Consider the following 144,179-nt stretch of genomic DNA (forward strand, 5'->3'; position numbering starts at 1 on the left):
CCACCTCGGACTGGGGTTCAGGGAAGTGACAGCACTTCTCCATCAGTTTCTCCGCCCGCAGCAGGGGATTGGAGCTGTCCTTCTACCACCTACCACCTTCAAACCTTTCAACTGCTGCGGCCCCACAGTGAAATACTGCTGTGGGAGTTGCTACTATATCTCTTCCATGTTGTCCATGATGTTCAAAAATGATATGACCATAGCAGACGCAGGTCATGAATCAGAGGTCTTAAACCACCCGGCGAGCTGATTTGTTCCACAGGTGCTACTGTCCGACCTCCTCAGGAAACACATCATGGAGGCTCCACATAGAAATGCACACAGCCTCGCTCACGCTGCTCAACTGTCGCAGGCCCTGCTGTCTTTGTGTCCTTTCTACCTGGAGCAGGTCTACATCTGAGCTGCGCATGGACCACGCCGACTGCTCCTGCCTCGAGTGAACTGAGCTCATGAACGCAATGACCCCATCCAGTTAACAAAGCTTTAGAGGCAGGAGAGAGAAACTACGGGTGAACATTCTGCGCAGCATATCAAAGCATAACTCTTGTACCCTTTCGGTCGGCCCAAGTCAAATTAGAAAAGCATAAAAGTGCTTGAAAAATAAGGATCACACATGTTTCGAATATGCTGAATTTTAATTGATAATAAATTGTGCTTTTGTAGACCCCAGACTACACATTGAAGTGGTAAAAGGTGCTTTTTTAATGGACATCTGCTGGGAAACCAGAGGAGAAGAAAAATAATTGATGGCCTTTGTGGTTGTTTTGACGAGTTTTAGTTTGATAGTTGAACTAGTTCCCTCAGCTGAACTGTTGGTTGCATTCACAGGTGCGGTTCTATAAAGTTCACCAGTTGGACGCAATTCAAGCTACATTAGAGGGACAATAGTGGGTGCATATGGATCTGAGATATCATTTAGCTCTAATCCAGAGGCTCCCAATTGTTTTGGTTGGTAGGTTGATGAACAAACAGTTCAGGGTCAGGGTTAGGGTTCAGATGAACTAACCCGATGTCACAATTTAATAAAGACATTAAAAACCCTAAAGACCGTCAGTCATTTGCATCAATTAGTGTGGTTTCTAGATGCCTGAATGTTAAGTTGGACTTCACTTCGAAGTAATGGAACATGTTATAATTATTATGTTGAAAACTGTATTACATTATCTTTTAAATGAAAATACAAATACCACCTCTAAACTGTCCATCTCCACTACTCATCAATTTGAAGTTAAACATGAAGATCTACAGCACTGGCAATTAATCCCAAATTAATATTCGGTTCATCGTACCATTATTATAATGGCAAGTTACTGAATGTATTTCAGATTTGAGTGGTTTGATTGGTCCAACATTGATACTTGACAGTGTAACATCATGTAGTGCAGGATGGACTACAGCGATATCTCAGCTCTTCATAAACAAGTGGCACTAATATGAAGAGTGTTCATGCATGAGGCTCAATATGTCCAATTACTGACTCATACTGAAGTATTTTTTATCAAGCATCATTTGAGATTAATGTGCCTTCTGCTTTTCCTGGTGGACATGAGCTTTCATGGTATCAAAACAAAACTCATAGTGCACTCAGACAATCCCTATATTTCCCTGTGTTCCCTCTAAGCGTATCCATATGTATATGTTTGACCGGAGGCCTCGGAGTAAGGAAGGAACTAATCATTTTGTGACCCGTTGGAGGTGTCCTGATCTTGAGGTTTAGTAATACCCCAATCTCTATATAACCCTAAATCATGTGTTTCTTCTCTAATGTAAGCAGTGGATCATCACAATTAAACCCTTCAACGTACCTACAGCGGTTTGATCTGCTCTTCCTGAGAATTGAAACGTGATCAAACAGCTGGCAAACAAAAAAAAAAGTTTTGTTTTTTTTAAGTTTGTGTTGCTGATGATGAACTTATAATGTTGAGATCTCTCTCTGATGTGATCCAAGGCGCTGCACATGTCTTACTTCTCAACAGCTGCTGAAGTGCAGGTCTAAGCTCCCCGGTGGGTTTTGCCAGAAAAGGAGCGCAGCACACGGGCTGATCTCCCACCTCCCTCGCTGCTCTGGATGGGAGAAACAGAATCTCATCTGGGAAGTGGAACACCCTCCTTGAAGCCCACCAAGGCCTGTTCCTAGTAACCCAGAGATGCCGGCTGGCACGGCATGAAACACATAACTCTTGTATGGGAGTGGATCTGAAGTTTACAGCTTGGGCTCCTTACCCAATTAGACTGGATGATGGAGGCAAAGCAAAATAGGGTGAAGTTTTTACAATGCCACAGGGGTCTTTAGACTGGATAGGTTCTGTTTGGTGGTTTTTACACAGGAGGTGGGAAACTGGGTGGGCTGGGGATATGCTATTCCCCAATCTCTTTTATCACAGCCTGTCAGAACAACCACACAGGTACATGGAGCAGCTGCTCTAGGTAGAGACATCAAAACCAAGATAAAAAATGAACTTCATTTAGCCATAAATAGATGCCGTGTAAATTAAGCCTCCTAATTACAACCTAACTGACTATTACATATTTCAAAATGATCAAATGAGACTGAAGAAAAACTCAAAAGGTTTATTTTCTTCACACATAACTCAGAATTTCAGAGAGACAGTGAAGTACAAATATGACAATAAAGGCTTACGTGATAATAAATATATACAGTGGTGTGAAAAAGTGTTGGCCCCCTTCCTGATTCTTGTTTGTCACACTTTAATGTTTCAGATCATCAAACAAATTTAAATATTAGTCAAAGATAACACAAGTAAACACAACATGCAGTTTTTAAATACAAAACTACTTGGCCCTGTGTGAAAAAGTGTTTGCCATCATCATTCTCCTGCTGCAGAACCCAAGTTCGCTTCAGCTTGAGGACACCAACAGATGGCCAGACATTCTCCTTCAGGATTTTCCATTTGTCACCGAAAGTCTTCCAGGCCTTAAAGCAAAACAGCCCCAGCCGATCACACTGCCACCACCATATTTTTATTTATTGTTTGTATAATGTTCTTTTTCTGAAATGTAGTGTTACTTTTCAGTCACTCACATAAAAAGATTCAACTTTTGTCTCGTCAGTCCACAGACTTATTTCCCAAAAGTCTTGGGGATTACAAGATGTTTGATCTTTTTGCTCAGCATGGGTTTTCACCTTGGAATTCTGCCGTGCAGACCATTTTTGCTCATGAACACTGACCTTAACTGAGGGAAGTGAGGCCTGCTGTTCTTTGGATGTTGTTGTTGTTTTGATGATCTGAAACATTAAAGTGTGACAAACATGCAAAAATTTAAGAAATCAGGAAGGGGGCCAACACTTTTTCACACCACTGTATAAAATGAAAAAATAAACAATTGGTGGTTAATAAAATATGTTACAACTCATTCATTTGGATAAATCAGCTCTATTTTGTCGTACTGTAATATGTACTGCAGTATTCGCACAGGGGCTGTGGAAACATTAAAGCTAAAGAACATTCAGGCAGCGAAAGCTTCAGTTAAGAGAAATAAACGAATCAAAAGAACGGTGACAGATTATGTACATGAAAAATCAGATTATGTCTGTTTTGTTCTTCAGTGCAAGTCTGCAACCTCCATTTCTGCTGGAGGCTGGAGAGGGCGTGAGGGAAGACAGAGTCTGGGGGATTAAGGTAATGAGAGGATAGTGATGAATGTCTCCTGTGTACATGGTATTTCAATCAACAACAGAAAGCCTCAGCTCTAAGTAGAGCACATAAAGACACACTTCAGTACAAACAGAATGCCAAATGACAGGGACCCAGATCAGGAGCAACATGAAAACAAAAAAGAAATCCATTAAATGTAGCATGATCATGCTCTAACAGTCAAAACAACACAATTAATGTTCAGCCTGTTGCAGTCGAGTCAGGTTATGTGCACGGGACACCTCTACTCAGGGCTGTTAGTGATCAGTTTGAGGATGTCACAAGTGTTCTTGGAGATGAGCTCTTTCAACTTCCGTACACGCCGCGGGCTGGAAATGCCCACGTAGCTCTCCGGATGGAGAACAGCCATGCCGTCGTTTACGTCGCCCATGATGATGACCTGTCCCTCTGCGGCAGCGCCCGTGATGTTCGGGCACGGGCAGTTCCAGTCCATTTTGAGGAAGGTGACTTCCAGAGGCTCCTTGCCAAAGAAGCGGAGACCCATCTTCTGGTCTTTCAGGATTTCTTCCACAGTCACAAGGGCGTGGCCCGAGTCCTTCTCCTGTGTGACCTCCGTCATGCGGCCCAGGATGACGAAGTCACTCCGACAGAAGCTCGTCACTATCTTGCCCCTCGGCTTGCAGGCCTTGCAGTGGTGGTTTTTCGGGTAGGGGCACATCTCCTCGCAGGCTTCTTTAGATTCAAAGTTGTTGTCGTTTCCCTCACATCCTCCATAGATGAAGGACTGACACTGCTGCAGGGTGCTGCTGTACGCCCAGCGTGGCTCGTAGGCTTTACAGGGGCCCTGCAGGCTGGGGAGTCCGCAGGGGCCTGACAGCTCTGGACCGCAGCACTGCATGCACTCCTCGTATGTCTCAAAGACCTTACTGGGCTGCTGCCTGTTGCTGTGGCAGTGAGTGAAGGAGAAGCAGGTGTTGGTCTTTGGCTCGTAGTACCAGCTGACTCTCTCCAGTTCACTGCCACAGTCCTCTGGATTATCGGGGGGTTTCACACACTCCTCAGACAGGCAGCGCGTCATGTTCTTGGCCTCGGCTCTTCTGGGTAGCTCTGAGGGCAGCACAGTGAGCGGATGGTTGACCTGCACTGAGCCAGAGGGATTCTGGGCCGTGCAGGTGTAGACACCTGAGTCGTGAGGCTGCGCGTTGTAGATGACCAGCTGACCAATGTTAGTGACCACCAAATTCCCTTGCACGTGATTGGGCCTCATGACCACCCTCTCTGCACCCACTGGCAGTTGCTTCTCCCAGGTGATCTCGGGTTGGGGGAGACCTGTGACATCACACAGGAAACTGGCTGTGTCGCCCACATTTACAGTCTGGTGAGTGGGGCTGCTGACCACGGCAGGTGGCTGAGGCTCAGTGGGAGGCGGGACAGTCGCCTGAAGGGGAGCAGTGGTAGGGCGAAGAGTAGTCGCCTGGGGCAACGAAGGGCTGGTGTTGGGCCAGGTGAGGTGGAAGCGGCAGGTGACAACAGAGAGGACGATGCCCTTGGAGCACGCTTCCGCATCCATGTAACACTTGTTGTAGTAGGTCATGCCATCGGAGGCACAGGTGAAGTGGGGCTCCCTCTCGCAGCGGTCGCGGCACTTACACACCGGCTGGCCGTCCCAGATGTCACACTCGGACCCCTGCTGGGTGCACATAAAACTGGCACAGGTGGCTTCTTTGGGCATTCCCACGGGGCCTTTCGTCCCATCCACATATCGAGCTGCCACACAACTCCGACTACCACACACATTTTGGCAACACTTCTCGAAGGATTCACACTCCTGCAATAGAAAGAAGGAATTAGAGCTGCAGGATGACGATGTGGAGAGCATTTTATACAGTACGTTCAGCTTTAATGAAGAAGAATATCACCAGAAATAGAACAAAATAAACACTGTGTACAGCTGCAATGTGAGATTTAAGTAGTTAAAACATGATGAGACATGATAAACCTTAAGTGTAATTAGTGACTTAACGTTACCTGATCAGATTCACATTCTCGTGTGCAGGTGCTCATGGCGTCCACCCACAGGTTGGGGTTCATGTCATTAGGGCAGATGCCCGCGTGAGAATAGGTGACGTGAGGCAGAGCTCCGACCCGGAGCTCCATCCACACTGACGCGCACGCCAGGAACCAGATCCACCGCGGAAACAGCATCCACCACATGTCCAGAGAATAACACAGCTCAACAAGTGGAGGAGATCGAAAATAAAACAGCTGGGAGATGTGCGCTCTGTGATCCAGCAAGGAGACGAATTCCACGTCTTTCAAGTTAAAAGTAGGTGAACGAAGAAACAAATCATGCGTGTGTCAGTCCGCGATTCAGGGCGGCGTGTGTTAGCTGATAAATCCAGTTTGTTATCCCACTGCTGCACCGATGATGCTCTATTTATACCACCCATCTGCAGCCATCACCGTTAACATGACTCGCCAAGTTTACTCATGACAGTTCGGAGTTCTTTTTTTTTTTTTTTTTTTCAAAAGTCAGTGGTAAGCTTTGGGCTGGGACTGGCGGGGCACCTGCCTGTTAAAAGGATTGCTGGTAACCCCGTTTAACCCTTAAAGCGCTCCACCGGCGCCAGGGCGCGCTGTGCGTAAAGACGCACGGAGAGACGCGAAAAAAGAAAGAAAACCAAAGATGTAGAAATTGTTTTTTTGTGTAACGTGTGAAGGCTGCTCTGTATTTTTTTTTTTATTGCAGTTAAAAATAATTCATTGATAATATACTTTTATGTCCTTTTAATGTATTTAATTTAATGTGTGTAAAAATGGTCTTTGAGTTGAGTTAGTGGCTTCAGATGAGATCAGTAAAATAGCAAGAGAGACGTTATTATTACACTAAATGAAAATGATCACGATTATTTTGACACATTTGTTGCAGCAAATTATGAGATAAACCTTTGTGGATTTTAATTTGAATTCATTTAAATAGGATTTTTAGCATATTTCTATATAAATGTATCTCAATCACGCTGAATAATCTCTTTAAAAAGCCCAAATATATTTGATTTATAATACACACTATATGCAGATATTCCTGAGAGAATTAATATTAGAAACGGCTGCTCATTCACAGTACATTTTTACAAATAGTTAGAGAGCAAATGCTGAAGTACTTTAAACAGGGAAGAAAGAACTAAATGAGTGTTCAGTATAAAAATAGCAGAAAATAAAAGGTAAATTCATGAAAACTAAATGAAATGCAATGCTTCTCTGAGCTTTGACATCTGATAACAGTTTGGCAACACAAGTAAATTGAGCTTAACCCTCGAGGCACCTTGTGTGTGAAAATATATTTTGTGTGTGTGTTTGTGAGAGAGAGTGAGAGTGCGAGTATGTGAAATTTGAGTCCCAATGGGCTTTGTCTCTTCTTTATTAAGAGAGAACCTCGTCTCTCCTATTGAATGTGTGGTAAACATAACCATGTACCTGCATAAACATGTAAGGAGAATAGTTTGCAGCCTTGTCTGGCGGGTCATTTGTCCAGAAGACAGCCATCAGGGGATGTTTGAAACTAGAGGAGGCCCCTGCTGCAGTCTTGCAGTCCTCTGAGGAGAGTGAGAATGTGTTACCAGCAGTGAAAAGTCAGTCCTAGAGTCAGGAGGGATGGAGAGGTGGAACTCCTGCAAGGCACAGAGGGGACCTGCAACTCGGAGGAGGAGGAAGAGAAAGTGGTAATATCTCAATAGAGATCAAAAAATGGCAAAATCCTCCCACACATGAAGAGCCCGCCCTCCCATCTTTACCCCAGGACCGACGTACACTTTGCCAGGATCAGCAGCCCTGAGATTACATTTGACAGTATATCCCCTCCAAACCTGGAAAGTATGGGTTGACGATATGCGCTCTCTGTGACATGCAGACATCGTATGCGTGTAGGTTCCAAGTATATACATGGATATAACATAATGGACATATGTTACAATGCCTATGTCCTGCTCACTTCTGTGGACGCCTGCTGGAACAAGGATAAGTGCTACAGGTGGCGTCTCTTCTTGGAGCAGGTTGACAGAGCTCTCACTGCCCCAGCCATGGCAAAGAGGAGCCATTTGCCCAGAGGACTAGACAGGACAAGACACACAAACACACAAAACATGACATGTTTTGACAAAAATAAAACATTGTTAAATATTATGCTGTGATTTCTTTTCTGTTCTTATGATAAAAAGGGCATAAAAAACATAAAACATATGAAAAGGTCCCGTTTTGGGACCTAAGGGTAAAAAGTGCTGTCAATAATAATAAAAATCAACAATGTCATCAATTATTGATCTAATCAAGGCTCTAATAACCTCAGATCAAATATTTCCCTTTGCATGTCATGTTAGGTAAATACTGCAGATTTTGTGTTCTTGCCCTTTCAGGGCTTCATATGACAAAAAGGGCATAAAACATAAAAAGATTTAAAGAATAATAATAATAAAAAACTTTCTATATACATATGGTTAGGTCTGAAGTCGTTGAAAAGATTTGATGTGTGTAACATTTTTATTTCACTTTTATTAAATGGACACGGGCTCCACATTGTACAGAGCACCTCTTTGTATACAGGATTAGTTTTATTTATGCAGGCACTTGAGTGGATTTACGGAAATGTACAGAGTCACCACACACACACACACACACACACACACACAGACTAAACAACCGTAGGCACAATATACGGATAAGAAAACCTTGATTGCAGAAGGTTATCACCTAGACTTCTTCAGGAGTCTGGCTTCATTCCTCTTAACTTAAAATAGCAAACACAGCTCCAGCTCTGAACACAGCCCTTCTCAAATCTGTCTCGTAGGCCAGCCGAGGTGAAACGAGGACAATACTATTTCCAAAAAAAATTCCTTTGAGGATCAGGTGATGTGGTCCACAGTCTGTGTGTGTGTGTGTGTGTGTGTTGGCAGAGCATTTAATGAATGAAGGTGTTGTTATAGTTTGCACTGCTCATTCCTCTCCTGAGTAAGCTGGTTTCCTCCACAGTTCAGCTGAGGACACGCGAGCTATTAGACTGCCTTCCAGCGCTAAACAGTGGACTCATGCTGTGCCTAAGCGTTTGTGCGGGAGATTGTTTGTTCTTGATGCAGACACGATGATTTCTGGCATGACATAGTGTGTGTTTGTGTGCACGGCAAGCAAATAAATAAATCTTGTTTATCTCGTGCTTGCCAAGCCTCCAGAGCTGCAGGTCTCAATCCTGTAAGAAGGATTAGTATATTTGCTCCATTTCAGTGCCAGTGACAAACAACTGCACATTAGTCTGCATGTGTGATTAACATTATCAGCTTATTTATTTACAGCTATTTGTTGCGTGAGGGTCTTTTTACCGGCAAGACCGCATCGTCGTGTTACTCATGTCAGGCCACCTTCTGTACAATCGACCTGCACAAACGCCTTGTTTTCATTAGATATAATGTTCTACGAGCTGAAGTAAGTGATATTGTGTATGTGTGTGTAAGACAAAGTAAAATATCCTGTCATTTCCTCAGGACAGGAAGAAGTCAGCTCGCCACCCACAACTCTCACACAGTCTGAACCTGTCATTTACAAATGAAACGTTTCATACCAAGGTGGAATTAATAAACTCCTGTCAAACCCAGTGAGGAAGGATACATCTCGGGGCTACAGATACAGAGGAAATGATAGGCTTATTCCATGAAAACAAATAACAGGAACCCTAAAAAGCAGAGAATAAGCCAGGCGGGCCCTCCGGCGAGAGGTTATTTGAGGTTTGGAGCTTCAGTGGAAGTTACAGTTAGTGGTAACTTTCTTTACCTGCAGAATGAGATCAGTGCATGTTCAGGTTTAAGCATTAATGTCAGCTTCCTGGCGTCAGTCTGTGAAGTGAGATTTCATTCAGTAACCTTCTCAAAGCAGAACAAAAACCCTGCAAAAGTGAGAAAATCAAATCGACTCCATATGGGCATGTTGGGGAGCGAGATAGCAAAGAAGAGAATAACTCCGGATTTACCAGGTCATGCACAGCACTCAGTGATGTGAAATGTCTTGTTGAACTCAAGCAAGAGCTTTGTTTCTCAAAACGATATACTTCACTGAAGCAAAATGAATAAATCCTCCTTCACCTTTTCTGTGCAGCCAGCTTGGAGCAAAGGTAAAAACCTCTAAGACTTGCTAAATATTATCCCAGCCAAGAAAAAGTACCTCCCATAAAACTATTATTTAACTTGTTTTTATGAATAAAACAATCAAAATGTGTCATAATATGCATTAAATCTTTTGATTTTGCTTCCTTTGCACAGAGCCAAGCTTTCCAGAAATGCTAAGCTAAGCTAACTGGCTGTAGCTGGATATTTAGTATGTGATAATGACCTCCTGGTTGAACTCTCAAAAAGAAAGCTAATAGGTGCATTCTTTCCTTCAAGTATTAAGTGTTCCTTTATTTGATTTTATTCTTTTTCAACTGTGGGTGGCCCAAAACCAGCAAAAGAACATCCAGAGGACTTCAGGTTGGTATTCGTAGACATAACATTGAGCAACACTGAAATCCTGAAGAGAAAAACAAGGAGCTTTGAGCCTTGTCACCTCTTTGCTGAGGTGGTTTTCAGTCTTCCTCCCCTGGTTTCTGATGAGGCAAGTCAGCAGACGGCTAGAGCCAATCCTCTCTGCCACTTCATGCAGCTTCGCCCACAGGCAGGGACATCACCAAACAAGCTGGCAGCCGAGCGCCCGTTCATCCGGGGCCATCGGCATCTGTCAGTTATAGCACGTCAGAGATAATCAGCATGAGAAATTCGAGAGAATTCGTTACCACAGCTTCTCTGTGAAACAAGAGGTATCTTGCTGTGAGGAATTTGAGTCCTGTCATTGTGCTGCACTGTTTCTATAAGATCATATTACATTTCATAAATCCTGAACTAATAACACCAAGATAACTGTGATCAAATGAAACACATTCTCTGAAAAATATCCATGCGATCGTTACACACACACAGTGAAAATGCACGTATACTTTACGTGCACTGTAACTTCCACAGTGGTCATAACTGTAGCCTTGTTATATTGTGACCTGCTGAGTCCAAATAAGAAATTAGGGTGAAAAAAACCTCCTGCCAACATAATCAACACTGCAGTACACAGGTTTATATTAATACTTTCAGAGGTTATTACAGTAGGCAAGTGTCTGTGGAAGAGACTGGAGACAGCAGCAAATTTTATTTCATTAGTTTTAATTTCCAGTGGATTGCTGGTTGACCGTGAGCGCGCTCTAGTGGATGACTGGAGTAACTGCACTCAATTTGTTGACTATTGAATATAGTGACTTTAAGACATCACACAACCAGTGTTCTAATTCTTCTTTTTTAATAAAGGCATTGTCATACTTCATATTTGGTGGTACACAATTCAAGTTTTTTTTTTTTAATAGATTTGGTTCACAAAAGAATCACATTTAACTGAGCAAACTTCCCTAGATGTGACAGATGTTTAAAAAGTAGCTTAAATAATGATACAGTACAAAAATAAGTGGGTTTTTATCACAAAAGTGTATGTTTTCTTATGAGGAAAGTACAGTGGCACAGGATTAGACGTCGTAGAAAAAATAAAACTAAAACATATCCTCCTTTTCGTGCTATTTTTGCACCATATAGCCGATTAATAAATGATACATTCACTGGCTTTTTTCATCTTATTGGCAGAAGGCACTACAGAACAGATTTGGATCAACTAGTACTTGCACATATGGCTTGTTTTTCTTTTTTTTTGTCTTTGCAGAACAGTACAGTCAGTGCCAGAAACATAAGACAATCACAGAAGAGTGTGTAAATGTCCTGTAGTGGATCAGACCAACGCTGCTTGTAATTGGTAACTGATCCAAGTCTGTAAAGGTATTCAGGCTTAATACAAAACCAGCAGCAAGTGCGCTGTAAAACTACCAAGTGCATGTTAAAGTTCCACTGCCAGGTGTCAAACTCCTGATCCTCAATCATGGCTTTTGTAACATTGGGGAAAAGAGGAGGTTTTACTGCACCAGTCCAGCATCTTTCGCCATGCCATAGAAGATCCCTCTCTGTGAGATGAGGTTCGTAGGAGTGTCAAACTCTGCAATCTGTCCCTTGTCCAACACCAGCACTCTGCAACAGAAGAGAAGACAATGATTTAATGTCTGTGCACATTTCAGACCTATGAAATACTATTTCATACTGAAATATTCTCTATGAACTCTAATTAAACTTTGATTAAGAACCATCCTGCTTTTCAGACTGTCAAACATAGAAGACAAACAATCCTGACAAACATAGAAGCACAAGGTGTGGAATAGGGACTCATTTATAAATTTTTGCTGGAGTGTTTAGCTTGATGTTTAATATTTTATCTGAGGTTAATTATTCCTGTGAGTGAAGGATTTTTTTTGTTTCATTATTTTGCCTTGTGTTTTGAAAGAAAATCTAGTCTGACATGAGAAAAAACGGGATCTAAAACATTTCTTGGTTCTTCAACCCAACAGACCTTCTAATAAACTAAAAAGGAGAGTCCAACCACATTTTGTTAGAGTGTGTGAGACTGCAGAGGCATGAGCATGTAGGTGACACAACACACAGGCCTAGCAAATGATCCAAATAATTTCACTGAGCTTCAAGTGACAGTAACACACCAAGAAAATGTAACAATGCACTAACAAGGGGAGAGACGAACAACAGTGAAACCAGGTGAGCACAAATACACAGAAACACACAGAAAATCTAAGTTCTAATTAAGACTCCTTGTAAGAGATTCCCCTTTCCTTTCAATTTTCAAGTCTGAACATATCCAACCTTGTGTAGTCCATGATTGTGTTGAGTCTGTGTGCGATGGTAAAGACAGTACAGTTTTCAAACTGAGTCCTGATGGTGGACTGGATGAGATCGTCTGTCTCCAGGTCTATAGCAGCTGTGGCTTCGTCCAGGATAAGGATCTTGGTCTTCCTCAGGAGAGCTCGAGCCAAACACACCAGCTGCCGCTGTCCCACGCTGAATAAACACAACAACAAACATACAGTTTTGAAGGGAAGATTTAGCGAGCACTCTGGTAAGCTGCTCATCCAACACTGGTTTACTGTTCTACTCCTCTGTGATCATACCTGAGGTTCTCTCCTCCCTCTGAACACTCCAGCTCCAGCTTTGCTGGGTGGTTGCTGACAAACTTGTGGAGGTCAGAATGTTCCAGAGCTTTCCACACCTCTTCATCACTGTACTTCTCAAAAGGGTCAAGGTTCATTCTGAGGGTCCCAGAGAACAGAACAGGCTCCTGTGGCAGAGGAAAGGCTGCATGTTTAGACAGGAAGACTCATACCTGTACACTGGATATGACGCTGTAAATACTGGCTCTGACTGAAGCAGACGTTCACCTACAAACACTTCTAAAGCTAATTAGCTAAAACTATTTATGGCTTTATGGAAGTTACATGCTGGAATTGTTTCTTGGCTGGGCAATGGACCTCCTGCAGTCTCTGCTGGTTGCCAAGACCCCATGAAAGTAAGAAATAGTTCCAGCACATAACTCAACATAAAACCACACATTCTGTTTTGTACATTTTGGTCTGGTCTTTATATAATTTAAACAAAATACTGTACCATGTATTTATCAGTGTGTATTAGAGTTGCTGGAAGATGATCCTATTTGCTTTGGACAGAGCCAGTTTGGCTTTTTTTTTTTGTTTTTATGTTAAGCTAAGCTAACATCTGTTGTCCATTGCTACATATTTAATGTACAGACAGTGGTGTGGATCTTCTTGTCGCACTCTCAGAACAACAGGAAACAAGTGTTTTCCCATAATGTCAGTGGCTGGATAGCACAGTGGTAAGATCACTGCCCTCCATGGAGAGACTAGGGTTCAAATCCTGACTGGCTACCTCTAGTAGAGGTCCTTAGGCAAGACCTCCTCGCGCTTACCCTGCCACTCACTTGTAAGTCGCTTGGGATAAAATCCTCTGCTAAATGTAAACGTGTCAAAGTTGTGTTTAAGTTAATATTAAAACTTCAGCACTAATATTTTCATTCAGTTTTCATTTGCTGGAGCCAAAAACCACTTACACACATTTCAGAAAAGTAGCCAAAAAAAATATTGTTGGAAAATCTGGGATGATGATTCTTAACACTCTAGCCCTCTGCTGTGATGAACTTTACAGTTTGATGTCTTGTGAAGAGTGTGTGTGAGTGGTGTGTACCTGTGGAATGATGGTGAGTTTGGACCTCAGGTCGTGCAGACCTATCTCAGCTATCTTCACCTTGTCGATGGTGATCTCTCCTGCCGCAGCTTCCAGCAATCGGAAGAGGCAGAGAGTCATGGAGGACTTGCCTGCCCCTGTACGTCCCACGATGCCAATCTGTAGAGAAACACAACAAGAGTCATGATTAGTGAAGCCATTATTTTTACCCATGATACCTTAATGATTACTCCACCACACCTCCCCACCTTTTCTCCTCCTTTGATGTCCAACGTTAGGTTCTTCAGGACGAGGTCCAGTCCCTCTCGGTACCGAACACTGTAGTTGTAGAACTGCACATTCCCCTCCATGGGCCATTCTGGAAGCGGCTTCTTGTCCTCCACATCCCAGGGGGCCTGTGAGCACAAACAAAGAATTTGGGACAAGGAAATTTTTTTCAACAGCTCGTTGGCCTGCTGGGCTTTTAGCAGAACTAATTTGTGTGTCAGTCAAGATATGTCAAGGATGTCTGTGTGTTAAAAGTCACTCAGAGTGGCTAAAGATTTACTACACTATGAGGACACTCTACACTAACAACTACAGCGGCTATGGAAGGGCCACTTATTGAGCTGGTTGGTGAAAAGTACACTGAGTACAGTACAAACGCTCTGTCTGTCTTATGTAACAGAGGGGCGCAGGCTGGCACCAGGTAATCTAACATTTCTGGATCTAGTTAGAGTTTATAGGTCTTGTGTTGTTTGAAAACAGGACTTGGCAGTAGGACAGTTTTCTGGAATGTGGGTAAATACATACTTTACTTTTTACTTAAAAGCAGCACAAAGCCAACACTGTTTTACTTCTGGAGATAAACACATGGACTGTCCAACTCTGTAGCTTGTGTGATATTACAAAGAAACAGAAGTGGACACATCGTGTCCGTACACGCTCAACACGCTGCATTTATAATTTACCTCTGTCTTGGTCTCGGAGTACTCCTTTACTCTCTCCACTGCTACTATGTTACTCTCCAGATCTGAAGTCATTCGCACCATCCAGTTCAGCGACATTGTCACCTGCAAAAACAATAAAGGCCGGTTTGTTGTATATAAAAGACAGGAGAATATTGCATCTAAAAAAAAAGACAATTTATAATTTGATTTTAAATGTTTTTTCACACATTTAATGAGTAAAAAGCAATTATATGGGTCTGTACATGAGTAACGGGGGAATTGGCTGAAACAGCAACCTGAATTTAAGGAGGAGTTAGCTAAAGGTATGATGAAATAAACTTTTATTTTTATTGGTGTTAAACATGAAAACATGCACAGTCATACAAACATGATCATCTTTTTACAATGTAAAAGAAGGAATAGAGCATCTAAGAAAAGTAAGTACAGATTGATGCTGCAATCATTGATTTTCTGGCCACTTGGGGGCAGCAGAACAAGCTGTCACTTACAAGGCTCTGACATACTGTAGCTTCTTCTTTAGCAGCTTAATAATCCAGTATGCTTACTGGCTAGTGGTTATTTGGTGCTAGCTAAGTACTGTACTGATTGATTGATTGATTGATTGATTGCTTGATCACTTTTGCAATTTGTGATTCTACTGATCACAGTGTGAGTGTATGTGGGATGAAAACATAATAATAAACTAGAAGAAGCTAAATTAACTCAACTGACAAGAGAAAGCCCTATGACAGTTTGTAAACAATGATACACGTTGTAAAAAGTATTCATCAATATTTTAAATACAAACATTTAAAGTGTAATCAGACATTACTCATTTTAAAATACGAGTCATTAATGGTAACGTACAGTGTACAGTGCTTAAAAGTCTGTAAATTTAGAACTATATAAAGGGAACCTAATTAAACTAATAAGACAAAACTTATAATAATAATATGATCATTGATACCTTGAAAATTTGTGCAGCAAACCCTTATGACCCTTATTTTCAGTAAGTGGTGTGACCCCCTTTTGCAGGGATAGTTTATCAGTGCTGCACTGCACATCAGCTTAATAGGATTTTAGCCCATTCCTCCTCAACAGCTTCAACTCAGAGATGTTTGGTTTCCTTGCTGAACTACCTGCTTCAGGTCTTTCCATAGCATTACTATAGGATTATGGTTTAACTATTGCTTTAACCATACACCTTTGGTTGCGTACTTGTCTTGCTGGATGATCCACTTTCTATTAAGCTTTAGTTTGTGGATAGATACATCGACTGTTTCCTGTAGAATTTGCTTGTACAACTCAAAATAGCTCAATCAGTAAGCTGTCCTGGTCGAGAGCGGCTCGATAGTGAGCTGGTAAGATCGCTGCCCCCCATTCAGGAGACTGGGGTTCAAATCTGTAAATGTAAATGTAGGGAGCACCCAAAATCGTGACCCTGCCACAGCTGTGCTTCATAGATGGGATTAGTTTTTTATGCTGGAATGCTATCTTTAGTCATATACATAGCCCTTCTCATTTAAGATAAGAAGTTCTACTTTTGTCTCATCCATCCACAGAGCAGTCTTTTAATCTTCTGGATGACCACAAACTGTAGCAACTGACAAGCAGCCATGTTCTTTTGGAGACCAGTGGCTTCCTCCTTGCAACTCTGCAATGTACACCATTATTGTTTAGTATTCTCCTTATGGTGGACTCATAAAGACTGATACTGACCACTGGAGAGGCCTTTAGTTTTCTAGATGCTTTCCAGGGGTTCCTTGTGAATGCCCAGCCTATTACATGCCTCTTCACACCACTTGAATTTCATCCCAACCATGGATACATCTGACTCTAAATAGCTTATCAAAGGAAATGATAATCCTGGCGGATCACATACTTGTGCTACACATAATACTGGATCATTTTCCTTAATAAATAATGTTCTATATATGTTTTAAGTTTTAGGTCATATTCATGCAGAAATAGAGAGAACTCTAAAGCGTTCACAATGTTTCAAGCACCACTGAATATCTTAACCTTCACCCAGGGTATTTATGTTAGAAATAATAATTTATGAGTTCTTCACCACATGCAGACCAGATCATATTACAGAAGTTAGTAGTGTACCTGTAAAGCGTAGGACACTGACAGACCGACAAGGCCAGGGTTCAGACTTTCCTTCCCAGTCACAGCAAACAGGGCAGCAAACAACACAATGCAGTTCCCGATGAACTCGATACGTACTCCGAGCCACCTGTATAGCAGAGTAAGAGGTTATCAGGAGTCTGACCTGTAGGTGAACTCAGCTTCTGGTATAGATATGTCTGTGCAGTAAGTGAGCACTGTAGCAAGTGAACTCATATCGCATTATGTGAATTTCTAATATTTGATGTGTAGTTAAGTAAACTCTGGCCTCTGCAGTGAGTCTCTATGATCCTGGTGTATGTTTATATAGTGAAATTTGTTAGCAGCTGTGTTCCAATGTTGAAATGGTTTAACCTTCGCCTCTTTCACCTTCTGCACACAGTTACTGGTCTGTAATAACTGCCATAGTGTTTTAGTGGAGAGCTTCCAAAAAAAAAAAAAAAAAAGATTAGACTTATGTATGTTATGAACTTGTTGATATGAAACACTAAACACTAACACCTCCATCATGATGGATGTAACTCTCCTAACTCGCTGTCATTTGATTCGAGTTCTCACAGATTATAAGGCTGATAAACATGCTACTAGAATTAAATGTCTACTTACAGCTCTCTTCATCCTGCAACTGTTTTCACTGGATGAGGAATTATATTAAAACTGAACGAGAATAATATAATACATATAAATAATAAGCACCAACCAACAGTTAGTTACCACTGTAAACATGCTGTATCATCCTGTCATTGGTGCGAAGAGCTTAATCACCACACCAGTGGCTGTGTGCAAAAGGATCAACGAGAGAGAAAGAGATAAACCCTTTTCAACAACATTGGAACACAGCAGCTGTCCTGCTGAGCTGAAACAGAAGACGTACCTGTTGGACACTATACTAGGGTAGTAACTCTTTTGGTTCTCATCCACTTTCATATCACTCATCAGAACAAAGGCAGAGTGTCGGCCATAGGCTCGGATTACACTAGAGCCAGTGATGGTCTCAGAGAAATGGGAGTATATGGGAGAGCGGCTGACTGACTCCAAACGCTTTAGCTGCCGAGAGGTGGCAACATAAAATCTCTACAGGCGGTGAGGGGGAGAGAAACAGACAAAACATTACAACTGAACAAGTCACATGTGTTTCATTCAAAAATGATGCACATGTAAACACTCACATACACACACGCACACATACCTAGATAAAGAAATGCAGTGTGAACAAAACACCTGCAATGCTCATTTGATATTCCAATTTACACATTGTTGCCTGCTAATGTCGCATCAGCTCCACACAGGTGGTGACTTCTACGACTAAGCAAATGCAATTTGAATTGCAGATGTTTTGCTTTTTTAAAATCACACATACCTTTAGCAACAAAATCAGAGCAATCCAATTATTTTTAAATGTCAAAAGCTTGAAGCAACATTTTGTTTTTCCCTTAGTGCCCGCATGCTTCAAACAGAAGCCCCTCTGACAGTCAGATGACAGACAAATGCAGCAGAGATAAAGGTCATGCAGGATGGGAACCACAACAAAACCAACAGAATGAGTTTGTGTTAGCTTGGTTGATTTTAGTCATTTTGGCTAGTACAGAATAAACAAAGTATGCACACAGACCCAAAACACCCCACAAATCTCTGCTCTAAAATCACTTTATGGACTTGCCCATATATTTATTGTACATTGTACAAGATGCTGTTGACTGACTCTTTGGAGACTAAATCTTTTTTTTTTTTTTATCCTGTAAGTCTTCTCTAAAAACTACAAAACCTACAAGTCAGTGAGTTGAAACTATGCATCATACAGATTTATATGAAATGTGCTACTGTATGATTGATGAACTGTTGGACCGATGTCAAAAGGTCGAACTGAGAGCTAATGTGGTTTGGCAGATAACTAACATAGCATCATATATAGCCAATGAGGTCAAAGACGTATCTCCAGAGGTTTTGTATGTTACTTCAATAAGGTTTGGGGACTCCCTCCAGGATGGTTTTCACAGGCATAGTTGTACTAATTGTTATGAGCAAAATGAAGATCATGTGCTCTTTAAAATTAATGTACCAAAAGAAATCTAGCAAACTGGGTCAGCTGAAAGCCAAGTACAGCTGTGTGTTTTGATTCACCTGATCTATATTGGAATCAAAATGGCCATAGCTGATGAAAACCATCTACTCGCAAGCTATTAACCTCAAATAATGCAACACAAAGAGAAGCCATAACATAATTGACTATAAATCAATCTGAAGCAGTCAATCCAGCTCTGATATTTTTTTCCTGACAGACCTGTAGCCTGAGCCTTAACATATCATCACTTCTACAACCCTCCAGGTTATTGACCGAATATGAATTAGATCAGTCTACAGACATATGGTATAATCCTGTCTCCAGATCAGCCCTGTCACTGAGAATTTATGAATTATTCATTATTATTTCTATTTGCCAATATCAACTAATTCCAATTTAACCGTTATGTTTTGTATCTAATTAAATGCTTCAAAGATTGTTGGTGTAACCACCTGAACTTAGAGATGCTGCTGACTAAAGCTCCCACTATGTCAAACTACAGACTGAGCAACGAAGGCCACAGTCAACTATGACTACTGGACTAGCGGAGAACAAACCACACTACAACTACTGCAACAGAGCAGCAATGATCTACTGGTCTATCAATTAAACCACATGCATCAGTCTAGCAACACACACACTCAACAGCACTCTCAGACATGCATGTTGTATTAATGAGTTAGCAGACTCAATTCCTATTTACCTGAACCCACCAATAGAACACCATTAACGGGGCTATGACTATGAGGAACATTGGGGTGAGGGCAGAGCATATGAGCAGCACATTCAGTGTGTACCAGAAAGTGCGCATCCATATGTCAATATTTTCTGGGATATGGGAGTCTATAGCATCCACGTCTTTGCTGAAGCGGTTTAGTAACCGCCCAGTGGGGGTGCTCTCGAAAAAGGCCTGCGGAGCTCGCAGGACCCCATGGAGCAAGTTGCGGTGTGTGAGCTTGGCTGCCCGCAGCATACTGTAGCCCCGGCATAGCAGGCAGTTAACCAACAACAGCACACCTGTGAGAAGGGGGGAGAGGAGGGGGAGGAGGTCAAGTGTGATAACACAGCAATACCTGCATTAAATGGATTAGGACCTGTTCCTAATGTCTAATGACAAAGTAGCTTTCTTTGTAAGTAATGAAGTTACTACAATCATTTGTAAGTAAAATAACATGAGGCCAGGGATCTAAGACTATTCCTGTAGACAGTTTCTTAAACCCACCTATTATTCAATTGGTATATAGTTTTAAGTTATTTAATTTCCAATTATCTACAAAGATGCAAAGTCATTGCCTAATTTAAATTTAACCAGATAAGAAGAATCACTGAAGGTCACCTTCTCCCTTCATAGTAAGGATTTAATCAAACCCTGACTAACTTTTAACTTGAGTTTAAAAGACTCTTTAAATATTCTCTAAGTCACACCAACACTTTGAAAGCATTGAACAATTTAAGTAACTTACAGATGTTTTGAACCTGAGATACATACACACAAACTATTATATAGCCAGACAGCCACTTTCAGCATTCCAGTCAGATCCATTTTCCCAGAAAACACTCATGTACAGAGGTTCCACAATAAACACGAGCATAGGCACACACATTACTTGTAACATAATCCCTAAAACAAATTCACCCTGAAGTTGGTCACCATGGAGATACAATGAGTAAATGTCCAGTAATTGTATTAACACTGGTTCACCACTAGAGGGATGTTATGGCTCGCTTATGACTAATACTCAAGACTAGTATCTTGTGCATATTGGGGACAGATCATATTCAACAATATGGCAGTGAGCATATCTGTGTGTGTGTGTGTGTGTGTGTGTGTGTGTGTGTGTGTGTGTGTGTGTGTGGAAGGGTGTGGAAGCAGGCTGTGGGCAGGACAGGTAGCATTTCAGCTGCGGAGAGAGCAACATGAAAATATAATTGGAAATAGTGATAATCGCAGCAGCAGATGCTCATCACTGACAACATCACAGGCTGCAGAGAAACAAAAGCTGCTGTGCCACGGTGCATGCATCATGCCATTCCAGGAAGAGGAAGACTCACAAATTTGCAAAGAGAAATAGGAATAGAGGGTTGTTTGGCACATGAGCAACATTTTCAGCAATTTTCCCCGAGTACCTGGACAAAGATGTAAATGAAAGCCAGGGGTGCTATGACAACGGCAAAGATGGGTGTACTGGAAATAATAACTATCATGGTGGAGAGAGAAACGAAGAAGGTGCCCAGGAACATGAGCACAGTGGCTGGCAGGGCCTCATCTATCACGTAGATGTCCTTGGAGAAGCGGTTGATGATACGTCCTATAGGCGTGGTATCAAAGAAAGACTGGGGCGTGTGAAGTTTGTTGGTGAGCAGGTTATGATGCAGCTTCCTGGCTGCGCTCATATTCCCCATTGCTAGTGTGAAGGAAGAGATCAGGACCAGAATACCTGGGATAGAGTTGAACAGGATGAGCAGGAGTGGAGGAAAAAAAAAAGAAATCGGAGAAGGAAGAATTTTATTTTACAATGTGAGAACAATGGAAGTACTAGTAGACAAAGGCAGCGTCTGTCCTGAATGCAAAGATGTCAAGGTTCACTGAAAAAGGAATAGAAGGAAAACATTATGCATCACATACGTACACAGCACCCATGTGGAAAACAAACACAATCCACCAAACATTAGCAATGCATGCTAATGATCAGATGTTCTACTGGTGCTTCAGGTTTGTGTATTAAAGCTAGGTTTGGTCAATATCCTGCGGCCCACAGCCTCTCTCCAATGAGACTACTGTATAAAGAAAAAAAAGCCCTGCAAAGCAAATAGTTCCGTTTATTTCAATGAACTGTGCAGCAAGGAGCTTTGGGTGGAAACAGTGTTTGGCATCATGGAGTTACACTAGGTGTTCGGGTTCAAATAGATTTGTTTGTTGTGACCACACAATAAAACTGTAAAGACAGTATGTACCTATGTATAAAAGGCAGTTTCTACAAAATTGTGTACATATAACAATAAATGTATAAAATAACAGGGTCAGTGATTTAGTCTGTTTATAGATAAACTACTGTGTCCACACTGTTCAGAATTAAGAAAGCTGTCACTCAGTCTAGCGGCATATCTTACTGATTGTTTTCAAACAACACTGGAGCACATATGAGCTAAATTAGGGTCTATACTCACAGACCTTACAATGAATGTACTCAATTCACTGACACAAGTGTTGGTTTTAGTGCATTCATAAAAATCACCGGCCTTGTTTCAATTGCTTTTAAAATTATCAATTCTCTCATTCAGTGTTTGTTGTGACACTTACCTTGTGCAATGCCCAGTGCTGCATACACCCCAACCCTCATATTAACATTTTCCTTAGTTTGATTTCTTGTGGCATCATTGGTCCACTGGCTGAGCCAGATGTTTGCGCCGATAGCTGCACCACTCTGGCAGCCATACAGCAAACAGATGACCACTGATAGCAGTGGTCCCACTGCCTTGGCATACTCCAGATAAACTTTAGTTTTCACCTGGTGAGGACAACCAGGACAGAGTCAGTTTGGTCGAAGTCAGTTTAAAGCCCATTACAAAAGCTTAAAAATATGTTTCAATGTGGATAAGATTCTGTGATGTTACACTTCTATGAAATAATAATAGTACTTGTCTGTTTTTGCATTATTATGGAGCTGGTTTGAGCATGTTGATTTTAGGATTTGGACCCAGTAAATAAACCCTTAGAAAAGTGGAGGCCAAAGAGTAAAAAAAAGGCAAATTGTATTTCTGAAAATAAAATAAGTTAAAACTTTGTATATGAGCTCTGATAGACGAACCCTGCCAGTTTCTGCGGTCTCTGCCTGGATGAGTTTCTCCATCTCATGTGGTTTCTTCTTCTCTTGTGGCTCGCCGTGTTTCCTCTGACTGCAGCCGTGCCTCCTCACTGAGCGAGACCTTGTGCCCTCTCCATCTGCTGAAATGATGCTGATCTGTCTATAAAAGGGAGAGAGCGAATAACTTCATGTCAAAACAGTACGGCACTCGTTTGATTTAGATTTTATGCTGTAAGTTATGCAAGAAAGTACTGAATCGTTTATGCTTATATGCAGGACTTCAAGCAGATTAGTACTTAAGTATTTAGCTGTTACTGACCAAATATCCAGTCTGTCACTGGTCTGGTGTACCAATGTACTTCACAGGCTACAGACATTATGATCACTTTTTATATTATAATCATTATTAGTTATCATTATTAAAAGTATATTTACAATGTAGTTAAACTATAAACAGTAACAGTGTTTAAATATTTCCAATACCTTATGAAATTTCTCTTAGCTTCATTGATCACTGGTTCACTGTCTACCATGTCTATGTGGTTGCTAAGGGCATCATCAGGGAACATTTGCTCATCTTCAATTAAATCCTCTGTAAAAGCAATGAGAAACACAATGAAACAATGTCAACGAACAGGCTCAGTCACTGTTATGCTTTGCACTCATACTGTATGAGGTGTCATATAGAAGGAGGAGACACTCTACCAGTGGCCTCGTCCTCCTCTATGATGTCCTCCAGAGTGTAGTTCCTGAGAAACTCTGCAAAGGCTCCGTTCTGTTTCAGCAGCTCCTGGTAGGAGCCCATCTCTGACACCCGGCCCTCCACCATCACCATTATGTTATCAACCTGAGGCAGGAAGCTGATGCCGTGTGTCACCAGTATACGTGTCTGGAGTCAAAAAACAAAAGATACCCCTATTGTTACCTTATACACTACACAAAGAACTAAAACAAAGCAGACACCCAGACAAACATAAACACACCTTTTATTATAGGCTCAATGACACAGTCAGTGGTATCATATGTGCTCTTTCTCAGCAGAATGCTGTGACGCAGAAACACCCCTAGTTCTTATCAGAAATTGGTATCATAAATATAAAAACACAAGTAATAAACTGATAAAAGCACAAACTTCCTCTACTGAAACAAGACTAGCAGTCTACGGTTATGCTAAGAGCTGTATGAGGCTGTATTAGGGCATAGGTACACATATGCTAAATGCTGAAGCTAACATGCTGATGTTTTGTAGCAACATATGCAGCATTTCATTTACCTCTACAGGGGCTTGAACTGTGAACCTATCTTTAGTTAGACTCTCCTCACCTTGCCTTTCAGCACCCCCTCTGGACCAATGAGGTTGTCAAAGATGTGCTTGGACACGTGGGCATCCACAGCAGACAATGGGTCATCCAGCAAGTAGACATCAGCATCGCTGTAAAGAGCTCGAGCTAGACTCACCCTCTGTCTCTGCCCACCAGAGAGGTTGATACCCTGCAACATTGAGACAGATTTCCTTTGACCACCAATGTAAATCTTTTCAGTTACACTGTTTCTTAAGGCAAAACCTAATGATACATTTTTAGGAAACTGATAAAATGTCTAAAGCCGGAGATGATTACATACATCAAGAATTACTGAAAAGAAAGCAGAACCAATGCAAACTGCTGAAAGCGGTCACCTAGTAAAAGAAAGGAAAACGAAAGTGCTTGTCTTTTGTACCTTCTCCCCTATCTCAGTCATGTCTCCTCCAGGCAACACCTCTAGGTCAGGGGTTAAGGCACAGGCTTCCAGAACGCAGCGGTACTTCTGCTCATTGTAGGGTTTCCCAAACAGGATGTTGTCCCGCAGCGTGGCATTCTGTATCCAGGCCTGCTGAGGTACGTATGCCACTGATCCCTTAGGAGAGAGGCCGACAAATGTTTCTTAACACCATGAAAGATCCCATTGTTGTCAGGTCATTAAGTTCATTTCTATATAGTGCTTACAATCTATTCTATGAAAAAATATTTTTATAGTCCAGCTTATTTTATTGTCCTAGCTGTTTCTTTCCCATGTCACTGATATTTTCAGAACTGATGTTACTTATCTTATCTTCCAAAATGTATTTGTGCTGCTCTGTAAAGACAATGGAAGCCTATTATGTATTAACTGAACTGTTCATCCATGTACAGTGCAGTGGATTTAGGGCTTTTTCCCTGAAAATGCGATGAGAGAGGATATACTGAACCAAAAGAAGTTATGATCTTTTTTTAAGATTATTATGATTATTATTTTTATGTCATTACGGTAACTTGACAGTGTTGAGGCAGACAGGAAATATGAGGAGAGGAAGGGGATGTGATATGCAACAGTAGTCACCATGCTCACTAAAACTGGGGATGTTGCGGTTATGTGTCATGAACAATAATCATTTTGGCTGCCAGTGCGCTCCAGCCTTCAGATTTTGGAGATAATTCATCAGAAGTATACTGTAGTCCTACCCGAATTGAAATGTCTCCCTCCAGTTTCTCCATTTCACCCAGCAGTGCAGAGATGAGGGAGGACTTCCCACAGCCAACGTGGCCCACCACTGCAAGCAGGGAGCCTTGAGGCACCATCATGTTAATGCTATATAAGACATAGTCAGAGTTCACACGTTTTAAAAACAGCCTCACTTAGCACAACACAAACAGATTAAAATGCATATATACAGTACATAAATCTAGATGGCATACTTATGCAGAACAGGAGGATCCTCTTTAGCCCAGGTGAACTTGCCATTGACAACTGTCACTGAATACTCTGTTGATCAATAAAACATTATGTGAATTTATTTACGTCATGCTTTGATGTGGTGTCAGAGAAACTGGGAAAAGGACTGGAAGGTATTTCCCAACTACTGTATTAGTCATTCAAAAGCTCTTCAGGGTGTGAGTCACTTGGTGAAAGGTGAAAGAAGCAGTGACTTTGCAACAAAGGTTTGTGTTTTAAGAGTTTACACAAAGGAAGGTAATTTAAAAGTTCTCCTGAATGCAAAGTCGTTATTAAGCAAGTACACTGAAATCAGAAATGTAATAAAATAATAAATGGACACCTGTGGCTGTGTTCTTCCTGTCTACTGAATTTGGATCCAGCTCATCATGGCTCAGGAAACCCTGGACTCGCTTTAGTGAGACACTGGCCTGAGGCATAGAATAAACACACCTAATGAAACCTCCTAAACAAGCAGGAAACAAACAAACAAACAAAAAAGAAACGGAAAAGAAAAACACCAACCCACCTGTACGATGCTGCTGATGACCTGGGGAAGCATGTTAAGGGGAAACCTGAGGATGTTGAAGAGCGAGAGCGACACAAAGGCCTTCTCTGCATCCAGGACGTGGGTCTCATCCACATACACATACACGGCAAATGTTGTCAAGGCAACCTGGAAACACAGTGACAAACAGGCCGCTCAGACATCCAAATCCATCCTTTTGGCAAAGATGCGAACACACGCAATGACCCCATTAGCAACAGCTGCTGATATTCACCACATTACTGGAGTTTATATTCAATGACATTCGCCAGATGTTTGCTGGCAAAGAGTGTATTTATCTGGCAAATGAATTAAATGCTGTCACGTGACCTATAAACCTTGACATGACTGCAATAGGCACCTTTCAAAACAAAAAAGGAGCAGAGCTTTCCTTAGCTGTCATGCCATATGCACAATCAAATGCTTTTCTTTATACACAACTAACACTCCTGATTCAAGTCATGCGTTTCTTTAAGTTTATGAACTGGGTCAGTAGATGGGCAGCTGGCTGAAGTGGTGAGTATTGCTGCTATGACATTTGTACTTGAGCTTTGCAGTAAATTATTTTATTATTTTAACTAGGTCAATAGAGGGGCCAGTAAATTTGACAAATTTAATGTCAAATTCCTATTTAAACAAACATAACCTATATTCTCTTAATAAAAGTTTAACATCTTGTTAGCATTCAGTTTCTGAACAATCAGTTCCACACAACAAAGCCAGCTTCCAGACATGTGGACTAAGCCTACCAGGAAAGGAGCACTGGTCCAGGCCATAGTGGACAGAGCTCCCAGGTAGGCTGTCTTGCGCAGCACGTTGAGCTCCTTCTGTCGAATGGCCAGGACCTTTTCTTTGAAGGAGTCCTCCCAGGCGTACAGCTTTAGGACTTTGATCCCGTTCAGGATCTCATTCATGAGTTTGATACGGGAGTCCTTGTACTGCATCTGCTCCACCTGGGAAAGGGGTAGAGGGGGACGATGGTGAGGACAAAAGACAACTGCTCTTTGTCTGCAAATTAATTTCAAAAACTCAAAAACCAAATGCAAAAATAAATCAAAGTGGCAAAGTGGATTACTGTGGATTTAAGTTAAAATATGTCAAACCATGCAAAATTAACCACACTAATTAGTATCGTGAGATTAATTCAAATTTTCAAAATGTACCAATAGTCACATATACAACACTCAGAAATGAAAACTTGATTTTTAAATTAATTTTATCTTGTCAAACGGTTACACTAAACTGCCTCATGTCAATTGAATGTATACATTGAATGTATAATTCAATGTCGTGGAACCTGTTGACAAGATAAAATTAATTAAACTCAAGGTTTCATTTCTTGATTTAAAATTTTTTTTAAAAAGAAAAAGACTGCTGAGTCCTAGTTTGACTGGTTATACCTGGTAGGCTCGGGTCTTCATGGCAATGACAGCATTGAAAGGGATCAACATGATCATGACAGCCACTCCAGCCAGCACAGAGGCGCCGAGATTCTGTTTGAAAATGTGGAAATGGAAATAAATGTGTCTCACTGTAACTACCTACAGTTTATTACTGACCAACTAATTCCTGTATAATTTGAGGACACACCTGCCAGAGGAAAAATAGTGCCAGCATAATCTGAAAAGGGGCAGACCACAACATGTTGAGAAAGGTGGTGAGGTCCATGAACCTCTGTGCATCCACAGACATCAGGTTGACTACCTCTCCCACAGTAGTTGAACGCTTAGCAGCGTTAGTTATTGCCAGTGCCTGCAGAAAACAAAACAAAAACTATCTGGTAAGTCTTTTCTTGAAGCACACTGCATGTCGTCTAGAATGAAATTGACAATGAAATGTTTTTGGGTGTGGGTGTAAAAACTAAACTAGATAACAAAAATATGAACATTGTTGCACGCTGTACCTTCCTGTAGATGGCTCCAATGACAGCTGTGCGTACATTCATGCCAGTGACAAAACAGTACTGAAAGTGATGGTGGAGGATGAGAGTCTGCAGGAAAGCTGTGAAGAACATGAGGAAGGCCAGAGTGTAACCCCACCAATCAGGAACACCCTTCTGTTTAGTGAAAGAGATCAGCATCCTAGAAAAGTGACAAAAGGAAAAAGTTAACAGTCTATAGATAAAAATAGAGTAGTGCCAGGAGAATAATTTCAATTTCTCACATTGACAGAAAAGTTAACATTGCCCTGCATCTCTATGTCCACCTAAGGATACAATCTCATCTGTGGCATGTCTGTTGGTTGTTATTATAATCAAATCTGCCTCATATATCCATTTGCTAGTTTGCAGCAACATCTAATTGACACCTACAGTATTAACAGATATCAACAGAGAAACTACTGCTGATTCTTCTGATAAAACCTCATCTTTGCTGCTCAGTTTCCTCAAAGCACTGGGGAAATTATCTTTGTGGTTTTTATGTGTATATGTATGTGTGTTTTGTCACATGTCCTTGAAACATAAAGAGGTTTATGCTTTGCTCATTGCTAAGTTGACATGGGTGACTTACTGTATTCAGTGGTTCAGGAAGCCTGCAGGTTATTTTAAATGCTCAAATTCTTAACATAGCATACCATAGTTTGGCTTGGTTTATTTGGGGGCTCTGGCAACATGCAGCACCAACCTTAGCATGCTAATTTAGTATGCTGTTGACTAATTAATTAGTTAATTGTCATTTGGAATGCTGGTTTCATATAACATCAGCATAATAGGATCACACATTATTCAAGTTGGTTACCCTAGTGCTGACCTTACCTTAATTACCTTCTTTTGTTGCATTATGTTTTTGGAACAGTTCATTACCAAGACACAAGAAACAGTGTACAGCTCATCACTTACCAAATTAATAAATGAACATTTTTTGTTTGGTGTTAATATTTTATTTAGACTATTATTTTGATGATGTTAGAGGTTCTAAATATTCAACAATTCTGTCAACAGCTGTTGACACATCTGTAATTCTTTTAACCAAAAGAGAGATACTGTTGGCATCAGACACTCATGTAGTATTTAGAAGGGTGTGTTTTCTTGCATACTAAGGTAAGGAAGATGATTACAGTAACACACTAGTTAGCTGGTGGATGTTGTAAGCTGGTGGTTGGTGGCTAGCATGATCTGAGAGGGTGATGTAGATAAAAGTAAATATAATTTTGTTTTATTTTCTGAAACCATGTTTTATTTTCTTTGTTTAGAATGGTGAAGGGATATAAAGTAATTAGTAGTTGTCCACACCAAAATAATTTAGAATAAAAAACTATTAATGATCAGCCATTTATAAACTTAGTTAGTAAGTTTAAAAAAACATTTACTGGAAATGTCACGGGAAATTTTATTAATCTATTTGGTCAGATAATTCAGAAATTTGCTATAAGTGACAAACTGTGGATTTATATGCTGATATAGAGATAAAATCTTAACAGTCTCAACAGCAATCTTACACCTGTGAGTGGATGCTGTAACAGAAATGGCTTCCTTTCACCTTGAACGAGAAGTTAATTATTATATTTAAATCTGGATATATAAATTATATTCTTACAAATAATAGGTCAGCACTAAGGTAAACAAGGCATAGGATGAAGAAACTTCCCAATTTGTGAACATTTGGTGATAAGAAAATAATTAAAATCAATGAATTAATTATTTGTTGCAGACACAAACCAGTATATGCATTAATATAACAAAGTACAAAATACTTCAAATCAAAATGATTCTAATATGGTCTCTTATTAATAATGTTGTTGAACCACATGACAGTAAGTAACAGAATATATACAGGAAAACTATGTGGTGAGCCATCTCTGAAAACTGATATCACTGATACACTGATACTTCTTTAAAGATAAGGCTTTCACAGAAGAGCTGCTATCAGTAAATTTCTACCCTGGGCCATTAAAAGGTTGAAGCGGAAACAAATTATTTTGCATCCTGAACAAGTATAGTGAGCATAGTAAACAAAGACAGCTATTACACTTTGGATAAACCAAACCAACATGCAAACACACAAACACAACATGCAAACACACAAACACAACATGCAAACACACAAACACAACATGCAAAAACATGCAACCCGAAAATAGGATTTGATAACACTGGAACAATGGGATGTTTGTTGGTGTTGGTGCAAATATATTGTAGCCAGGGAAGCACCTACAAGTAACATGTGACCTTTCTTTTTACCTGAGTAGCTGAGGGTTGACAAAGGTAATGAGGTCCTGCAGGAGCTTGAAGCCCGAGCCAATCAGAAAGTAGGGTCCGAAAGCTTTTATGAGTGCGCGTAGGAAAGATGGCTGCCGGGAAGCAGCTTTCTGATTGGACAGCAGCACCTCTACTTCCTCCGGGCTGCTTTCACCTCCACCCACTCCTCCTGTGACGTGGTTGGTGGTTGAAGGCTGTGGCTTAGAGTACACAGCTTGGCTCGCCTGATTCTGCTCACTGTGGAAGGAGATTTTGGGAAGTAGCCCAGGGTAGGAAAGAGAGAGAGAAAGGAACAGTTGTGAGAAGATGAGGAACTGAGTGGGATAGGGAAGTGATAGTGTTACTAATTCACATTCGAATGTATTTAATCACAAAAGTGATCAAAAATATCCTTTATTTTACTTGCAGTTGGGGAAGTGAAGCCAGGATTTGTGAGATTTAGCTGAGTTCTGTTTTACTGATTTTCTTGATTGAGTTTTATGACTGGATTTCTCATTACAGCCAACATGTAATTTCTTAATAGATGATTTACTTGAGCTGGTGAATAAGTTACAGATGTGTTGTTCGAATGAGAAAAATGCATCAATAACATAACAGTACACAAATCTACACAAATATAACCTCAAATGAATGCTAGATGTGCCAATATGTGACTGTCTGCTAACATGTTAGCCATAGATTGTGATACATGTTTCAGCTGCTTTCAAATGCTTTTTAATAAGACAGGTTTGAATTCAGCGCATCTTTGGTCATCTGTTTAACAGCTGAGTAGCAGTTCGGAAGGACAGCTAACCTAACTGTTTTGATTTAAAGGAGAAAAACATCTGTTCAATAACAATAAAAGATGCAGTAATTAACTGGAAGGAAGTTGTAATAAACTGGCTTAAGTTGTGGCTGAATTGCAGTAGGACTGCACCTGTTTGTCACTGCTAAATAATTTATTAACTTTTTAGCTCTAAATTGTATCGCATCTAACAAACACCATTATAATAAATACCTTTAGCAAGACTGGACCGAGCAGTAATATAAGCACCTTGACAACATTCAGTGTTGTGCTGTATTTCTCATTGTGCTCTCAAGGCAGTGGGACAAAATGCATGAAATACTTCAGGCTTTATGTGAAAGACATGTTTAGCAAACCTCACAAAATGCAGGAGTCAGATTCCAGCAGTGAAGTAATTGGTGACTAAATTTCAACAGGAAAACTGCGAAGGAGTTCAGCTCGAAGCCAAACAGGTTTCCAGTCCTCAAGTGAAAAGACCTAATCAGGCTTTCCCATCTCATTTTACAACTTGTTCTCAGTTTGAAAGCACAATGAGGCTCTGACAGGAAAACTGCAGCGCAGAGAGAGGAAGCTGCCTGATGGAGGTCAGTTTAGCAAACTCGCTGAGTCTGTCTACATGACACTGGCTTTTTGCTGTAGTAGTACAATGTACAGAAGCGCTGTTCTCAGTTAAGATAACAAATCTCATTTCTGTTCTATCATGTAGCAGAACTGTTATACTGGAAAGAAATATTATAAGGAAAGCTTTGTGCCGAGTAGTGGGCGATGGAGTTGAACTTTAAAAGACAAAAATACTCCTCACTAAAACAAAGCAATATGTTTCACATATTCTCTCTAATATCTGGATGAGATATTGTTTATATTGCAGTTAATGTGTTTGAATCTGTGTTTTGTTTATATTATTTTTACACAGTAAGACAAACAAAGTATGTTGCAGGAATTGTACTAGTTTCACATGCTGGATTGGAGGTATCCTGCTGCTAGGGTAAGAAAAACATACTCATGGTTTCACTTGTGCAAAAAGGGGATAAACATTCAGCTGCACGCACGCACACACAAAGAGCCCTGCCCTCTGAGAAAACATCTTCTCTCTTCTCTGTTCTGACAAGGAAGCAAAAGGAGGGGGGAAGCTGACTATGGCAAGATCTAATCCTCGACTTTTTTCAAATACAAAAGCAAAAAGGAGCATATTATCATTATGTATGTGGAACTGTAGTTGCAATTGTACATCCGTCTAATCTCCTCCTCTTTCGTAAACATACCTCTTTGCCTTTGCCTGCTCCTTTTCCCATTCCTTGAGGAGTGTGGGCACCATCGCCTTGGAGCTGTCACGTTGGTTCAGAGACCACAAGTCTTTAGCCTCCAGGGGCATTTTGTAGCCTTTAATTGCCATGCTGAGAGAGGGAAACTGCAGTTTAATTCAACTTGGTACATTAAGCAATTCAACACAGTTCAACAGCGCTATTTACTGTAACAAATGGGGTCTTGCTCACAGAGTTTTCTGCCTCCTCTTGCTTAAATCTTTTTTCAGTATGTATTCTTCTGTCCCTGTGTAAGTTCCATTTGCTGGTCAAAATTAGATTCTAAAACTAAATCCCTTCATCTTAGAGCCAACTTAGTAAGAATTGCTTTTCACAGGCACTTAATTGAGTTTCCAGGATTTCTAATCATCATTATGCACTAGTGGATCTGATTTCACCGGAAATTGGCTTGATGCATTTTCCGGCACAAGGGGAGATTGGCTTACACAACAAAATGGGAAGAAGATGCTGTACTTCCATCAGAAAAGAGGGATACACACCAGAACAACAAAAAGACAACTGTTGTTGTGAGGCAGAGGCAATGTTATTTTGCTGTGTTATGTATTTGTAGTAACTCATTGCCATTATATAGTTTTTAGCTCCTACAGTACAAAACAACTTCATTTTTATTTAATGTTGAACAGGTTGAAGCTCTATATGCAAAACAAACGACTTTACTCTGTTGGTACGTCTACTGTGTATATAGACATGTGGTGCAGTGGTAGAGACCAGTGGGAACCCACCTCGTGAACCACCAAAAGGTCATGCGGGATAGAAAACCAGCTGTGGTTTCAGGGCAGGGATTCTGAGGAGAAAAAAAAAATGTGCAAAAAAACAAGGCCACAGAGGTTAAAAAGGGATAAGGATGACACCAGTTAAGTAACAACTGTGTCATCTGTGTGTATTCATTAGTGTGTGACCTGCTTTAACCAACTGAGAGTACATTTATTATGCAATGTAAGCAGGAATACTAGATATTCTCACACACATATTTCACATATGAACACATCTCTGAGATGTGTAACTCACAGGGTCAGTGACAACATTGGAGAAGAGAGGCGGCTTCTCGTTGAAGCAGCAGAGGATCAGCTCACAGACCACCAGGGTGAAGTAGAAGTAGAACGTTGTGAATCGCAGCTTATCTGTCACTTCGCTCTGAAATGTAAAACACGGACAAACATACACACATGCACACACACAAAGAGGCAAGTTCAGACAAATTTATGGGCTTTACCTGCCAAGCTGTGCGTTTACATGCAGGCAAATTAGACATAGGTGTCATGAACAGTACAGAAGTGAACGTTTTTCATATGAAATAATGAATGGTCATAAAAGATCATACAAGAAGAAGTCAATACAGATAAAAATGATAAAATACAGATAAAATGCACAGCCTGATTGCTGGTAGTAGCTAACAAACCCAGAACAGCAGTGCTTTAAGTCAAATGCTAACATTTCTTCTTTATTAGTGTTTTTTTATTAATCAACACTTTACATACACATGAACTGAAGGTCAACTTCCCTCCATTCATTTTAAATTCACAGAACAACACCCCTCCAGAGACAAACACAGAGGGAAGTCATTCATTTGTCTTCCTTCCTCGTTCGGGCACAAACGTCTAAACCAAGTTGAACATAACAATGATTAGATACATCACCCCTGACAGCACTAAATAATTTTCTTCTTCTGAATCATATTTGTGCCTGGTCTCATTTTCTGGATCAACATGATTATAACAGCAAAGGGACTGCATTGGCTGGAGCTGGCCTCAGCACGTGACTGCTTGGTAAACTGCCTGTATTACTCACACTCTCACTAATTGTTTGAAGCCCTGCCTACATGTCTCTCTCACTGATGCATTGACTATTATTCTTTTGACAGTCAGACACACCTTTGCACTCTGACATACTCCTGCAGGCTGAATAGCTGTAATCTGCTGTGAATTGACATAGTAGTTGTTTAGCCAATACGCAGAAAGCATTTGACTGGATGAATAGAAGTCTTAACTAATCAGATGTATGTAGCCTATGTGTGGTATCTGAATGACTTGCATTTTTCCATATATGAAATGGGTGGTGACTACTTTAATCACTGGGAATGCATTTTTTTCACATGATTTAGTAGACTAACCACCATAAAAACAACAAAGACATACCATGTTAGCACCATGACAGAAAGATCAGAATGAGGTGAGGTTATCCCTGACTGCACAGAGAAAAGAATATGAACCAATGTGTGGAATCTACAGCTCTGTTTCCAAGAAGGTTGGGAGACAAACAATGAGCTTGGACAGAAGGCAGCAATGTTTCCTATCAGGGATGCTCTTCTGATACCAATCACAACACTGACCTGTTGACAATCAACCTTTCTTAAGGACTACACATCCTTTCCAGTGTAAACCTGGACAATTTGGTTTGGACTATAAATTCATTTATTCCTGAATTTTCCACATAAGCACTTTTAGATCACGTTAGTTTCTTCAAAACATCACTTGCAGCCTTCGTAGTAGGCTGGATCAGTTTTATAGGTCACTAATCACTTTGCACCCAAAAGAAAGAAGGATTTATTTCGGAGTCTTGTAATTCCAGTAGATTAAAGCTCTGCAATTTTAAAAGCCAGGATTCTGAACACCTAGCCAAGTAATGACCAAGATCAGTGGTATTTATCAACTCTAGCGTGTCAATCCCCACGCACATTTAGCTGCTTCTCGTAAACGGTAAAATACTGAACATTTTTATCCATGTTTTCCATAATGTCATCCTTATTCTTGTGTAACTTTCTCCAGCCTGACGCTTGTCTTTCTGCCTGCAGGGTATGTTTCGTGTTCTGCTGTAGCTCTGCTGGTGAGCTATGCAGAGCTACAGGTGAGATAAGTATGCTAGAAACAACAGGCCTACTATTCCCTCACCACACTCTGCTTAACAGTGGCCTGGGCTGACCCCTCCAAAACATTTACTCACTGTAAGCTGCAAACCAAATGCTGAGACAGCAAGACGAACAAAATGAAGAGGCAGAGTTGACTGATCCAGTACTCTTAAACATTAAGAACACTAAGGTGTATAACAAAAGTCAAGAAAATGGTGGTTGTGAAAATATAATACGAGATATATACTCGGGGTAAAGAATAACAGGCCGAAGTTGATGACATGTAAAAGGCATCTGAGGCCTATAGTGAGTTCTCACCTGGCTGGAGGCCTGTAGGATCTTGGAACGGAAAGGCACGATGGCACACAACACAGACAGGAACCAGAAGATGAAGAGAACTCCTGAGGACTGGACCCCACGTAACCTCTCAAACTGGATCAGAAACGTGGCCAAGAGCTGAGAGAGGATGGTAGGGCACATTACACACAGGAAGAGAGGGGGGCAGCGGGAAAGACTGAGTTAGATTAGCCACGACAGAATCACTGAGGTCACGTAAGGTAAACCACAGTCTGACTGGGTCTTTCATGCTGTCTTTTCCTCCACAAAAAACATAAGTCAGAAAAGTCCTGGCTTTTCTAACTTCTCTTTAACCCAATGTAGCCTTCAGGAGGGCTTCAGACAAACATAATGCTCTATCTGAACACTTGCAGGTTGGCTGGTACTATTAGATTAGATTAATACTACATACTACTGTAATTCTAAGAGGGTTTGGTGTCGTTTGCAATGTTTTCACACCGGTGAAGTGGGTTGAATCTTTTTATAGTTCAGTATTGGTAAAGTTTTCTTTTATTGTGTTTTCAGATACAATCTTCACCTCACTGGGTGCTTTGCATCAGCTTGTATTTGTGTATGTAAAAAACTGTATAATTTATTCAGGCAAATATGCATAGTATACCTGTAGTGTGCCAATGTTGTTTTTAAGTTACAAATTATGCAAAATGATGTTTACAGGGGATTGACTATTACATGTCAACCATAAACAAAGAGTGTTACATCAAAAAGCAGGACCACACATGATCTTGAAAAGTGGCTTCTGTTTTAGGCGTGCATGTATATTCCCATGCAACTGTGTTTAGATGGGGACTGTATTCTCACCATGGTCATGCCGAGAACCAGCGGGGTGACGAAGTAGATAGGCGGCTGGCTGTGTCCATGCCGCAACTCGTGGAATGTGTAGAAGAGATCTATCCAACACACAATCCATAACAACAGGCCAAACACCTGAGAGCAAACAGACGATGGCAATGGGAGGAAAAATGAAACAACAAACATGAAATATAAAATAACAGAGGGAAGCTAAGGCCATCTAAGCATTAGTGTGCATGTGCATTAAAAATGTATCTTATAAATTTAGAGAAACACTATCACTCTCCATCAGAATTAGTGAAGTACTGATTAAACTGACTCATAAGAGAAGCTGAGGGTGCTAGGTAACTAACAGTAACCAGATATATCTAACCATACATACTGTGATGGATCCTATTACTCTTCAAGAGAGAGGGTTAGAGTTTGCAAACATTATATGGACAGTTTGCCTGTAGTAAATTTACACCTACAGAGGAAAAATGTGGAGTCTCGCAAGGGTAGTACTAGTAGCACCCAACATACTGCAGTCTGTTTGCACTTTTGTTCTGTGACTATTTAAAGACATGTTTGGATGTTACAGAAGTTAAACCCAAAAAAGTGCAAGTTATATCACATTTTTTTGTTCAATTGAGATTATTTTTTATTGTCATTGGTGATGTTTGAAAGTAAAAAATATGTATTCAGACAGAGAGTGCGCATTTGATTAAAGACTGTATCTTGCATTTTGTGTATGAGGTGTCTGGACTGAATGAATAAATGAATGAGTGAATAAATGAATCAATGGAAGTCCCCTCTCACCGTTTTGAACCTGTTCTTAATGGACATCATGATATAGCCTCTGTTGTTCCTCTTAAGATAGAAGAGATAGATTGGGCATACAGCCCATAGGTAGATGCACGGCAGCCATGACAGGACAGAGAGCTGAAAACACTCCGGGAGGTCGGGTCGATCTGTGTGGAGTGTCTCATTGGCTACCTGCAGAACCAAACAAAGTGGGGATAAACACTTTAGTTTACGGAACATTATGTTTTATTAAACAACCCCAACCCCTTTAATAGTAACCACAAAGAAGCAAGTTGGGTCGGAGTCACATAGGTCAGTCAATATTCTTCTCACACAGAAGTTTTATTTACTGAGAATGTTAGTCAGGCTTCGCAAACCAAAATCTGGAACAAAAAACACAGTTCAGTTCAGACTAAATTTCATACATGAACAAACATAACTCCATAATATTTACCTATTACTTTAGTACGAGGAAACAAGAATGAGCTTATGTGACACACAAATGTAAATCCAGAGTTTCAAAACATTTTACACCATTTTACATCAGCAACACAGATAGCAAGGCTGCGATATTGTTCATTCATATGAACAGATCTTTCAACAAATAAAGGCATGAAGAAATCTAAAAGGTTAAAACATGTGGCGGACAACCTCCATGTGTTAATATTAAACATTTCTGTGACACTGAAGGAAAACAGTAGTCATTTATTTTGCTGCTGAACAATAACTGACCAATGCCGACAACCGGAGGAGAAAGGTAGACATAAATCATAGTAAAACGCAGCCCTGACACAGTTGTTATAAGTGTTCCCCTGGACAAACACAGTTGAAGGCCCACCCAGAGATAGAACCAAGATAAACACAGCTGCTGGCCTTCAGCCAGTCTCTATGCATTACCACACCCATCTGCTGAAGCGTGTGTGAAGAGCTAAGTGTACGTAAAAGTGTTGTTGTGGTAGAGAGGTGACAAGTAAAATTAGTCGTGCTGATGTGTAGGCAAGCTGTAAAATGTCTCTACTGCATATCCTTCAAGTTCTTGGAACTGGACAGCAGAGATTTAGAGAGAGAAAGCATCTTTTTTTTTTTTTTTTTTTTTTTTTTTTGTTGTTAACAATATTTTGGCATCCACTTATTTTTTTTATCTTGATATTTGATTATAATATGGATGCATCCAGGCCCAAAAATGACTACACAGTAAATAGAATAAACACTTTTTATCAAAACATATGAGCCGCTTAGCTTTTTTTTTTCCATTTTACAGTAGCAAGCCTGGAATTTGATTGCTTCCAAATGAATACTTGCCCTTTAAAATACAGAAACATGGAAAGACTCACATAGTGATGATATTGCATAATTGCTTACAACTGATACTGCTCACCAAATAGATAAAGAGCTGAATACTCAGGATAGTAATAGTAAAGTCTTATTAAATGTGTTATTAATAATAAATACGTAATTATTAAATATTTAAAGAAATGCTCATGGGTACAGAGGCAATCTCATCAAGGGAAAAGGTATGAAAACTGTATTTACTCCCAAATGAACCCCTTTAGTTTACCTGAGGTGCTACACTAGAGCCAAACCAGACATATTAAAATTTGCCTGCACTATAGAGTTTTTCGATGTAGTAGCTTCTCTGGTTTTTGCATTGCAAATGTGTGCACAACACAACTTCTTTGCCATTTTAGCTTCATCCTGGTCAACACGAGTTGCACGGGGGCAGCCAAAAGCACATGATTCACCTCCATACTGAATGTAATCCAGTCTCAGTCAGAATGAAACACAATGCTGAAAGGTAAATGTCAAATTTAAAAGCATTCAGTTATCTTCCCTACTCACTGGGGAAATGACAGTGAGTAAATACCATGTTTAATGACTGACCATACTGCACAATGGCTTTCTCTTTGCTCACAAGCACTGAATGTACATAAGACGGGTTTAATTAGTTTCAGCTATGGTGCCTCACCTTTCACATGCACGTCAGTTTTCAAGACAATTGGGAACATTTTGTTACATTTGTCTATGGATATTAAAACTTGGTCTGTTCAATCGCAAGTGAAAACCTACTGAACAGAAAATAGTTTTGTCTGATGAATCTATGGTTTGTAAGCTCTTTGACTGCTATGAAAGAATGTGTGTTTTTTTTATAAACACATTTCTGGACCAGAGGCAGTTTTCTTCTGGTGCTTACCAAAGCTATCCAACGTGAAACTGAACATTTTGCACATTGAGCCCTTAAAAAGCTTGTGCTAAATGCTCAATGTTGAGCCTAATATACTTCACACACCTGTAGGGGGTTATCACTATGCTTGAGAACTGAGATGAAAAGCGTGAGCCGCTTTACGATAACAGCCATCCAACATAAATGTTTCTCTTAAGTGGGGAAAATTTTACAACACATGATAAGGGAGTCCGAAACAAACCGACTATGAGACAGAACAGACAGTGGTTACCTAAAGGTCTGACACTTTCCTCCGCTGCGAATCTCAGCCTTTATCACTCGTGGGGCTGTTGCATAGCACCTAGTTATCCCAGGTTGGTTTCAGAGGCACAGGGAAATAAAGGTAACACGTGACTTTATAAAAGCTGTACGCGGCTTGTACGCGTTCCTTTTCAGTGACTTGACGTTATCTGTAGTCATGGCTGCAAAAGACATGAATCATTCAACACATCCTTGGCTTTGAGAATTTTGCATTGTACACTTCTGTCCTGCATCATTCAAGTTAAAAAAAAAATGAGCTCCACTACATAAACCTGTCTAATTTCCAGTGTCTGTGAGCAGTCTGCATGTCTGATGTCCCATCAGAATAACAGAGCACAAAGAAAAACTTTTGAGTATGTACATTAAGGCTAAAACACCATATTTGGCAATATCTGCACTCTTGGATATATCCTGGATGAAATCCAAAACATACTGTATGCAGTGAATAGGTCTATGGATGTTATGCCACAGAACGCTATAAGCCTTTAGTAAGTGGACATTATAGAGAATGATTGACTGAGAGCATTAGTGGTAAAGCTGTTAGCATCAAGCTGCCGCCAAGTCAAAAACATTTCAGTAAATCTTACAGACAAAACTTAATTTCCACATGTGCATACATCAGTGCTTCACACATAAGTTATTTGTACATTATAGGCCAACAACAGCACTACTGAGCAAACCACCAGTGTCAATAACATAGGTACAAGTGTATATTCTTTATAGAGTCATCTGTAATGTCAATTACATAATCCTACTGTTTGCTATCTAGATCTTTTCTACTATTTATTAATACAAGAGAGAATAAAATATTGCTGTAGTGATAAAATGTGAAAACTCCTTTGTCATTATATGACGTGTGTTGGCTCTTTGGTATGCTTTAAACCTCTTCCTACAGGACTTCCTGGCTCGCATAGCAAGTGTTTTTATCAGAACCTGTAACAACATGCCCACATCAAGACAGCTCCTTGTATTTTGTAATACAGAGGTAACTTCAGTCGAAACCTAGCCACAAACTTGTCAAGTTGCCAGAAGCATAAGTCCAGCGTCAATGCTGCATAACCTCTGCTGGGTGTGGAAGGAGGCAAACCTGCTAAAGCAACAGTTAAAGGCAATAATATGTGGACTGTGTCTGTCAGTTCATTTGTTTTTCTGTCAAGATGCCAAGAGCAGATTAACATAGCTTTTAGAGTATAAATAAGTCCTGTTTTTTCAATCTGACCTCAGTGAGAAAACACAATTTCCCTGTGTCTGCTTCACAGTAAATGTATTCCCAAAGATCACAGGTGGAAATTTCTTAATGTGAAGCAGCAGTAGGTGAACTTGCTCATTTTAATGACCAGTGCCACGTCACAGCTACAAATTCAGTCAGGGTATAGGGAAGTAGATCAGAAAGCAGTGGAGCTGAAATCAGCTGGAAGAGGAACAAACCTCCAAAACTACACTCGTGTGTTGCACAAGATAAAAATAGCTATACCGTATGAAACTGCTGCTTTCTTTGCCTGAAGGATTAATCAAGGCTAACGCAAAGATATAGCTTTACAGTGAGGCCACATTAAAGTAGTGTCCGTCAAATAGTCACTTTCCAATTCACCCGCATTATACATATATAAATGCTTAACATGTGGTGGGAGTGATGACTTCACTAATGTTTTCTAGTGCATTTAGAGGTTGGAGAAAATAAAGTGCAGCAGGCTCTCCATCTGTTGTCCGTTAAGAATGAAAAGCTGTCGAGTGGTATGAATGGAAGGCGGACAACAGTAAAGACAGGAGGACAGGAACTGCTGCTGGACATGAAAACAGCAGCAGTGTTATTTACAGGGCTGTGTTCATCATAGTTTAACACTATTGGATTCCCTAAATACAGATATTAGGACTGGCATTCCTGCTCATTGTGGAGAAAGGTTGGGGGGAATTTGCTGTCGTACTTGATCTTGACAGCCAATAAAACTGTTACAGAACATACAGGAAGTGACTCAGACTGTGCAGACTGTAGGTTAATAAATCACAGATTTGCCTGCTGTAAAACTAACTGTAAATAAGGAACTACACACATTTGAAAATTTTCAACATATTTTTAGTTTTTCTAACATTTCTGCACATCATGTTGGAATACTGACACTTTTTTAGCAACATTATTTAGGTTCTCACATTCTGGGGTGAAAATTGGGCCATTTCACAATTCTCAATTCCTGGTTTTTTACTTGCTAAGCAGTCTTTCAGTTCAGGAAATGGCTACTACAGATGGGGATTTTCTGTGAAAATATTAAATGTTACAAACAATGTTTGGATAGGAAGTGGTTGAATTGAGTTAGGAGTTAGCATACCTAATTCATTATTAAATGATACCATGTTGTCAGTATTTAACTTTAACTTCAGACTTATTAAGAAAATCAGCCTTTAACTTTACTGGGATCTAAAATTACTTTATATTTCATTCTAGTAATTACATTCAAAAGTAAAGGTACTATATATTTAGTGATGACTGAGCTGTAGATTTGTTATTTTATTTATTTATTCAGTAATCACCAGTGCAAAGGTTTGTCTACAGTGAGATTTTTCATTCAAGGCTTTAATCTACTAGCTACAGTGATAGATACTGTAACTACTGTATCTCTGCGTCAATATCTCTGCATTACACTATCTTAATTGGAGATAAAGATAACACACCTTACTAACTACACATTAACTACTGGGAAACATTAAACTCTTTCACCAACCACCCTTTGTCACCCTGACTGTAACTCAATTACAACAATTTCCTCTTTTTCACTTTCAATTCAATTTCAGCACTTAGCCTGAACTAATGAAGGCCAACTACTCTTTACACTTCACTACAGTCTGTAAAAATGGTGCACGAGGTGAACTCTGCTCCTCCTGTCTGGCTTTACTTTCAATGCACAACTGTAATCAAAGCTGCTCCTGACAGATTTAATTGTTGCTATACAATGCTGCTGATAAACAGGCTTTGGATCAGCCTGTTAGTGAGTGTACTGTACGTCACAATCTGCTTCTGCTACAGCTTTTTATACTCCTTTTGTGTTTTTACACATGGTCAATACATGTGTTTACTTCTTGATGTGAGCATGTGTTACAGGCAACGTTTACATTAGGGGGATGACAGTGTAATCAATATTACATAGCAGCGGGTTAGAAGCTCCGGTGCTTGAGCAATGGATACACTTCAAAAACACCAGCAGTCACTGTACATCAAAGATCAAAGGCATAATGTTTAGGTTTTCTCCATTTTGGAATAAATTATTGGCATCTCTGTGAACATGCACATTTTTTAATGTGTAGCCTTTGGGCTTCGAAAAACTGTGCCATTAAAACTAATTCCATTAAAACTTGTTCTAGGGTCAAAACAACATTTAGTTAGAACTAGGGTCTGGTTGAATAATGACTGAGATTAACAAGAAAGCAATATAACATAGTTTTTCTGTAAAGCATTTGCCATTCATTAACACCATTCTGACGACAAGAACTACAACTGAGTCAAACAAAGTCAACATGTCCAAATGTCTGTGTGTAATCTTACCAAACCTCATGCAACAAGGAGTCATGAAAGGTTCATGGTGCCAATGCAGGAACTGACATCAATAAAGCAAAGACATGATGCAACCCAGTCAATTTTTTTAATTTTAACAAGTTAACTCTTTTAGTTGTTGATGTGTAAATCCATTGATAAGACTATCTCCTCTCATTCTCATCCTCTCAAAGGTTGCTTTAAGCTAATCCTCCAAAGCGTGAACAGTAAATATGGGTCCAGCATTACACGCTTGTGGAAGCACGTACAAAAGCACTGTTACTGGAAAACATCAGTTCACAAACACTGATTTATCTTAGTATTATGTGATTGAGTTACTAGATTGCCAGAAAATACATACATTTTTCTAATTTCTCTGAATTGTTGATTGACAAAAGGTGTTTCCCACTGAACTGGATTATACTTGTTGGCAGAAGAAGCCCTCTCTCAGAGTTCAGAGGTGTTTTAGAGTGATATCTCTTACCGCGTACAGACAACCAGACAAACGCTTAGCTACACTGTATTGAAGCCTGTCTCTCCACCAATTTGGGGAAAGCACACAGACCAATGAGTTTGACCCTCTGGTTAATGGATCACGGATGGTGTTGTTCTTTTGGACAGATAAAAAAATGGCCAACCCAAGTAATTGTGTGGGACTACACTGCCATGCTCAAGGCAGATCGTATTAACCTGTTTGCTTGTGTCATTTGAGGAGCTTTTAGCCCACACTGCCATGACGAAACCACCGTATGGACCAATCTCAAGAGCTTTGAGGAACTGAGTTGTTTAAAAAATGATTAAGACCATGCCACCAGACTTTTCCTCTGGCTTGATATTACTCCAAGGACTGGCTTTTTTTCTAGGTCATCTAAGGTGACTACAAATGACCGCTGGTGTTTACATACACTTCAAACTAACTAGAGGCCGTTGTAATCTCCTACCACTCTTTACACTCAATTGTGCGTGCTCAGTGTGGGTCAAGTTAAATGCAAAGACCTGGTCAAGGACTTATTGATAATCCCATTGTTCATAAATGGTGCTGTATGTAACATGCACATTTATCTTTAGCTGGAAACAAGATATGTATGTGCAATATTAGCACATTTAACTCCTCTTTGTTTTTTTTGTTTGTTTGTATGTTTTTGGTGGAATTTAATACTAGTCATCAAATATCATAACCTTGACAAGATCAACATTGATTTTATCCTCAAGTATAGTCATTTGTTTGTTGAAACTGACATTTGTGTTAAATCAGTGTTCCTCAAACTATAAGGCCATGTAACGTAATGAATACATCAAATGTGTAAATCCTGAAAATGGTGTTTTCACTGTTCTTTATTGTTTGTGACTGAATCAAAAGCTGAGCTTAAGTTTTCACACATTAGGTCTGCAAATAATTCAATTTTTTATTGTATTAAAAAATATATAGATTTATTATAATTTTAAAAAAAAGTATTTTACAGCTGCTCAAGTATATCTGGCCAGCTGTTTTGTTTGAATGTGTTCAAGAGGACAATGCCAGCCATGACCCATTAACTAGAGGACTCTTTCCCCTGCTGTACCTGCAGGAATCTATATCCAAGAATTCTCAAAACTGAGTCAGACGTCCTCTCCAGTAAAATCTTCAGCTGATCTTGCATCAGTTTTAGAATCTTCCGTTCAAATGTCCATTTATAAACAAATCAGGACTCATTTTTAGTTCAGAATTGGGACCTTCAGTCTCATCATCTGCACCATGGCAACCGAATGCCAAAGAGGTAAAACACAGTGCAAGTTGTGCCTCTGCTTGGCCGGAAAGAGGGAAAGAGGTCAGTCACACTAATACAATTATATGTAATGTTAAAAAATAGGGATGCGCCAGTCTGACTTCTTCAGTTCAGATATTGATACCTGAATTCTGTGTATCGCTTAATTCCTGATACGGATTCAATCAGAATGTTGCCTCGTGGACGACAATGTAGGCATCAGCCTTGACATAAACACCACATAAACACGACTTTCCTGACTTTTTAAGACTAAATGTAACACATAAGTAAATGTACTGATATTTCTTATTTAAAAAATATTATATATAATAATTTATTATGTATTATTGGTCATACTGTCTCCTTTTGTTTTGTTCAGCAACAGGCACTTGGCGTGTTCTTTAGCATGATGCCTTTGGAGGTGCATGTTTAAGTCTCAAAGCATTTCCTTTGCAGATATCACAAGTAACTATCAAACTTGTCAGCGTGGCAAGCATGAAATGCGTCCATACAACTGAATCTTTAGCTCTCTCCATACTGTTCTTATGGGTCAGGTCTACTGGTGTGCTGCAAGTGCTACCGATGTATATTATAAGGGCACATCACAAACACAGAACTGAAGAGAATGCTCCATGGATCAGCTCATATGGACTGGCTCCATTATCCCATCTACACGGGCCATACGGATCTGATAATGGGGTCAATGTATCCATTAACCGATCTAGCCCTTTAAGCAATATTGTGGGCTGATTATCAGATATTAATGTTGGATCGGTAAATCCCTATTCAAACATCACTGTTGGAGCCCCTATGTGCACTCGACTTGTCTTTTCCAGCTTGATAAGTTGTTTTTAGCTCTTCTGATGACACAATACTTAAGAAAAAACTACTTAGTGACTAACAGCAGAAGGTCAGATGTTTATGTTGCCATGTGTGCAGGATGTTTAAACACACACGCAATAACAACTTTATAAGTTTATAATGTGTCACTGTTGTGTTTACAGTTTGTTTCACATCCCACAAGTTGCCAAAAAACTGTTAGTTTAGGATTTTTGGAGCTTTACATTTGCTGTCCAATGCTTCACCAACAACGGTGTCTGGGGGAGAACAAGAAGTCTTCCGACCTCCAAGAAGCTGTCACAAGAAATATTTGATTCTTATACTGTGAAGCACCTGCAGACATATGACATACAGAGAAGTGAAAAGGAAAGCTTCATTTATGAATCTTTGTTGAATCTATGCAGAGTCTACACTGTAGGCTTTTACTTAACATTTTTTTAGTACATTATTGTTCCAAGAAATACATAATACATAACAGGTTACATACTGAACATACTGAAGGATGTAATCCATGTTTAATGTTAGATGCAAACATTTGGCTTGTAAATATTTGCTTTTATGAGACGTAAGACAATGTTAATCGCATATTTTATTATGTTTATGTGTTTTATTTGCTGTGCATACATGAAGTATTTTTGTCCTGTGGTTACCACAGACACAGTTCTATAAACAGAACTCCTCATTGCCACACTGACATAAATACGACCCTCTGTGATTTATCAATGACCTCTCAAGGCAGCATTTGAAATATTAAAACCGGCATGTTCAAGGTAAGATCAAAAGAATAAATCTATGTATGGGACAGTACGGTGGACTGTAGGAGCTGCTGTCACCGCATCTCTTATGGGCGTACGAATAGAGGGCTGCAACAACCCAGCACCATGACAGCTTGCATTGGTTTTATTATTGTGCAAGATCAAATCCAAATGACTATTTCCGGGAGTGAAAATGACACTAGGCGTGACCCCTGCTACAACTAACAGTGTGCCATCAGCCAGGCAAAGTCAATGCTACTGTGGATCTCTGTAGTGAAGCTCCTACAGTATCTCAGTTAAAAGGCAATGGCATATATTACATCTAGGACCAGACCCTACTGAGCAGTAATGACCTTGTCCTACTGCAGACTATGGTATTTCCCCATCTCCTATAATGTTCATGAAAACAATACTCTGTGGGCATTAACGTGATCATTCGTGTCTCGTCTGATATCTGTGTGAGGTGACTTATCTCAGGCCTACAGCATGTGATTTTATCACCATGCACTAATAATCCTAATGGGACTATCGTGTGTCTAACAGGCTCTCCATTAGCTACTTCCTTCTCCATGCATGATATTGCCATCACTTTAATATCCCTACAGGGACCCAGCTGCTGCTGACTCCGACACGGGCCTCATCTGGACCTGAATGCTGCAAACACTACACTAAGTTTGAGCTCAACTTGCTCGTTTGTGCACTTCCTCGAAGTAAAGGTGTCAAAAACGAGAGCTCGCACGTCAACGGGACATCGACTGGGAGTTGGAGCAGTAGTTCGCTGTTAGCTAGGTGGCGTTTTATCAGAGGACACGGACGAACAGCCGCTGTCCGACCTCGGCAGGTAGCAGGAGGAGTGGACACAGGGCTAATGGGTTTCTAACACGGTTCAAGCGGGAGTTGACACCGACCGGCGACGGAAAATGTACTCACCCAGAAGGGGAGCTCTGGTCCGCAGAGCCGCTCCATCTCCGTCGCGGCGGGAGACCGGGAAGAGCCGGAGAGCCCCGCGTCCCCTCGACAGGTCGAGCCCTTGTTCTCGCCGCGCTGCTTCCCCCTGATGTGTCGTGCGAGGAGACGCTCGCTGTCCGTCACATACCTCACACACACACACACACACACACACACACACACACACACACACTCTCTCAGGTGCGTGACGCCACCGCGGAGCCGCTTCCTTCAGCGTGCGTGGACCGACCCGCGTCGGAGGACCAGTCGCGGTGCGAGAAGCGGAGTGTCAAGTCGCCCGAGCGGAGACGGCTTTCTGCGGGGGAGGAGGGCGGCGTGAAGACGGGGCAGGGCTGCTCGCTGCGCCCCGCCCACCGCTCCCCGGCTGCCCGCCTCCCTCCCTCCGGCCCCGGACACGCGCAGCTGCTTCTCACGGAGCCCACCAGCGGTCAGAGATGCTGACATGTCCCAGTGGACAGATTGAAGTTGTCCTCACTGTGGTCAAAGTGTCAGTTCAGACGGAGAGGGTGTTAGGTTGGTTAAAGATAAACACGCTCCTAAGGACTGAGCTCAGGCGAACAAAGTCTAGATGTGATATTAAACACACTCTTCACCCTGCCTAATCCAGTCCGTGGCCTTCTGACCTGGTTTGCTTGGAGGCTTTGGACTCAGGAATCACCATTTAACCTAAACATTTAATAAGTAACTTCAGCGCAGTGATCCATCCTTACAGGCACCAGTTGATCTGCAGAAACAAGAGGTTGGAATGAATCCTCTTAAACCACGTAAGCCACTCCTCATCACAAGGAAACTGAACTGTATGTGCAAAAGTGCAATACAGTAAATGTAAAGTAAAGTCTAAATAGTGTTTCATCCGCATGGATGTCTCCCACAACAGCAATCTAACTCTACACACTATACACACACAGAGCTCTATACACTGCACTAACTACAACTCTATTAGTATCTGAATAACTCTTTGTAGTATCATTCTAGAAAATTAGAGCCCAAACTGAAGAGTGAAACAGTCCAGTGCTAAAGAAGCTGGGCGCTCCATGCTAAAGGTCTCTGTATGCTCCACGTTTTTTTTAATAACTCTCTCTATTACCTAAAATGTATTCTAAAGGATGTTTTGGTTGAGGCTGCACTCGTTTGCCCTTGTAGAAGTGTTATATTATATATGTGCCGGAGATAAGGAACTTGGAGATACTGCGCTTCCAACTTCTCAGTAATCTTTGAGATGTGTGGTGGCAGCTTCTGACCACAAAACATCAGATAAAACTTAAAGCACCATCATCTCACACTGAAGGCGCTTCAACACAAAGCAGTAGAGAGAGAGAGAGAGAGAGAGGCAACTTCTCCAAATCTGCCTTCATGACAGCACTAACTTCAACTATTTTGCGCTGGAATCCCTGCTTTATGAGCTGCACTCAGCAACTATGCTAAGTCTCCCGGCCTCGAGGTATCACTGCTCCAGCAGGTGATCTGATTACCAGATAAGCCCTTCTGTTCGCTGCCTACATTCCAAGAAGAGCTGACCTTGCCCCACAGGCAGATGCTTCTGTGTCCACAATTAGTTGGATAATCTTTCTGATGTAGCGCAGGTAAATAAAGCCACTCAGCAGAGGAGCTGCCGAGTACGAACGCACCATGACATGTGGGGGAAGCCCTGTATTTTACGCCGCGGGAGCTGTCACAAGTGATCAGGCGTCAACAGCATCACCTTATGAAAGTAGGGCCTGTAAGCCCTGGTTCACTGGGTGGTGAGGTTAAGCACACTATAGATCCCCATGTGGGAAATTCAGATTTTACAGCAGAATCAATATATATATATATATATATATATATATATATAAAGAAAAAACTACACATAAGACATACATTATAGTCACATACACAGTGTCAAAGTAATAAAACTAGTACTACGACTATCTGTAGTCTTGTGAGGTCTTGAGAAAGGACTATGTTGGTGCCACTGTATTAATGCATAAGCATAATAAAATGCAGTGAACAACTGTAAAACAATGTGATAATCATAAAAATTATTATTATCCCATTGTTTTTCTTGTTTTTGGTGACATGTGAGAGCTTCTCCATTCAAAGTGTTATTAGAGCAAAGCACGCCCTCTAGCGGTCAATCCAGTACACAAATAGATCAGCATTATGTGTAACTTGATGGGCAGTAGACATTGTTATAAGACAAGTTATCTCAACAGTATTAACATTAGATGTAGTCCTAACATTACCTTATGTCGTACTTAAACCATTTACCTATAGTAAAGCAGTACTCCACTGAAATCAAAACTCCCTTACACCATGCAGACATTGACTTGAAGGGACAATCCAGTATTACTCAACCTGTGGAAGCAGCTGTGTCTTGTGTGTCTGTGGAGGAAACTTGTCAAAACAAATTCCCCGTGATAACTTCATCACAACCTGGAGCATGATGGTAGAGCACAAACCAGCAGGGAGTCTAGTGAAGCTCATAGTTTGAATTCTTATTTATTTATTTATTATTTTTATCATTATAATATTTTTTACTTTGATCTGCTTCCTATGAGGTACCACTTTTGTGAGACTAAACTGGTGCAGGACCTCTTAAGCGTTTACTATTTAGCAGCAGGCTGCTCCCTCTGAGTACCATTTGCCTTCAGATTACTGATAAGAAAAGTCCTGTTGATAGATTCATCTGCCAGCCCATTATTTCCACGTGATAAACTTCAGGTTTTACATTTGACTGTAGATTTCTTGAAATGTCACTTGGGATTTTTGCGCAGCCAGAAGGTGGAGTCATCACCGCAGTAATGTCTCTGGCTTCAGTCTGTGGGGTTCATGGTGCACATGCGGACTGGGCATGTGACGTGGGCTGATGACTAGTTCTACAAACTTTGCAGATTCGGTCCAATAAAATGTTTCAACTCGCTGAGGGAACGTTAGGTAATGGACTTAAAGAAAGAAAGTGAAACGCGCTCTTTGGAGACGATTTTATTTTGAAAATTCAAGTGTCTGTGGGCGGGTGTGTGTGTATATATGTGTGTGTGTGTGTGTGTGTGTGTGTGTGTGTGTGTGTGTGTGTGTATGTGTGCGCACTTGGCATATTCCAGCAGCTGCGCCGTCGACGCACATCTGGAGAGCGGCTCCGTGATGAATTTGAAACAAACTGCCTCATGCGCTAGCGCGCGTCATGGTACACACACGTCATAGCGCAGACGAGGACCAGGTCTCGCTGGACGTCTTCTCAGTCCACTACATTCATCTCATTTGATCTGTCAGCGAGCCAGAGGCGGCGTGAAGTGAGGCTGTAACCTGAGCCCGCCGGACTGCACAGCCTGTCCACGGCAGCTCCAACAGCTGGAGGAGGGCTGGACACATCTGCAGCGCCTGTTCCGGAGTGCGTAAAATGAAGCGGCTGCTGAATGGTTTTGTGCAGCTCGTCCTGGATGAAACATCTCAGGAATGAAGCAAAGCAGTGCGTGTGAATGACGGGCTGATGGGACGCGATAGGAGCTCTCTGTCTCTCTCTCTCCTGACTGCTCTTAGGGATCTGCAACAGTTGAAGTTGAGCACGAAAAGCAAAACAGCTCCGGGCAGGAATGTATCAGATGAAACTGTCCTCAGAGGAGCTGCGCTCTCTCCCACCAAGACCACCGAGCGTACACGAATCTTCCACAAGGAGACGGTTTGCCAAGCTGGGGAGGAAGACAAGTGATGGCTCTCAGCAGTGAGTGTAACTTCACACCTCAGTTATGATTAGTTAGAACCAGAATGAGAATAATCAGTCCTCTAGTTGTCTTTTACTTTGAAGGTCCCACAGTCTGGATGGGTGAAATCCTTCTACAGATATAAAATCATGCATGTTTTCTGATCACATCTTCTTCAACAAGCTTGTGCCAACTGGCAAACACCACAGAGTTCTCAGAAGGCTCTAAACGCAGCAGTGCGATGTGACAACCTGCTCATGTGCCATCACTCCACTGCATTGCCACAGAGTTTCACCATCACTAATGCTATTAATTAGAAGTTACATCCAAGCGGTGGCATAGCTGGGGAGAACCTTTGAACCGTAAGGAGCTTACAGGCTTGGACACTTGAAACAACACTTCATTATTTTCAGCTGAGGGAGGCATGGTGAAGGAGACTGGACAGGGGGGGTGGCAGACGTATGTATGCACTGCACTGTAGCATGGTAATAGAACTTGATTTGAACTGAGGCGCTTCATTTTGATGTGCTGTAGTTAGTCTTATTCAATTCTTTCTCATTTGCTGTTGCATCACTTGTATTTCTCAGTTCTGCTCTTCAACATTTTCTCTTCTTCTTTTAACTGTTTATCTCTCCTCTTCCTATATCTGCCTCCTAACTTGATGGTGAGATACTCGCTTTATCCCCATTACTCTACTTCTCTCTTCCCTGCCATTTTCCTTCCTGATGAATGTTCTCCGTCAATCATTAGATCAGCTTCGTCTGCAGGCAGCTCATCCACCAGCAAGTCGGCTGAGGGTGTGGTCATCAGGCAGCCGAGCAAGAGTCGCGTCCGTCGCCATACCAACCGCCTCTCGGGTGTCTTCCGTGGCCCCACATCCACCTCTGCCTCAGGATCCATGGCGCTGACTGCAAGCATCAGGTCATCGCTGTCCATTCAATCCAGGAAGGCCAGCAGTATGTGACACCTATTGACGTTTGTGGTTTGTCTGTCTGTGGGTGTTGTTGTCACAGGAAGGTGCAGCTATGAGGTCTCTGGTGCTACGTGTACACACTCAACATGAAAACACATTGCTGTTTTCATTCTGAGATATGTTAAAGGTTGATTTATTAGTCACAGGAAGTTAGTTAGGGAAAACAGTTGCCTTTTGTTGCTCTAGAGGAGATGTCTAAAGTCTGAGCGTTAAACCTGATGATGTCATCAGGGTTTATTCTCTAAGCTTGGATTTAGAGACTACAAATATATCACAGAAAACCTGCATTACAAACTGAAATATTGAAGGCATTTACCAAGCAGTGTGGATCAAACAAAAAGATGTTACGTGTTGCTTGCCCCACTACTAGAGTGTGTGAGTCCCCCGGCCTCATGGTAGCCTCATACGACAGAGCTGTACATTGGGGACTTTGATTTCCAACACTCAGTAGTAGCACAATATCACTAAGACAGGCTTAAATTGCAAGATTTCCAAATGGGGTTTTGAATGGCACTACTCTGAGATGGAAACAGAGGAACCACTTTAAGTCATATCAGAGTGTATATATTCATAATTTCACATAAACAGTACACAGTGAAGACTGTGAACACCATAGTGAATGTATTGTGTTAACCTATCTGATATTTGCTGAATGTTTTTCCAATGGGCTTCTATTGTTAAATGTTTATTTGTCGCCTGTGCTCACGAGCTGCAGTTAAAACGTCGCCCCTGTCTCCTCATGCAGTGATCTCTGCGGATGCTTTCATAGCCGATGACCCATCTGAGCTGTCCAATCAGATCACTGCTCCAGGAATCCTCAAGATCTTTGGAAATGAAATCTGCGAAGGCGCTCACTACAAGAGTGTCCTGGCCACCACACACTCTAGTGCAAGAGAGCTAGTCAAAGAGGCCCTTGAACGGTAAGACCATGTGTTATCTGAGCATGTGTGTGTGTGTGTGTCTGCCTGCCATATGTGTCCTTGTGTGTCTACTCAGGATGAGTTATGTATTCATGCTTCCTCTGCTGCACTATAACTTTATGCTACATCACCGACAAAGCAGCCAGAACTGCCTTTGATGCACTAAACTGCGGTTTGTGAGCAGCTGATTGAAGGTTAATGTGTCCATGTTGTCGTGATTACTATATTTCGGACGAACAAGTCAGAGTTGTCCCATTGTTCTGTTTGTTATAACTGCGGTACAGTGTGTGTATGTGTGTGTGTGTGTGTCAGATAGTTTAATAGTAGTTCTGTAAAGTCTGTCAAACCACAGACAACCAGTGTCTGCCCAGGCTCTGAGGCAGCCGCTCTGGAAAGCAAAAGTCTGACAGGCTTTGCTTATCTTTAAGCTAAAAATCTAATGGGATGATTGATTTAGTGGTATTCAGCATGTAGAGGAAAGAGTAAATCAGTTCTTTTCCCCCCCTCAGCAATAACGCACACTGTAGCAGCGACATTTAGCTGTATTATTATACAGTTAGTCATGGATTGGCAAATACATTAAACACATGGAAACATTAGGACGCTTGCTGATTCGAGGTTCAAGGAAATATGATAGTAAGAGATTTGTTTTATCTGCAAATTTCTATTACAATTAGAGTTATCAGATCTCAAAGTTTTACATGAAAGCTGCTCCAATCTGTATATTTAGACTAATAATGAAACACATGACTGCATATTATGTGAGTTGCGTGTAGGGAAAGACCCACAGACTCAGCTGTTGTGGTTTTACGGCTTAAAACTATGAAGCTACATCGTGTAAGCTTTTGTAGCATATGTGGGTAAAAAAAATATTAGAAAAAAGTTGCATTTATGCCAAAAGATGTCAAATGTAGGATTTAATTTACAATGCAAGAAACATAACAATTACTGTATGATCTGTGCTACTTCATTATGTTATGACTGTGTCATCCAGGTATGGCCTGGGGAAGGAGGAGGCAGAGTCCTATGTCTTATGTGACACCATCGGCTCCATTGGTGAGCATCAGTGGAAGACCGAAGGATTCAGAGTCGTGGGTGACAACGAGAAGCCTCTCCTCCTGCAGTCGCTGTGGAAACCCAGAGAAGGCCTGGCGAGACGCTTTGAAATCCAGAGGAGGAGTTCGGTGGAGGAGAAGACATCCAGAGACAAAGACACCGTCACTGCTGGTACATTGTCTGAGTTTAGGCCTAAGGCTGCCTTAGGAACTGATTATTTCTGCGAATACCACATCCTGATTCAGGGTGCCTGCATGTCCGAGAAATAGAGTGGTTCAATAAAGCATTGTCAGTATTAAATACAGTTTTAGAGTTCTCACAGTGAAAATGTGGTTTGTTGCCATGCTGTTTTTCCAGTGAAAATCTGCCAAGCCACATAGGCCAAACTATATTTTAATAGGGCTACAATTTCTTTTTTGTTCATTCTCTTCAATTTCTGGCATAAAATTGGCTTTATATTTTATTTTTGCTACCATTAAAACGGTCTAAGAAACTTTAAATTGAATTAACACATTGCAGACACCCTTTGATTTAATTGAATTGCTACTAGTGACACACCCACACTTAACTTTAACACTGTTTTTAAATCTCGTAAAAGCCTTTACATGGCATAATATCCTGTCTAATAAGATTTTTAAATCATGATACAACAGAAAAAAAAACAAAAAACTTTCCATGGATGCGTGAGACGGGGAGGATCACTTTCTGTCACTTCTACTATCGTTGTTATTGTGGTTGACACAGCTGCGGTCATGATGTAGAAGTGCATCCTGTTTTGTGTTTTGCATTTGTGAATGGCGCAGCTTGTGATAGCCTTCTGTCAGTGTCAGCTTGTGGATGCCTGCTGTGTGGGTGAACTTTTTTTTTTTTATTTCCATGGGCTCTTGCTTTCTTTCCACTGAGGTCTGTTTCCTGTGTGGGGCTTCTCTGTGTTGACTCTGGCAATCACACATGATGTACGAATGACAAACCCACACACACCTCACCTTACTTCAGGAAAAAAATGGGCGTTGCCCTATCACATTCCACTACCCCTGTGCTTAATGTATTTGTACAGCAGCTCTATTAGTACAAAGTGTAACAGGAGTGCTCATAAACCTATGTTTGTTTATTGATATCCCTGTTAGGTATCAATGCCCAGGCTCGAAAGCTGCAGAAGAGTCGCTCCAGAGTGACCTCCACCCTCATAGAGAGGACTATGGGTCGGGGTCACAAACTGTGGAGGAGCAAAAGTGAGATGGACCTCTTGGATTCTGATCTTGACTCCAAACAGGACACAGCTAATGATAAGCGTGTCAAGGAACGAAGCGAAAGCCTGAATGAAACCTCGCTGCAGAGCTGCGAGCGCCCAGAAACGAGCCCAGAACAGAATCACATTCATAGCCTTGCAGCTCCCTCTGAGGGGGACGGCGGCTCGCAGGCCAAAACAGAGACCCTCTGTCCATCGGGGCCAAGAGACGAGCGAGAAGGAGAGGAGTCGGAGAGGGAGGAGACGGAGAGCAGCGACGATAACACCACACAGTACTCCATTCATCCTCCCCATGACTGTCCGTACCTGCTGCTGCTGCAGGGCTGCAGTCCCACACAGGTATGTCATTCAAACATGCTCCCTACATCTGACCATTTGCCTAACCCATCCCTCAAACCCTGATTGTCCAATCATAGGCTTTGGCAACAATAACAAAACACAGTAGGCACATACTGAAGCAGTGTGCATGAGGCTGGACTAATAATTAGTATTTACAGAGGGTGGAGGGTGGTGTACTTTTTTTGTAACCTTTCCAAAACCAAAAGACGAGCAGTAAATTGAATGTATGTGTGTATTCATGTGCTCTGACATAAGCTCTCTCCTTTATTTCAGTGGCTTGTACATGGATAATCAACTGGCGGGGGCTTTTTGTGTTTAGCAGGAGTAACTAAGGAAAGAAACAGACAAATGATCACATGTGCGCTGAATTACATTCTAACAGATTCACAGAGCAAGTACTGCATTGTGCTCACTATTAAAATATGCCGGGGCCGAGGTTAACAGCGTGTTTTCACAGGGTAACGAGAGAAGTTCGTCACACTGTTTGCAGAAAAACGGTGTCAAAACACAGATCAGGAAACTGAAAAAGACAACCCTGGTACTGCTTCCTGACTGATTGCTAGTGTCTTTTAGCTGCGGACAAGTGTCACACACACCTAGAGGGACGCAAACACAGAGGTTCATTTTCCCCCTAAAGCCCCTTTGTAAGATTATATTTGAATTATGAACAAGGTTTAGGGAGTTTGTTTGTGAATTAATTTAGCTGGTTAAATCTGCCCTGTTGGAAAAGACAGGCATCACAAGGGAAATGTCAAACATAATAATCCCTGCACGTTGTGCCTCCCACTCACTGTGATTAATAAAACATTGTTTGTATAATCAGGGTTGGATCAAGGATATAAGTCTAAAGCCTCCACGTGAGGAGACTGTTAAGCTTTCACTGAGAGGGGCTGTTGTTATGTAGCTGGTGGTGGAGGTAATAAAAGTCATTGCGTACTCTTTTTTTTCATTCTTTTAAATATTAGTCTTTTTATGTAGAATATGCTGTAAACGCTTCTAACCAATCATTAACCAATCAGGATCCTAAAGAGGAAATAACGTCTCCAAAAGAAACATGTCAACAGAAAACCCAAAGAAGTAGATGTTTCAGTACTGGGCACTAGTGCAAGACAAAATATGCACTCAGTCGTTGCAGATTACATATTAACTTGCTGTTTTCTGCACTCAGGATTTTGTCATCTACCTACTTGTGGCGCCAAATATAGTAATCGGTCAGCAAAGTAATCACGAGGACAACTCGAAGCCTGACATCTTCCTCTTTGCTGCTGATATTCTTCCGAGACACTGCTACTTCTATCGCCGCGGCGCTGGCAACCCCACAACGCTCTGCCCTTATCAGGGCGCCACAGTCATGAGGAATGGCGAGATACTCAGAACAGAAGTGCAGCTCACCCCTGGTGATGTTATAGGCCTGGGACAACACTACCTGTTTCTTTTCAAGGATCCCTTAGCTGTGACACAAAAGGTAAGACTCTGATCTATACCAATGTCGATGCAGATTTTATCTAAGTTATGTTATTAAAAGGTATCGTCTGTATTTGCTGTGAAGAGGGAAACTTTGTCAGCATACAGTATACCTCCAGCATGCTTTACAGCTCTTGTTTCTGCTTTGGACGTGAAGGAAGTTAACTGTGCTGCACCTGAGCCCAGGATGCTGGATCACCCCACATCTGCCACTACAAGCCACACCAGAGAAATAAGCCTCTACAACACCTGCATATCGACCTGCACAGACTTTCAGAGCCTCAGCAACAAACAAGCCCAGAGTAGAACCCCTCCTCTCCTGAAATCCCCCGAAGGCCACAGCCTGACTCTGAACTATGAGGCTGAGGATGAGGACTGTATCGTCGAGGAGATCGTTGCTATGGGAAGTAGCAGTCACAAAGACAAACCGCCGCTGACTGTGGCATTTCTGCTGTGCATATGTATTCAGTATTCATCAACATGTCTTCATACCTCAGACTTGCGCAGGCTTCTGCTGCTTATTGCCAGTGGAGTTCAAAGTGCCATGTGGGTGAGTTGTGGTGAAATAGATCTCATCAGAATCTTTAAAGATGCTGTACTGTGAAATTGTCTATTGATCCTATTGGTAACTGTGCTTTGAGTTAAAGGAAGCCAGCATTTATTATTATATTTAGATTATTATTATTATTATTATTATTATCATCATCAGAAACCAACTCACATACGCATGCCTCAGCCATGTTATAGGTTTGTGAGATTATCATTAAATTATCACGTCCTGTGCTCATGTACAAAGCCTTTTTGTCGTCTTACAGGAGTATACCAAGGATCTAGCCGCAGCTCAACCTGAAGTGTAAGCGCCCCTTAATGTTTCTCTTCAACAATCAATTATAAAACAATCCACAGACAAACACAGAAGATCTCTTTTTCTTTTTCTGTATTGCAGACTCAGTGGTGAAGACTCAAACTCAGAGGACCTCCAGCCATTACAGGATGTCCTCTCGGGACTCCACCCTCTGGTGGTGTGGATGTCCAACAGTCTGGAGCTGCTGCAGTTCATCCAATACCAGGTGCCTCTTATTCTGGAGTGGAGAACCAGAAAGGAACAGGGACAAGAGCAGGAGGAAGAAAGACAATATGATGAGAGCAAAGAGGTGGAGGACTTCGGTTAGTTTCATGTTAAGCTTCATTGACACATAATTGCTATTATATAACTGTAAAAGTATTAATCATTTTGCTATTTTTACCCATTTATACTACCTAAGCAACTAAAGGTTTATTGACATGTTAGAATATCTCTGAGCAGTCTAATCTAACCTTTTTCATGGATGTAAATGTGTATGTTTTTTAGCCATGTTGGAACTTCATTTATCACGTGTCCGTTCAGCCAGTGAGGAGACAATGGTTGTCCTGGAGGAGGTTGTCATGCTTGCCTTCCAGCAGTGTGTCTATTACATCACTAAGGTAAGAGGCTGCTCAAACACCTACTGTAATAAATGTAGTATTTACACACTGGTGGTGTGGTATTAAATGCACTGGAGAAATCAAAGGCATGATCCTCACTAAGCCCCGGGCTTGTCCAGTTGGGTGTAGGTGCAATGGGGCAGATGTTTGATGGTGTCATCCACAGTTAGGGTTGACAGGCTAAATGGAAGAGGTCAAGTGAGGGTTTGACCAGAGGTTGGAGGGACTCTAGGATCAGCCTCTCAAAAGCCTTCATAATGTGTGAGGCCACTGGTCTGTAGTCATTGAGGCCTCTGGGATGAGGCGTCTTATTCACTGATCTAGGCAGGACTTTTTCCACCCAAGAGCATCTCTTTCAAGGTGCAGGCTGAGTTTGAAGATATGTTGGAGAACACAGACTTTTAGCATCCTTGGGCTGACTCTATCTGGACCTGCAGCCTTTCTGGACCCTCTTTGCTGCCTCCCTGTCACCTGACCTGAATGCCCTCTCTTTGTCACTGAGGATGGCTTTGATGTCTTGAGTGACCCAGGGTGTATGGGGATACAGTAACATACAGTGTTATCATGGTTTTTTGAGCAACATTATGCATTTGTAGCTGCTGCTTGCTTGGAAAAGTCAATACCTACCTAAGTTGGCACTTTCTGGCCAAAGAAGAGTCATGTAACCAGGCACCATCTGGTCCACTCACTGGAGATTATGATGTGTAGCTTAAGACAGAAAAATAATCAGAGACTGGCTGAGAATAAAGGGCCCCAGTCAGCTGCTCTGTCAGCTTTCTAATAGAAGGACCAGCCACACTGCCAGACCACACTGGGGGCATTATGATATGTGAGAGAGAGACAGGACACCAGGGGTCTTTGTGTGTATGTGTGTGCTGGGGGAGGATAAAGGAAACACAGCAGGGGTGTCTAAGTGCTGCCAATGGGTTTTTGCATTACAACCTCTAATATTTCAGTTGATGAAGTGTGATAAGATGCTAAATACACAAATGAAACGCAAGATGTGTTTTACTTTCCTAACACTGATGCAAAAAACTATTTAAGGGACTGAGAGGCAATGTAACCAGAAACAGTTGGTTCCTAACCAGTAAAGGCTGCATGAGCCTGATTTGCATTAAGGAGTGAATCAGAGAATTAGGTGCAATATGACAATGGCTGCTTCTTATAATGAAACCTCACAGAGTTATTATCTGACCCTGCAACAGCATTTATTGTTTTGGTTTTATAGTCTGCAGCTGTAATGTTTTGATGAGCGTTAATCAAGCCGGGCTCTGCAAAGCTGTAGTTCTAGTGGGTGTGTTACATGCACCAGACATACAACCAATGCCAGCAATTCATTTTTTATTCTGTCTTGAGCATTTCTCAGCTTTCACCTGGGGCCTCGCTGTGGTTCTTTTGTCTCTGTCTTGCACAGCAGGATGGCAGCTGACACCAGTCTTTGCCATTTGTACTGTAAACATAGTGCTACTCTTATTGTACTCATTACCGCTGTTGAGTAAAAAGGCTGTGATACCTGCTCAGGACAGTAGATGATAGTAGATGAGTAGCATCTGACAGCCAGCTATTTCTGGAGATTGTGATTCTGCAGAGAATTCCTGTGTACATTTGCTGAATAAAGCAATTCAGATTTTGATTACCTCACCATCCCCACTAATCAAAAACATTTTTTCAGTCTGCGGAGCGGTTTACTGACAACACTGGTTATCTGGGTCATGAATTTTTACTTGTGTTTCCAATTAAGGCTGCTTGACTGTGAAGATGAGCATAGGTGTAAATGCTGTATTTGATTGTGCGAAGTTGGCGTCCTTCTCTTTTTTTCTCTTTCTCACATGGAAAAAAGCAGAAGAAGTAAAATGGTATTTCATTCTAGCCACAATATCCAGTTGTGTGCAGTTTCACTGGAGAACCACACCCATTACATGGAACAGTGCTGGGAAAGTTTCAGACAAATTTCCATTGGAGCTGTGTGGGTGTGGGTGAAAATACTGTCCAAAAAGTACTAAAGTGTTCGTACAACGACATCAAACTCTATGATGGACATTTTTCCTCCTCAGTCAGTAGCTGCAGTGGACGTGGTAGCTGATGGCCGAGGTGGACGTCCACTCATATTGTTTCCAGTCCGGCCCCTTGAACGACTTAGATGCTTTAACCCAACAAGGCCTAAATAAAAAAGGGATTCATGTCATGTATGGAACCACATCAGAGATATCATTAGCACAGTGCTGGTCTGAATGGAGCAGCAGCCAAGCTAAAGTCTCATATGTCCTGCCAGTTGGAATACAGATGGACTGTGCCTGACGTACCCGGCTCGAGGGATCTTCTACAGCAGTTTCCCCATGCAGGAAGCACGTCAGTGATATGACACTGTGACTCTAAAGAAGAAACTATAGAAATTCCTAGTGGCTGCTTTTGCCTGCCAATTTTTGCCCAGTGCAGGAGGATGTGGTTATCTAACTACCTGCTCCCAAACAACACACGCTTCTCTCAACAAGTGTGCCTGATGAACCAGATGACTTCCAGATGGGGTTTTGTCAGTAAATCCATAAATAATTCGGAAACATAATACATATGTATACGTTCATGCAGCTTTTGCAAGATCTAATTCGTATTAGACATTTAGTGTGTTATAGTGAGAATTCCAGTTTCTGGTCAGTACAACAGACGATGTTACAGTAAATGGAAAGCTGTTTTAAGTCAAGATCACCACGTTGACAGAATAAGGCAGCTGTTTTCTGTCAAAGACAAATCTTTAAAACATGTGACTCCTAATTAATACTAGTGACACTTTGCAACTAATATTTGACTGTTTACTGACTAATTTAATATATCAGCATACAAGGTGACAACTTGGTGATTTGGTTATTGAAGGTCCAACTTTGTCTCAAAGCCAGGAAGAAAAGACTAGATCTCCTACTTGCTAATCTATGAAAGTCTTTTTGACAATGTTTTAAATGAGTTATCTTCATTATGTAAATGCGTTATGTCTTGTAAACAAGAAACAGTGATAACAAGCCTAAGTGTGAGGCTGTGAACAAAACACTAACCTCAGCATGCCAACGATGATATCACTAACAATAACTTGCATATATTAGCATGTCTAATTTATTTATCAGGTAGCACAACTGGTGGAATTTTTTTTTTTGTTTTTTTTTTGCAGGTTTGGGTCATAAAGCATCTGATAAATGAAAACAGACAAACAACAAAATCATTGGTGATCATGTAGAAGTGACCCAGCACAGTTGGCTTTTAGCAGGATGGCTGCAGCTTATCTGTCTCATGCAGCAGTCACTTGTGTTTGGTACCTGCAAAACAAACATGGTGTCTGTGCAGCACTATACATTTCTAAGCTAAAGCAGATGTCAAAGGTTTTAAAACTCCATCTTGCAGTCTTCTGAATAGGCCGTATTTACTACATTTTGGCTTTGAAGGGCAGTGTTGTTTAGTCTGAGAGCCTTGTGCAAATGCTGGTCTACACTGGTAAACAGAATTTTTCGGTAGCAGGTTTTATTTGGACATAGTTTCTTTGTCTTGCCGGTTACTCCAGGGATGTCAGGTCATCGATCATACCTGTCACCTCACAGCAGGCACTGACTCTCATTTTCCCTGGACTGACAGACTGGAATTTGTGAGGAATGTGTCAAGCTAAGAAGTAATCTGGTTAAGGCCTAATGATTTACTTTAGCGTTCATCTTTTCGCTTCACTAATGCGAAGAGTTCATGTGGTGATGTGTGTGGGTGCTCGGTGTGGAACCATCCTGACCCAGGTTTCCATTTTCCAAGGGTGTAAACGAGGCAAATAAAACCATAAAGACAACTTAGCTCAGCTATTTATTCACCATCCAACGAGACAGTGACACCAACGCTTCCATATCCGGGGCAAATTTGGTTTGAAATCAAAAATGGAAATAACATTTTCTTAACTGGGTTTATTTTGGGGCTTTTTAATGCTCATCCATCCGATGTGAGGGTAATTACAGCGGGACGGAAAACAAAAGGCGCCACTGGTGAGCAGCTATTCCTACTGAAGACATGTCGTGATGAATACAGATGCACTGAAACAGGCTCGTGGTCGGACTGCATATTTACTTTTCCTTCACAATGAATAAGCAGACAACACAGCATACACACTTAATTGTTTGACTCTGGGATAATATGTGCCATGCATGCGGTACTCCCAGAATCCAGAATTGTTTTTAAATGAATGAACCCTCTCTGGCTTGGCTCTGCTGGGTGATATTTTCCAACCAGAAACACTGCGAGATTATTTGGCTTAACGTTCGTCCATTTCCACTGTCTGATGTGTGATGGGAGCCACGACTGTACTGTTCATGTTCAGCCTGCCCCGGCTGCGGGGCCGTGTAGTAAATGTAAACTGATCTCCTTAGGGTGGATTCCTTCAGAACTCTTCACTCAGCAGTCCTGCTGCAGCACCATGCCAAGCCCACATGAGCCATATTCAGCTTTTTAGGAATGTGGATCTACGGCTGGCGCTGGCCTTGGAAGATTGGTGGGTGTAAGAGCGAGATTGGAGGGGAAAGGGGTTGTCTGTGTACAATTAACCCGAACAAAGCTGTCGTTGTGTTGTCTGGGCTCACCCTGAAGAGCAGGGAAGACATTTGGCAGGGAGGAAATGTTACAAACTCCATCTTCCTTTATTTGGACAAATGCTGTTTGTGTCCAACTAACTTTATGTCAGCTTATGTTGTAGTGTGAGGCAGACGTGCAGCTGCAGTATGGGTGGTCTAAGATCATGGTTAGAGGGTTACGTGCTTTAGTTCATCCCAGTGATCAGACCATCCACCACGCAACGTTAACTTTTCCAACCTCAGATTGACCCACAAGAATTGCCAACAGCCTCCAGCTCCACATGGACAAGTGAGTCACTCGCAGATGCGCAGTTTGCTTTTATCCGAACACTTCTGTCTTATCAGGTCCTGTACCCCATTCTGCCGGGCCTCCTCGACTGCAACCCATTCAGACAGAGCCCCGGCCATCAGGCGATTGGCGAGAGCGCCCAGGCGCTCGGCAGCGGTGGCCTGCAGGTGCCAGGCGAGATTCAGCAGATTGTGGAAGTCCTGACGGAGACCTGGAGACTCCTCTCAGACTGTCAGCTTCATCCGGAGATTTCTTCTCAGCTCACTGGCTACCTCTTCTACTTCATCAATGCGTCACTCTTCAACTCGCTCATGGAGAGAGGTATCATTTACAGAACCTACCTCCCAGGGGGGTTAACAGGGGGCACACACAGTACCACACGAGGGACTGTCCTGACACAGAAAGCCATGATGCCTTCAGGAAGAAACATGTCCGTGCATAAATGCCTTGCAGATCAGCAAGACAGTTGACAGGAATCAAGAGAGAGAGAGAGAGAGAGAGATTGTCAATCAGCAGTTTAGCTGTGACTGCCCTGCTCCCCAGTGGCTGCAAAGAGTCATGACAGCACCCAAAAAGAAAATCCAGTCCATTCATTTTAACTCTGCCAATAATATATAGTTAAATTTAATTTATAACAGTTCCTAAAGCAGCTGGACAAAGTAGTTTATATGTTACAAACCACTAAACAGGATGGTTCAAATTGAACAGAAATCCATTTTTTCCAATATTTGAAACTTAAAACAGTAAAAATGGGAGCGAATGAACAAATTGCTGACTACAAACATGTCTTTCTTCTGATGTGTGCACAGGCTCAGAACCAGGTTTCTACCAGTGGTCCAGAGGTGTGCGAATGCGGGTCAATCTCGACTTGCTCCTGGACTGGGCCCATGCAGCTGGACTGGGAGAACTAGCCTTGGAGCACACTCACGCGCTCTCGTCGGCTATCAATCTGCTGGCTACACCTAGAAAGAATTTACTGCAGGTAAAAGGCACACCCCCTCACACACACACACACACACACACACACACACACACACACACACACACACACACATTCAGCCGATTTAGGTTCAGCCAAACATAAATCATCACAGTAGACGTAACAGAGCCAAGAATGTAATGGTTTTATTGCTGATGATTTCCTCCTAAAAGAATGCATGCAGCACGACCTTAAATATAACACAACTGAACAAAGAGCTCTTTAATAGAGCTTAATTTTATTGAAATACTTACTGAGCACATAACAAATACACTGATCAGCCACAATACTGACACTCCTGACAGATGATGTGAATAACATTATCTTTTTACAGTGGTACATGTCAAGCGGTGGGTTTTTTAAACTGGAATGGAATTAGAAGCAGGAAAAATGAGCAAACGCATGGTTCTAAGCACCTTTTACAGGGTTAGGGTTAATCGCTCCAAAGCCAAGTGGTTTGTGACATTATAACTGTGCGTGCAGACATCATGGGCGTCCTTGCGGTCTGACTACCCCGCCCTCAACCCGGCCCAGCTGAACCACCTGCTGAGTCTCTACAGCCCAGCATCTCCATGCAGACACACCTGGACCCCATCAGCACACGACCAAGCAGCGGCTTGTAAAACTGGTGAGGGGGAAACACATTGGAGACCTATTATTACTAACAATACTGGTGCTGCACATAGAATTTTCAACTGTCTCTTCACTTTATTTTAATGCAATATGCTGTGTTCCTGCTTCAGCTGATATCCTGGTGAATTTTGACACCCACCATCCTCTGGTGCTGCCTGACGGGGAGTACCATTTCCAGCTCAGAAGGGCAGTGGCAGACTCAGCGTTGAGGGAACAGCTGGACAAACTCAAAGAGTTTATTGCTACCCTGTCTTACTGCCACTCCAACGACATCACAGGTGCTGGGAAACAGCAACAGAATGACCCGTCCCCTCCTGCTACCCCTGCTGTCTTACCTCCATCACCCCCGTCACCGCCCTCCTCTCTCTCCTCCCACCACCTGGAGGAGTTCAGCTCATGTGGTGCCCTCCTCTTGTCCCAGAAGCTAAGAAATCTGGAGCTGCAGACCAGAGAGATGAAGAGGTCAGCTCTGGACCCCTCCTGCCTCCTCACCCCACCCAACACCCCACACGTCATAGATCCTGGTGACTTGGTGAAGGCGGAGCAGGAGAAATGGATGCAGGATGACAGCGAGACACTGCCCCAGTCCTCTGGTGATGAAGGTATAGAAAGACATTACTGTGTAAGGCTTTCTTCTTCCTTTCATTAAATTGACCTCCCATCTTATTTTTCCCCGTGGTAGGTGGATTAGTCTTCGAATGTCTGGCTGCACTGAAAGTAGACCACTTGAAAACAGGGTGCCCCAGCATGAAAAGAATTGTGGAACTAAAAGAGGAAGAGGATGAGCAGGATGGGGAGGAAGAGGCGGACGACCATTACGATGACAGCCATGATGAGGTGTTTAGCTTGGAGCTGGCGCGCGGTGAAAGAGGACTCGGCCTTGCTCTAGTTGACACAAGGGTGAGTGAAAGAGATGCAATATTGTACAATACTATGCAACGTGACTCTGTAGTAACACATTGGCCTCTTTCTCAGGACACTTCTTTGACAGTGAAAGGCATCTTCATCCGTGCAGTGCTCCCAGACTCCCCTGCAGCGCTGTGTGAGAAGCTGGTACCAGGAGACAGGATCCTGGCTGTTAATGGAGTTAGTCTGCTTGGACTGGACTACCAGAGGTATGAATGAGCTGAAGTCCAAATGTATGCGAAAAATCTAATTTGGAAAATTGAATTTCTGTCTTCCATGTCTGTTTTGTCTCTGTCAGTGGAAAGGAGCTGATCCAGTCATCAGGTGACAAAATGAGGTTACTGGTGGCAAGATCTGATTGGATGGCTAAGGCTATACAGACTGAGTGCTGACTGCCATTTACAGTAAACTACCTTTTTTTGAAACCCTGAACGCACCATGCACCAGCAGGGCACCTGACTCTAAGAGACTGAGACTTTTATTAAAAAGACAAAAATGCACTATGAAATAGAAGCAGCTTCTGCTGCTTGATGTAGTTTTACAGCTTTTAACTTTACATTGTAATAACAGATAGGTTGTTATTGATACAGTACTCCAGTGATTAGAGCATTTTGATTTGACCCCTTAGAAGACTGTGCCTCAGACATGATAGTTTTACTCCAGACATCTCAGCTACCACATGTTTTCGGGACCCCGCCGTACAAAACTTTCAAAATAAGAGCAGCATCCATGAAAGTGTCACATTGGGAACTTTGCATCACTCAACTTTGCTGTTGAAACGACGTCGCTGCATCACAACTTTTATCATATGTCCCATTGAAAAATAACAAACTTAGGCCAAATGTCATTGCAATTCTTGATTTCAGCCTTTTTTATTCATGTGGATAGAATGATTGAATATGATTGTTATATATATTGTTAATAAGCGTGTATTAAAAAAACTTTAATTGAGTGTTTTTTTTTATTAGGCATTTTCACACTACCTACCTACACAACCAACAGCAATAGGTCCTCTTTACAATTCACAACTGTTAGTTGGTCACCAGTCGCCCGAAACCCTAGGAAACACAACACACAAAATGAATTATGTTACATTTTTAAATAATCTATATTACATTGTTGTACATTGCATATATTTAACAATATTTCTGTGTTTTTTTGAAAGCAGATAAATGTAGTTAGTTAGTCCTCACCATTATCACTACTTCATAGGAGATGTACATTGTGTGGTCTTTATCTTCAGCATTCAGCCAGCCCTTTACGTGATCAATCCAGGAGCCTAAAACAACTAGAGGGTAAGAAAAGCCCAAGCACTTTTATCATTCAGTATTGATGGTCATTTCTTTAAATAGTGCCTGTGTTAACCACTGCCCACCTGTGTGGCCATAGCTATTTTACAATATATAGTCCAGGTGATTTGTCATGTACCATATGGTATGTGCAGTATACATTACCACAAATAAATACTGTTCATTAAATAGATGTAATAATGGGAAAGCAACCTTCTCCATTAATGAACTTGTTGAGGACCCTGCTCTGTGGGCCTGGTTTCACCAGGAATTTGGTGGTCTCACTGCTCTACCATCTGAGTTACTGCTGCCCCAATTAATAATTGCAAAGTTTCACATACCTTTTCCACTATCAGTATAATAAAGACATGAAAGATCTGAATTTTTGGTGTTTTTTTTTTAGGCAAATTGTATTTGTTAATACTCTTGACTTAAATGAAGGTCAGATCACATTTTATGCCAAATTAATGCTGAAAACCATGAAATTCCAAATGGTTTTTTGTTTTTTTTTAAGAAAAGTCTCCAATATGCTCAAATTTCTATAAATAAGCAACAGAAATTTTAGGATTCTTTTCTGGGGAGTTCTGTGAAATCTTTTGGGCCTATGGATCTATGGTATGTCTGGGGGAACAAGATGCATACGCTGAAAAGAACAACCTAAAGTCAAGCATCGTGGTGCTTCGGCACTGGAAACCTGCACCATGTGGAAGGCAAGATGGCTTCATTCAAGTATTAAGATATCCAGGGAGAAAGCATGCAAGGCTAGTCTGTCGCCATCCAAGTTTTGAGGATTAAATAAAAAACAAAAACACAAGCAAGATCTTGCATGCTTGTGACAACGCCTGGCTTGAACCCTGTAGAAAATCTCTGATGGGTTTTAAAGAAGACAGTCACAGCATCCAGGTGTGAAGGATATCATTTGACAGTCTATCTATGGCTGACAGTCATTTACAAATAATTTGCATGGATTTAGAAATGGACTGGTTAGAAATGTGCTATGATTGCAATGACCCAAGTCAGACACTGTAATCAGTGTCTTCAGCTGAATGTATTTTTAGTTTTAGCAGAAGCACAGGCCTCGGTGCAGGAACCATGGTAATTAGACGTGGGATATTGTTTTATGATGTTCTATATATTCTGTATTGGAAATGCTCAATGACATTTCTGCCTGTGGCTACAAACCACAATATCCTACCATTCTTCTTAGCTCGCATATGTTATTCTGAGCCTTTGCATTGACAATTGAAGGTTGAGACCAACCTAACTTCAGTGTCATGTTAGTCAGAAATAGCCTTCCAATAGTAACTGCTGTCATTTTAAAGGATGTGTTTCCATTCTACACAAGGCCACCGCAGACAAAGGCCAAATTAAGGTAGATTGGCAACATTTAACAATGCGATACAGAAACTTGTCACTAGATGGCACCAGCGCCTAGTTTTACATTTTGTATTCACCATCTATTGGCTTGAAATAGTCAGTGTTTGCAGAATGATGCTCCCTCATATTTGCTTGACTTTTACAACTAATAACTACAGCTGATTAACACCAGATTATATTTGCGAGGTACTGCTACTTTGAAAGAGTAAAAACAGTCTTTCTGTATTAGTCTCTGTGGTTTTGATGCTGCTGTTATGAGCTGCAATGGTCATTTAATGACAGACAGTGACAACGAATTTACATATTGCACATTAACATATTGCAGAGTTGGCAATTCCAGTGTTAACAGCACACATTGGTAATGCTTTAAACAGACGTTGTTAATGGAGCTTCTACTTAGCTGGACAGGGGCTTATTGTGTTCGCTAATCCAAGTTTATCAATTTAAAAGGCTAAGTGGTCATTAGAAAACCATTATACAATTGTATTAGCGTAATGTGCAATCATGTACAGAACATTTCCATGAAAAATAACTTTTCGAGTTTGTGTACTTGTTAATCATGTCTACCTTGCATGCAGATTGTTGGCTCCACTAACCCCCCCCGGGCAGATACGTCCACCTTTACAGCACATGGTGGCAGGAATGCTCCACCATAGCCCCTTAATGTGCAGTCGAGACAGGAGACGAGGCTATGGCAGCTCTTCTTCTTCTAGTCTACACAGACAACTAGAGGTTTCTCCCAGTTAAGGAGTGGGTATAGGTGGAAGGTGGTTATTTTTGTCCTATTCTGCTGCTACAGCCATATTAACCACACATTTAGAGCTCTCAGCATCATTCTGTCTTTGGTGAACCACCCTGATAGGTGTTTATTTAGATAACCGCCAGCCCTTTATTCAGCGCATGTTGCCCCAGTGCTGCGTTGTTTGTGGGAGATCGAACGGTTTGGAGCTGACTGTGCTCTTGTTTCTGTGTTTGCTGCTTTCTGGCTGTTACATAATGCATCCAGTGATGTCTTTATTCAGTTGCTGCAGACATTGAAATTTTGTTGAGCAAACAAAACTCATTTTCTGACAGGATTCCTGGCTATCCTCTTGTCCTATTCACTTCATCTTTAAACTTTTATGCTGTCATCCCTCACTGGAGTGGCCGAGGTAAAGCCAAACTCCTTTCTTTTGGCACCTGCGTAGCTCCAGTGAAGTAAGTGCTTTGCTCAGCGGCCACACAGTACAGTAGCTCTTGCTCTTCGCCACATTGCCCAATCACAAATGTGCAAGGACACAGATAAAACATCTGCTGCAGTGCTAGCTTTCCAGAGTAATAATATTCTGTCTTGGAGTATACGATTAGTCGTCAGGGAATGTATTAGTGAGACACAACTTCCTGGATTTCATGTTCGCCATGACAGGATAGGAGAGCATTCAGGTTGTCTCAGGATACGTTCAAGGCCCCTTTTTTTTTTTTTTGCATCACTGCACTACAGCTTCGTCCACCAAGGCTCTGTGCTTGCCAGTCACAAATATGCAAGGGCACACTCCTGCTAGATTTCTGCAGAAAGTGGAGGCGGTTCTGTTTACCTGGCAAAAGTTGCGACGAAGCACAAAATGACCATCATTCCAGAGCAAAACCATGTCTCAAGGAGTAGTTCAGCTTCTGTGCACGGTCGTGCGGCTTCAAATGGCTGTGACTACAACACCCGAACTTGACTTCCTGGATCATAATTCACAGTCTCATCTGTTCCCAAATCAACACGTCCCTTCCAACACAGCATGTTGAGTTTCTTTCAGACTGGGGCTATTTTCTGTTTGACTTTGACCTTAGTCTGGTGGATTTGAACCGAACATCCCTCCACTGCAGCCATCAGTCACTGCCTCGACTTCACCCCCTAAACATATTTGACTATATTTGCTGGTTCTGGATAGCTGGTGATGTACAGTACAGGTATACAGCTCTTTGACCATTTCGAAAGGATGTCAAATATAAGAAAAGACGAGGCTTAAATTGTCAATAGAGTTGATCTTTCTACTTTCCTGGAATAAATATCTCTTCTCTTGTCTTTCTTACCCTATTTTCCTCCTCCTGCTCGGTCCTTACTCTTTTTTTTTATCTATTCTCCAATCATTTCTTCTTTTTCTCTCCTCTCCTCTTCTCTTCTCTCCTCTCCTGGGGGTATCTTGTCCTCTTTCTACCCATCCAGAACGTTCCCTGGCCTTTGCCCAGTACCCTGCAGCTGGTCCCCATTGAGTTTCCCTGCGACTTTAACTCCCTCATCTCCTCTTCATCCCCCTTTTTCTCCTCTAAACACTCTAAAAAAATAAGCAAGGGGTTTGTTCACTATTTTGCTCTTTGAGTTCCAACAAACCCCCACCCCCCACCCCCCCACCCAAATTCTTTACAGACTTCAATAAGGTTGTAAATAGGCCTTTTAAGCCAATAAAGAAAGAAAGTTAATTTGTACTGTACAAACCTTTTTTTTACCCAACTGACTCGATGTTTTTAGAGTGTAGACTGAGAAAGAAGCTAAAGAGTGGTAGAGGGGGAAGCTGGAAAGATATTTCTGATTGAAGAATGTAAGTAATTAACCCCTCTTCCTCTCCAAACAAAAACACCCTCCTGTAGCATGCATGGGGGTGATTGGTGTGTGTGTGTGTGTGTGTGTGTTAGCGTTCATGGGCGTACACACACGCATTATCTACCATGCATGTATGCAAGGCTTTCGTCCTGATTTGAATCCATTTTGTATCCACATTAGTACAGTTGTTCGTCATATGTAAGGCCCCGGCACCCGCCCACACACACACACACACACACACACACACACACACACACACACACACACACACACATTCTCTGAGCTCCCACACCACAACAGACCCTGACACCTCCTAATTGGGATGGATGGATTTCATTACGTAGCATCAAGAGAGAGTGAGAACAGAGATTGAGGGGGGAGGAGGGGGAAAAACACAATGTGTTACAATAACAAACACTACAGAGAGCTGCAGTCCTCGGCTCCCTGCTCGCTTCACACACACACACACACACACACACACACACACACACACACACACACACACACACACACACACACACACACACACACACACACACACACGTATGATGTACACATTTTTATAATTTGGCCTTTAGTTGCTGAACTGTAACTGCGGGCCCCCAGCGGTCGGTCACCTATCTCTTTGAAAACTTCTTCTTCTTCTTCTCTTATCCCCTTCCGTGTCACCTCGCCAGCGGCGCCTCTTCCCCTTACCACAAATCCCCGCTGCTGATGCTGATGCTGCCTCTGACTCTGCGATGACTCAGTTCGCTAATGACCCAACAAAGTTGTCAAAGGCATCATCAAAGGCACAAGAGGACAGCGTGCTCAAGCATTGCCATTTGGCCACCATTAAAGCGTTTATGTAGATTATTTTCTTTTTAGAACAATATCTGTCACAGGCAGAGCATCAAACCATTTGCTTCAGTGGAATGTATGCGAAGGCATATATGAAGCCAAACCACAAAGACATAAAGGAAAATTATAGACAAACACAATAACAATGTCTCTTTCTGTGAATGTTTTGCATGAAATTTATGCACTTATTACTCCATTATTTTCTTAAAGTAAACGGTCCAGTATTATCGCTGCAGTGTATTCCTGTATATGATGGAGCAATGCAAACTGACTGCAGTGACACAAACACTGGATTTATACTCGGATATCACCTAATGGGTTGTATCTAGTCAACCAGTCATGCTGTAGCTTCACATGCATGTCTGTCCACACATAGTCTAATCAGTTCATCTATAACTTCAAGTGGGCATTTGTGCCAGAGTGATGAATGAATATGGCTCCAGGCAATCCTGAGATATTGCATTATTTAAGATTTAAGTTAGATGTTAGATGAAGACTAGAGCTAAATGAGACAGAATACTTCATAATACTAATTCATTTATCAGATTAACATGAGCACTGCTGTAAATGAAAGCTGGATATGTAATAATGGGTTGTTCATAGAAATTTTATAAGACCATAATTAAAAAGTCAATATTTTATTTACAGCTTTGTTTACGTGGCTAAACGATCAGTTCTGCCATTTCAACGTTTTTAGGCACTGGCAACTTGGTTTGTGGATCTTAAACCTGTCCAATATATTACAGTTTATGAGAAAGTGTTAGCATGGAGCACCACAGCTAATGATCTACAGGGGACACATGATTTGGGATTTCATGTACAGAGCGTGAGTTACATGGTTTTATTACAGCCGATTGTTAATAAAAAATGTCATATTTACAGTATTTTATGGCACAGAAAGAGGGGAAGGTTGGTCATTAGCAGCAGTAAAAGAAATAGTCTTGTCGTTGTCCATGTGAGTTAATTATAGTTCATGTCAAAAAGCCTCCACACCTCAAATACACTCATTTATCTTTCTCAGTGAGAGGAAATGTGGGTTGTTTGAGCAACTCGCGCGCTGTTCTGCTCCCCGTTCATCTGTTCTGACGCCAACTCAAACACACAGATGGCATGTTTAGTTATAGTTATTGAACATATGTGTGTGTAATCATAGTGAAGTCGTATGTAGAATAAATGTGCATAATGTACAGATGTGTGCGCGGGTACAGTAAGTGTAGTTAGGAATTAGCACAAAGCGTAAGTTAAAAAAGGTTTCCAATTCATCCGTTCTGCATATATTCAGTACACAAACAGACGCATGGTGTGATTGGGGTCTGTGGTACAAGTGGTTAATGTAACGGAGACAGCTGGATCCGGCACGGACTCGTTTCTTGCGTTGTTAGACGGTGGAGTGTGATAAGTCAGAGTTTGGACCGCTCACAGTGGGATGGTCTGGATGCTGTTTCATATCCTCAGCTGTGGATTAACTCTCTCCTGCCGCCTGAGCACTACAACACATGTAATATTTAATTTAGCAAAAACAAGTCATTCTGAAATAGCTCATAAATGAACTGAAATAAAAATTTAAATTTGGGTTCCTTCATGAGACTTCATCCATGTAGACACAGCATTAAGTTCAATAGTTCTGACTGATGGGGCTCTGCAGATAATGCCCTTCCACTTCAGAGTATTGCTGACACCACAGCCAATTCAGGATGCTGGTTTCCTCTTGTGCACAGTTTATGAGTGATTATTTTCAAAGCCACTGTCTTGTTGGCTACAGTATTTTAACCTGAGATTGGGTGAAGGACGGGGTACTGCCTAGACACTTGTAGTGCTTATACTGTATGTAGTGTGAGGTGAACCTGGTCATCCCTTGCATGGCTGGGGTTTCCGAGAAGATTTTGGAAATAACAGCATACCTGTGAGCTTCAAACCCACGAAAACACTCAGACAGAGACTTGTTCACCCTAATGACTATGAGCACTATAGTGTACTGTGTCCAATGCAGTGAAGAATGAGCTGTACATTGGAGAAACCAAACAACCGCTACACTAGAGGACGGCACAGCACAGGAGGAGTAACACCACCTGTCTCCTGCTTATCATGCTGCCTTTTCATCTATGCCCAGAAAGTTCAGGACCAGTTGGCACATTCACCAGGTGGTCTCTAACTAGCTATCTTCAGATAGTTGATATAACTCTTTCAGATGAGGTGACAGTGTTAACCACAGGTGACCTTAAGTACTTTCTACATTTAAGTAGCGTTTTCCACATAATGACAACAAGAATGCTGCTCAGAATGTTCAGCATTTAATGTCATTGTGCCCGCTCAGCTGGTAATGACTACCACATAGGCCCTAGGAGGTACAGTACAGACAGAGGTCATTTCTTAAATTAAGTATTGATTATGGTGCTGGAGTAAAAATAAACTGAAGTATGTTCATCTTCATATGTTGCAAAGCAAACCATCTGCTTCATTCATTCATTTTTGTAAGTAACATGAGTCCATGAGGATGTTCAGGTCATATCCCACCATGGAGGTTCCTTTCTCTTCCTTCTGACCTGAGACTCATCTCTCTCTGATCTCTGTGTGCCTTGGCAACACCCTCAAAGCCTCCCCTGGCACATAGCAGCAATCTTTTCTATTCCTGGGATGAAAAGGAAAAACCTCTCACCCAGTGAGCATCCTGGAAAGCTCTGGAAATGCTCCTCCACTTCTTTCTAGTCTTTGAAGTCCTTGCTTCCTGTCTACAGCGAACAGCTTGCTGAAGACGCTCAGAAATGATATGAGAATGTAAAAATGTTGTTCAATGGGCTCTTTCATTTGGTGGAGCATCACATCTTTGTGACAATGGATTTCAGTGGTCTGAGCCTCATGGTGGAGGAGGAAAAAGACCCTGGAACAAACAGTCCCTGGCTCCTGGGAAGCCACGCTGTTACGTCGAGACCTGCAAATCTATCATTCAACATACCATAAAATCTACCTTCTAATAACAAGAGTGCTAAAAAGAAAAACACCCTCAGTCACAAATTTGAAAAAATTTGAATCAACTCTCTGGCTAATAATATTATTGCGTACAGAAAAAGGCGTCTGTGAGAATGTATAGAGGACATTTAAGTAAAATGAAAATAAGGGTTGGTTTTATTGTGTAATAGACTGACCCCAGCCAAAGGAGTGCAAAAATAGCGACATAATGTGATCCACTGGTGTTACACAACTGGTTATGGGTAGGGGACTCTTGACATGTGTTAATAACGTCTGTAAGGCTGCCACAGCCAGTCATCGACGGAGTGCTTTGCTGCTGTTTAGTTTGACGTCAGAAAGGGGGAGTTGGAGGATGGAGGAGAGAAAAAGAAGGTCTAGAATTTCATTGAGATCCAGTTCCAGTACAGCAAACTAATGACAGGATGGAAAGAGATACCGCTTGTGTGTGTGTGGGTGGGTGTGTGCATTTATATGAATCTGAGTGTATGTTTGTAGCTTCATAAGGCTTACGGTCCAATGCATATAATTATATTAAAGCTGCTTAACAGCTAATTATTAAAGCTGCAAACACACAAAAAACTTTATATGAATAAGTATCCAAATGACTATGTGTGATGTGAAAGGAGTTCTTCATAATGACCAAATTAAAGTATTATGACAGAGCATCGTTAACAGGCTCCACAGTCTTTCACCTCGTCATTTTGGTTTTACAGCCCACAAATCACAGGTTTATTCTTGTTTTTTTCTCATTACTGTCATGAACGTTGTTCATTTTTTAAAATAGAAAAGGTCAAATAAATTCCCATTAGCTCTGAAGTCACAAATAGTGACTAGTTGGAGCATTTAGCAGCTAAACAGTTGTATTATATAGATCCTGGCTCTTTTAGCTTGTTTTAGTCAAGAGCAAAAACAAGCTAAAAGGAGGATGAATATTAAATTCGTCAGGTGTAAAGTACTCAAATGAATGCATTCAAAGGCTTCTGGGTATCTGCTACGTCAAGGCATTTATCACTCCAACGTAGATGCATGTGCAGACGTTTGAAACGCTAATACTAACTATAATAGTTATAATAACAATAATGACCTTTATGTGTACAGTAATGTAGTGTAATGTAGAACAGCGATAAGTCTGCAAATTAAAGAATATTAATAATAAAAATAGTGTAAATAATTGTGAAAATGATATATTTTCTGTGCATGTTATCATGACAGCAGGCAGGTGTAGGAAAAACATAACCTTTTGATGTCTGTGTCTTTTTCTGGCCATGTGCACATACTTTATTATTGGTTTGTGGACAGATAAAGTACAAGTCCATAAACACATAAAGTAGGCGCATATTCTCCCTATGCAAATAGTCCAGTGCATCTCCATCTCCATCTTCATCATTCTATGTATATTGTCTCTGGTCTTGGATAAACATATACCAATCATTTTTACTTTACTCCCAGACCTGGAACAGAGATGGATATTTAATTTAATCCCACTGCATACACTTCGCTTTCTTTCTCCTCTCGCTCACCCCAAAGCCATTATGGTTAGATGAAAATGTGCTCATTACACAATCCCCAACACCCCCACCCTGCATCAAGACATGTTTGTCCATCATAAAATGCCGCATTAATAACCCATCACATGTAGCTTTCCCAATGCTGTATATTTATCTTAGCCTTTGCCTAGCGTGCAAGCAAAACAAACACGCCACTGCGGTCAATCGGGAGGCGCAAGAGAATGGAGAATGCGGCCTTGGGTATGTACAATATTCTATGAGCGGTTTGTTTTGAGTTGCAAGCTTGGGGTGGTGAAGTGAAATACTGGAAGAAAAGTCTGCCAGAGTGACATGATGGAACATTTACCGGCAGCATTAGCAGGCGTTTAGACTCAAACAAAACTGGATTTGATTTTATTAATGAGCGATTACTTATTCTCAGCTTCTTAAAAAAAGTATGAACTTGGTTCAGTGTTTTATTCAAGGAACAACTACTGTATTTGCAGAAATGTTACAGCACATACACTCTAAGGACTTTTAATGGGGAATTTGACCGACTTTGTGTGGTTAATGGGCTTGGAGCCTAAGACAAAGAGGGTGTCTGAGGTTAGGACCTGAGAGTTCAAATTCTTTATGTTCCCACCACCATGTGCGCATCAAAGTTAATTGATTGCCAGTCCCTTTCATCATATCATTGGGGCGGTTGTAGCTAATAATAATTCTAATTGGGTTGGCGTCTCGACCCCTGGCTCCTCCTGTTCATATGCACAGTGTGCTTGGGCAAGACACAGAACTCCAAAGCTGTTGCAAGTGGGTCGGACCAGCGCGTTGCATGGTACGGGTGTGTGGAAGTGTGTCTGAATGGATTTCATGTCGCCCACATATCAGAAGAAATGCTGTCAAGTGCTTTAGTACTTTAGTAACTTCTTTTATCTTTTTCTGTGTTAATCGAATTACGAATTCCAATTCTCCGTCTGAATCTTAAAGGTTTAATGTTACTGTGTATCAACCATCTCAGATATTGATGGACTGGGGCACATCACCACATACTTTCCACTTTGTCCCCGCCGGACTCATTGAGGAAATGCAGAGAATTTTGCATGCTCTATCCCCAATCCCAGTTTTCCAGTCCTGGGTTTGAAACTGGCAACCTTCTGGTCACAAGCCTCCCTCTACATGTCTCTGACATACAGTGGTACCATTGCCTCATATTTTCATTTGGTGGGAGATAGTCCACCAACGCCGTGGCACTAGGAAGCTGGAATACTAACGTATTATTACTGGTCCATTGGGAGAAACTTTGAAAAGATTAATGATCGTTTCAGTCAATAGAGGGAGTTATAGCTGCTGCTGTTGTCGTGGTAACATGCTACAGTTGAGCGTAGGTGGGTAAACACTGTGGTTACTGTTTTGGATGTCCAACAAGGATCCCACGGTGTGTGAGTATGTGTACTGCATGTATTAGCAGTGAATTTATGTTCTTATGTCTTTGTTTTTATTTTTGTGCATGTAGATCATTCTGTGAGTGTGTGCACACATGCATGGTGTCTAGATTCTAATGTGTGTCTGTGCATGTGTGTCCGCATTCCCTGCACTTCCTCCCCCCCATCAGAGCCTCCACTTCTTGTCAGATAACTGTTTTCCAACAACTCCCAAACTTCCCTGGGATCTCATTTATCTTAATGCAAACAAGAGCAAATGACTGGACTCACCATGCACCGTTAGCCTCCCGCCCAGCAAAACATCAACCTAACCTCAGAAGTGGCTGCATAGTTTATAGTTGAACTGCACTGTAGTTCAGATCCTCCTAAGCAAGCACACATTCAATTAGCAGGCCTGACAATGTCAACAAAAGCACAGTATAGGTACTTCACATCTTAAATTAACCTAACATAAAATAATGATTAATTGAAGCATATGACAAATTAGGGTTGCACATTTTAAGAATTTTACAGTATGAATACAGTGTGTTACTGACCTTTTTCCTTTCATGTTGAGGAGTTGCATTCATTTTCTAATTTCTGCAGTGGGCTGTCACCAAACGCATGTAACACTATGTCACTAAAGAATAAGATGCACTTGCTAGTGGTGCAACTAGGTACTACAGCAGAATACAGCACAGTTACACTACACTACATTTCCTCATCTTCTGCATTATTGGATGTTTTTTATGCTAAATGAGCACGTTGTCAACAGGGATTGATTATTATAATTAATATGATCAATGAAAGAAATAAATTAAAGTTCCCCCTGTCAGTAAAAAATACGAACTTTACGTGACTGTCACAAATTTTTAAACCGCTGGGTGAAATGATCACATTATCATGGTGTGACAAGTTGTAAGCAGACTGTTTGTGAGCTAGTTGTCATATTCACATGATCCTAATTTGTTTATTGTTGGGTTTTGGTTTATATTTTTCCATTAGCTCATAAATGCATGTCTTTTTTTTTTTTTAACAGCCAGCTCCTCGAACGCACCAGCGAGGACAGTTTTTCAAAACAGCCCCAGTTTCCCACTACATTAAACGGCGCTTTGTCAAATAGGAATAAGCTGCTAGATTTTTACTATGATGAATAATGCGTGTTATATTCTCTCTCTTTTTTTTTTATACCTATTGTGAAATAAATCGAAACCAGTGGCTGAAGCGAATGCGCACTCCTCTGTGTGGAATCTGTGTGGTGGTTTATTCCTTTTTGACCCAAACAGAAATAAACAAATGGAAATCTGTTGTTTAGCAGTGTGACGAACAAGTGAAGCAACAAATAACAGATGAGAGCGCCTGAGAGGCGCTTCAGAAGTTTGGGCTGGTTAACTTCTCCAGGCCTGTGTTGTGCAGCTCAGCATGCTTACTCACAAAATAGAAAAAAAAAAACATGTTTTTATTACATAATGCCTCTTGTGAAAAACACCCATGAGAAGAAATATATAAAATAATCTGTGTCATCATGAATCTTAACTGGTACGCTGCTTTAAAAAAGTAACATATGCTGCTTTGTGCCATCGCAGCAACAGGTTTGTCTGCATGTGTACTGTTAGGGGAAAGTATTATGAGGGGGAGGAGGGGAAAGGAAGTGTCAGATCGAAACAAGCACATGCATACATTTATGAATATATATTTAAATGACTGTGTGGTGAATATAGTGAGGAGAGAGAAGAGTGAAGGTGAAGGAGAGGGTTGGTAAGAAGAGGATATAAATAGCAAAGCCAGTGTGTGGCTTTCTCGTTCTATCGCTCACTATCTTGCTCCTTCACTCTGCTCCTCTGGTTTTCCTCCCTCTCCCCTGTTCAGTGCCATCATAAACAGCACTAATGCTTACGGGGGTAGTAGCCCTGAAGCCTGTCTGCAGGGTCTGTCCCCATGGCAACAGGGCCAAACACACAACCCTGACAAAACCGCTAATATACTCTAGAGCAGAAGAGGCTTTTCAGCTGCCGAGCTGTAGCTCCTGCACACACACACACACACACACACTTTACCCAGATTCATACGATTTAATGATGCATATGCATGTGCAACTAACAGAGACAGAGCGAGAGGGGAAACGTCCTCATTTCGACACATGTACACAGTCAACACATGTTGTGTGTACACAGTTTGTTCCACAACTGGTGTCAGAAAGCTGCCGCCGCTTTTTTTTCTTCCTTGCGTACAACGTGTCCATGTGTTGCATCTGTTGGTCCGCGCGTGTTTGTGTCCATGTGGTTCCATTTAACCCTTTCCTTTGAGTATGACACCGTTTAACCCGTGGGCCGCTACAGTGAGACTCCAGTTAACACCACGTTTCCTGTTCGCTCAGCTGCATCTGGATGCAAATGGAAACACACACACACACACACACACACACACACACACACACACACACACACACACACACACACACACACACACACACACACACACACACACACACACACACATTAATCAGTGTTATTACCCCTGAGTCAGCTGCATCTGGTGATGCAAATGAAGACACAATCAGCACATCACTAACACATTCACATGTGCATGCACCTACACACACTAATCTGAATAGGATGTCAGTATGTATGGCTAGTTTTACCTTTAAACTTTCTATTTTGTATCACTTGAGTTTGTCCATCATCAGGCAAAAATCATGAATGACTTCATTTCAAGGTGTTTTTTATTTTTTTTTAATTAAACTGTAACATGTTAAAGCTGCATTTGGCAACAATTTTAATAGAAAAATAAAACTCAAAGAGCGCCCCAGCTCTAACAATTAGCAACATGATCATAAGGTGAACTAGTTTAAACCGAGCGGTCTGTCTGTATTTTGTTAAGGTGGTTGCAGCATTCCCACAAAAACAAGACTAGAAGCAGCGTGTGAAATCACACGGATCTGCATGCTCACACGTAACTCGTTCTTCTTATGTGTTCAAGTGCGTTTTCTCCATCACATCACACCACTGACAGTCCTGACAAGCCCTGTTGTTTGAGTTTTTAGCATTGGACCTATCCGTCACCACCCTTTCGGAGAAAGTTTGTTTTGAAGCACTTCCTCCCACCTCCTCCTGCTCTTTGGCAGGTGCCGCCATCATGTATTTCAGTAGGTGTGTGTGTGTTTTTTTTTTTTTTTTTTGCAGCAATCTGTCACCGTGCTCGCTGTTGCATTTCTGCAGACATGGGACTGCCAAGGCTGCTGTTGCAAGTTATCAAATAAGTAGTCAGCTAAAGGAGTCAGCATCAGGTAGCATTTGGCCAAGAATAATGAATGATTTGAGTTCAGGGAAACAGGTCTTTGAACATGAAGGTGGAGCTCTTAATCTCTAGCAGGAAACTGCAACTCTCCATTTCCCATTTATAGCTTGCATGTTATCGGCACTTCATATCGTTGGGCTACTTATGGCAAAAATGTATAAAATTATCTCTCGGGCCGGATATAATTGTACGCCGGGCCAGATGTGGCCCACGGGCCTTGAGTTTGACACACATGGTCTAGAGTCTTGTCCACCACCACCACCTCCCCCAAGTTCTGACAGCTGTTCTCCAACATGAAGAGTTTGTTTAGTGGCCTTTCCAGCATCACTTGGAGATGGAGTCACAGCTCGTAAACTTATACTTTTTGGGTCTGCTTGGCTCAGCGGTTATTACCACTATGATGGCCTAATGGTTGACTGGGAAGACTAATTGGGGCAATGCAGATGGAGAGGAAGGGAAAATAGAGAAGAAGGGATAAAGGGATATATGGGGCACATATAGATCACAGGGAAGTGGAGGATAGCTGGAAAAGTGGGGGCTTAAGAAAAAGTAACATTAGGGAGGCTGACACGCTGTGCTTGAGTTCTTTCTTCTCTGACAATGGCAACATTGCTGTTGTTTAGCAGACATATCATGTTCAGCATGCTAATATAAAGCCCCCTCTGAAAGTATGGGACATGGTAAACGTTTGGGTTTAAGGTCAAACAATGGATATGAAATTTTAGCCTTCATTAACAACAGAGAAGATAACACCTTTTCCATCGGACGACCCAAATTTTAAGTGTAGCTAATTAGAAAATGTGACTGACCAACCTATAAATGACTACTCTTGGTTTTGGCGTCACAGCCTTGACCTGTGAATGTTGCATTCACTGTTAAAAAAAGATTCATCAACATGAAAACCAGACAGCTGGCTATGGGAGAAAACCTCGAGATTTACTATTGCTGGACAGAGTCAGTACCACCATTTGGAATACACTGAAAAAGAAAGAAACCATTGGTGTGCTGAGCAGAAGACAGAATCTCTTGATTTTCAACCTAAATGTCTTTAATGAACAGCAAACACAGACAAATTAGCCCTGTCATAGAGATATCCATCAGCATATTTCAAATCACTTTACTCTTAAAGCAGGTTAAAGTCATTTAAATATATTAATAGATAATAAATTTGAAATTCTGTAGGCTCACGGCTTTGAACAGTATACATTGCCTTTCATTACAACATTACTACTGAGTCTGCTGTTGTGCTGGTCTGGTCCTTTAGAGAGATGTCTGGCGTTTTTATCACTGTGTGATATGAAGGGAATTCCAAGGACATGCTGTAATATGCTGCTGGTTCAGAGGGCAGCTGGGTTCAAAGCATGGGACCTAATCAGAATACACACTGTAGGATTCATATAAAGTCAGTAGAATGACGTATGAGGAGATAAAGACATGAGGGATCAGACAGTGATTAAATAAAGATCCTTCACATTAATTAAACTCAGCTTCACCTGTTTTTATTTCAAGGTCTATGTGCCACTTTTGACCTGCTTTGTTGTGTGAGTGTGCTGAAAAAAACTTAACTTGCAAATGCCTGGTTTTCTGCATAGATTGCTCCTGACATGTGATCTGATCTTCACTAAAGTCAGAAATATCAACAAGCACAACATTTCTAAGCTGATGTTTTTGTTGCACACATTCATTAAACATAAAGATTAATGCTTTAATGACTGTTCGAATCACCTTTGGCTGGTATAATCTAAAGCAAGTGCTGCCTGTTTCTGTTACAGTTCTACCACCTGACCAGCGGGGGCGCTCTCTCCAGAACGAGGTTTGTTTTCCCTTGTTTGTCTTGTCACTTCCGGGGGCTCGTCTCAGCTGCTCCTACAGGTGAGTGTTTCAGCAGATGTTTTGTATTTGTAATTATTATTCATTTGTATCTTGTGTCTCTCTCATGTCTTTGTTAATGTGTCTTCTCAGTTATCCTCCACTCTGGCTTTGTTCATTTTGGTTAGTAGTGTTTGAGTCTCTCCTGTGTGACTTTACTTAGTTACCAGTAGTTAGTTTAGGTTTTCCTTGTAACAATTTGTAGTTCCTGCCTCCTGCGTTTTTTGTTCTTAGTCGATTTCCAAATTTTCCTCCAGCTCTGCTTTGATTTAGTTTTAATTTTTAATCATTTTTGTGATTCGGTTCAGTGATTTTCTGTCCTTGTTGTTAGTTTTGTCCCCTAGTTTTTTGCATTTTGTTTAGATTTCTCTTGTTTCTTATCTTGTTTGCACTGTGGTATTTCACCAGTGTCTATTGTTAAATAAATTGGTGCCACTCCAGAAGGCAGATTTTGTGTCTCTGAATTTACTATGGCATAGCAAGGAAACCATGAACCAAAGACAAAACCATCATCCCAACACTAGTAGCAGTAGTACAACCATTACTTAAGTCAAAGTAAAAAAAGGGCCAAGCTTAAATGTGATTAGATAATTGGAATGATTAGACCATCAACTCATCAGCAACTCATCAGCAACCCACAGCCAGTGCTACTTATCTGATGTGTCGATTTGTTATTTAATCAACTGCCACCTCAAATACCAGGCTTGACAATGTGATGAATGGCGATGGCTTTTAATTTATTGCAATATGTTTTTGTTAACAAGCATTCAGCCTTTATTAGATATATATTTAATGTCTTTCATTATCTATGGATATTATTAGATGTTTTATCATTCATTATTGCTAATCATTACATTCCTTATTTGTTGTGGCAATTAAAGAGTGACAGCTTTAACTGTTAGATGTGACAATTCATTAATATAATGAATTGAGCTTGTAAGCTGACTAAGCAAAGTCATGCACATGAGTTGAAAAGGTTATAGTTGCAGTGAGTAAACTTCATCAGAGTAAAGCATAGATACTGTACATTTGACCAGATGAGAGAGGCCTGCTGTAATAAAGACAATCAGAAATCACGAGGCATGATGTCATGAATTTAGCTCGCTGCTGAGTGAGACACTTGGAAAAAAAATCCTGTATTCAAAATCTGAAACGGAAACTGCATTTGAAGAATCAAATCTTTCGGCACCTTGAAAAACTCGAACAGCTACACTTCAAATGCAATTCTCGTTGACGTCAGCTGTAATTCTATTACTGCCGCGATGAATTATTTTTGGCCGATCATTTCATTAAGAAAACAACTGGGAGTTAGTGGGAAAGAGGAAAAAGAACAAGAGCTTTTCTGAACGTCTTCTCATTATTTGTCTCCAATTGTTTTTTCCATCTTCCTCCTTTTTTAAAGCCTGACTGTGAGCTGAGGTCAAAGTTGAAGCCACAAGCTACACTCTACAAGTCCTAAGAAAGGAGGCCGCAGCTTCCTGCAACGAGCGTACAGGGAGAATATGTAATTCCTAAAATTCCTCCGGTGGAATATAGGATGTTTGGATTTTCTCTATCGTGTTGAGTGATCTTGACATGTTCATCCGCTAGAAGAAAAAAAAAGTCAAACATATGAATTTAAACAGGTCTTGCTGTTTGCATTCAATTGAAGTCATGTGAGAGACTTTTCAAAGCGTTTGATTACACTGATGGGTTCATATACCCTCCAATTGAATATATGCATTTATTTAGCTTATTTGCTAACTTCAAGAAGACATGTCAGGTCTCATGTAGTCCATGGGAAACTCGATTGAAACTGAATTGGTTGTGATGTGACATTTTCATAGAATTTTTCACAAGCCCCAGGCATATTAAATTATTTTCACATCAACAGACACTTTAGTGTGTAGAGGCATCCAAAGACTTTTTCATCCTGCCAAGAAAGTCTGACTAATCAGAAAAAAACATAAAATAATATGGTGCTTTGGCATAAAAATCTTCAGTTTAGTTTTTAAGACATGAACACTAAACCCTAATTTATATTTTTTTTTTCTACTGTACATATAATTATAGCTTTGCTGGTATATGATATCTACACATGTCATTTTACATAGATTTCTAACAAATTTATCTTGCATATAAAAACTAATTTTTTTTTTTTGGTCAAATGTTTGTGTTTAAAGGTTTTGTTGAGCTGAAACCTCTGGCCGCACCCACCCTTGAATGGGCAGTGTAAAAGAGAAGCGAACAGGCCATTTTTTAGTTTATTTTAAAATGTCCATCAGTGACTAATTTCTCTGTATAACCTTGTTAAATTACCAACATCAGCTGTCTACCCATCACTGACATCTCCTATGGTGCCAATGTGTTTGTTTCTGGTTGTCCCCAACCGAGGGGGGGAGGAAGGGTGAACCACCATGACTCACATTCACCCCTCTATCACCCTCACTGCTCTGCGTAACACAGCAATGATTCTGTTTAGGGCTGAAGGATCTCAGGGACCACTAGCGGACCCTGCACATACCACCAATTAAGTTTTTATGGGTTTACTGGGCTAACTGGTTGAACACTGTACAAAGCTTCACAAATTAGATTGCAGAAGATAATTGGAATTTCATGGTTTTCTGCATTAACTTGTCATAAAATCTGAGAGTATTGACAAATATAATGTGCCAAAAATAATAATAATAATTTCATGTCTTTATTGAGAACAACTGTAAAAACCTCATAGTGCTACTGGAAAAGGTATGTGAATTAATAACTGGCTGATATTAGTTCAATATAGTTTCATCAGTACACAAAACACACTCCCCAGCTTTATGTAAATCAATAATTCTTGATCGATTCTTGGCGAGGTATGGCTCATATAAGCGTATTGTTCTTGTGTGGAGCAAACTTAAAAAGTTTGAGTGGTTTTTGTCAAAGTCTCTCCAGTCCACTATTCCAAAGCAATAAATTAATCTCAATCTCTTTTGATGTCAATATTGATTGTTATTCCACTCGCACTGTGAGGTTTTTATGGTTGTCCTCAATAAAGACATGAACGATCAGAATTTTTGTTTTATTTTAGGCACATTATATTTGTTAATACTCTTGAAATAGATGAAGATCAGATCAGATTTTTATTTTATTTTATTTTATTCCACTACTTTTTCTTGCCAAACTGTTGCATTCCAGGTAACAAGCCACTCCTGAATCAGAGACATCATCACAAGTGTCTTATCTGGGCTAAGCAATAAAAGAATTGGATCATTGCTAATTGGTCCAAAGTCCACTTTTCACATTGAAGTAAATTTTATTCCATTTGGAAATCAAGGTCCCACATAGTCACACAATCCCAGTTGCTTGTCCAAAGTCATCACAGTTGTCTACCAGGAAATTTTTGAGCATTCATACTTCTGTTGACAAGCTTCACATAGACACAGATTTCCTTTTCCAGCAGGACGTAGCGCCTGCTCACAGTGCCAAAACTACCACTAACTGGTTTGCTGAACATGATATTACTCAGAATGATTGGCCAGCCAACTAGACTGACCTGAACCCTTTTCAAAAATCTACAGGGAATTGTCAAGAGAAAGAAAAAGATGAGAAATACCTTACCCAACAATAGAGACGAGCTAAAAGCTGTTGTTAAAGTAACCTTGTCTTCAATAACACCTCGTCAGTGCCACAGGCTGGGTACCTCCATGCCATACTGCTACAGGGGTAATAAGACTTAAAATACATGTATATGGAATACTCTGTTATGCCTTTTATATACAAAATGCAAATTGGTGTTAATAATGCTATAGTTTCTATATATTTTATAGTTAACAAACCAGTTTCTCTTGTGTTGGCATATGTTAAACTGATTTCAAGCAAATCAAGTAAAATGCCGGCTGTTTGAAGAATTTACTGGGTCAGGAGCTCTCTTCCTCTTTCTGTTTACATACTTTTGGACCACATGTGATAGTTAATTGGTACATTTTCCAGAGACTTGGCCTGGTCACAAGTGGAGGAAATCATTGACAATGAGATAAAACACTAAGATAAGATCATACAGCTAAGGGTCATATGTACATATGCTGACTTCCCGCCTACATACAAATTATATTGCTCAGGCCTTTTTTTCACTGTAAAAGTCTTATTGGACTCTATTGTATCACTGGATCGTGCCTCCTGCTCTTATGATCTGCTGGTGCAGTGTTGGTGCTGATTGCTTTACGCGCTGTCCGCTGCTGGCTTTCACACATGAAGCCAGCACCCTGCTGCTGCTGCTGCTGCTGGCAGATGCTTTTATATTTGATGTCCTCCAGGGTGGACATCAGTACTAAATGTTCTCATCATGTGTACGTGTTAAATATGTTGGATTTATATAGAAGGCAGAAATTAACTCACTGCTTGAGTCAGTCCTCCATCGGCCGAGCCACAAGAGCCACAGTGTTTTTCTGTGGGACTTCACAGGCAAATTGAGTAAGGTAATGGGAAGGAAAGGACCCAAAACATACAAGCATCCAGGGATGTACACAGGCATTTTAAGGGCAAGTGGGTTGGTTGTAAAGTCCACACCTCCCTCAACCATTGTGTCAGCAAAAAGACTAATACATGGAATAAATAGATTTGGTCTGAATTAAAAGTAGTTTTAATTTCTGATTAATCTACTGGTTAGTTTCATCAATTCACATTATATCCAACTAAAATAGGAGCAAAAATCCTGCCATGGAAAGTTATAAGGCTTAGGCAACCTTTTACTTTTTAGTTAATCAAGGTGCTTTTTTAAAAGACGCCTTCTGCCATGGGGGCACTGTCTCCCTCATTCTTCATTTAGCAGATGCTTTTATCCAAAGTGACTTACAAGTGAGGTACAAGGCAAGGAAAACATCTCAAAGGTCAGTGTTTCAGTACAGCGTATTTTTTTAATTGATGGTTGAATTTAAAAGCTGTGCTAACTCACTTTCCTCCTGTCCAAATTTAAGCCAAAATAACTGTGGTTGTTTAAAGATGTAAGTCACTGAATCTGCATCTCTGTGTATCTGTATGCATGAGTTTGTGTTTTTTATGGGTACATGTGCCTGTAAGTGTATCCGAGTACAAGTTTGAGTTTGTGTGTGTGTGTGACTAGTTCCCTCGTAACCGCCAAGCAAAGAGACCTTGCCACACACTGGAGAGCAATAAGAACATGATGGGCTGTTACTTACTTACCGGAACCGTAAAGAGTTTGAAATGGAAGCAGAAAGAAGGCTGCAAAAAAAGACAACCTGATCCAGAGAGTCTCTCTGAACAAATGAATAAATCAAGTTCACGGCGTGGAACACTTACAAGCCAAAACCCCAAGCACATAGGAAAAGTTTCTTAATAGTGAAACATTTTCTTAATAGTGGACGTAACTGTGTTAATGATAAATTTAAAGGTACTTGCACAAGCACTTGTGAGTGCACCCTTATACACATGCACATGTGTTTTGCTTTTGCTGGTATCAAATGTCTGAAATGCACTTTTTTTTTTTTTACACTTTGCGTGCATGTGAAGATCACGTGTTTGTGCACCCTTAGTGTGTGTAGATGTGTGTAGAAGCCGTGCCAGACCTAGTCACCTGTCACTTTTGTGTATTCGTTGAATGTGGGAATGTGCCAATGGAAAAAGCCGTCACTATTTTAATGCTGCTTATTTCCCCGCACCTCACACTGGTCTTTTCCTCTCTCTACTTTGGCATGAGACTGAGGAAAACCCTTGGTTTGTGTATGTGTATGTGTATGTGTGTGTGTGTGTGTGTCTGTGTGTGTGTATACGCCCTCGCACCTCGTCACCTCTGATGCTGCAGCGGGAAGACTCCATTGCCAGGAGAACCCCAGACTGGCAGGCATGCCGGACGCCTACGCATACGCACACATGCCTGTACGCACTCACACATGCTTTTGCACACACGTGACTTACACAAATGCACATTAACAATGTGCAGATGTCGACAAGCGCGTATGTATTTAAATATATATAACGCACACCTCTCATTTTCCTCACAATTGCAAGAAACATTTTCCGTACTTACACTGCCTCATCTGCTAGCTCATGTAGGAGATTATAGAATTGGATGTGGAATCAGACACCAGCTGACAAAATCCCAAACAAATCAAGATAACTGTTTCCAACAGTAGTAGTTGCCTTTACCACTCAGCTTGTGAAATATCACCAATTCCTCACACTGGAACTTATTCATCAGAATTTCCCACCATGGAAAACATAAGAAAATGCTGAAATGTTTGGCCAAAATCATGCATCCAAAATATCAGCAATGATTAATTCTTTTTCCTATAACCTTTACTTATCTGGGGAAAGTTGACTGTACATGTACAAGCTGGAACTATCCATGCCCTAATTCAATTATTCAGTCAGATTTGCTGTTTCTTTCATTTTTGCAACACTTGTTGCAAAATTTTCTTGGTTGTCTCATTTCATTCACTGCAGTTTTGCAGACAGTGCGCTTGCATCATCAGCACTCCGCTGCCCAGGCATATCATCAGCATCAACTCTGGAGCTTCAGTGATTGTCCCCACAAAGTCTGCCAGAAATCTTTGGGTCATCATAGATTGACCAACAAAGCTTTTCTGACTACATCTCCTCCATCTCGTTGTCATGCAGATTTGCTTTCAGCAAAAGACCCTAAGCCTAAGCAAAGCTCTTGAGCTCAGTTGTCCCACAATGGTGGAATATCCGACCTGAAAACTTTTTCACAACTTCCTATGCACAAAAACCTTCTGTTCTACCACACCTAGCACTTCAACTACACACAAAGTCAAAATCTCACTTTTGCTTCCATCTGTTGTTTAGGACGTTCCCTGTACTTTGGCAGTGTTGTGTTTGTCCATCCATATGTCCATCTTTACCATTCCCATGAAGGCAATATCTATAGAACGCCTTGACAGAATTTCTTTAGAATTAGCATAAGCACCCACTGAGACTGAAGGATGAACTAATTTGATTTTAGAGGTGAAAAGTCAAGGTCGCTGTCACCTCTGTCCTATTTTCTAGAACAGGAATTTTATTGCAAACATACTTGGACTCAAGTGTTGAGACATTCATGTAAACTTGACCGGGCTGTCATTGTTACATATGTTAGGTGCGTCTCTGTCTTGCAGCTCCATTGACTGTTGTGACAGGTCTGGTAAATGTGAGTGCTCAGTGTACATTTATCTCTTTATTGTACCAAATTTTATGTAGCAATATTACTTTTGCACCTGTTACTTAATTTACAATAATTCATTTTCTGAAGCCCTTAATCTTGGTCTAAAAAGTGGTCATGGAGATGCTGGAGCCAAGTCCATCTGTCACCAAACGAGATGCACGGTACACCTAACCTATCACCAGTACATAAAGATAAACACCCATTCACACTCACATTGACACTATAAACATACTACACTATATACATATGTATGTAGTACACTTTGCTATACTCAAGTCACTGGTTTCCCAACATTGGTAACATGGTATGTTCATGTTTCCCTGTGTATAAACTTTTACCACAATAAGCCCAAAGGAACATAAAGTATATCACATGTATGAGAGGGAAAATACTGGTGGTCAGAGGGTGTGACTTGAATGAAAATCAGCAGTGTGGATCGTTTACATCAAGAGGGTTGTGGGCACCGATGCCAGCCTGGCAATAAGGTATCTCTGGCCGGGGAAACTGGGATCAAATTTCTCTGGTGAAATGTCATCTGAATATTGTTACTGCCAGGGGATCATAGAGTAGCTGGGCACCAGTGAACCATTTCCGGATGGAAACCACTTCCAATGCTGGACTTCTCCCCAGCAGCCGGGCTTACTCTTTTCCACGCCACTCCTATAGATTCCTCACTGCCTGCTGGAATTTCCCAGCGTGTATGCGCGCATATGAGCAGCTGCACAGATGCTGACAAAACACAGATGCTTAGATAATGCACAAGAGGATTTTGTGTTAGTGCGTGCTTTTGTGCATATATTAGCAAGTGGTGAAAGAGGTTCGGGTTGTTGCTTGCGATGAGCTGCACTGTTATGTATGAGCTTGCAAACACAGGCATACTGAGGCAAGATGCGAGCTGGGCCGGTTCACAAGTGATACAGTGTCGCTGTGCTTGTGAGGGAAAGCTAACCAGGTGCGGCACAGTCTTGTCTCTCACGCAGGGTGGTCCTCCGAGAGGGGCTGAAATGAATGCTCATTACATTAATCAAGCTTTTACACACACACACACACATGCACAAAGAGCCAACCTAATCCCAAAGCACATGTGTTAAACTTCACACATACTGTACATGCAGCGAAAAAATTTAATTACAGCTTAACTATTGTTTTAATTACTTTGACACCTTTGTACAGTATTTGATCCATATGGTCTATATCGTCCAATAACAGAAACAGTCATGCTGATGAATATTGATAATACATAATCTTCACCATCACCATCAGCCTTCAAAATAATTTTATGCAAGCACAAGCAAGCACAGTGGCATGGGGCTGTGGGCTTGATGGAACATGGATTGGTGCTTTGTAGGGTCCAGCCTGTTGTAATCATTTGAAAAGTTAGCATTTTCAGCAATACTGTACGTCTCCATGATGCATCCACACAGGCGTTTTCTCTTGTTGCCTGATTAATTCTCTGAGGACTGTGTGGGCATGTACAATCTGTTCTTAACTGACAACTCACGCTTGGCTGTTAATTTGGTAGAATCTTATAGGGTGGGAAACTTTTTGTTCTCCCTCGTACTGACGTTTGGCATGGAGCCTTTAAAGAAACTTTTTACCAAATGGTGAATAAACATAGTTAATCATTATTTGAATATCATTTATTTTATTTGTTAAAGTATTAAGTATGTGCAATCACACATGACTAAAGCACAACTTGTTAGTACTGGCTATTGCTGTTTCTTGAGATCATTAGCTATAACAGCATTAGTAAAACTGCACAAAACAAGCCAAATATAAAAATTTTTCAAAAAGCATCCAATGTTGTGTTCCTTGTGCTAATAAGAGTGCATTTTACAGTGAATATTGTCATTGTGTGACAGTGTTTGGTAACAGAAAGTCCAGTAAACTTACGGTATCTATTAGAACCAACAACTGTATACAGACCAAGTGAATTGAAACAACCACTTTGTATGAATCTGAAGGGCAGCATAATTCTTAGTGCGAATGGGTATGACGCCAGTGTATACAGCATATCCATAAACATCCATGATTGATTAACACAGTACCTTAGCACAGCATGTGTTTATAGATACAGAGAGGAACATTTGCACTGTTGGTCATCAGTGCTGATTGTTCACTATAGGCCAATCACTTAAAACCCCAAAGTTTACACACCAAAGTAAAGTTGTCCACAATGTGTTGATCCTGGGTGAAACCCCCGCCTGTAATACCCTCATGCTGGTCCCATTTGAAAAATCGTCCACAGAGCAATATGGTACCTAATCAGTGGCAGAGCCCTGAGGTTGTTTTATGATGGTGGGAGACCACAGTATTATAACAGGCATCTGTAGGCCTTAAGCTGTTGTTAAGTATAAAACTAATTTAGTTTACCTTAATTCAGTTGAGTATGGGTCAGGTCTAGTTGGGTTTTATAGACCTAAGATCATAAAATCTCCTCATGCTGAAGAAATAAAGCACATCAGAAACAACTTACAGCACTGTATGTTGACACTAATGACATCAAAACCAAATAAATAATAAAATAATCAGCAACAAATGAGAGAAACCAAATCTACCGTGATTGTGTTCTTGAATACTGGAGCCATTCTGTCTTAGAAACATTTATATCAAACTAAATAAGCATAAAATTGCACAAAATATAATGGTAGGGTAAGAGTTTATATTTAAAAGCCAATTTGGAGACTTTTTAAATGACATCTGAAGATTTATACCTTTATTTCACAAAACACAAATACTCCAAGTCTATGGGTCTAAGAGTGAAATGAAAGAAATATGAACTGAAAGCTACATCTAACTGTGTAAGCAGCTGAAATATGAGGGATGAAGGCTATATATTTTTGTAAATGAGGCATGTAGGAAGAACACAGAGTAACACTAAGTATAAGTAGTAGTAAGTGATTGAGAAGAAGAGTGGCTGAGCCTAACGACCCAGCAACAGTTCTGCTTTGCTACGTTCTGCTATTTCCACTGGTAGGACGGCTTTGTCCTCACATGTGTTGAACCTGTTCAGTTTTTGTGCATTTTATGTGTGTGTTTATGTTGTTGCATTTGCCACTGTTGTTTCACTAATTGTGTCTATGTGCACTGGGACTTTTATCTCGTGTGTGTGTGTGTGTATACATATTTCCAGCGGCTCTCCCTCCAGGAATGCAGCATGGCTCTTCAGAAAGGGATATTAGTGCTGACCGCAGGGCCTCTTTCCCCTCTCCGCTTCCATCTGGTGTCGCATTAAATATTACATTTTTTAATTTGATTCAATTCCCAACGACAAACACCCTTGATTGGATCCAGATGCCAGCAACCAGTGGGCCCACCCCAGGCCAGGTCCGTGCCTGAGGTTTGGATACTTTTGAGCTCGGCACAGGAGCTGAAACTCAGAACCAGATTAAGGCTAGAACTGAAATGGAGACTGGAGAACGGCAAGCACTGCTCTATTGTGGAGTCGGGGTTGTAGTGGTACTTTAGGTAGAAGGGGAGGTGGAGTTGACCTTTAAAACGAGTGATGAAAATCAAGCGTGCATTTGGGTTAAAACAGGAATGTAAACCCATTTCAGAATAGAGCAAGATCATCTAACACTGCTCAAATTGTGCACATAACTTGCTCTCGTATACAATGTTCTTGTGGTGACTCTACAGTAAAGTAGATTTACAGTTCACTTGACATTTTCTTGGACAAAATGTTGATCTTTTCAACCCCCAAACACACCGTAGAATATGTTGGATTTCCATGAATTCTAAGAGGTTTGCATTTTCACTACGGTGGTACCTCATAAGTCATAAATTCCTCAGAGTAAATGCATTATTTATAATCACTCTACACAGGAACTATACATAAATAGTTTTGTGATCTGACATTTGGTCAGGTTTGGGTAGAAAATGGCTTGATTAGGGTTAGGGTTAGAGAAACATTCTAGTCATGATAAAAAGAACACAACATTGCATGTAGTTAGGTAACAGGAAGTGAACAGCTAGATAGTTACAGCTACATAGTGTAGCCCTGGCTTAAAATCTTGACTCACGTCAAATAACGTCACCTTTAATGAGTGTCCAGTGTCATTTTCCCTTGTTAATTTGCCATCCTCAGGGTTTATTCATTTGTTCTCTAGACTTCTCCATCAGTGCAGCACAGCGTAAAATAGCCATCAACTTCACAGTCTTTACATCCTATTTTTATTAAAACAACAACATCAATTCATTTTCCTTTCAACAAGTAGGACTAAACTGCAAATGGGGTGAGATAATATACTTTGTTGCCAGTGTAAGTCAGTTTTGCCTTGAACCGGTGCCTTGTGTTGATTCTGGTTGGTGCCTTAATCTCTCTTGCCTTGACAGGTTTTGCTTGTTTTTCTTGAACTCAGTGAAAGTACTTAGAAACCGTGCATTGTTATTTTATTTCATTAGGACTTTTGAAGGCCCAGCGTCACAGTGACCATGTTTAATTCGTTAAAAGCACATTTGTCTTTCACTGTTACGGCTGTGACACTGTACTCATTGCCTTCTCCGCTGATTTCTCCCAGTTGTAAATTGCTGTATCTCTAAAACAGTTCATTACATAATATACTGGACATACTAAAGCTCAAAGGATGAGCCAAGCAGGCCAGAGGACATGGGGGTTAATGTGACTTCCCTTGCCTGCGTGAAGGCCTGACAGCAGGCTTCAGTCCAGGGGTCTGTTCCCCACCCGCCATCCCATCTGCCGCCTTGATCCAGATGTCTCGGCAAGGATGAATCATAACTATTTCAGCTTGTAACCATTAATTCTGTGTTTGTGTTTTTCCCAACATTATATCCTTTCACAGTTTAGACAGAAAAGACATACAGTGAACGGGAGAAAAGCAGGCTTTAATCGTGGCCAGTGGACTAAGCGATGGAGCAGGACGCAATTTTGAAACAGTATTTTTTAGTCTCTGTTTTGTTGCTTATTGAATTACCTAACTAAACTCTTCCCGCAAACAGCAACTGCGCTTTTTAGCCTTTCAAGGTTTATAAAATTCGATGAAAAAATGTAAAGAATCCATTTAGGGTTTGATTTGTGTTAACAGTGCAAATTTACAAATGCTAAGCGGCTAATGGGTTGAATTATGCTGAAATATGTAGAAACGAGAAAGAGATAAAACATGATTGGAAGAAAGAAAGGAGAAAGAGGGAAAGGGGATAGGAAGTTGAATGAGTGAGAAATCGAGCGTTATTATTATTAGTTATTCAGTGTTTCCTCTCCCACTGGTTGACACTGGATGTTCGCCTCCGACCAGACTTGGCCTGCTGCGGCCTCTTACGGTCCTCAGCCATCAGAGAAAGCGACAGAGAGACGGGGTGTGAGAGACTTTTGCAGGATCTCCAATTAGCCTCTCTGTGGATCTTATGTAATACAATCTAACATTATCTAATAATTCACAGCATCTAGTATGTGCCTTTTTTTTTTTTTTTCACAGTCCAGCTGCACCGTTTGCACGAACAGCTCGTCTACGGTTACATTTCAATCAAAAACACCAAATGTGTATTATTGAATAAGTCCCCATTCATGCATTCTCTTAGAATCTCTCTTTCATAACTACTGCAGGAGGTTCCTTCCTGAATGTTATCCAGCTGAGCAGATTAGTGTATTGTTCCATAAAACTCTGCTGCACTGTATCTCAACCAACCAGCCCATTTCTTATAACTTCTGGCAGCGTAAGAAAGAGGAAAACCTTTTTTTTTTTCTCCCCATACCAATCCTCTTGGATAGAGGCCTGATGTGCTGCATGGGGTAACGATGAGGCTTTTAGATTTGATGAGATTAGATTAGATGAAACTTTAATGATCTCCCCTGACAAATATTGTTATTGCAGCAACAATAAGTAACAGAATACATCAAAGACAAATAGGATAGAAATACAATCAGAGTTAATGGGGGGGACGGGGGGGTATATAAACAATATAAACATATCCAAATGACAATAATTTACAGAAAGCGTCAACACCAAATGTGTAGTATTGAGTTATTGGCCATAAGCACTCCAGGCATCTTAGAAAGTGTAACATTTATCTTATGGAGAAGGAAAGTATAGAATATACAATTATATTTATGTTCTCGATTGTACTATTATATTATATTTTTGCATTAGTTTGTGCACTGCTGTATTGTTTGTGCCTGTGTGTGTGTGTGTGTGTGTGTGTGCGGGGTTGGCAGGGCTGATAAACAGGCAGTGGGTTGGGAGGTGGAAGGAGTCCACCGCCTCAGATTATTGACACAATCCTGGCAGAACGCAGCGCCGAGCGCTCCAAGAAATCTGGCTGGCGGGGCGCAGCGCTGCAATTTGATCCCCTCCATCCAACACACAGCGACGAAGACGAACAGAAACAGGCTGCAAGAGTACATGGCTCTATCCATTGTTATAATTCTCCTTGTGCCTCTTTCTACCTTCTGTGTAACAATCAGGAATAGGGGATTTTTTTTCCTGTCCTATTTGCCTTGCTGTCAGTCTCTCTGTCTCTCGCTGTCTGGCACTCACTGAGTCTGCCTCAGTCTCAGGGCACCACGCAAACAGCCACGTGCACGCCTTAAAGTCTGGATATTGGAGTGTGGATTGCACTTTCCCAGTCCTGCTTACTGTGTTTTCTGTGTGTCTCAAAGCACACGTGTGAGCTTTTTAACATCGAGTTTATAGTAAATGTGAAGCTTAGTAAATATGGGAGCTCCCACTGCTGTCACAGTTTGGGCAGAGCTGTGTTCCCAGTTAATGGTTGAATGAACATGGGAACATTTAGTTCCTCACAAACCTGTCACTTGACCCTTGGATCACATTTAATTTGCTAAACGTGCGGCTCTCAGATGGAAGTCCATTCCTTTCTTATGACAGATCGATTGCTCTGCAGATGCATTGCATTAATGTGCAGGGTTTATTCTACTATTGATTGCATTTCCATAAAATAAACTGAAACTTGTACCTCCCCCTCTCTGTAATGTTATCATTATGAAAGTATTCCATAAACAAGCCACAGGTTCCTTAACTTTTGCAAAATCAGTATAATCGGTAACGATAGGTGATCATATGCTACACCATAGCCTGGTGTGCGCCTCTCCAGGATTGTAACTACTCATTGCAGTGACACAGAGCGCTTCAACTTTTTAGTGCACTTGGTAACATGTGGTGTGTGTGTACAGGCCGTGCCCTCTGATGTTTCTGCTTTGTAGTAATTTAAGTAAAACTAACTGCTGCTCAACATCAATTACCCCCAACTCCAAAATGGCACACACCATTGTTAGTAGTACAATGAAAAAAACTAATCCTAGTGACAAAGAAGCTCAACAGTGTCATAGAAATCCCAGGAATGCAGACAAAAACTAAAAGCTATGTTAATATTTGGTTGTCTGTGGCTTGTGTGATTGTTGATGTTATGGTGAAACTACAAATGTTTTATTACGGGTCTGATCCCTGTAGACCCCGCACATGTTCTGTAGGTGTATTAGAAACTGACTACTTTCATTAGATCACATGCATTAGAGATTATTTTTCCATGTAGTCACATTCACACCTTCACGGAGAGCACTCACAGTGTCACTAAGCTGCTCCGGTGCAGCTCGAACATACTGTGCTTTACTCAGGAACAGTTTGACACTGAAGGCTAATAGCTGGCGGCACACTGCCAGTTGACTTGTCAGATTTCCTCCAGTGAGATTCTAACCATCTGTGCAATTAAAGGTCTATTAGTTGATCAAGAAACAAGCATTTTAAAGAAATCATCAGAAATGGACTTTGGTAACTGAATGGACAATACTCTGTGAGCCATTCACCATTCTCCGGTGCTGCTGTTTGGAGTCTAGGAGCTGAGTAAGGGTTAAGAGCATAAGCACTGCCATGTGTATGCTAGAGTTGGTCTGTATTGCCAGGCCAATCATCTACTGTTGGCTGTTTAAACTATGGAGCTGGGATTTTGTACTGCCAACCTCTGTTGCCAGTGGACCAGTGGACTTGGCTGAGTACGCTTCTCTCCCTCCATGGCACTTAGTGCAGCAGTAGTCAGCCAATAGACTATGATCTTTTGCAGAAATGGTCTGGAAACAGGACTGCTGAGGGCTGCAGGCCGGGTTATAATCTTCAGCAGTATGCTCGATACTCTTGGCTTAGCCTGAGCCACTCTCAAATACCCTCTAATTCTACTAATGCAAGCTCTTGGCTCTGTGATCTGCACAAACTAACCTTATGCCAGTTTGTTTGTTTCTCCTATCATTAATGTTAATTAACAAAATATATGCACTGAGTGTTGTAGGGCCCTTTAAGAAAGTGTCCACCATATGATGGATTATATCACACAATACCACAATCCTGAGACTGATGGTTCAATATGCATTGAGCTGGAAAGTGTTTTCTGAACAAGTCAGCCGCCCAACAGTCTCAGTAAGTTACACTTGTAAAAGACGCAAAGGTCTAAACTTAATTGGACAATTTAAGTAGCAATTCTCTTTGTTTTGTAGCTGTTTAGCTAAGTATCATATAACATAACCAACAGCTAAACATCATGCCAAATCACAACAACTGGAAACCCAGAGTTGATGATGTTACAACCCAAGTTTCATTTTGCACGTGTGCCAGTTTGGAAATCGTTTGAATTGTTTGCTTTTTTACATTTAGTCTTTGACAGTGATCACAGAGGACTACAAAGAGAAGGAAGTGTCTTGAACGTACCAGGAAGTGGTGCGGTTTTCGAAGCAGCAGCTTACTGGCTCCTTGTTTGCTGGTTTACAGTAGAAACTAAGTGTATAATGGGAGCTCTGTAAACCTTCAGTGCTGCGGTCAGAGTAAGCTACATTGCAGTTAACGCAATTAGGACCAATACCACTGTAGTACCACATGTAGGCCTTTTTCACACCGCCGGACTAAGTTGAGGTGACCTCTGTTGAGCCCATTAACTGAAAGAACAAGATCGAGTTTACGAGCCCTGACTCTGCGTCTAAAAGGCAAACACGACGAGTGGTAAAGTTTGACAAAATAAAAATAAAAAAGCATACTTTCTAAATGACCACCTGAAAGAAGATGACTTACAACAATTCTTAGGTTTGCCTCGAGGATTGTGTTTCTTTTAAAGCACTCAGATTTAAAGTTGAGGACGGCATTTCCTCAAAGAGGGATTCTGCTGGGTGAATATCATCCCTAACCATATTCAGGGCTTTTGGCTGAAACCTAAAGCCTGATTCACACTTCCAGCAGAACTCTGTCATCTGAGCTGGCACGTGGGCACAGTGAGGCCCGGTGCATACCTCCTGATATTTTTGTAAGCTCTGCAGCGTGGTAGTGCATTTCTTTTAGATGGCAACCGGCTCATTGGTCAGAGGGAACCCCCAATAGACCACTTCCTTCTCTGCTCCTTCCAAAGCACGGCGATACTTCTAGATAACCAACATATTTATAAAGACGCAAGTGGAACTGCTCCACCGCATTGTTTACGGTGTTGGAGAGGGAGTGGTCAATAATGTAATAATGTGGACGTAACTATTTTCTATAATGCATTTGTTTCAGCAGTGGTCCGGTTACCAAAGCTGACTCCGTGCATGCTTTTCAAACACCACACCTTGCCTAAACCAAACAAAGTATTTCCAAACTCCTGTTTCATTAAAACAGACTTCAACATGCTGGTATTTTCTGAAGAAGGCTGTGCAAAAAAATCCAGTATCATTTCAAACAATGTTTATCTCCTACATTGCTGGCCTAGCACACAAATGGGTACAGGAGGAGCTTTCCCAAACTCAATAATTGGATAACCTGCCTCACCCAGAGCCAGAGGATTTGATTGTGTATTTAACCACAGATTGTCTCACATAATTGAGTTTACAAAAAAACGAGGCACACGAGGGAAAATTGTGTTTTGAGCGTGGAGTCGCAGGCCAAAGCTAGATTAAAGGTCTTTTATTGTGAAGGTGGTGACAAGCTCTTGGTTTTTGCAGAAGTAGCCAGATGGCTAGTTTAGAGGAAACGTCTGAGACGATTAGATACGTCGAGCCAAACAACTGTTAAGTGATAGCAGAAGAAGTCCTGTGACAGAACGCTGTTGAGGGAGGATGTGTGTGTTTGTATGCGGGATCAACTTTTCTGTAAGTGTAGGTCTATATATGTTTGTCTATGTGTTTTGCTTTGGAATTTTTCTTGGCAGCTACTGTACAGGCCACAAATCTCCCCAGTAAATGACTGATCGAGCCCATTTACTGCAGCAGTGAGTGATAATACACAAACCCCACTACATTCCCTCTTTCACTGTCCCTCGTTCCCACACACTCGCTCGCACTCTTTCTCTTTCTCTCTCTGCTACTGCTGTTTGGCATGTCATCTTCTGGCTGAGCTCAGGATCGCTAGGGGTTCAGTTTTACTAGGAACGTTATCTAACTTGCATGGCAGCAGATGGTCTGTGTAACTCTGTTTTACCTCTGGGGTAAAAAAAAAAAAAAAAAAAAAAAAAAAAAAAAAGAAAAAGCTGAAGATCTTTAGGAGGAGTGAGATCCAAACATTCAGCGTGTTGCAACCTCATTTAGAGTTTGTTTCTGGTTTGTTGTGATTGGGGCTTCGCTCTGGGGAGGGAGATGCTGGAGGTTCCAAAGGTCTTTTAGACAGTGCGTGTGCACACACACGCATACACACATACACGGACAAGACTATTCACCTTCTCCTGAAGCTGCTGGAGGTTTGGCTGAGGACAGGAGATGGTGATTGTGGTCTTTCCTCAGACACTGCTGGGGGTAGTGGAGACGCCTGCCCTCTTAACCACAAGCCACGTGAGCCATTAGCCAAAAAATGCATAATGGGTCCAGCTGGACCATGGGTTGTGTGTGTGTGTGTATACTGTACACTTATTTGCTTGTATATACTGTACATGAGTTGTGCTTTTATTATTTCTAGGAGCTACATATTACTGTCCATCTTTAAACTGTTCTGTACTTTCAGTAAATAAAGTCCCAGGTCAGAAGGTTTATAAAACTTTAACTATTTTAAAGAATATTAAAAACACATCTGTACTTCTGCTCCACTACAATTCGTGTTAGTTAATGACTTAAGTTAATAGTTACTTTTCAGAACAAGATTTATTTAAGATTTAAATACATTAGTCATACTACAGATAGCCAATAGATTTGTTTGACAGATTATTGTTTCTCTTGTTCTTTACTTCGTTAATCATCTCAGTATAAGTAAATAGTATATAAGTAAAAATATGTAAATATGTAAAAAATTACATATTGAATGAGTATTAGGACTAATAATTGAATATATGATATTTATTTATTTTTGCTTTCAAGTACTTAAGTCTATTTTGATTAGGATAAATATGTACTTTTGATGGAGTGGTATTGGTAATAGACGCTATCTGAGTTGCTGAGAAGTCAAAACACATTGATGTGGCAGTGGACACATCAATGTAGCGACCATGCATCAGAAGGCTGTAATATAAAAAGTAACTTGCAAACATTCTGGTTTTAAGAAAATGTATTTATATCTGCAATGAGCAGGAGGTATTAGGATGAAGTGATGAGATTTTGGTGGTCAAAGGTCGAAGTCACATGTATCTCAGTCTGGTATACACAATATCTTATGACCACCTTGAGGCAATTTCTTCAAATTCACACCGACCCAGGTGCCAGTGTGAACACCTGGCCTTAGAAGTGGAGGAATCTGGCTCCGTTAATCCTGCACTACCTTGGTAAATTACATTTTCACAGACTTGCTTTTATGGAATGCTTTTGCTCACTTTGTCATGCTGTGTGGTTTCTTGTGTTTCTAATAATCACTTCTTTCAAATCTTCCTCTATTTTCATTTTTTAGTAGTTTTTCTTATGTAAAGCCTTTCTGAAAAGCACTTTATGTAGTCTGGTTTATATTACAAACCATCATGTCATTTTGATTACTTTATTACATCCAGCTGAACCCCTGCAGAATCAGCGCCTTGTACAGCAAAGTGAAGTAAACTCCTGGTCTGACCCTGTTTTACCTCATGTTGTTTGTTCTCCCTGGTCTTCCTAAAAGGCTGCAGGCCTGGAAACCTTTGCTGGGGATTCCTGAGATCTTCTCTCAGAGTCTTACAACAGCTAATTTCCACTGTTTTAAATGTACAATAAATAGACTAGAATGTATTTCAGCATTGAAACATGAAGATAGTATGTGGATGGGCTAAGAGTAATAATCTAATACAATGCAAATCCAAACAGGCTCTATATAATTTGATTAAAATGAGATCCAACGTTGATTCTTGCCATAAAAGTCAATAAATGACATATTTAAAACTGTAGTGCATGGATTTTTGATTATTGTTGACAGTAGTATTCCAACAGTTTAAGTAACTAAAACCTTGGTTGTACAGTCGGTTCACTGGCATCATCATATTGTTCTTTTAGTGTTCTACCTTCAGTCACCTCTTCAGCAGGTGAAATGCGTGTTGGACTGGGTTAAGGTCTATTGATTAACTTGATCAATCTAAAACCTTCTGCTCCCTCCGATGAAGTCCTTTGTCTAGTTGAGGTTGTGCTTTACATCTGTTTTTTTACAGTACTCACCCAGTCTCCAGAGGTATTTCTCTTTAACTGCTGGATACTGTAATTAAATAATATGGTCTGCTGCTCAGCAGTGATGTATACTATTTACACAGTCTACTGTTACATCCAGGTGTACAAGGGCGGGGAAAACAAACATGTTTTATCAGCTGCATCTATGAGACCATTAACAATGTAGTCACATTATTTTTTCCTTCAAAAAGATGCTAAAGATTAATATAACCAATTCCCATGGCCTTGGACTGTGACTGCAGATGGAGTTGCTGGTGATTTTAAATGAACCTGACAGTTTTAGAAGTTATTATGAGAGAAACAGATTATAAACATTGGTTTTGTCCAGCACATTTCACTCGGTTCCCTCTCATTCACACAAAAGACAGGAGGCAGGGCTGGAGGTAGCAGAGCTCAAGATGTTGAAGTTCTCTTTGGAAGTGATGAGGATGGAGAGGATCAGGAATGAGTCCATCAGAGGGACAGCACATGTCAGATGTTTTAGAGATAAAGTCAGAGAGGCCAGACTGAGGTGGTTTGGACATGTTTAGAAGACAGATTTTGAACATATCTGTAAACAGGTGCTGAGGTTTGAACTGCCAAGGTCTAGAGGAAGACCAAAGAAGAGATTTGTGAAATGGACTGAGAGAGGACATGAAGCTAATTGGTGTGAAAGAAATGGATGGAGAGAATAGAGTTAAATGGAGGCAGATGATTCGCTGTGGCGACCCCTGGAAGGGAACAGCTGAATGGAAAAGAAGGAGACGTTTTGTCCATCGAATCTGGTTTGGAGAGTCTAAGGATTCTGGAGATAACGGTACCCTAGGAATCAGGATTGTGTGATGTCACCTCCTAGGACTACGCTCAATGTTTGCGCAATGCCTCTTATTGATTTATCTGATTCCTCAGGTTCTAAATATCTTACTTTTCTCCGAAAGACATGTTGATTTATCCCTTTTACCAACAAAAGTTGTGGTCACAGATAAAACCTGAGGCTAAAACCAAACCAACCAATAGTAACAAGCAACACAACCAAGTCAGTCACATTACGGTACTTTTTCTTACCTAAATTTGGGCAACTGGATATAAAATGTTCTACATTGTTAATGTTTAAGATTTGTGGACATCAATATGAGGAAAAAAATGAAATTATAGATATAGTTTCTGTCTTAAATTTGTCTTTTTATTCTTAAACCTGATTGTCGTCATGGTGAAGTAAACACAAAAGTACTGGCCTTGCTGTTCCTTAATATGCTGCATATCTCCCGAAGACTTCCAAGTTAAATCTTTATATTTTTATAGCTGTTGACCACTCTAGATGTTTGGCGCTCAGATTTCACAAAATGTACTAAGCTTATGAGAGACATAGAGAGCAGACACTCTTGCATAATGAGAACCAGAAGCTAGCACTCTGAAGAAAGATTTCCACTGTACACCACATTGCAATGCAATTTCGAGATGTGACCTTCAGTCTCCGAACTCATCAGTAACAGCATTTGCAAATGACTCATGTGTTCTTATTGTATTTGCTGCATTATACAGCAAATCTCATGTTTCCTTAACATTTCTCGCCATATCCTCGTGCACCACGTTTAGTATGAAACACTCAAATGATAATGTCTTAAGTAACGTTATCTTGTGTCTAATTGAAAACAGTGTTGTTGCGTGCAAAATGGGTTAGAGTTCAAGGAGGACAAATGAGTACGCTGTTTCCCTTGACTGAAGGACTAGAAATTGTCTCTGAAGGCTTAAAGATTTATCTAGTTAGTATACAGTAGTGTTTTTACTATATAGTCACTAATTATGTTTTGAGAGGTAGACAGAGGATAACAGAATGAAGGAATCCTTACACAACTGATGCCACTGTATAGTTTTACTGTGTGCACACTGTTGTGGCAGAACAGCACAACGTGTTGGTCCAAAGTTTGATAAAGATCTCTGCTCCATGCCAGCATGGATCTGTTGCTTCTCACAGGAAAGCTTATATAGTTTTCAGTCTTGGATTCTACTTCCTAACTGACATTTAGAAGCATGGGGTTTTGGATTATCCACGCTCACATTGGGGGGGGGGGGGGGGGGCGTGGAACCATAACCCTGGGCTGTGGTGCTGGCACGCAGCTTGTGTATCTGCTGCACTCGGCTCTGCTCTGCTTGCTCTGGTCTTGGTCTTTGTTCTGGATGGAAATGTGCTCTCAAGCTGACCCACAACACTCCTGATCTCATACAGTGGCAGTGGTGGGGCACTTTTAGTTCTAGACAGTTGGTGATACATTATATAGCCTTTACCAGAGGTTATTACTGAAAAAATGACAAGGATTTTAAATTACAATGCTTTGCTAAGAATTAATCATACTGCACTGCACAATGCATATAAAGACCTTCTCCTTCAAACATTTTTGTTTGAGTTATGGATTGCAACAGTTTTGATAGATACGAATACGCCAAAACATATCTGAATGTTGAGAGGTGCTGTCAAAGGCTGAAGTGTCCTGGACTCACTAAGCAGCCTGGCACGAGTGGCTAGATATTTACTTATGTGGCTCATTTTTGAGCAAGGCTAACCTTTGGAATAAGTGAGAGAAAGGGGTGGGAGAACGGCTGTCAATAAAGTAGGTGAACGCACTTCATGTCTACTGCTATGCATGATTTCTGCTTTAAATTGTTGGGCCATGACATACCAAGCTGGCGGTTCCACTGGCCAGAACGCCCATCAAGCATTAAGGAGCCAGCCACCGACGGACTGATAGTTTTCTATGTCAGTGCAAAATGCTGGTAGGGAGAACACATAACGTTGTTAAACTTGGACCTGACCAACTGCAGCAACCCCAGATCATAGCACTGCCCCCACAGGCTTGTACAGTAGGCACTAGACATGATGGCTGCATCACTTCATCCATCTCACTTCTTACCCTGATGCTCTTCTATTGGACATTTCTTAACCCAGTTTTAGTAGTTTCAGCAATATCCTTAGATGTTTTCTTTGCTTGATACGCCAATCTGAAACAGATTAACACCACAGGATGTGTCTTCTGACATGGTTGTTTAGGAAATGAGAACCTACTCACTGCATCAGTTAGGGTTAAATAACTTTTTGCCAGCTGAAAAACAATCATCCATGCAGCAATTATCCAATGGGAGGCTTAACTATTTGCTTAGTTAAAATTCAGGTGGTGACTTGTTTTTTGGCCAGTGTATCTGATCAAATGCATGAGACTTACTAGAAATTCATTAAGTATGTGTGGTGCTAGTCTTGTTGGAACAAATGGTAATAAAAGATTAAAACCAGTCGTGTTTGCTGCATTCAGGAAGCCTTGAAGTGAGAATTGGTTGTGCTGGACTCATTGGTCAACATTGGATAACTAGATGGTTTTGCAGTGCTTTCCTTTTAACGCGTGTTGTTAAAACATAAGAGGCATGAATGCCATCTCTGTATTGACTTTTGCTGTCATGAGCCTGGCACCAGTTTCTCTTCTGTGCTTTTGTTTTGGTCACCCACCATGTTTCATGCTTCCAGCTTTAGTCACCCCTGATTGTTTTCACCTGTGTCTAGTTGTCCCTTTAGAAGCACCACCCTGTTTACCATGTCTCTTGCCAGACTGTCAGCCTTTATTGCTCTTCACCAGAGCCATGCTACTCTTGCCTTGTATCGTGCCCAGGGTTTTGGATTGTGTTTTTGATCTTGTTCGTTCCTAGGAATTGCCTCTGCTGTGCCTTTGCCTCATCTTGTGTTTTGGACCTTTGTTCTCTCCTGGACTAACACTTTTTGATCACCTTGGACAGTTCTGGACCTCAAACTTGAGCTCGGACACTTAGCCCCTAGAAGTTGGACCTTGTACCTCTGCCTCTGTGAGTTTTTGCCTGACTATTTGGCAGTTATTTATTTATTTATTTATTTTTGTCCTTCCTTTTTCCGGTTTACACTGTACCTTTTGTTTTTTCCTTTTTAATCTTCTTCACCAACTCTTTAGTTTTCCTTCCGTCATCTTTTATGATACATCCCATGGACTGAGCTCTCGCTGTGTTATTTTGTTGTTACTTTGTATTTTGCACCCTGCCATGTGGAGAACATCAACTTGATACCTGACATTTTGTGCACCCAGAGTACTGTTCCCAGAGTTTGCTGTTTCTCCTGACTGTTTCCTATGTTTACCTCCATTGTCGCATACATTATCTTGATACAATAAAACTTGTTTTGTTTAACCTCACTGTGTCTGGCATTATAATTGGGTCCTGAAAAACTAGACTCCTTACATTTGCAAATCAAGCCACAGTGCCTCACTATTATTGTTCATGCTGAATTTCTTATTGTATTCATTTATTTTTGTACAACTAACTTACCTGTGTTAGCAGCCGTGATTGTCGGGCGCAATTAAAGAAAGCAGAGACGGTGGGATGAGTAGTCCCACTTGTGAATCAGATGCAATTTAAGTCATGGCATTCAAGAGCTTACCTTTGTCTCAATCAACCCTTTGCATGAATAAAGATTAAAAAGTATATGCATTTTGAAATATCCAGACATAGAAAATTGTAGCTATGGATGTGAGGAGACAGTCTAATAGACAAAAAATAAAAGGTGTGTTCTATGGAAAGAAGAGAGAAATCATAAGTGGTCAAGTGGTTGGAAACAGTGCAGTGTTGAGGTGGTGACAGGTCTGTGTGCACGTCTGTCTTTCATTCTCTTTCATCTTTCATTCTTCAGGTCAGTGCCACCTCAGCCTGACACACCAGACACATTGCCAAGGGAAAAACAGGATGGGCCGCTGCTGATGACGTCATACCGCGGACTGTGAGGTGGTGACGGACGGATGGCCTGTGTACTGTATGTCTGTGTGTGTGTGTGTGTGTGTGTGTGTTTACGTGTGGTTTTCTAGGTGTAGTGAAAGCTGGGCTTGTCAAAGAGCTACTGTGACCCCACTTCTGCTTCATTACTCCCAATTTACCACTAAACATCCCCAGAAGTGTGTGTGAACTTACTTATGGGGTGATAGTAAGATGTCAATGAGCTTTCACCCACACTACCATGACCTAAAAACATTCAATGGAACGTTCAAAACCACTAATGGCTTCTTATGGTGAATGACATCACAGCTGTCATGTTCCTTGTTACTTTTCACTTTTTCTTTTTCATTTCAGACTCTCTGAATATAGTAATCTATAGCAATATAAAATGGACTTATTAACTTGTTAATATGTTGCCATACAGTATGCTAATGGAAATGTTGGAGTATAATTCTTATGTGTTCAGTGGCTCAAACGGAAACTAAACTTATCTTGCTGTTATCGGTTACTTGAAAATGAAGTCGCACACAAGGGATCAAAAATATGAATGTATTTGGCCTTTTTAAGACCTTACATTTGCATCCAGTGAGAAAGCAACTTACAGCTGAGCAACAAAGCTGTTCAACAATGTCATAGAGAAGACATTAGAGCTAAATGCATTGAGGTTAATTATATCTACAAATCAAATAGAAATGGGAATACAAATAGTGTGTGATGCTGAACTATGGTTGTTTGATTGCACAGCACAAGCCTCAGTTTTTAACTGATTGTTTTATCTGAACTATCTAAAAAAGAGTTGGTTCAGTTTTATTTATACAGCAAAGTTACTTCAGAAACTGGGTTATCTTTGCAGCACTGGCCACCTATAAGTAAAGTGAAGATGCTTTCAAAATATAACCTTTCATTCAAAATATAGTAATAGAACAAAATATCCTAAATCAACACATTCTGTGACCACCACTTCTTCAAGTTGTTCCAGCCTCCCAGCTTGGATAATTTGCAGCAGTTCTTCTATGGATTGAATCTTGCCTTTTCATGCAATTCCAGGCTAACTCATGATGTTGAGATTACAGCTTTGTGAGGGCAGTGCCAACTGTTTTTGACGGATTTGGCTCTGGCTGCTCTTGTCATGCTGCAGAATGGATCTGATACAGAATGCTTGTCTACATAATCATACTGCAGGACGAACAAGAGGTCTAAACATCTGAAGTGCCTGAAACTTTTTCTCAGTACACTATTTATATTAGATCTTACATTTTTATGTTTGACCCCCAAACAGCCAGGTCTCAACATGTCTTTTCATAAGAATAACAGGGATTATGCTGATATGCAAGTGTGAGCTTTGCACATCAGCTTTTGTAACAAGGGGTCATTAATTCATCTTGCCTCTTGAGAGTGAACATAATTATCGTGGCAATATTGGGATTTAATTTGTTTCTTGGAACCGTTTTTTTTTTGCTGAGGCACAATGATTGTACAACATCCATCTTTAATAAACAAAAACCCCAAGAATTTGGTGCACAGGGTTTAATTCACTTGAGGTTTTCTCACATCAACACAGATTTAAAACTACACATTCACCCACTCCAATTATAACTTCAGTGCTGCTGAGAGTTCCAAAGACCTCTTAACTTCCTATTAGTTATCATGATTGATTACAGCTGGTAGCTTCTTAATGCCAGCATGAAGCGGGTTTATTTGATTGCAGACATTGGACTGACCAACACATGATAATATGTCTGAGGGACTTCAGATCTGAGAAAGATAGTAGATTTACACAAATCAGGGATGTTTCTCGGAGCCATTTCTCAACTGCAAATTCCAAGATCATCAGTTCAAACAGCTATATGTTCTGTAAATATAGATGATTAGGAGGTGTAGCCATTTTCTAAAGTCTGGAAGAAGATCAACAATGTTTCCCTCAACTGAGAGGACATTGCTTCAGACGGTCAGGCACTATCATGACAATGGTCTGCTATGACCAGGTTCCAGCTCAACCACCAGTCTCACTGTCAGACAACAAGGTACAAAGAAAAAAGTCTTTATGAAGGTTTTCTTGTCAGATGACACAAAGCTAGGCGAACACTGTACCTATTGTTAGGCTTGATTAAGCTTTGATGCTCTTTTGCTGCAAGAGGATTTGATCCTTTTGCATTGAATAAACTAAATGGAACATTCAAAAAAACTCCAGGACAGTGATGTTCATGATGAGTGCATGTAAACTTTGTTCAGAACTGTAGGTTAACAAATTCTATTTTTTATCTTGCACAGTTATCCACAAAGTTTTGACCAATCAGTTACAACTACCTATCTACATATAGATGCATGAGGACGAACGTCGTCTCCAGTGGAGTCTTTACTGAAACAAACAGAATGTGAGGAAGACGGGGATAGAGGATGACTCAGGCTCTCCTCCCTGCTCATTTCTTCATCTATCCTTCCATCTGGTTTGTGTTTGTGTGGATGTCTCTCATCCTGCAGCTCCTACCCCAACAAACCCCAGTTCCTCAATCACCCCTGCCCATGTTCAACTGCTGCCAGCTCAGGACTAAGGCAGTGTAGGTTTGCTAGACATGAAGTAGAACGTGTCGGTATCAGCTGGCTCAGGAGCACAGCCTCACTGAGATCCACTAGACTGCAATATGGAGTATTGTCGTCAATCTGGAAGCAACGAGACATGTTGTTCTGCGTGGGAGCAACGTCTGATTGCCAGAGTGATTAAGTGTGCTAAATTAGACAGGCCTGGCTTCAGGATGAAGATTTGTGTAGGCTTTGGTTTCTATGTGGCCAGGGTTGGGATAGCCGCTGATAGTTCATGGCTGAAGATGGGATTAAAGGAGGGGGAAATGTACCTCCCTCTAGCTTGAGCTCAGATATAGTCCAAAGAGAAAAGTCTGGTTTGATGAGTGATGCATACATTATCTTAGGATGTCAGCAGACTTGGCATGAGGCACACAGTGATGATTCTGACGGAGCATGCTCTCGGGAATGACGCAGTAGCTCATCGATCATCCACCCTTCCAAATGGTGTTGATAGGCCTCCCTGTGCAGGACAGGAGCCCAGACTAAGTTGAGACACATTGTATTCCCTTTACCAAAATAAGAAAAACATCAATGAGCACAACAGAGGGTGTTCAAGGTGATGAAGACATGGCGGCAGTCTGAGAAATCTGTGGTTTTATGTAATTTAGTTGGGCTGAGTAAGCCTACGGTCTGGGATCGGCTTGCTTGTGCAACAATTCCAGATCAATATGTCAAGTGTCAAATCTTCTTCTAAAGGTGTTTTCAGACAGAGAAAGAAACAATGTCTTTGGTGAAGTTGGACATTTAAGTCCTGCATATATGTTTGTGCTTAGGTTCACCACATCCTATGTGCTTTAGGTTTACACATTTTTGCATGTGACTGACAACACGTCTGAACAAACAAACAGAAATCCTGTAAATCAAAGTGCAACACAGGGTTAACAGGGTAAGTTTCTATAAGCATTGTGGGGATCATACTAATAAGCTCTTTATACAGTAAAACTTGATTGATTACTTTTTCTGTGTACATCTGCTGTTGGAACAGAAATTGCTGTACTAGTTTAAACAGCTGTCCTGCACTGTGTTCCTGTTCTCGGGGACAATGGCAATTAATTCCTCAAAGTGTCTTGTGTAAGAATTATGGTTAATATACAGGGATTTATCAAGTTAAGGTTTTGGCATCACTTTTTGTGATCACTTTTTGAATCAAAAGTGATCACAGATGGGTCTTATTGGGGTATTGGCCGTTATACAAGACAGCCAGCAGCCAGGCCCAAATGCCCTGCACCTCTAATCATCAAGCACTGACTGTTTCATTTTTTTTTTTTAGAAGGGAGAATGACTGTAAACATTTCAACACCTGGGACTACTGGTAAGGCTTCTTATTATATTGTCACACAGATACAGGCCTCAGTTGGTGAAATTACAAGAACATTGTGTTTAAATAAAAAGTAAGTAAGTAAGTCCTGTTCACTAAATATCTTTTTATGTGCTTACTTGGTTTCTTTAAGGTAATCAGTTTCCTAAATTCCAAGATCTTTTTAAAGTAAGAACAATTTGTCAAAATGTACAGTGTACTAAAAGAACATGTCTGCACACCTGACGTTTGCCAAAGACAGAATCACATTTCAAAGCAGTATTGGGAAAATGTTTTGTGGACAGATGAAACTTTGTTAAACTATTTTTGAAGAACACAGCACTACATCTGGCATAAAAAGTTCACAGAACATCATCATAAAAACATCATCCCAGTCGTAAAGTATGGTGGAGGAAACATCATGATTTGGACCTGCTTTTCTGCATCAGGGCCTGGCTAGCTTGCAGTTATTTAAGGGAAGATGAATTCCCAGGCGTATCAAAAAATTGCTCAGAATAATTTGAGAATATCTGTACGTCAGCTGAAACTGTGAAGAAACTGGGTGATGCAACAGGACAATGACCCAAAATACACAACAGAAAACAAAATTTGCCTTTGAATCCGGAGGGTCAGAGCCCAGACTTGAAGAGAACCTAGACTTGGGTTGACATGACACATGAGACATCCAAAGAACATGAGAGAGCTAAAGCAGTTCTGCCTGGAAGAATGGGCTAAAATCACATTAGCCCACATCTAATAACCAATTAATGGGTTCACATACTTTTTCTTGCTACTGTATTGAAGAAAAATAGCACCAAGTATGATTCAGTGGTGCACAAGCATGCACCAACAGCATTTATCCCTCTAAGTTAACACAGCATGGCAAAGCATGATTACCCATTCGAAGCAGGCTGGAGTTAAAGTACAAAAGTTACCAGAAGTTATGTAACATGTCTGCATTTTTTTATTCCCATGCAGTGTCATTTACTGTAATATACTGGCAATTTTTGAGATTTTTCTCCCCCACAGAAACCCTTTTGAACCTTATAATCCCAGTATCAATTCACAAATAACAAGCGTTTGCTTCTGTTATATGATTAGAACTGGCCACTTATTTTGTCTCAGTGTGTTAAACTTGTTTACAGTTTAGTTTGGTAGCAGAAAGGTGTCTGGTTGTGAGATGGTGCCATGTGGGAAAGCTTCCTGCCTATTAGAGCACAGTTAAAGTGTTTTACTCCATCTCTGGAGCTTTTACCCCGTAGAGTAAGTGTATTTCATTTGGCTAGGTGAGCATGATGCCATTTGAACTCGGGTCCACACAAAATAATCACACCAACTGATGACAGCAAAATTGGGTTTCACTCCACTGGCAAGCGAACTGTGGTGAGATTCATTAAACCTGTAATCTGAATCAGCAACAGGAAACAAACCCCAAAATCTCAGAACGGTATGGTTATGAAGAGACGGATGTTGACATGGGATAGCCAGCAGTTTCTCGAGCTTGGAAAGTCGATCATAACAACACGAACTGAGGAAAACCGCAGTCTGGACGGATACATGTGTTCAGCTGTTTTTTATTTTTTCATATTTTCTTAACTGGTACACAGGTGGAACACAGGTTTAAAAACAAGCAACCAGTTAATGTGAAATGTGGACTATGCCGTCATGTCCTGGGAATGAGGCTTATTCAGTCTGTTTGCTTTCAGATATTTCAACAGACACGTTTATTCCTTTTGACAATGGGTCAGGACACTTTCAGTTCAGGATTTCATTCAAATCCCTTTTTTTTTTTTTTTTTTTAGTGCATGGGAATGGCTATTGTGACTTGGTGTGGTGTGGAGATGGAGTGTGTGAATGCACGTGCATCTGGACTGGGTGGGGTTGGCAAATTGCGGCGCGGACGTGTGCCTGTGGGGAGCGGAGCGAAGCTTCGGCGTGATGACATCTTCATTGTCGATGTGTAAAGGATTTAGCTTATTTACCACCCATGTAGGAGATGAAACATTAATATATCTTCTGTCTGTCCTCCCCTTGTTGTCACTCTTTCTGGGAGTCTGGGTTACCTTGGCAACATGCGCTAAGCAGGGCTGAGTCACTGGTGTTGTTGGACCCCCTGAAGTTTGACAAGCCGCTGTGTTTTTTGCTAAACAAACATCTTGATTAGCATTCAGGTCACAAGGAAGTGATCTGGCATGAGGTAACATATCGGTGAACAGCTATAGCTTCACATTTCCCACTTTTGAAGTTTTAATCATCAGGGTATGACAGCTCTCCTGTGTATATGCACACATGAGCCATCGCAACATGCACACACACATACACACACACACACACACACACACACACACACAGACACCTCTTTCTGGCCCTCCCCTCAGATGAGCCAAAGTTTGCTCTTCCCATGGTGCTTTGTGTTCGGGCGATATCCCAGCCGCACCGCTTCCCTCTGAACTCCCACAACTTCATCAAAGAGGAATGAGCGGAGCAAGGAGGGGCAGACAAAAGACAAAGAAAAAAAAAAAAAAACGAAAGAAGGAAAAGGGAGAGAAGGAGTTCTGTTTCCACAATCACGGCCCCATGGGGCTTCAGCTGCAGAGGTGAGGGCGAAGTAAACAATTTTGTTTATCGTGTTTTTGTTGTGTTGCTCTTTCATTTCGTGGCGTCTTTTGTTTCAAGCTTTTCTTTCTTTTTTTTTTGCTGAGGAATAGAGAGATGATTAATGCAGATCCCCTCCCTTATTACTCCCCGCTCTCGACCCGCTCCCTCTTCTGTTTTGGGAAGATTCCCCCCTGGTAATTAATTCACAGCAGAACTAATTAAAGTGAGTGGAGGGTGGAGGGGGCCGAAGTGCATCTTGAGAGAGAGGAGTGCAAAGATATTTAGAGAGAGGGAGAATGCAGCAAAGCGATGAGGAGGGAGGTAGTGAAATAGGGATAGACAAGTAAGAGCACTTCGCGCTGGTCCCTCTTCATGCTCGAGGCTCGCGTACGGCCCCTCCCCCTCATAACTGTGTCCAACAGGGCTGACAGAAATTAAGAATCTAAATTAGGTTTGCCCTGAGCCTGGTGGCACTCTGCAGAGCCCCACTGTCGAAAAAGACGGGGGCGATGAGGACAAAGATAAGAGATTTGTGTATTTTGATAGCTGAATAGAGTGGCTGACTAATGGAAACCGATGTGGATGATGTCTGAAAGACGAGACGAGGATGAATGAATGGAGGAAAACGGAGGAGAACTGTGGAAGAAGGAGCATGAGATGAGGTGGCTGAGAGGATTTTCCCCCCTTTCACTTCATTTTGCGTAAATTTGATTGGTCTAACATCCAACAAAAAGACATAAGTATTCCTAATTCTTTGAGAATTATTCCTGTCTAAACTCAATCAAGCACTTTTCCATTATGATTCTACATCGAATGCCAGTTTATATGAATATGGAGCCTTGATTGAGGCCGTAACGAATCTTTGGAAATGGCGTGGTGCGCCTTTTAGCTAATTGGCTAACTGTTTTAAGGAACTGAAATATGCTTACTCCTTCTCAGGTACAGTCTCCATCCCACTTTAACGAATTGGCCTTTTCAGCCTGCCACTCTCCTCCCCATCCCACCACAGTCTCACCTCTGTTTCCTTCATCTTTTTCTCCTCTTACTGGTACTTCCCCTTTCACCTTTCATTCAATGAGGTCCTTATTCTACATTCACCGAACTCCTGGAGTTGAAGACAGAGTTAGGTGCAGCTCAGAGTGCCTTTTAGTAGCCTGGGTCGGCTTTCTCCATTGCTGAGCGCCTTGCAGTTTGCCGCTCTATGTGCCCTCAATGCCTCCAGTTGAGAAAACTTAAACTCAATGCAAAATGAGTGCCTAATATAATTTTCCTTGTTTCCATTCTCCAGTGACTGGAGTAAACTATGATCAGCCAGAACCCTGTGACAGTAGATTGTCAAACTGTTCACAACTCATCCCAACAACCAACATCCAGATGAAACACTTGGACCAGCTGGTGGTACTCTGCATAATTTCCTCTTTCTGGGCATCTCATGTACCCACACCGATCTGTATACTATGCATATTCCTTTAACATATTATGATCCATCACCGATGAAGGAAAAAACGTGTTTCTGGTATCATAATCTTTGACTGTGACCTGCCAACATCAGCCATTTAAAATGTCATTAGGTTTGGATTCAAAGGGTTTCCCTAAATCCTTATTGGTGGTTGGATGAAGTCAGGTCATAAGGGCTCATTTGGTGTATCATGGGTGCAATGATTTACTGTACTCAAAGTAGAAGTACCTTAAATGTGTACTTCTACTTGTACAGGATGTAATAAAGGCACTCCACTAGTATTCTGCAGTACAAGTTCTGTGTATGTGATACCACGCCTGGGAAACCTACACTACCTGCTCCTTGTGACAGCCTCCAGATGTGCCCAATCTCTCACAGTAAGACACACAGCTGGCCTGGTCTTTGTCACTGGTTTTCAGGGGCTGATCAGTTTCCCATTCATTGTGAGCTAGGACGGAGAGGTGCACCCTGGTCAACTGTAAATCACCTCCTGAAGGCTTCTTAGTTAATACTCTACTCGGGATGTTCTTCTTGCATCTTTCATCTTTTAGTTTTCTTGTTTTGTTTTACAGGAGGACGAGCTGTAAAGAGCCAAACCAAGAAGCTTAACTTGTTCAAAGCGGGTTCAAGTTGAAGTTATTAAGATCAAATTCATCTTCTCCCTCCCCTCTCTCTAGCAGTCCTCTCTCCTCAGCCCTGAGAAAGCTCGGCTAAATGGAACTACAACATGTTCTCTGCTCCCCGTCTGACGGAGTGAGCTGCCTCGTTAGTTTATATTAGATCCGACGGAGGTTTGCTGGAGCAATTACACCACGGCTCACGGTGGGAATATGGCCCTATTTCTACACACTGATATCTCCTTAATCTATAGGGAGAAAATATTTGGAAAGCGTTTCGATAACGCTGCCTGTCTGTCTGCCTGTCTGTCTGCCTGTCTGTCGTTCTTTTGTTTGATCCTCGGTTTCTGAACTTTCTCTCCAATACCTCCTGTGTTTCCCACCTCCCAACTTTACCCTGTGTTCACATCGCAGCCATGTAAACACATCGCTAATCAGTATCTGTGTGTTTGCATGGCCCGTGTTTGCGTGTGCACTCAGATAGCGTGGGTGTAAAGCGATAAGGCTAAGTGAATGATTCCCTTTAGTAAACAGAAGGGGAGCTGGAGACGGAGCAGAGGGCAGGCCAACTGCCATGGGAATCTGGATAATCCATTCTGCTCACTTTATTAACATCATTATGGGGGGAAACAGAGAGGGCAGCGAGCGAGGAGGGGGTGGGGGGAGTTTGGCAGGTAGGAGGATATAGCAGGACAGCTGGAGGAATATTGTGCTGAGGCTGAGTTCATTTCAAAAAAAGAAAAAGAGTGGAGTGGAGGAGCACGTTACCTACCTGAAGCACTGGGCAGAGCGCTGTAGAGGGAAAAGAGCAGCAAAGGAGGGGGAGAGACAGCAAGACAGGACCGAAATCTTTGGTGTCAAGTGTGTCAAGGCTCAGCTGCAGTAAACGTGTGTTAAAGTAAAGAGGATGATAAGAACTGAGACTGTTCTCAGCTTCGCCGGCTCTAGAAAACACTGGAAGCCAAATTCGACGAGTCCAGAGTCGAAAGCAGCAGTTTGGTGGCCAGAAGCACTTGTCATGTGTGAACGCAACTGCCTGAATGTGAAGCCGAGCGTTTCCGAAAATGAGCCTGCATGCTGCGCCCTAACCATTTAAAATAAAAAAATACATTTAATAAAGGGAGAGAGGAAGAAAACCACAGGCAGAACTAGTTCTTTTTCTTTTTCTTTATTTGTGAGTAAATCAACGGCAAGAATTCAATTTGTCCGTAGCCCAAAGCAACTGTAAAGCCAGGCCCGTGCACATTATTGTGTTGGAATACGCTCTTTCATGATCTTATCAACTCAGTCCTCTGACTGCTTGAGGGTTTTTTTTTTTTTCTTTTCTCATTTGTCACTGGCACACAGGCATGATTTTAATTCCGCCGGTCTCTCTGCTCACATCCAGGAGAAAGCTTATTTTACAATGTTTTTCTTGAGCTGATTTAATTAATCTGCTTATCCTTTGTTTATTGTCAATTATGTCCAACTTATTGCCTTTTCTGGAAAATGCTACTCAGAGGACTTGAGCAGCCCCAGCACGTTGAGAGGAGTAAAGAGGACAGCCAGGGAAATTTCCAAATAAAAGTGGGCCATGCACAAGTATAAGAGTTAGGAGTGTCACACAAACAGCTTTCTCATTGTGGAAAAAGAGACGCATCAACAGACGCTTTTTCATTTTTCGTTTTATTTTTTTTTGGGGGGGTTGTGCGGGTTTTGAGGTTTAGCGTCCTTTGTGATGGCTTTTTATGAGCATGGCGACGCGGCCCGGTGGAGATGGAACACAGGCACACGCAGGCAATCTACGCATAAACACATTAACGCTGCTACTAAAAACCACATTGAAACTCAAAGGCACACCCTCACACACACACACACACACACACACACACACACACACACACACCTCCAGGCAGACTGCTGGATAAGCCTCATTTAGCCTGGTGCGTAACTGTCTCTGCGTAACGAATGGCTTGTGTCCTACAGTCCAGCCAGACCAGGGGTGTTACAGACCCCTCTACACTGACCAGACACACACACACACACACACACACACTTTAACACTACCCAGATATCCTGCATCCAGCTCCATCTATCACCTCCACGTCCACACTGCGCTCCATATCAGAGGCCACCTCAGTCCGTCTGGCCCCTGACCCATGTGCCGATTTGGGCCACGCCCGTGCCACACCTCCCCTCCTCTTTTGGGTGGAACGCCCCAGTTTTAGATGCACCATCACGTCCCCAGCCACCGCCACCACTTTCTCATTCTGTCCACAGCTACCGGCAACAGGAAATTATGACAAATGGCGTGGTTTTTATAGCCGTTTTTTTTTATTTTTTTTTTTTACATCTTTCTCAGTTTGTTCTTCTTGTTGAGAAAAATAATAAAATAAAAAGACTGAAAAGATTAAAACTTTCCATTTTTGGTGGTGACTCAACACTGCGCTGAGTTTTGTGGCTTGACCTTTTATGAGGTGTGCGTGTGTACAGATGTGCACAGCTTGGGTGTTTCTAGTCGATGTGTGGACTATGAGGCTGCGAGTGTGTGTGTGTGTGTGTGTGTCATCCACATGTGCCCATGGGTGCATGCAGTGGATGAACACTGAGGAAATCCCGACGCATTTTGAGTGTTTTCATTTCCTGGTTACTGCAACTGTTCTGTCCTTCACTGTACACGCAGGGCAACACGTGACGGCTGTTTGACTGCGTTACCCACAAACACTGGAAGGTGACATCAGAACAGAGTAGCACAGTGCCTCAATGCTTAGCACTGTCACTTCACCTGGATACGTAGCTTTCCAAGTTCTCATGATATAAAGTAATATGCTATTTCAGCATTTCTGACAGCTGGGTGTAACCATGACAACCAGCAGCCACGAGCTGCTTTATCATTAGAAGATCAGATGAAAACGAAACACATCTTGTGATTCTTTGCTCATTTCTTTCCCGAAAATTAAAAAAAATGTTCCAGTATCCTTTGCCTGCCTTGAATTAGTCTATGGAGGAGAACGTAGAGGTTGCTTTTTTTTTTTTTTTTTTAAATAGGGTTCACATGGTGAAGTTAACAGGTCATCACAGCCAGCTTCCAGATTTATCTTAGCTTCTTATCATCTCTGTGAAAACACGGCCTGTATTGATCAGTGCCTACCACACTGACAAGTATTGAACCGCTCTGACTTCCCACTAGACTCACCGATGAGAAGCAGACCACAGCGGTTGTCATTTGGCAAAGGTAGATCACAAATGACTCCGGTCCCAATGTAAACAGCCTTAAGTTATTAGGTTTCAGCCCTCTGCGTGGACTCTTCCCAACGTGACTTTAAAGGAAACCACTTTTTATGTCTCAGTCCTTAATGAAATGCTGTGATGTTGATTTTTTTTTTTCCCCACTCTAGCATCCGAACCCGCTCTCTGGGCGCTTGGTCCAAACGGCAGAGGCAACCAGGAGTGACATCAAGTTTTGTGCGCTAATGAATGTCTCAGTGGCTCTGGTCAGCCTTTACAAAAGCCTCTAATTAAAAAGTTTAATGGATGATCAAACCACGTCATTCAGTTTGTGTTTCTCATTTCAGATTCATTCCCCATAGCGACCAGTAGGTCCTAGGCCTGTGGTTTTACACACTCAACCACACACATACACACACAACCACCCAAAACAAAATAAGTTGTCTCTTCTTTTATTTCTTTTTCTTTTTTCTTTTCCTTCATTTCTCTTTCTCTCACTCCCAACCCACAGCCCCTCTACATGATCTGACCATGGCTCTAGCCAGCATATGCACAGGATTATCCAACGCTCGTCAGGAGGAGATAGTGTTTCTCTTGCTTATTGCATACTGCAATGATCTGTCTCTGCCTGGTGGCAGCCTCAGGTGTTGTGTTACTCAGTGCTGTGGGACTGCGGTCGGAAGGACTCTAGGGTTAAAGCCAATAATCCCTGTCATGTTCTGCACACTCGAACTGAAATGTTCTGCCTCCTCTTGAATCAAAGTGCAGGGTGTATAAATGACCTGCTGCAGCATTCCTGCTGCTAGTTTCTCTGTTGCATTGAGTGTGAAGCAGATGCTGCAGCAGGGTTTGTAGAGTTCAAATTAAATGAAGAGTACAGTAAATAAGAAAGGTTTAAACTGACAAATGTGCCTCGTTCTTAGCTGTGAAGAGCCTGAAAATTCCCAGATCAGTAGTAATTTATTGTTAAATTCAGTCTAGACTGGCGTGTGAGTGAGGAAATGCTCCAGTCTTTATGCTGGAGATGTCCTGTGAATGAATTTGTCGTGCATACACATTGTCATGTCATGTCGTTGCATGTAATGCAAGTAGCAAAGCAAAAAGCACAGAGAAGGTGGAGCAGATATAGGTACTGAGAGTTGTTTAATCAATTCAGCATTCACCCCAGGGCAGCAGCCCTGTACATAATAAAGAAGAAACAGGGATTATCGTTGTAATTACCTTCAGTGGAAAGAGGCTCAGACTGACCACCTGAACACAAACACACAGTGTGTCGCCTTTCTGCTGCTGTAACCTGACCCGGGAGGCGTTCATTACAAATGGGAGATCAACAGCATTATTAAAAAGAAAAGCATGTCACATCCTCCTCCGACCGGTTTTTAGCCGTTTCCCCTGCACGTCCCTCCTTTTTTCAAGCCTGATGAAATAATTATTACATCTTTGGTCAGATGAATTCAATCACGCTTTTTTTTTTTTTTGTCAGGTAAACAGACAGCAAGCAGGAACAATATTACGACACCGGGCCTGTCTCGTGTTTTTATGTTTACTTTCACCTTCCCGTCACCTCTTTGTTCAAATAATAATAGTTTTTCTTTTCAGTTATTCATGTTTAATCTTGTCCTGTTCTATCTAGATCTAAAAGTTTCAACATTTTTATCCTGCCGATCTCAGATGTGTGTCTCCTGTGTGGCTGGGTCTCAGACATGTTTGTTAGTGCGTGACAGGAGGAACATTAATGTAAAACTTCACCCTGAGTGGTTGACCCTTCTCCTCAAGGTCATCCAGAGGTTGTCCAGCTGTGGCCAAGCGTCATGGGAGCTTGGTGGTGGGGTTGAAATGTCAGGCTTGTTATGAAAGTTTTTTTTGTTTTTTTCCTAGGCTCGCTGAAGTGCTGCTCCGTGTTTGCTCATTTAATCATTAACATTATCAGTGACAACACCGCTTTTCCTGCTACGCAAAGTATGAATGACAAACTTCTACTGCAGTAGCCTGGATCCGTGCCAACGGCGAAACCCTAAAGAAGCTAATCATTTTCTGTCGTGCCCATAATTTAAATACTGCAAATGACATCAGTGGTTAATGTTTAAAGTGCAAACCGGTTCAGGGGCTGCTTCTGTGGGGTTAATGGTCTGGCTGCTCTGCTGGAGTGACTTTTCTTATATGTTTGATAATGCTGAAGAATCCTGCTTTGTGTTTTTCCAGCAGCGTTAATGATGACACTTGCAACCTTCAAAATAAAAGCTTAATCTCAGCAATTGTACAAGCACAAGAGTATTTTTAATTTGCATGAAATGTAAAATCATACAGTCACATTAATGTGTGAGTAGAATCTTTTGTTTCAGAAAAACAGGAAGTCATCCCTCACCAACGCCACTGTAACTTCCTCCTTGTTGGAGCAAGGTATCAGACTTCAGGTGTCTGCAGCTAATCCACAATGCTGCTGTTTGTCTCTCTTTCAACCTTCCTAGTTCCCTGCTGCTTGCACCCAGTTTCAGTCTCTGATGTGCTACAATAAAGCAGTGGAACCAACTAGACCTTTCTACATTAGACTGGTGGTCAACCTCTACACCTTGTGGTTTGTGCTTTTTGTTTATGCAAAAAACCAGGAACCTGAAAATAGTTAACTTCTTATATAGATGTATGTAGACGTTGTGCTTTCTTTAGACAAAATGAGTTTACTTAATGAGTGTTCTGTGGACTTGCCACTGGTAAATGCCACGGTTTTGTCAAATCTCTTGAAATAAAGCTTGATTTGTTGAATGTTTCATGTCAATGTCAGTGCGGGGGTGTACATTAGGCCAAATGGGATTGGAGTGAGGACATTGTCCCAGTGATTATGAACATGACTGTACTGTATGTATGCTGTTGTCATGTCTGACTGCATCAGCACAGTGTCTGAGGGTGGAGGAGGATGTTTTCTTGTAACTCAGTCCCACAGATCCACAGCAGGACATTTAACAGCTATTGGTGAAATGATGTCTATCTAATGGGAAATAATCCTAATGCTTAGCTTGGCTCAGTACTAAACCGAATGCTGTTAATGTTATTAGTTAGAGGATGGCAAGAACATGACAGATTTGCCTCGTGTTTCTGTGTCACATTCCGAAGCATTCGCTTTACACAGTTCTTCCTCTTGCGGTTCATTCAGTGTGTGCCACTGTTTCCCAGCTGAACCGTGTGGAATGAGCAGGGTGCAGTGCCAACGCACTGTTTTCCTGCCCTCAGTACACAACAGTAGCCACGGGGTGCCTTGTAAAAAGACCAGCTGATATGATATGTGTGCAAAACCATTATGAGACGCTTTGACCATCAGACAGATATTACCCTGTACACTGTATGGACAGTATACAACCAAAGTTGTGTGGTTTCATGAGGATTCCTGAAGTCCAACTTTGTGTTTTGTGTGGTGGTGAACATGTCCAACCACAGGATTCAGTTTGCTCCTGACTTGTACTTGGCATTCTGCAGTCCATTATACTTGGATTGGCACTGAACCGGTGTGTGTGTGTTTTTTTTTGTTTTTGTTTTGTTTTAGTGCAGGAACAATCATTATGGGAGATGAGGGTAGAGCTCTACTGGATGTTTTTTGCAGTAAACGGTGGCTTGGCGCTTCATGAGTGCAGTTTTCTGGGCATGGGAGTGTGTTAATGTGGAGATGAAAGCAACCGAGCAACAACTCTTGGAGGGATGCAATCACAAACATGCACATACGCCCCCAGAGAGGAACGTTCATAAAATACCAGGCTGCTCCGGGTGAGGAGAGATAACAAGCAGCGGTGCTCGCATAGACACACACACTCACGTTTCTACAGCTGACGTAACGTATTCCCAAACTCATTATCTTGACTAAACCTCTAAAGTTTTAACCGTCTAAATGACATTTGTATGAAAGTCAGGACTGGCCTGAATGTTCTCACACCAAAACTGTCTTCACTCAAATCGTATAAAATTCATATCGAACCATTAAAGTAAACACACACACACACACACACACACACACACACAGGTGTGCTAGTCGGGTCATCTGGGATCAGTTAATACTCTCCAGGATCAGTCCTTTAGTGCTGCTGCTGTTTAACTTTCTGCCAGCTGGCTTCAGGCCAGGACGCAAAGGAGACAATCAGCCTCCTTAGTGAGACAGACAGACACACAGGAAGAAATCACTGAGGCCTGAAATGTGAAAGGGAGCATCTAATCTCATATATAGACTTTAGAAAATAACTCATATCACAGCTTAATCAGAGAAAGAGAACATTTCTACAACATGCGAAGGTCCCTGGTGTAAGCTGAGCTACATATGCAGACCTAAGAAGTCAGACAGAACCGTGTTTATCTTGGCACGATGCATCAGTATTTACATAAATGCACAACGTAACGATAAACTGAGTTCATGCAAAGGATGCAACATAACAGCTTATTTGCAATCAGTGGGCATTTGGAGCGGTATCATGCACTGGAAAAACTCACTTCAATTTGTGAAACTTAATGAGCGCTTCAGTGAGAGTATAGCTAAATAAATGCGTTAAACATTCAGCTGCGGGAAGGCCGAACACTGTGTAATTAATGCTCATGCCAGCTGTAGCACATTTTTTCTACCCAAAGTTGTTTCCCAGCATGCCATGAAAGGCAAAACTCCATCCATGCAGCAGCTTCCTGACTGCACTTCAGCACTCTGAGAGTTCACCAGCCGTGTCTTTGTCACTTCTCTGTTCAACTACATGTTTGACTCGCTCATATTTCACTTTCTTAAACTTTCAAGACCTAACAAACATCATGTAATACCTTTCCCCCCATTATTTCAGCTATCACCCTTTACCGCAGATGAAGATGTAGCTTACAATTAGCTCCACATGTGGACTTCTCCTCGCTTGTGTCATTAGCATATTTTATATAACATTGACATCGTATTGTATTGTCAGATTTTAAGCATTGGCCAATGAACCCCTAAGCTGATTTATTGGCTGGTGTGATTTTCCAATCTCAATCACAGAAAACTTTCATGGTGTGTAATCATCCAAATCTCCTCTGTATAAATCTGTCCCCAGGCTCCGTCTGAACCAGGCTGTTTTTCTTTATTTTTGGCTGGATACTACTCTGAGTACTGTCTGAACAGACAATACTCACATCTGTGTACACATGCATGGATACAAGGCAGATACATAATAGTACTAATCAAAACTAACGGAAAAATGTACAATATAACCCCACCATAATCATAATCACATTTTGATATTATCAGAGGCAGCACTTAGGGGATTTTAAACATTACCCCTTTAGTCAGTTTCAGGAGTTGGTATCCGACTGTGGTTGAAGGATAAGAGACCAGTTTCTATGGCCACAGTAGCAGAATATAGACCAGTGCAGTGACCAGATATGATGCATCACCTTTTCTTAACAGGAAAAATGTCTCACTTCTTTTCATTTCTTTTTTTTTTTTTTTTTTACTGGAAATTGCCAAATGTCTTTCTGGAATATGTAGAAAATAACAAATGGAAGTAACATTATATCATAGTAAGAAAAGTGCAGGTGATACTGACAGTGTGACCGTGAGTCAGCATGCACATGTCCCTGAAACCAAAGTAGCTAAATGGAATTCAGCCATCATCGATCATTATCCCGCTGAGACATGTCATGCACCTTCCGTGTGAAAGGTCTACCTGTGCGTGTCGACAGAGTTTGTGTTGCTGCACCAAAATGATCAGCTGAATCATGGAGGCAATGGAGGGAGGGCGGGGGGTCGTGACTGAACACACAACTTCAGCCGTGAACTTAATATGACATGTGATATTTTGTTTTCTGGGTTGGTTTAGGGCAGAAAACCTTGAGTTACATAATAAAGTCTGTTTCCTGCTGAGAATCATTATAGAGACATCGTTATTTATTAACGTTTAACCAATATGATGTCTGGAAGGAAACAGGAATGAGTTGAGCAACCCATAATGTCCACACAGTTTGGCATACATGTTGGCTTCATGAAATATGAGCGACAAACGCATTTGTTACCATGTGATGGATCTTAAAGTTCAGTAGTCCAGTCAACATGTAAATGTGAAAATACAAATTACATGTCATACGGTTTGGACAGTAGATTATTAGATTCTGCTGGTTTGAATATTCTGCTCATTATAGGGAACAGATTTTTTATTCGTCTTTATTCACTCTCATGAGGAAATCGTTGTTTGGACAACTGCACGTATAAAATTACACTTCTGCAAGATTTCAGCATCTTATCCAAGGAAGCAAATGACATGTGGCCAGGAGGAATTAAAAGTCATACAACTGACCCTGCCTAACATAGATGACTCTATGGTGAACAGAACTGTATTATTAATGGAGACATTGTAAATCGAAGTAATAATTATCAGAGTTTTGATGGACTGTATTACCTGTAATTGCTGGACATGACACAAATGATCTTCAATGCAGCCTTTCTCACTTCGAACTAATGCCAAATGCAGTAGTTTACTTTGCTAATGATTTAGCATATTGATTCAAACTAATTTGATAGCAATTCATTAATAAATAGTTATTTGCTTGACTTTTTGTCAAATTACATACATCAAAATGACACCTAAATACTGTTCGTTAAGACAGTCAGCTAGCTACTGTACCTGGAATTGTAATGCAAGTAACATTAGTCGGGGCTGGGGGCCCTGTATAGGCTTCTTTTCCCTGGGTCCCCCAATTGTCTAGATTTGTCACTGTGACCTGCAATTGTGTGACAGGTCGTGTGAAATTGTCCCAGTCTGCAGGCAGCCATGAAAGAATTAGCTGCCTGGAAGACTGGAAATAAATCCGAAAAACGTGCTGTTGTGATTGGTGTTTGGCATGATAGCACTGATCGGAAACCTCATTATACTGTATGTTGACAATAGTTTTAATGTAGTTTAGTTTTCAAATACAGTTTTGAATATGTCATGTTTGAGGCACATTTCAAATAACTTCTTGGCCTTTTAGGACTGCAGACGAGAACCATATCCAGGCAAATTAAACAAAAAAAAAAGTTAGACCGTGAAACAACCAATACATATTTTGCTGAGAACTGATTGTTGTGGTGGAAAAGATGAGAGAAGTTTAGTTTGGCATTGTGCTCCGAATGTAACTTCATTAGCTGTTTGTCTATGTGATGGCCGAGTGGTTTCGGTGGATGATAGAAGGGAGAGAGTGAGCTATGCGTGTCTAATGACCACAGAGCGTATAGCCAACCAGCTGGCACAAACCTGCATGCTGTAATATCTGCAGCCAGTAACCCACTGGCACTACTGACCAACTGTCGTCATTGCCTTTACGAAGTATGGAAGCTGTTACATGGCGGCACACAATCAGACAGACCTTGTTGAGCTGTCACTCACATTAACAGCCCAGTAAAATCCCACCCTTGCTGTTGCAGGGGCGGGGCCTCGGGTAGGGGGTTGTTGCCCCATTAAAGTTAATGAGAACTCATATCTTTTACTGGCAAATTTTCACCTGCGTGGCATGGGGCTCGAACACCACCGCTAGTCTCTTTCCCAGTTGCTGCTGCTACTGCATTTCATTAATAAATGGATGACGCAAGTGTGTTGTGTATGGTGGATGAAGGTGTGAACAGACGGTTGTTTTTATTTTAATTCCTCGGTCCCCATGGTGTCACTACCCTCTGTGCAATGATGCAAGCTACTTCTTTAATATCTGAGGTGGGAAAAAAACATCTTAGCCAGTGCTGTGATGACGCCCAAATGCTTAACACATGTCACACATGGTATGTCTATTGTCAGCCTTGCAACATAGGACTTGTTTGTCTTCAGAGCTTGTTACCATACAGAAATACAAATGTTGACCACTTGATTTTCGACAATGGGGCCGCCGCACCGAGCCCCAGTGCATCGTATTACAGTATTTTCCTTTCCTTTTCCTACAAAGAAGATAAACCAGACTCCAGTGGCCAGTGCTACTATTTACCTTTTAGTTGTAGCAATAAATAGCTGCTCTCCATAACTTTCCAGGACTATAAAATTATGTTAGTGAGTAGAATAAAATGTGCAGGATTTTGGCATTTGGCAGTTCTTCATTGTATTTTATGTCCCGCTTATCTACTTAATAAAGTTGTTTGATTAGTGACGACTATTTAGCTCATGTTTAAGATCCTTTAGATCCCTAACTCCACCATAGTGTGTTTCAAATCATGTCCCTAACACTGCTTATTAGCAATTGCGAGTGTATTAGAGCAAAGCTGGATTTGGTTCGTCTGATTATGACACGCGCAACAGTTCCGAAACACTGTGCGCTGACGTTTGCGTTGGCTGACTGTGGGAATTTGCAGATCTAAAACGAAACAGTATTGAACTCTGACATGCGAGGTTGCCGGAGTCGACCGGGAGGCTACACTGAAAGAGAAAACACATGCTAGAAGCTGTCAGCTGTACAGTGAGGGAGTTAAAGTGAATGAGAGTCTGTGGGGGAGCAGTGTGACATGGCCGTACCTCGAGTTTTCAGTGCGCTGAACTGATGCTGTTTAAACGTCCTCTGCATTTCCTCGTACTATTATCTGCATATTAGGCTAATCCTGTGCCATCTGATTATTTATGGAAAAGTATTTAAAGGGTCATCAAAAACTGATTTTCCATCCACCATGAGATTATGTGTTTCTCAGCAGCTTAGCTGAGGTTTCTGAGCCTTTTATGCACTCGTGTGGACCAGATTTGATGCTGTATCATTTTGCTGTTGAATGTGGGACAAGATAAATAGTTGTCATCTTCACGGGATGGATGGTGAAATCTGTGGTTTAAATTTCCTTGGCTCACTATGGCCGTTGCCTTGACAACTGGGAAATGTTTTCATTAAAGACAACATTGTGGTTTTTCATCCTCGTTCTTTTGTTGCTACAGAATGTGTGTACGAGCTGTTGTATGGGCGTATGCTTGTGTTCGGTGTGTACATGCTATTTGTTCCCAGGTATTTGTACGTGCGGGCGCCACACTGACCAAACAAACCTGTCGAGGTAGATGTGTGACAGAGCGTCCACATGTAAACCTGATCCTCTGTTTGCAGGGGAAACCAACAGCCAACAGGCTGTGTTAACCATCCACTCTGATGTTATCTGAGAAAATTTGATCTCAGTCTGTGGTGGAGGGGGGAATGTGGTTCAGCTTGACTGAGGTATCCCAACCACACACGGCGAGGACTCAGCGTCTGACAGAGGAGGGATCCTGCCAGCTACAGTATATTATTTTCTTTACTCTGTCATATTTGTGAAATGAAGGGTAACATAAAAGATTGAGGATGGCAATATGGAAATCAGATTGAATGGTTGAGATCTGGCGGAAATGAGGTGGAAACTACATTTGGACTGACAAAAGCCGACAAGCTCACCGAGATCAGTCAAAACTTTCAGTGTCCGTTCATTCTTTAAGGGGGCAAACAAACTACATTCACTGTGAACGGTTCTTTGAACCTATGTTTGGTTTTAGGGACGGCGATATTGTTCAGTTGCTCACTTTACCATTGAGTCCTGAATTAAACATCTTGACAAATATTTACTTATCCAAATAAAATCCAACAGCATCCACTTGAGGAACTGACCTTTATACACACATTCATGCTTCCCAGATGATGAATCCCAGTGATTTTTTTCTGATTCTCCGACCTATGTCAATGTCAATTGGACATATTGGATGCAATAATTAACAATTAACTATTGGATATCACAGGATGTGGTACAAACAGTCATATAATCTTTTTGGATGAGCTATAATGACGCAGATATAACTCATTAAACGTGTGAGTTGCCCAGTGCATGAAACAAAACAAATAAACAATGTTTTAAATGCCCACAGAGGAGGTTTCATACAGTGCGGATCGGGGCACTGTGCAGGTAGCAGTGATAGTTTATAAAGGAACAGAATCCAGGTTTGTTTAAGTTAGTTATGGAGCATGACCAAACAGAGCACATTCCTCTGTCGTCCTCTGTCTTTTCCCGCTGTCTCCTTCTCTCGGGGCTGTGTCTCTTGTCCCTGCTCACACTCTTGGCCTGTGGCATTAAAACGCAAAATGCTGTTCCGCCACTACAATTGTTGTACAAGTCAGTATCAGGTCTTTCTGTTATGGCTCCTTGTCCTTTATGTTAATGCAGTAAAAGCTGCAGCGGTATGTCAAATAGAGTATGACCACTAACTCAAATAAATGACCTAAGCTTTAGATTTTGCCATAGTAACAGATTAACTGTATTCCTCTCTTTTTTACGCACACACTGAGATGCAGATGCAGGTTATCAAAGCAAATCCATCATTTAACTCACATCCATTCTCCAGTATTTACTTTAAAGCGTGCAAAACCATTGTTGCTCCATAAACAGCATATCATCTTAAAAGTTGTGCTGTGTTCACAAATTATTTTCGCAGAGTGTCCAAAAAATCAGTTATTACAGTTTTAAAGTTGGAGTAAATCATTTTGCATGAAGTCAGATGTTTTGGTTATGGTCAGGGGAAAATTGTGGTTTTGATTTTGATTCTTTTTATATAAATAGAGGTTGAGTTCAGTTGAGTCAGTTCCTGTCTGTAAAAAATCAAACAACTGATACTACAAATAAAGTCTGCTGTGACTGTGATGTAATAAACTCCCTTCATTGCAGCATAAAAACTATATTAGTAATCTTGAACTATGCTAACAGCAGACATTATGAAAACATCTTCACTAATTTGACAACACACGTGCAGCACGTCTTGCACGATCATTTTGATCCAGTACCATTTGGGAAGTCTAGAAGAGCTGTAGGGACATTTTAATCTGTACTATTTGCAGTTTTTTGTTTCTACCATGTTCTATCTACATGTTTTACCTATGTTACCAACATGTTGACCCGTTTTCTTAATTTGTTTGTATTTTTTCAAGTTGCAATGTGTTGAGCTATTACGGCCACCATACCTGAGGCACACGGAAATACCCATTACAGTGGTTTTCAGGTATGTGAGTATGAAGTGCTAGACGAATGAAGAAATTAACCTGATGATGACACTGGATGGAATTTGAAGGGATCAGTGAGAATGCAAGTCATGGTGACGTCTAAAACCACAGTTGTCAACGTCTAGTTGGTGCTAGATGAAAAGTTAATGATTAACAAAGTTCGAACGTTCTGCTAGGAACCATGAATGTAGGTACCAAAATGAATGACAATCTGTTTAATAGGTGTTGAGAAATTGGAGTTTGGGCCAAGCCTGTGTACTGAGCACTAGTGTGGCTACAATCAGTGGGATTCTGGTGGCTTTAGTGTTCCCACCTTCCAGCTGTGTGCATCCACAGATTGGTAGATTACTTATTCAAGTGGTAACAAAGCCACTGTCTCTTGTGCAGCAGCACTGCTGTTGCTACAGCTGATACCTTGTTACTGAACCCAAGTAATACCGTGTAATATTGTGTCTCTGTGCGCCTACTCCAGCTCAGCCGCTGCATTTGATTCACTTGTTTTCCACACTGCATCCTGCCAGCGCTATAGTTAGCAGCAGAGACCTCTTGAGGGGCATGACTCTCTTTGGTTTTGGACCCGATCAACTTTACTTCCATTTAATGAGGCCCGTCTAAAAATGAGAGACAGAGAAAGAGAGTGAGAGAAACATATCCCTCGCTCTGCTCTGTCTGAACAGCTGCATCTGTGGTTTTCTCCTCTGATGGCCCTGTGGTTTTGGAGTTGTGCCCTTTAGACAATCTACCTCTGCTCGGATGTTTGATGGCAGTTCATCTGAGACCCGGAGAGAGAGAATGAGATGCACAGCATTGGCAAAAAGCAGCTCTTACATAATGACTGATAGCACATAATTAAAAGACAAAAGAGCACTCATTAGGGAGCTTGCTGTAACTGCTTGGTTCACAAAATGCCAAACATGTATGCAAACATGACTGTCGTCAATTAAGAAATACGGCATATTAAACTTTACGTAATAATTCTATCCCCAAAAGGACACAGAGAATTGGGGATTCTAAGTGCTCAAGTGCTACATGGCACTCGGCCTCGCCACAGTAACCAAAACACCATGCAACATTAAGCTTCCAGCTCCCCCGTTGCCAGAAAGTTTCAGCACAGCACAGATACCCAAGACCAGACACATGCAGGAGAGCAGCAGCAGCAGCAGCATGGAGAAACAATCAGGACAGAAAAAGAAGAGGGATTGGAGGAGATGAGAGAAGTAATAAAAGTGAAGCGTGGTGTCGCAGTGAGGACTTGTGGTTAGGCTGAGGTGTAGGCATTGAAAATAAATTTAGCGAGCACATTTCGTGAGCGTCACTCGGTTGGATCCTGATGACTAGATGGAAGTACAGTGAACCAGTGGTATTCACGATAGGCTATAGCTTTGTCCTACATGTTATCTCATATTATGCTATAACTTTACAATATTTAGTGATTTATATTGACTCTGCTCTCTGTGGCGCACTTTGTTGGTTGCTTAGTGCGTCTGTATTTTTCATCACCTGTTGGTATTGAGCATGGTCATTTCCCTCTCATCACTTTGCAATAGAGGTCCATTATTTAAAGTCCATAGATGATAGACAGAGGCAAGGTACGCAGATAGCAACATAACTGAAGGAAAACAGCAGATAAAAGAGATGAAGGCGCTAAATCCGAAACAAGGAGTGCAGGAAGGGAGGGAGGCTCATATGGAGTCAAGGACAGACAGACGGAGGAGAGGAACCACTTCTAGGTGTCTAAAGCAGGGACTTGTGTAACCTTGGCTTGATCTTATCAAAGGCAGGAGTCTCCCTTTCTTACTTTTCAGATATTGTTTTTTTTTTTTCTCTCATTGTGCAGCTTCTATGTGTTATGGCCCAGTCAGCAGTGCAACTGTATCTCTGTTGGCGATACTGTAGCTTTTCTGGAACTACTCCCTCATTGAGCGTTTCTAGTTTGGAACTGTACATGTACTTCACAGCAACGTAGAAGAATCATAGATGGAACTGGATTTAACTCGTTCTCTGATTTAGCTTGTAATGACACTTGAAATGTTTCCATTGCAGAAAAGCAACTCTCATGAACTGAATACTTCCTCAAACGCTGACCACACACTTCTCCTGTGGTGCGGCAGTATAACTTTGTCCTCCCATGTTTTATTTGTCTCATTGCCTCCTTCTAGAGATGCTGTTTCTCCCATCTCCAAAAGTACCATTCTTGCAATCATTACCAGACTGCTTCTTATTTATAGTTGTGTGATGTGGTCCTCAAGTGTTATTGTATGTCATTATGTAGATTCTTCAGGCAGCAGTCGTCCTCAGGCTCGGTGCAGATTTAATAGGGTGCTCACAGTAGAAGCTCCTCTGCCACAAAATTGAAAGGGATTTTTTTGTGTTACATGAAAACATTTTTCTTTTGGTAATATCAAAACATGGAAAATAATATATTCCCACCGTTAAGAGCATATAGCTTTTCTGAATGATCACTCCTACGTAATTAACACCCAAAACTTTACGCAATACACTCAGAGGTTGGCAGGATGACGAGTGAGCAGGAAGCCCCGTGGGGAGTCTTGGGTTAACCACTAACAACCAGAGGCTTTTCAGTGCAGACCACTCCACGCTTTAAACAGCCACTTTGCCAGCACAGTGATGGACGTGCGGTGCCAGCCGGGAGGGCCACAGTAGCTGGACAGCCACCAATATTCATTGTTCACACATATGAAAGGCAAGAGGGAATTGACAGCCCAAAGAAAACACAGTTGGAAAACGCTCAAGGACAAGCACGAAAAAAAAACAACCTTTTCCATCACTTTTCATTCTCTGTCCATCTCTTTTTTCCTTTATCTCTCCATCCAACAAAGCTGGGAACACAGTGGAGCGAAAGAAAAAGAGAGAAAAATTGAAGTCATGTCTCAGTAAGAGCACCACTCAAGTTCATAATCAGCTAAATCGAGTTTATTCTTACTGACAGGCTGTTCCACTGAAAGCTATGCTCCCTGCCAGGGGTGTGTGGGTAAGTTTGAGCTAGTGCGACAATAAAAACCATTGTTGCATTTCTTTAGACAGCCCGTCCAAATCTGACCCTCCCCTTTGGAATGAATGCCCAGGTTTGTCGGCCCAATAATGGCACCTAATTTGTACGGAAGTCGAGAGAAATCAGTGTAAAGCAAAATCCAAAAAACAAGCACTTTCTCTAGCCACCTTGCTTGCCCATGCTTGCATCCTGTTGTCATATGTTAAGGGGGATTTTTTTTTTGTCCTTGGAACCTGGAACGTGTGGTGATTTAAGTGTTGCTGAAAGAGAGTGACATTCAGGAGCTGTTATTTGCCAGGGAAAGGTCTGAGCTGCTTTGACAAGGTTGCTATGTCTGTGTCGTAAATACTGAGGGGAAGAAGATGCAGTTAGAGGTAAGAAAGAAGCAGAGGTACAGGAAGATCGTGTCCAATCACAGAGACACCTCGATATCCACTCGTTCACCCACATCCTTCCCACTTGCTTTGTCTTACCAGCTCACTGGATCCCATTTTCCCTCACTCTGTCATCCATCCACATGCTTGTGCCAGCTGTAAGCAACTGACAGGGCAGCATGCAAAGAGGGATTTTCCCAGAAACATTAGCCTCTCCAAGGACAAGGTGAGATTGGCAGGCGGGATGACTATCTGTCTAGCTGTCCGTCTGGGTCTGTCTCGCTGTCAGTCCTGCAGCTCTTGGCTTTAAACCTCCATGTGGTCTCGCAACAAGTTTAGAGTCATCCTCAAGATATATGGGGTGCCTTTCCACAGCAGCTTGAAAGAAGAAGATGAATAGAAGTAGGGTAAAAATGACTCTGCCTCTAAAAAAGAAACTTTCCATTTGTTTTCCACCCCATCTCACTTATTCCTCCTCCCCACCCTATGAACAATGGCACTGAGTCATTATCGGTCGTGACCCATTTCTACCATTCCAGGGGCTTAAGGTCTGGGGATCAACAAGGTAAGCAGAAATGCCTACTAAGACTATTTCCCATTCACAGATCGCAGCATTTTCCTATAATTATCCTTCTTTACAAGACAGGCTTAAAGTAATTTTGTTTTAAAAAAGCTGGTTTGGATCGGTTTCTCTGAGAGGTGCCAATCAGAGGCACTGCAACAAAGGCCACATTTCCAGAAACTAACAATAAACTACCAACTATGAGGATCTTTCCAGATTGCCACATCAGCTGATATTCCCTTAAAGGTCTGCAGTCATAAGGATTTCTATAAGGCACTAGAACTAGATAGTTGAAAGCAGGAAAGAGGCACCTTATTGGAGAAGGTGAGCGTTCATTGGTACCACACTACACTACACTGAGCCCTGAAAAGAGGGGCATGGGCAAAAACCAAGTGGCCAAATGATCTAATTGATTTAGGATTTGTATTTTATTCTGTGGCTCCATTGAGACAAGATTATATGATTGCAATTATACAGTATAATCCCTCTTTATGCAACAACCTCCTCTGGCCTTGAGCCTAGAAAGACTCTTTGAGACGAGCTAACTACCATACACAACATGAAGGTTGTCTCCACTGTACAGTTCTTGGATTGAAGTTTGTTTCGTAATGTTCTGTAATGTCTGTAACGTGTTTCCTCCCACACTCCTTGTTGCCCATCACACCAGAGACAATGCAGGAGCATGTCAGTGACCTCACTGAAGCACAATTGTTCCGCAGCTTTCTCACGCCCCGCTGTGCAAACCGTGCTCTTGAGTCACTTTTGCCTGTCATGACCCATCTCTGAGCTCAGCAACCTGATAGAGCAGAGTGTTAAAACAAATATCGCAGATTTCAGTCAAATCATGGCTCAAAGTGAGTTCAGCTGAATCTCAAGATCCCTTGGAGTAGGTTAATTGGTAAACCTTTGGGGCCTTTTAGAGGCTCTGTGGTTGTATTAATCTCCTAGCAACCTTCCAAGCATTTCCAACATGTGGGTTAGTGGATCACAGGGATACAGACTTGTCAGTACAACAACCCTATCAAGGTTCATAAACGCAGATATTGGACAAATCATAAGACCCCCTGGTTACATTTAATGACCACATTTGTGCTTGTACGTCCAATGTGTTTTTAAACTCACTTTCTGCAATATATCTGCATGTCAGATACATTCAGCTTAAGAAAGCACAGAGCCAGTGTCTGTTGTGCAGATATTACTTCAATACCACTCTTTTTTAAGAAATTAGGAAAGTGTTTTTACTGTATATGAGGTAGCATCAGGATAGTTGTTGATGTGGCAGTGAACAAACAGTCTGCTGGATGAAAGATGACATGCCTGTCCACATGGTGAATGGGTACGTAGAGCTCAAGAGTGCTGAACAAGTCATACTTATTCTCTTGTTGTGTCACATTAAGGATTCGTGTTTTCAATTTTGCAAGGTAAGAAATGTCTCCATGAAGATAATTGAACAAGTGAGCATGAAGGGAAGTATGTCCACTGATCTAAAGGAAGTTATCCGTTCGAGGATGGACAAGATGTAAGCTCTGAGTAAATATTTAAACAAGCTCTTCACTTGATAAAAAGAAAAAAAACTTCATGACATAAATATGAACTAATGTTAATTAATACCTCAAATATGTAACATTTTCAATCATTAACAACTTAATGTGTCCTAGTGTATTACTCACGAGTTGCTCAAGTGAATGTTTCTTATTACATTAAGAGTGAAGCTAATAGGGTTGTTATTTACATTAATACATAAACTAATCTCTTAGTTAACATGGAGATTTCTAGTCAATTAATATTAGATACGCAAGTTAATGGTTATTACTGCCAATTGTGCACGTTTAGAAGTAAATATCTCTGCATTGTTGGCTGTGCTGTTAAAAAAAAAGTCACAGTTAACAGCACCTCTTCAAATCAAGGCAGGTTTAACAGCATATAGTATAATAAAAAGTTGTATATGATGTGTCTGCCCTGCGATGGACTGGCATCCTGTCCTGGGAGTACCCCACCTCTCGCTTAATGACAGCTAGGATAGGCTCCAGCATTTCAGCGGCACTTCAGAGGATAAGCTCTCCTCTCATAATACTTCACATGCTAGAGATCTGTTTTGGGACACTTTGTGTTGGAAATGATGCTGTTCTGTATTTTGGGAGCAAAGTGTCTGCATAGTCGAGGTATCACTGTCTGCAAATACATTACTGTACTACATTTCATATCACACAAGCCCTGATCCCTCGAAATAAATTAACTTTATATAGCAAATGCATGAAACCTAATGAATTTATAAAACATACTTGAAGACGTAGTTTCTCATGATGTCATTGTGGTTTCCTTAGTAAAAAGGGTACATTTATATGCTACTTGTCTACATTGACCAGGAGCTGCACAGGAAAAAGTCATGCTCTTGTGTTGTTCTTGTGTTGTTCTGCTGCTGTTTGGTCCGACGCTGGAGCACACACACTGAAAACCCTTAGAGAGCTCATTTTAAACAGCAGCACTGACCTCAAAGTTATGGCTATGGGATGTGGGTAATGCCTAATACCCATCACGCTAACTATACCCCTGCTGGAAAAGTGGCAAAGAGAGAGGGAGACAGGGTGACTGTGACATTTGATTTTTTTTTCTGCTGTGCCGATACCCTCGCAATCTCATGGTTTCCTAAATTACAGCCTTGTGCTCTTGCTCAGCTTCATTATGGTTCTCCCACAAACGCACACACACACATTTCATTTTTCATTCTCACACATTGATGAGTGATGTAAGAGTTTAAAGGCGGAGGAAGAAAGTGATAGGATCTAGGAAGGAACGGTAATCTTTTCTGCTCTTATTTCATTTGCAGCTCAATCAGCGCAAATGTCAGAAAGCATTGTTGGTCGTGTCCACGTGTAACCCAGCTTTGGTAATAACATGGCTCGCAAGGCAAGCTGCCCAAAGACAGTACACCCAGCCAGTCACCAAGCCGGCTCCTGCTTACACACACGCCCGTGGACGCACACACACACAAGCTAATGAACACTTAATGCACGTAACATCCTCCTGTAGCAAAGGTAAATTCAGGTCCTGTGGCGACTTCACAAATAGACTTTTTTTTATTACATGCTGGAAAATATGACATCGAGCCAAGCAACACTCACCACTCTCGTTTCTTTCAACCACACCCACCCACCACCCGTGAAATGTGACGTCCATGGCGTACGATAGAGTCAATTCGCTGAAGGCGGGGTTGAGGCATGCACTCTTTAAAGGTGGTTTTCCTTTGGCTGTGTTTAGAGAAGAACCTAATAAACACCTCCCTCGTCCTCATCACAATAAGTATTTAGTCGAATACATGACACATTTTAAAGCATCCTATAGGTGCATCAATGACTCTGGACTCATTCTTAAAGACATTTAAAACCTTTTTTTGTTTGTGTGTGTGTGTGTGTGTGGCACCTTGTAGGTTTCTTCCACTCACTTTTCCTACTCAGAGTGGACAGGACACTGCGTCCTGTTCCAGGACTAGCAGGAGAACAGAGAGTTTCCATCAGAAGTCACACATGATGCTTTTTACGAGGGCACTTGCTGTGGATTGGTCATCGTTGTTATTGCAAGGATATTGAGGGCTGCTGTGAGGCACTGGAAAGCTTGATCAGTGTGTGTGTTTGTGTGTGTGCATGGCTACCGTTGTCAGGAGGCCCTTCCTTAGTATCATGAATTTCACGTCGTAATCTGCTCATAAATGTTTTGTTTACTGCCGTACTAAGGTATAGTGGTATTAATTACAGCTATTTTATTATGTGGTATTTCGGTAAACGTAGTGTTGTGTGTTAGCCGTGAATAAAGAGCAGCAAACGCGTGTGTATTAGGCATTAAAGTTGTTTTTATAAACATCGTTTCAGAATGTGCTACTGAGTGATTAAGTATTATCAGTGAACCAGAACACATAATAGTGTGTGTGTCGGTTGGGGTGTTTCAGACTTGAAAGGTGAAAGTTTACAGGTATGATAAGGAGGGTAGGGAGACAATCAGTGCAGTTCTACGAATGATGGGAAGAATTTATTTCTCATCGTGTAGAGGCTGATATCTCAAATGGAACGCTCCTTAAAGACCAAACACCAATAGGATAAAGCAGGAACTAAAAAAAAAAAAAATCTATGCAGCCAAAAAAACAGTAATACAGATCTTTACCCAAATATACTGTCAGTAGCAGAAGCACTTAAAGGGCAATTACAAACCTAAAACGGTGCTCCACTGAAAGCATAAGTACTACTTAAAGTCCTTCTCAAGTTGAAGTGCAGTACTAATGATTGTTCATGCTCTGAAAAGTTTGTAAGTACAATTAGCAGGAATACAAATAGATTTTTTTTTCGCATCAATCAAACTTGATTATTAATGAGTTAATATACAAACATCACATTGCAGCTGGTAAAGGTTTTTATCTATGTGCTGCCAGGAGACTCACAAATAATAACATATGATTACTTATTAGCTGATCTGCATCTGCAAAGTAACTAAAAGCATTTAAGAGAAATGCAAGAGCCTCAACGTTGAGTTAAATAAAGTACTGGAACCCGTGGGCTTAGTGTGCAGAATGTGTGACAGCATGCTGCTTTATAGCTACAGGGTCATATGGTGGTATTCACATGGTTGCATATTCACACACTCATATATCAGCCCAATTACTCTCAGTGGCTCTCGCTTCTGGAGCAGATCTGACTAGAGGGGCCAATTCCTCTCAAGTGAATACACGCTAAACCGGGTCGAGCCTAAAGCCTGATCCAAAACCTACCGGGGCCACGGGGGTGAAATGAGATCAACTTGTAAGGACAAGGACTGGGTTAACATGCTGCTCTACTTCAGGTGGTATCAATCTCACATCTATTAGTCTACCAAGCTGACTTAGGAGCATCTGTAATCATTTAGTGTCAGTATCCTTCATTTTACTGCAGGCTTGCTTTTCTTCGTCCTCAAGAGCATTGTTTGTCAAAAACAATTTTGGTCCCATTCCAGGGGAGAATTGACATCGAAGAATAAGAGCTGCATGTAACCACCTACAGTACATGCAGCCACAGTAACATGCACTGTGCACAAATATGACAGTGTAGACACACACGCATGTTGACACACACACTTACAGTCCAGATCCTCCCCTTCGGTAACTTGCACTAGCAGACCAACTTGCGGACCAACGCAACCCGGCATGATGGGAGCTGGTAGAATGGATGAAAAGAGGGAGGAGGAGGGGAGAAAACAAACAAATAGAAGGAGAGGGAGAGAGGGGCCATGACTCTTGACAAAATGTCCACCAGATGTTGTGGGTATTCTTCCAAGTCCATGTCCGATGGCTTTTTGGGAGCACACTTCCAATCGGGGGAAAGGGTTAGCGGTGCTTACAGTACGTTTCATTAGAGTGAGCTTGGCTTGTTTTAGCAGGTAATGCAATTTGAATTCACGTTGGCACCGCAGAGGACATTATGTTAACAACAATAAAGAGAGCGGAATTTTTCATTCCTATGAAATAAACTTGGGATTGGAAGAGTTTATTTGATTTTCTTCTATTGCCAAAATGTCTATTCTTGCAGGTTATGGATGACAAAACACTGCCCAATAAATGAGCTACTTGTGAGTCCATGTGATTTCTGTTTACATGTGCTGATTCGCTTGTACTAAGAAAGTGTGAAACTAAACATATCCAGTGATTTAAAACAAGTCTTGGGGGTCAACGCTGTACTAGTGGCTCTGTTCTTTTCTCAGCATGCTAACATTTAGTATTTCAGGTATTTAGTCATTAATCAGCTCCTACCAAAGTACTGCGGATAGAGAACCCGATGCTAAGGGTTCAATTAATTCGTCCTCTGGAGAACATGAATTCCATTTCACTGATGAAGGGATTACCAAACTCTTCAGGATGAATCGTTTAGGGTCCAACTATATCTGCACAATATTCAATTCAATCTAATTGATTGAATTTGATGTTTCAGATATTCCAGTCCCAGAAGTGGTGGACTAATAGAGCCACGCAGCATAGTATGGCTACAAATAAACTTTATTCCTAATGCCAGAAGCAACAAACTTGTACATTCGATCACATTGACAAGTAGAAATCCACATAAAAACACACTACACACACATATTCACTCCAGTTCATATCACTGGAGACACTGCTAACTCACTCCAGGCAGCATGTGTGTGTGTGTGTGTGTGTGTGTGTGTGTGTGTGTGCGTGTGCAGCTGAAGCCGACTATAATATTAGGTTATATAGTTTCAGTGCAGGCCCATAAAGGGACTGTGCTCCAGGGTAAGCAGGCTGAGCACTCCATCACACACTCCAAGGTGGACAGACCTGATCTCTATAAACCCACAGAGTGGAAGTTTGTGTGTGTGTGTGTGTTTGCATTGCAGGGATCAGAAGGATCAGTCTTCCTCTGCAGCTCATCTCACATTGTCACATAGCTTGGGGAAATATGTGGCATTTCATTTAAAGGCAACCGAGAAACTTAAGTTAGATGGGTGTTGCACTAACGTATGAAAGCTTTTCGTTTTTAAAAGTGCAGCACACGCTGCGTCAGGGTGGAGCTATGGCAAGCAGACGAAATCATAAAAAGATCCTAAACGAGGATTCATAAGGTGACAAAGCTCACAGAGTGACCTAATGTGACGGAGGGGGTTTGAGGAGAGCTATCCGGTTTGAATTAGACTTTGATCGTGGCTGCCCATCTTATCCAGCCCTTCCTCTTTCCATCTCTCCACCTCTACCTCATAGTCACCTCATCATCTAGCTGCTTGTTAGAGCGAGGCTTCAGTAGGCTTTTGACAGCCGGACATGTGTAAGGCGTTGCAGCTGCAGGTCGAAAACACGCTTTTAACTCCTGACTTCTTCAGTGAGCCTTTTTGATTCAGGGGAAGATGATATTTCAGGGAGAGCTTTCTGCAAAGCGTATCAACATTTCCTTTCTTGATCTTCCCGAGGACACTGTATGCTCTGCTTTCCTCTGCTGTTTTTCCACCTTTCACCCTCTGGTATTTTCCTATATTTCCTCCTTCAGACTTTGTCTCCATAATCTATTTTCCTGTCTTCTCATCCCCAGGCTCCTCTTCTTTCCCCTCTCCCGTGGGGTCTCATCTTCTCTCCTGTATCAGCCATTCATTATAATCCTCACTACCTTCCACGGTGTTAAGTGTAGCTTTGTTTCTGGTTTAAGTGTCCATGCAGCTCTTCTCCATACTCCAGAGAGGGTTTCGAAAATTGACGTTGTGTCCTAGCTATCATTCCAAGGGTCGAGAAATATTTTGTTGCTCAGCGTTCAAGCTCCCCGTCGTGTGTCACCAAACGCTTAAAGAAATCCCTCAGGGTTACCCAATGTGACGACACCGTTTTGAAACAGCGGTGATAAAGCTGTTGGGGAACCAAGAGGTTTCTCGTAATTAAAATTAGATATTGGCACTCGCTGGAGCTAGTATCAAGACTCATGCGAATGATGTTGTTGGCAAAGTGTTGTTCACCACAGATTGGAGCTCGGAAACTCGATGATCCTTTGGACTGTGAAACAACATTTTAGTGAGAGAGGGAGTCTGTGAAGCGGATAATAGCCATCTCTTGGACACACATGAGCCTCTGGTGGACATCAGTGCGTGTAGATGAATACACACCAACATGTTATTTTGTAACTATTGTGTTCCTTGTATTTCGTTCTGGGACATTATCCTGACTTTCCTCTTATTTTATCAGTAAGGGAATCTTAATTGTCTGAGGTTACCTTGACATCTCTTGTTCTGCTTGCTGTTGCCTTAGGGAATAACCACATCATCTTGTTTTCCCTCTCAGTTTGACCCTCAGCTCTCTGCCAGTGTCTTGCACAAGGCTCGGGGTTTGAACAAAGTTAAGGCTTCGTTGGGGGATCATAAAAGATGTGAGGGGATTGATTACGCGTGGCGATGATTATCAAGCGTGTGCCAAATGTTCTGCGAGTGAGTATGTTTTCATTTTAACCAAGCCGCTGATTTCTCCCATCAGTAAAAGTTTTTACGAGGGTGGGAAAAACGAATTACTGGAATCATCTGTTCTGTTGGTTTGTTTTAAAGATGCAGTATTGTAATATAACAAATGTGAAGCATGAAATAACTCATTTACAGTGAAGAACGCAAAAAGAATTATCACTAGACTCAGCATATTCAGATAACTCGTTGGTGCAAATTAGCCCCTTTTAGATCATTCTTTTGGGATTCCCATGACAGACACAAATCATAACCCTATAAAGATTATGTTATTGACGGTGGTGCTACAGGATAAACAGCTAAATATGTTCAAGAGATATTTTGGACTGCAGAGGAGACAGTTTTAGTTTGAGTCCACACAGGTTGCAAGTTGTTTATAAAGACTTTGCATTAAGACAAATTACTTCATGTCTGTCTTTCAGATCATTATTTCATTTTTATTCATATATAAAAAATGTAATCTATTTTTTTGTTGTTTTTATGCTTTTATGTGATTATATTGACAGAAAACATGTCAATTTTTGTTGTTAAATTTCTGCAAAGCACAGTGAGAATTAAGAGAGAAATGAAACCGCTTTATAATTCAGCCCTGTAAGGACCCTGAAAATGTGACAACCTATTGCACATACCTTGATTTAGCAGTTTTCATGTGAAAAGAGACATTACTGTATTGTTTTTCTGTCATAATCTATAGAAATAAAGACTAAAACTACGACAGTAATTCCCAAGTTGTACTCAAATTATGGTTTAAAGTTCAGATAGCAACTCATGTATCTCTCCTACTCTGTTTTAATCCACCAGTCCGAGCCCTCTTTTAAACGCCAGGGGTGGAAAAACACAGTTACTACAGGCTTTAAAAATGTTCAGTATCACCAGGCGGCTGCTCACTGAGAGCAATTAGCTTTCCCTCTCTGTCTCCCTCTCGCTCTCTCTGTGCTAACAGTGTGTTTCTGGCCTACAGCAGTTTGGCTCCGACTACACTGGGTGAAAAGACACACAGGAGAGTCAGGGTGGGGTAGATACACAGGGGAGGCGAAAGGTGTTAAATACAGTTGTGTAGCCATGAAGTATGTGTGTGCGTGCGTGTTGTGATTGCAAAAATCAGCCTAAAACTGGGGGAGGGATATACCCAAAGAGGATTGTGATGGATTTGTATCCATTTCCACTCATTTTTCACTCGAGAGAGGATTTAGGGGAAAGGTTGAAAGAGTTTTGCGGGGTGCAGGGTCAGTATAAAGTATCTTTTCTGGATTTGTGGTTAGCACAGTTCCATCATGCTGTAACCAGGGCTTGAATAACCCATGACTGCGAATTGAAAATCATGTTTGCTCAATTGTAATAAATGGAAAGAAATGATAGTCCAAGTAATATTTTCTTGAAACCCCAGGACCAGAGAGGCTTTTTTTTTATACCTCCCACACAACAAACACTATCATTAAGTGCAGCTATAGTGAGCATTGTGTGTCTGTGCGGTCAGATGTTATTACCCAAGACCCAACCGTGAAATTTGAGGTGCTGTGATCTTGAAGACTTTGAGGAATGTTTGCTCACGCACGCACACAGACACACAACTGGTTCCCAGTTGCTGGAGTGCTCGCTATAATCAGTAGCCCAAAAAGCACTACCAATCACTATCAGTGGCCCTGCAATCACTGCAGCTGTTGTTGGCCCAGCGGTGATGTCACCAGGATGTTATCATCCCATTGGCTAATGAGAGGAAGTTAGAAGAGCAGAGGTCACGACCTGTAAAAGCTTGTCCGTGTGTAGTAATGAAAGTGATGTTACAGAAAATACTTTGCCTCCATGAGTTTACAATGTCAGGGGGGAAATCTTTGTGGAAGCGGAAGTTTTACCATGGAGGTAGTACTCTATCATTAGTACTTCATTTAATTGTGTGCAACTGTGCAAAGAATTGTTAAAATAAAGGGGACAAAGGTAAAAACAAATTTACCTCAAAACGCTTGTCATTCAGAGGTCAAATGATCAACTGTCCTTCCAGGAATCTGCACCTAAATAATTTTCATACTGATTAACATTGTAGTAGCTATTCACATTAAGATCACTTTGGTTAATGA

The 144,179-nt window shown here is 41.4% G+C and overlaps 3 protein-coding genes across 6 annotated transcripts; 1 reads left to right on the forward strand and 2 right to left on the reverse strand.

Moving 5' to 3' along the window:
- Positions 1–3,900: 3,900 nt before the first annotated feature.
- LOC113156547 (WAP, Kazal, immunoglobulin, Kunitz and NTR domain-containing protein 2-like) lies at positions 3,901–5,831 on the reverse strand. The gene is made up of 2 exons (XM_026351764.1): positions 5,646–5,831; positions 3,901–5,445 (listed from the first exon to the last, which is right to left on the reverse strand). Exons 1-2 carry the CDS (start codon positions 5,829–5,831, stop codon positions 3,901–3,903), a joined length of 1,731 nt encoding a protein of 576 aa, XP_026207549.1.
- A 5,126-nt stretch (positions 5,832–10,957) lies between these two features.
- Positions 10,958–47,715, reverse strand: abcc3 (ATP-binding cassette, sub-family C (CFTR/MRP), member 3). Of its 4 annotated transcripts, none has more exons than XM_026350558.1 (31): positions 47,380–47,715; positions 37,120–37,296; positions 36,331–36,456; positions 35,494–35,631; positions 33,339–33,464; positions 33,053–33,114; positions 32,271–32,402; positions 30,207–30,461; positions 27,930–28,107; positions 27,617–27,778; positions 27,427–27,519; positions 26,776–26,979; positions 26,009–26,155; positions 25,823–25,910; positions 25,464–25,530; positions 25,230–25,356; positions 24,469–24,645; positions 24,073–24,240; positions 23,455–23,638; positions 23,233–23,341; positions 22,753–22,909; positions 22,245–22,452; positions 19,647–19,960; positions 17,756–17,955; positions 16,864–16,990; positions 14,773–14,874; positions 14,071–14,217; positions 13,823–13,981; positions 12,736–12,902; positions 12,431–12,625; positions 10,958–11,749 (listed from the first exon to the last, which is right to left on the reverse strand). In XM_026350558.1, the coding sequence occupies exons 1-31, from the start codon at positions 47,413–47,415 to the stop codon at positions 11,638–11,640; spliced, it is 4,644 nt and encodes a 1,547-aa protein (XP_026206343.1). In that variant the 5' UTR covers positions 47,416–47,715; the 3' UTR covers positions 10,958–11,637. The 4 variants fall into 4 exon arrangements, 3 of the variants coding, with proteins under 3 accessions (XP_026206343.1, XP_026206344.1, XP_026206345.1); XM_026350559.1 differs by lacking the exon at positions 19,647–19,960 and adding an exon at positions 21,071–21,381; XR_003298263.1 differs by lacking the exons at positions 10,958–11,749; positions 12,431–12,625; positions 12,736–12,902; ... (2 more) ...; positions 14,773–14,874; positions 19,647–19,960 and having other exon boundaries at positions 16,871–16,990.
- A 3,118-nt stretch (positions 47,716–50,833) lies between these two features.
- LOC113155899 (ras-associating and dilute domain-containing protein-like) lies at positions 50,834–66,880 on the forward strand. The gene is made up of 17 exons (XM_026350630.1): positions 50,834–51,118; positions 51,849–52,054; positions 52,817–52,991; positions 53,986–54,218; positions 55,175–55,635; positions 56,804–57,100; positions 57,257–57,649; positions 57,915–57,952; positions 58,046–58,266; positions 58,451–58,563; positions 63,495–63,759; positions 64,248–64,420; positions 64,901–65,045; positions 65,161–65,652; positions 65,733–65,950; positions 66,026–66,165; positions 66,255–66,880. Exons 1-17 carry the CDS (start codon positions 50,991–50,993, stop codon positions 66,346–66,348), a joined length of 3,792 nt encoding a protein of 1,263 aa, XP_026206415.1. The 5' UTR covers positions 50,834–50,990; the 3' UTR covers positions 66,349–66,880.
- The last annotated feature ends 77,299 nt before the right edge of the window (positions 66,881–144,179 follow it).

The sequence above is a fragment of the Anabas testudineus genome, chromosome 19 (genome assembly GCF_900324465.2).
Source record: "Anabas testudineus chromosome 19, fAnaTes1.2, whole genome shotgun sequence".
Classification (NCBI taxonomy): Eukaryota; Metazoa; Chordata; class Actinopteri; order Anabantiformes; family Anabantidae; genus Anabas; species Anabas testudineus.

Coding starts and splice junctions, on each gene's coding strand:
- abcc3 (XM_026350558.1), bottom strand. CDS start 47,415: ATGGAGCGGCTCTGCGGACCAGAGCTCCCCTTCTGG. Junction 25,531..25,822: donor CAGGAAGAACACAGCCACAG/GTGTCCATTTAT, acceptor ATTGATCAACAG/AGTATTCAGTGACAGTTGTC. Junction 23,639..24,072: donor AGGGGGTGCTGAAAGGCAAG/GTGAGGAGAGTC, acceptor TTTTGACTCCAG/ACACGTATACTGGTGACACA.
- LOC113156547 (XM_026351764.1), bottom strand. CDS start 5,831: ATGTGGTGGATGCTGTTTCCGCGGTGGATCTGGTTCCTGGCGTGCGCG. Junction 5,446..5,645: donor GAGAATGTGAATCTGATCAG/GTAACGTTAAGT, acceptor TTTCTATTGCAG/GAGTGTGAATCCTTCGAGAA.
- LOC113155899 (XM_026350630.1), top strand. CDS start 50,991: ATGTATCAGATGAAACTGTCCTCAGAGGAGCTGCGCTCTCTCCCACCA. Junction 58,564..63,494: donor GTGTCTATTACATCACTAAG/GTAAGAGGCTGC, acceptor CTGTCTTATCAG/GTCCTGTACCCCATTCTGCC. Junction 65,951..66,025: donor TTGCTCTAGTTGACACAAGG/GTGAGTGAAAGA, acceptor CCTCTTTCTCAG/GACACTTCTTTGACAGTGAA.